We start from the raw sequence: 144,179 nt of genomic DNA on the forward strand, positions 1-144,179 counted from the left end.
TTACTGTCATGTCCTTGTCTAGTGGTTCAAACAAACGTTCTTGGTCAATGACAACTTTAAAGATACATTATGGAAGTTTAGTTTCCCTCAAGATCCCCCGCAGTGGGAAAAGTTGTGTAAAGCCTCTTTAAATCATTAGAGTATATCCACTAGGCTCTTAAGTCATGACATGAAACTGAGATCACGATGATGTCTATTAGCCTGGTCCCAGATCTGTTTGTGCCGTCTTCCAACTCCTATGGGCATTGTCATACCAATGACCAATGGAGTTGGCAAAACAGTGCAAACATATCTGTCTATGGCGCATGAGAATGCATTCCTCCGGTCCAGACCAGAACAATAGATATAGAGCCACGGTTATAGATCAGTGGTGGCTGGTGGCACTTTAAATGGAGAGGACAGGTTCATAGTAATGGCTGGAACGGAATAAATGGAATGGTATCAAACACCTGGTTTTCCATGTGTTTGGTACCATTCCATTAACTCCATTCCATCCATTATTACCAGCTGTCCTCCCCTCACTAGCCTCCTCTGACAGATATAGATCTCTTTGGTTCAGGTCCAGACCTTGTCCATGTTGAGCAGGGGGAAGAGCTCCTTGATCTTCTCAGGGGTGATGAGCCACTGGGGCGTGGGGTGCCAGTGGGCTCTTGCCATCTGGTACTTCAGCTCATCCACTCTGACTGGGGTGGAGGCAATACGGATACTGCCTGGCTGGTGGAAACCCACCGCCTATAGACACATGGATAAAATGTGTACAACATATATACATACATAGTGGGTATCATAAGTATTCACCCCCCTTTTTTCACCCAGATTTAGTTGTCTGACAGAGTGATATACAAATTAATTTAATTGTGATTTGTTGTCATTAAGCTACACAAAGAACTTCATGAAATTAATAAAAATGTAATAACTAAAATAGTTATTGCAAAAGTATTCACCCCATTTGTTTAGACAAGCCTAAAATAGTTCTGGAGTCAAATTTGGCTAAACAATTCTCATAATAAGTAGCATGTTAACCCCTGTTATTTCACGCTAATAACAGGGGTTGGCATAATTCCTCTGTCCCCCATACATACAACATATGTAAGGTCCCTCAGGCAAGTATTGAATTTCAAGTACAGATTCAACTACAAAAGACCAGTGAGATTTTTGAAAGACTCATAGTAAAAGGGCAGTGATTGGTAACAATAACTAAATAGACATTTAATATCTCTTTAAGCATGTTCAAGTTAATAATTATGCTGTGGATTATGTATTAAACCCCCCGGCACATCAGAGCTGCAGGACGGGAATGAAACTGCTCAGGGATGTCACCATGAGGCCATTGCTGATTTTAAAACAGCTCAATGGCTGTGAAGGAAAAAAACTGAGGATGGCTCAACATTGTATTTACTCCACAATAATGACCTAAAAAGTAGAATAAAAAAATATACAGAACACAAATATTGCAAAACATGCATCCTGTATGCAAAGCCTCATGTTTGGGGAAAGTCCAACAACACTGAGTTACTGCCTCCTTGTTTTCAAGGATGGTGGCAGCTGCATCATGGAATGGGTATGCTTGACATTGGCAAACAGAATTTTTCACAATAAAAAGAAATTGGACAGAGCTAAGGACAGACAAGGTCCTAGAGGAAAATCTGCTTCAGTCTGCTTTCCACCAGACACTGGGAGAGGAATTCACCTTTCAGCAGGACAATAACCTACAACACAAGGTCAAATTTACACTGGAGTTGCTCACCAACAAGACAGTGAATGTTCCTGCGTGGCCAAGTTACAGTTGACTTAAATCTGCTACAAAATCTTGCCAAGACTTAAATAGCTGTCTAGCCAACATCTAGAATCATTTTTAAAAGACTAATGGGCAAATATTGCACAATCCAGGTGTGCAAAGCTCTTAGAGACTTACCCAAGAAGACTCCCAGCTGTAATTGCTACATAAGGAGTTAACATGTATTTACTCAAGGTATATTAACGTTTATATTCTTCCAATTTCACAATACAGACTATTTTTTGTCATTAATGACAACAACAACAACAAAAAAATCACAATTATATTCATTTCAATCCCACTTTGTAACAACAAAATGAAAAAATCCAAGGGGGGTGAATACTTTGATACCCACTGTACATAGATACACTCATACAGACACAGACATGATATAATCCGTTGTGCTGTGGTTGACGTGTAGTATACCTGTCCTGTCTCGGCCTCCAGACTCTCATACAGCTTGATGCTGTGGTAATGAACCTTCTTCAGGTTGATACCAGGGTGGTAGTACGTGGTCAAACCAGCCTGGAACAGACAATAAACATAGACACTTAGAAGAGGAGACATGGTCATGTAAATGGAAACACTGACAACACTTGATCTACTGTACTGACCCTGCAAGTTTGCAAAGCAATGATTTGAAAGTGCATCTTATAAAACAATAGTAATAATACACATTTCAACAACATCATGTTATCTCCATTGACTAACTACACAACCAGGGCATGCAGTTCACATGTTCCTAACACAGATACATAGAATGAGAAGTTTGATAAGTCTTCTAGGAAAGTTGGCCCCTTGACATTAAGGGCAGCATATTTACTATGTAGAGTAACTTATATGGGATAGGGTTTGTTGGAAGGGGGTTATAGAGAGGCAGAATTAGGTCATTAGATCCTTGGCAGAACCACATAGGCCTGGTTCTTTGACAGCAGCTGTCTTTGACAGCTAACATAACTTAGATCTTCTTACATGCTTCCATCTACTTCTTGGGAATCTCCCTCAGCCGAGTGGACTATCTGATATCTCGCCGTAGTATCTTTGGTCAGGTTTTTCCGTTAACTGTAAGTCGTTCTGGATAAGATGACTAAATGACAAAATGTAAATATCTTGAGTGTGGTCTCAATGTATTATTTCCGTGTTGAATATCTCTGACCTCCTTTATCTTTTTCTCTGACCGTTCCTTCTAATAGTGGGTGTGTGTAACAACTCCTTAACTTATTCAAATGTTGGGGAACATGAAAACTCCCATGCCTTGCTAACTTATGTATCAGTAGAAGAACGTCTCAGGTCGAAACAGGTGTTAGACCATCAATAAATGGGCGAGTTCATTTGCATGCCCCGGGTGGGTGGAGATTTCACTTAAGGGGCACAGGGCCTTGCAAAACAAACTCCCCCAATACGTTTGTGTGCCCCCCTGACTGACCTTCAAAACAAGACTCTATCCATGAACCCCTGAAGCCATCTGTTGCTCCCAGACAGTTCGGTCTTCCCTCATACAGTTAAGATAAGGTTTTGGGGACAGGAAAGCTGATCCTAGATCTGTTTTAGTTTGTTGTTGTTGTTGTTGTTGTTGACCTACAGCGTGCCAGGTGGATCCAGCGGTCAGTTCAGACTTCTCCAGCAGGACCACATCCTTCTGTCCAGCCTTGGCCAGGTGATAGGCCAGACTGACTCCAACACAGCCCCCTCCGATGATCACCGTCTCAGCCGTGTCCTTCCACCTCTTCCCCAGGACCATAGTGCTGTCCCTGAGAGGGGGAAGAGGGGGTAAATAGGGGTGAGATGAGAGAAGACAGTGAGACCAAATGTTTAAAAAAATTGTCAAAAAATAAAATATATATTCATTGATTTGAATGCATTTGAATCTATTTCAATACAGATAAAGATGTGTAGAGTAGTTATGTGACTTCTATGAAGCAGAAGAGATTATTGTGAAGAAAATCCACCCTGACCAGTTCTGACCTGACATACACCCCTGGAAGGAAATGCAACACATGTTGCCATGAGATCACTCAGATAGCCTGGCACATTAACGTCAGTTGGAGATTTAGGCTAAATTGTTTGTCACATTATAAACACAGAGAACATTAGCGCGTCAGAAGAATCTCATGGTCTGTTCAGCAGGGAAGTCATGTGCATTATGCAAACTGAATTAAAACGGTTGGGTTGTGGACAGACCCATAATAACATTACGCTATCAAAGAGCCCCGTATAGCCTCCCGGACACCTCTGTGGTCTCCTCCAACTGTCCCAAACGTGAAATCTGTAACCTTACTGTCGGATACAAGAAAGCTGAAAGGGTAACATGAGTTGTTTACTACAAGGCAAAAAAGTGCACGAGGGGGCTTACCCATTTCCCACATGTTTCTGCGAAGTGTAGTTTATTGTACGCAGTGGAAGACACACAATAGCGCGATATGCGGCTAAATCTCTCCGGAGGTGAGTATTAATTGCGTTAAAAAACCTAGACATGGTTTAACAAATTAAAATATCTATGAAAACACCTCAAAGAATACCAGAACCACCTCTGCCTAATTCCCCGCCGCAATTTACTGCAGGCCTTCTATACCGAAGCACAATTTTGTTAACTGAACACGCCCTCGTCCGAGCAGAGCGCCAGTCAATTTAGGCACAGTGAAACTTGGTGCGTTCAAAACAACTGGGAACTCAGGTAAAAACGAGCTCAGACTGGGAAAAATCGTGACATCAGTGATCTTCAGGTCGGAGAAGTTGGAGCTCTAGGATCTGGCCTTAATGACTATCTTGGTTGAAGATCGATCTGGCCTTAATCGCCATGCACTCGTATAATCTCCACCCGGCACTCCACGGGACTGGCCACTTCTCAGAGCCTGATTCCTGCCTCTTCCCAGCCTTTCTAGGGAGTTTTTCCTAGCCACTGCTTCTACATCTGCATCGCTTGCTCTTTTGGGTTTTAGGTTGGGTAAAAATGGCTTTATAAAATACATTTATTGATTGATTGTTGGATTGATAGCATGATGCTCGAGTTTCCAACTTGTAATTCCGATTTGGAGGCCCGTTTAAAACGATTTTTCCTATTCGGAGTTCGTTTCTTTTCGAGTTCCGAGTTTTTTTGAACGCACCAACTGTGTCCAGACCCTCCCAATCTAAAAATCGCTGAAAGGTTAACTCTTTAGATACCATAGGTCAGGCTGTGGCTCAAATATAGGTCACTGGTCTAGGGAATAGAAGGGCCCCAGAGTATAACACAAAAGGTAATATACAAATAAATAAAAAATACACACAAAATGGATAAGCACTGTTGATATTGATGATATTTAGTCCAATAGACCCTTTACAAAATCTTGTTTTGTGACAAGATCTATCTATGTCATTGTCATCTAATGGCAGTGTAGACAGACAATGCTTGCATAATTTGAGTCGACATCAACTGCCCATAGAGCATTGGCCAGGCACAATCTCACTTAGCCTATGTAACCGATGTGAAATGGCTAGCTAGTTAGCGGTGGTGCGCGCTAATAGCGTTTCAATTGGTGACGTCACTCGCTCGGAGACCTTGAAGTAGTTGTTCCCCTTGCTCTGCAAGGGCCGCTGCTTTTGTGGAGCGATGGGTAACGATGCTTCGAGGGTGGCTGTTGTCGATGTGTGCAGAGGGTCCATGGTTCGAGTTCGATCCCAGGTTGGGGCGAGGAGAGGGACGGAAGCTATACTGTTATATTGATGCTGTTGACCCGGAATCTATTGCCGCCTTTAACTAATGTCAGGGTTGTATCTGCAACTGCATGTTGAAGATATAAATAGAACCACTACACTCTTAGAAAAAAGGGTTGCAAAGGGGTATTTCGGCTGTCCCCATAGAAGAACCCTATTTGGTTCCAGGTAGAACCCTTTTAGGTTCCCTACATGGAACCCAAATTGGTTCTACCTGAAACCCAAAGGGTTCTACCTAGTACTTACACAGTTCTCCTATGGGGACAGCTGGAGATCCATTTTAGGTTTTAGATAGCAGTTTTTTTTTAAGATAGTAGAACACAATCTCATATTCTATTCCAATCTACTGTTACTGACAGTCATATTTTATCTACACAATACATGTCTATCTGATCATTCTTTAAATGTCCATTCTCCTGAATGTCCATTGTCTCAGGTGTACATAATCACGTCAAACAAAAATCTATTATATTTTGTACAGATAAGTATAAATATATTGTGATGCTCAACTACTGTATGACTCTTTCAGCATGCCACTAAAAAGGTTAAAAGCTACAATACATTTTATGATACCTGAAACATTGGATACTTAACAAAAACAGGTAACACTTTTTAGAGGTATTTATAAACTATTTATACGGCATTTACAAACAGTATGCTCACCATTTATTAATCATTACTCCCACATTTTGTAAATGTTAGTACGGTAGTTATTCACACATGTATATACACTGAGTGTACTTCCTAATATTAGTGCTTTGGGTGGTGGACCATTCTTGATACACACAGGAAATGTATGGCCTTGAAAAACCCAGCACCGTTGCAGTTCTTTACACGAACCGATGCGCCTGGCACCTACTACCATACCCCGTTCAAAGGTGTCACGACTTCCGCCGAAGTCGGTTCCTCTCCTTGTTCGGGCGGCGCTCGACGGTCCACGTCGCCGGTCTTCTAGCCATCGCCGATCCACTTTTCATTTTCCATTCGTTTTGTCTTTGTTTCCCACACACCTGGTTTCCCCCATGTCTTTGTGTGTGATTGTTATTGGTTAAGGTCTGTACGTTTCCGGCTGTTTTTTTCCGGGTGCTGTTTTCACCCGTGTTTTGTGGCAACCGTTATTGTTCGCACATTGGTATTGTTACTTTGTGCTATTTTCTTAAGTAAAGTGCGTTGTTCACTCATCTCTGCTCTCCTGCGCCTGACTTCATGCACCAGCTACACCCACCGCCTGACAAAAGGCACTAAAATCTTTTGTCTTTCCCATTCACCCTCTGAATGTCACACATACACAATCCATGTCTCAATTGTCTCAAGGCTTAAAAATCCTTCTTTAACCTGTCTCCTACCCTTAATTTACACTGATTGCGCTACAGAGGGTGGTGTGGACAGCCCAGTACATCACTGGGGCCGAGCCCCCTGCCACCCAGGACCTCTATATCAGGCGGTGTCAGAGGAAGGCCCAAAACATGTCCAAAGATCCCGGCCACCCAAGCCATGGACTGTTCACTCTGCTACCCTCTGCAAACGGTCGGACCAACAGACTCCGAGACAGTGTTTAGGCCCAGGCCATAAGATTGCTAAATAGCCAGACTGCTAGTCAATTAATGGTACCCAAACTAACTGCACTGACTCTATCTTGCACTGACCCTACGCACACTCACTAGACTATATATACAAACCATATACACACTCACTCACACACACTACATTGACAAGCCCACACAAAGCTCACATACATTCACATACACTACATACGACACACACACACATAACACACACATGCAGACCAACACAACACAAACACACATCCATACACATTACACACACACACACTCACTTTTATCATATGCTGCTACTCTGTTCTATATTTTACTCTTATTATTATCTATCCTGATGCGTAGTCACTTTACCCTGCATTCATGTACATACAGTATCTACCTCAAATACCTTGTACATTGATCTAGTACTGGTACTCACTGTATCTCCATTCCTGTGTATTTTATTTTATTCCTCTTGTGTTACTATTTCATTTTTATCTTTAAACTCTGCATTGTTGGGAAGGGCTCGTAAGCAAGCAATTCACGTTAAAGTCTACACCAGTTGTATTTGGCGCTTTTGATTTGATTTGATTGAAGTTGATTTAACAAGTGACATCAATAAGGGATTATAGCTTTCACCTGGATTCACCTGGTCAGTCTAGTATGTCATGGAAAGAGCATGTTTTGTACACTCAGTGTATTTCCTTAAAGAAGCCTACATCATGTAGCATAAAGCATAAAACACACAACCAAATGCAATACAATGGGAGTGTGTGCATGCGTGCTTGTGTGCGTGCAAGCATGTGTTTGTGTGTGTGTGTGTGCGTGTGGGCATACATGTGCTTGCGTGTGTGTGCTTGTGCAAGCATACAACTGTTTAAGTGTAAGTGACAACATCCCACACGCCCACTATGAAACCTGACAGGCCACCACCTTGGGTTATAATGATTTGCGCAACGTACCACAAACCCTAAAACCCTAAACTATAAATACATTTATGCTTGTAAACTATAATGGTAAAGTACATATATGCTCTATATTGCTGTAGATCAGTGATGCTGTAGGCCTACTGTTGTGCTGGGATCTTTATTAGGGCCAAAATGTTCCTTCCCCATCCCCTCTGCTTCCCATGGACACACACACATGCAGCTGCATGATGACCTAGTCTCTCATTCATCACTCCTGCCACAGACCCCTTGGCTAATGGTGCTTTCAAGACAACTGGGAACTCTGAAATAAAACGAGGTCAAATCATGATGTCAGCGATCTACAGGTCGGAAAGTCGGAGCTCTAGAAAGATGCCAGAGTTTGAATTTGAGAGTGGTTAAATTTCTCCAGCCTATCCCTCATATTTTTACCGAAACAGGGGCGATAAAACATTTTGATATTGTTTCAAGTGCTGATTGCCACTTTAAATACTTTTATACTGTATATATATATATATATCAAATTCTTTGTAGCCCCTGAAGTTACCTGCCATCTGATTTTGCTGTTATTTGTGTATTTTTTTTCTTAAACTCATGGAATTCTGACAGGTCTAACCAGATTGGATGAGTTTAAGAATTATATTAATCAATCTAACAAAAACAGACAAAGAAACATATTTCTGCACAAACACTGAACACATGTTAGTCTTGGCAAAAGAGGCAGCCCCACTTTATATCTGAAGGCTCCGGAATAAAATGTATAAAAAGTTATCCAGTTTTTTGGTGGTCACACATAACCTAGAAAATTGTAATTCCAAGTCATACGGGAAAGAGCTATTGCACATACTGATTGACCCATGCTAAATATCGGTGCTGTGGGCCTTCACTGAAGTTACAAACAACCATGATAAGCTATTGCACATTGCCCTGTCTGCATATTTCTTTTAAGTAAACATGCACAAGGTAAAATAACAAGTGTTCTTTGTGCTACATTTGCATATATAGATGCAGAGAAAAAAGAGATCTATACTTGTTCAAAACAACTGGGAACTTATACATCTGCATTGCTTGCTATTTGGGTTTTAGGCTGGGTTTCTGTATAGTAAATTGTGACATCTGCTGATGTCTCCGACTTCCGACTTCAGTACGTTCAAAACAACTGTGAACTCTGAAAAAAACGAGCGACTTGAAAATTAGTTTTGAAAGGTCATCCAACTCGGATTCCAGGTAATGAACTGGGGCCTCTTTCTAGTGCTCCGCCTTTCCGACCTGGGGATCATTGACGTCATGATTTGACACCGTTTTTTTCCAGAATTCCCAGATGCCTTGAAAGCACCATGTGTAAGAAGCAGGAGCAGGCTGATCTGTGTGTGACATCACTGCGCACCACACCCCTCTTTTTGCTTATAAAGACAGACGGTTCACTGCTTCAAACACCAAATCTAGCCGAAGTGGTTGGTTGAGAAGGTGGATCTTAAGTACAACTGCAATCACCAATGATCATGGCACCCGCTGGAGCTAAGAGGGTAAGTGGCGATTTAATATGAATGAACGTCATTATGGCTGTATCCAAATGCATGCATGCAGTCTTTTGCAGAAGTGCTATGTATTGCTTCAACTATAGAGAAGTTATTTGGTATAATGCGTAAGTTATTATAACTATAAAACTTAACACAAACGTGTTTGATGGAACAATTGTGACTTCTACTTTAACTATATTCTGTAACTTTGTTTTAGATAAGCGTTTCCCAAACACGGCCCTAGGAGTTTTGGTGGATGAGTTGATAATCTGAATCAACTGTGTAGTACTAATTTGGGTAACACTGCTAAATTTAAGGGTCCCTAACCCACTGAAGTTGAAATGTTAAAATGGATAAGGGTTGGGGTTTACGGTAGGGACGTCCCAAGGATTCTTGATAGCACTGACCCTAGTTTACGGCTTGCTTATTTCATCCAAGGAGCTGTTATGCGTGTATTAATTAAGCGTGCATAGTTCATACTTGGAGAATGACCAACTAATTACGCAATGTTTGTGCAGAACATTCTGGAGCGCCTGGATGCAGGCGAAATTGTCATCGGGGATGGGGGCTTCGTCTTCGCCCTGGAGAAGAGGGGATACGTGAAGGCGGGTCCCTGGACTCCTGAGGCCGCCGCAGAGCATCCTGAGGCTGGTAAAATGAGCGCACGTATCTAATCGCTTGGCTACCTGGCCTGGACCATGCATCAGTCATAATACATAGCAGTTCGCGCAGCCTCTCGCCTACAACTTGTCCACCAGACGCACACTGTAAAGTAGTTCCGCTAACAACATTTTTGTGGAAATACTGTTATATTTAAGTTGTAAATCGTTTTTTTTGTCTTATGAACTTTATGTATTCTGAGCTATAACGATTGAAGTTACTTGAACATTAATTTGTTGTAGTGAACATAGTGGCCATAAAAAAGGTTAGTACTTTAAGATGTTTTTCTAGTGTAAGTAGTTCTGATTACTCATTTTCAGTGGTGTCTTAATGTTTAGCCTAACATTGTTTTATGCATTTGAAGACTTGCCACTTGAACCCCCCTTGCCAGGCGTTCTAGGGGACCGTGCTCATTTCTCAAACAGTAACTGGTGGTAGCGCTGTAAGCGTTACACGATGCTGCATTAGGTTCTGTTATGACGAGTGGGGCACATTACCTTGTTGATGGTGGGAATGGGTTGTCTCATTATTGAATGTCAGTGTTCACGACGGTTTTGATATTGTTCATTATCAATTACACATCATAGCACAACAAACTGCTTAATGCTATTTTAGAAATGCGTTTCCTTATTAACACTTAAACAATGAATGCATATTGAAATGTTGAATTACCCCATATCCCCCCAAAACAGAGCCATGTGGCAATAAATATTCTTAACTTGCAAAAAAGTATAACTATTACAGCACAACACATGTCATTGTTTTACTCATATCAATCTCTGGCTACTTTATTTTAAGTAAAGATAAACAATCCAATCAAGTAAGAACAACTTATTTTATGAATGTTGGACTGACTGTAAAATATTGAATAATCATAACTTGTGAACTCTACTTTAGATTATCAGAACACAAGTAAATGGTTATTTACTCTGTAACCTAATTTGTTAACAGTACTCAAACATTAAGTGATAAATCATGAGTTGGTACCACTTTTATGCTTAGTTCTACTGACTGTTGGAGTAGACACTACTAGTTACTTTTTACAGTGCACGTTTTAACCAGACGAGGCTGAGGGAATTAAGTCGAAGTTGTAAATACATAGCCAAAAGCCATTTGCTCTTACTTCCAGTGCGACAGCTGCACCGTGAGTTCCTGCGGGCGGGGTCAAATGTCATGCAGACTTTCACCTTCTACGCCAGCGACGATAAGCTGGAGAACAGGGGTAATGCTCAGCGCTTCACAGTGAGTATCTGTCTGCTCTGTTGGGAAAGCTCAGGGGGGAATGAATAAGCATGCCAGACCCATGCTACTGTAATTACCTTTTAGCCAAGCATTTCTAAGCAAGATTGACCAATGACTGAAAGAGCTTATTGTCACATCTGTCTGAAGAATGGGACCAAAGCGCAGCGTGTGTATCGTTCCACATTTTATTATAACTGTGAAACTATGCAAGACATACAAAACAACAAACCGTGACGAAGAGGTGCAACATGCACTTACTCAAAATAATCTCCCACCAAACCTAGTGGGAAAACCAACAACTTAAATATGATCCCCAATTAGAGACAACGATGACCAGCTGCCTCTAATTGGAGATCATCCCAAAAAACAACAACATAGAAATACAGAAACTAGAACCCCACATAGAAATACAGAAACTAGACAAAACCCCCAACATAGAAAAAAGAAACTAGAACCAACATATAAATAAACTAGACAAAACCCCCTGTCATGCCCTGACCTACTCTACCATAGAAAATAAAAGCTTTCTATGGTCAGAACGTGACACTTATATAAATTAATCTACCTGTAAATCAGTTTACTATACGTTTCTCAACGCCTGTTCTGTTCAGCTCCACTTTATTTCCCAATGTGGTGTTTAGCCTACTTGGCAGGTTTCACAATGGTGATATAAAATATATTGTACTGTACCTCAAACTACATCAATAAGGTTGTACACTAATCAATGGCTGCTTTGACACCAGGGTGCGCAAATCAACGAGGCTGCCTGTGACCTGGCCAGAGAGGTGGCCAATGAGGGTGACGCGATGGTGGCAGGTGGGGTCTCCCAGACCCCCTCTTACCTGAGCTGCAAGAGCGAGGCCGAGGTCAAGGGTATCTTCAAGAGGCAGCTCAATGTCTTTGTCAAGAAGAATGTGGATTTCATGATTGCAGAGGTAGGAATGTGATGTTGTACATGCGTATAGCACATTTTCTTATACACAACATGCTGATACTGCACGTCTCATTTTGACCTGACCGTTTCTATGTTCAATGGATCCTCACTTGGACAATGCTGGTTTCTGTGTTTTGGGTCTTCACTTATTCACCCCATCTGTGTGTTTGTGCAGTACTTTGAGCATGTGGAGGAGGCAGAGTGGGCCGTGCAGGTGCTGAAAACCTCCGGGAAGCCAGTATGTGCCTCCTTGTGCATCGGCCCTGATGGAGACCTCAACGGCGTCAGCCCTGGGGATTGTGCTGTCAGGCTGGTCAAAGCTGGTATGGGACTTAATTTAACCATTAGATGTGTAAACACGTTTGTTTTACTATCCTTGTGGGGACCAAAAAATTGGAGGTTGAACTCTATTTCCTTAACCCTAATTGTAAGCCTAAAATATCCTTTTCCTTGTGGGGACCGGCGGCATGTCCCTCCTTGTTTTACTATCCTTGTGAGGACTTCTGGTCCCCCACAAGGATAGTAAAACCAAAAACGGTGTCAATAGTCATATTGTCAAACTGTCATCTCACTCTCTCTGCTTATAGGAGCCAATATTGTTGGCATCAACTGCCACTTTGACCCCATGATCTGTGTGAAGACTGTGAAGATGATGAAAGAGGGAGTGGAGAGGGCAGGGCTGAAGGCCCATTACATGGTGCAGCCTCTGGCCTACCACACGCCTGACTGCAACTGCCAGGGATTCATCGACCTGCCAGAATTCCCCTTCGGTACACACACGATAACATCTCCATCGCAATCTCTCTCCTGCACCCTAGTTGTGTTCTTTTTCTATTTTTCTTCCTTTCTTTCCTCCCTACTTTCCCCCCTCAACTCCCTCTTTCTGACTACATTTCTCTCCCCTAGGTCTGGAGCCCAGGATTCTGACCAGGTGGGACATGCACAAGTACGCCAGAGAGGCCTTCAACGTTGGCATCCGTTTCATCGGTGGCTGCTGCGGCTTCGAGCCCTACCACATCAGGGCTGTAGCTGAGGAGCTGGCCACAGAGAGAGGCTTCCTGCCCGCTGCCTCCGTCAAGCACGGCAGCTGGGGTGCTGGCTTGGAGATGCACACCAAGCCCTGGGTCCGCGCCAGGTAACGAGACTGTATACACCACAAGGGTACAAATTAATAAGATACCAGGAACCACAAAGGGGTGACAGTATATGACTCCAGTCCAAAATTACAAGAGTTAAATTATTTAACTCTAATTGGTACTATGAAACACATGAGGTTACGTAGTACTGTAACATTTTAGTACCAGCTTACAACTACATTTGGCGTATACATATGACCATCTTTCTCTTCCCCCAGGGCCCGCCGTGACTACTGGGAGAAGCTGAAGCCAGCATCCGGCCGTCCCAAGTGTCCGTCCATGTCCACCCCTGACAGCTGGGGTGTCACCAAAGGCCATGCCGACCTGATGCAGCACAAGGAGGCCACCAGCATGGACGAGCTCAAGCCCCTGTTTGAGAAGGCAAAGGCCAGCCACTGAGCATTCCTCCTGGGCTAGGAGGGAGGTGGAGCCCCTGGAGGAAAACCAGCCAGGAGGACGCTGTTCTCTACTCGTGGTAGGTGTATTGTGTGAGAAAGGCAGAGGGAAGAGCTCACACATATTCCAAGTTTACATACCAACAATTATCAGAAAGTCTTATTCTCCTGATTTCTAGGACCATCTTTTTGTCAAACAAAAGTTATTTTTCTTGTCATTTAGATTTGCACCACCTGTACATAGTGTAGCACCATCGTATACTCTTCTGTAATAATTGTGAAGTAACATGTTATAGATTTCTCATTTCTAACTTGATATGTGCTTTACTTGGACAGAATGTTACAGGAGTCATCAAGCCAGTGATGCGTAGTGTTAGTGAAACAAACTAAAAAGATGCTGTCGTGTCCACACGTCTACAGAGTGTGCTGTTGAACTGGGGTGTAGTCATTACGCAGAGTCTGTTGCAAAACATTTAGCAACAACTGTTTACTCCAAACAACATTTAGCAACAAAACAATTTCTATTGGACAAATTCAGTTAGGTTTTGTTCTGCTTGCTTCATCATTTTTTTTTTAAAACAGTTTCTGTTGCAAGAGATAATGAATACATACCTGGTGCAATCGAAACCTAAGCTTTTAAAGTGTTAACAAAACTACTGTGAACACAATGTTAGCTATGGTGAAGAATGTAGCCTAGTTCTGAACACAAAATCTTGTGCCAAATATTGTCTTACCAAATGGAAGTATTGCCTTAAATACTGTTTTATTTAATAAACTTCCACGTGACCTTAATGTTTGACTTTTTATTGTATTTCTTATAAAAACATTAGACATGTAATTGTTAACACTTGGTTATTTTTTTATTTCAGAAAACATTTACAGTAAATTGTGACATCAAAATAGAAATGATTCAATACAAATGAGTACTAAAAAGCACAGTCATTCATTCTTCCCCTACAAAAAATGTCCTGCAGAAATATTCAATCATCTGAACAGTTTCTTTCACCGGCTGGGGCTCTCACCAACCGGCCATCTCGTTCATAGAGACTAATGTAATATTAAGCAATCTCTGAACTGCACATAAAACAACTGCATTTGCACTCCATTCATCTCTATGCATTGTGATACTGTAAATGTGTACAATCTCTGTAAATATTAGTATATCCACTGCTCATTCCCTTAAGGCTCTGTTCCTACCTATTTTGTATTTAATGTATGTAAATTCCTGTCTGTATTTTAGTTTTAATGTCAAGTACAGTGAACTGCCTTTCTTTCTAGTGCTAACCCCAACAATGCAGTAATCAATAACTATGTAACACTATAAGTAACAAGGTAGAACCAACACACGATCTACAAATATCAAAGTACACTATATACAGGGTCATTTACATTTACATTTAAGTCATTTAGCAGACGCTCTTATCCAGAGCGACTTACAAATTGGTGCATTCACCTTATGATATCCAGTGGAACAACCACTTTACAATAGTGCATCTAAATCTTTTAAGGGGGGGGTTAGAAGGATTACTTTATCCTATCCTAGGTATTCCTTAGAGGTGGGGTTTCAGGTGTCTCCGGAAGGTGGTGATTGACTCCGCTGTCCTGGCGTCGTGAGGGAGCTTGTTCCACCATTGGGGTGCCAGAGCAGCGAACAGTTTTGACTGGGCTGAGCGGGAACTGTGCTTCCTCAGAGGTAGGGGGGCCAGCAGGCCAGAGGTGGATGAACGCAGTGCCCTTGTTTGGGTGTAGGGCCTGATCAGAGCCTGAAGGTATGGAGGTGCCGTTCCCTTCACAGCTCCGTAGGCAATCACCATGGTCTTGTAGCGGATGCGAGCTTCAACTGGAAGCCAGTGGAGAGAGCGGAGGAGCGGGGTGACGTGAGAGAACTTGGGAAGGTTGAACACCAGACGGGCTGCGGCGTTCTGGATGAGTTGTAGGGGTTTAATGGCACAGGCAGGGAGCCCAGCCAACAGCGAGTTGCAGTAATCCAGACGGGAGATGACAAGTGCCTGGATTAGGACCTGCGCCGCTTCCTGTGTGAGGCAGGGTCGTACTCTGCGAATGTTGTAGAGCATGAACCTACAGGATCGGGTCACCGCCTTGATGTTAGTGGAGAACGACAGGGTGTTGTCCAGGATCACGCCAAGGTTCTTAGCACTCTGGGAGGAGGACACAAGGGAGTTGTCAACCGTGATGGCGAGATCATGGAATGGGCAGTCCTTCCCCGGGAGGAAGAGCAGCTCCGTCTTGCTGAGGTTCAGCTTGAGGTGGTGATCCGTCATCCACACTGATATGTCTGACAGACATGCAGAGATGCGATTCGCCGCCTGGTTATCAGAAGGGGGAAAGGAGAAGATTAATTGTGTGTCGTCTGCATAGCAATGATAGGAGAGACCATGTGAGGATATGACAGAGCCAAGTTACTTGGTGTATAGCGAGAATAGGAAAGGGCCTAGAACAGAGCCCTGGGGGACACCAGTGGTGAGAGCGCATGGTGCGGAGACAGATTCTCGCCACGCCACCTGGTAGGAGCGACCTGTCAGGTAGGACGCAATCCAAGCGTGGGCCGCGCCGGAGATGCCCAACTCGGAGAGGGTGGAGAGGAGGATCTGATGGTTCACAGTATCAAAGGCAGCAGATAGGTCTAGAAGGATGAGAGCAGAGGAGAGAGAGTTAGCTTTAGCAGTGCGGAGAGCCTCCGTGACACAGAGAAGAGCAGTCTCAGTTGAATGCCCAGTCTTGAAACCTGACTGATTAGGATCAAGAAGGTCATTCTGAGAGAGATAACAGGAGAGCTGGCCAAGGACCGCACGTTCAAGAGTTTTGGAGAGAAAAGAAAGAAGGGATACTGGTCTGTAGTTGTTGACATCGGAGCGATCGAGTGTAGGTTTTTTCAGAAGGGGTGCAACTCTCGCTCTCTTGAAGACGGAAGGTTCCCATACCATATTTACAGTGTGCAGGGATTGATAGGGGTAAGGTGACAAGGCATCAGGATATATGATAAACAGTAGTAGCAGCAGCGTTTATGATTGTGTGTAGAGTCAGTATAAATGCATGTGTATAAGCAAATGATGGATGGAGTGAATGTGTGTTGGAGTATCAGTGTACGTAGTGTGTAGGGCCCTGTGAGTATGCATAGACTTGGCCCAAAGCTCCTAACCGCTAGGCTACCTGCCGCCCGTTCACAAATGCAAACATTCCTCCAGGAAACGTATCTTTTAGTTTTCAGAATGATATATATATTTTTGTTATGCAATTTTTACATGGTAGGCTATCTCTACGTAACTGTGCCATATAGTGTGACTGCTTGGTTTAGAGTAGGCTAGAGTTTGGCTGCATACATTTTAGAGACAAAGTATGCCATCAAGTGGACAAAATGGAAATCACCTTGTAGTATACTACTGTGAAATAAACTATCATCTGTAGGTGGCAGTGTTGGGCCATCTGGCCCACTATCATCCCCAGTAGGCTTCAGTATCATCATAACAAACAGTGACTGTATCAAAGGCAAAAGCAGCAAGTAAAAACGAATTAATTCATGATTTACAAAATATTTTGTAGCTTAATGGCCAAAAGTTTGTTTGCACCATGTTTTGTTCTGTTACCATGTTGTGCTGCTCCCATGTTGTGTTGCTACCATTTGTTGTCATGTGGTGTTGCTACCATGCTGTGTTGTCATGTGTTGCTGCCATGCTATGTTGTCTTAGGTCTCTCTTCATGTAGTGTTGTCATGTCTCTCTTGTCATGATGTGTGTTTTGTCTTATATATATATTTTTTAAATCCCAGCCCTCGTCCCCGCAGCAGGCCTTTTGCCAGGCCGTCATTATAAATAAGAATTTGCTCTTAACTGACTTTTCTAGTTAAATAAAGTACAAAATAAAGAAAAGTGGAAACCTCTGTCATTTAAACACCTCCCAAACAAACAAAACAGATGTTCAATGGTGAGTCCTCAAAACACCAAATGAGAGTAACCTAACCATTCAGTTGATTCTGTCACTGGCAACAAATGGTCTGAAGTCAATGAAATATCTATTTTTTGATTTGATTATTTAACAAATTGTCACCACCATGCATGTTTCTATGACCCTTTTATGTCATGGTGCCTTTGTTATTATTTTATGTATTAGTTCAATGCAGACCTATATGCTACATTGACAGAGTGAAAGTTGTATGAGCACAAATGATTACTTGCCAGGGCAAGTACTAGTTGTGTTATGCATGATTTATAACACATGAATAAAGGTTTACATTAAAATTGATTTGATTAAAATACATAGGGATTTGTAGGCTACATTTGACTTTTGTTGTTGTTAATTTCTGCGTCACCACGTACACTGCGTGTCCCACGTGCAGATGTTTAGGTCCTCGTGCAGAACTACGTCACAGTACTTCGCAGTTGGAAGAAAACGTTTGAAAGAGGTAAAGATGCGACATCAAAACAACAATTTGTCGGATGGAACAAAGGGACAGCTCATGGACAATATCCACCGGTTGTCTTTGGACTATTAACAATCTAGAAGCAGTAAAGACAGTATTTCAGAAAGGTGGTTTGTTCAGAAAATCCCCCCCCCCCGGGTTTGACAGCACAGCAGCTCTCAACCGTTTCACGGCTTGTAAACAGATCCTCACACGTGACGATGGGAACCGCGGCTCTGCATTGTCTGTAGTCGCACAAAGGGAGCCATCCAGCGCATGTAGCAGGCTGGTGAGAGAGGCAGGTGGAGAGATGACAAGCCTGCCAATTTACGATAATAAGTCGACTCTGACGTTTTTCATGTCTGTTTTGTTCTTATGGATGTAGGCGAGCTTTTTACGGAAATATTTTCTTTACTTGATGTCTGATTTGAGGAAAATCTGCACAACGTTCAGAGGGTAATCAACTCCAAGCTTGTACACGAAGCTAGCCACGGCTGGTTTTCTGTAATCTTTTTTGTTAACGTAGCTAGCTAGCTAGCCTTTTTAGCTTCAACGGCGAACTGTAAAAAGAGGGGTATTTGTCTGTGAGCTCACTAGCTCCGTTTTTACTGGCTGGATGAGATGTCATTCATGATGGAGGATTCTGTAGAGTCGGACTGGGTGGCCGTTCGACCAAATGTTTTCGACGAAAAGGAAAGACACAAATTCATTTTCATCGTCGCTTGGAACGAGATCGAGGGAAAGTTCGCCATAACCTGCCACAATAGAACAGTACAGAAACGGACAGCGTTTCGGGATTCGTTATTGGAAACTGTCGAATGCGACCTCGTATCCCCCGTCACCGTCAAACTAGCTCCCGAGGCAGACAAACACAAAACTCCACTAAAAAGTCCTACCAAAAGGAAAGATGACTTCTCCACATTGGTTAAAGTTAGATCTAACGTCAGTCCGAAAGAAAAAAAACCGACAAAGAGCCCCATTCGAGAGAGAACGGCCGCGGTGGGTGCCTGGTCAAGGCCAGCGGAGAGTGTTATCAAAACACTGGGGTCGTGGGACATCGTGTCCTGCAAGGTGACCGACATTGAGGTCCTGGAACCAGCGGATGTCCCTAGTTTGCCTCGCTCCCCGGATGATGGCGACGGAGAGGAGTCGGACAGCAGCCGAGAGGGCTACAGCTGGGCCGGGCTATTCTCCTTCCAGGACGTCCGGGCAGTTCACGTTCAACTCTGCGCGGTCAACTCGGACCTGGAGCCCTGTCTGCCCCCCTTCCCTGAGGAGCCGGTGGGCATGTGGACGGTGCTATTCGGGGCCCCGGAGGTGTCCCAACGGGAAACGGATGCCCTGTGTTACCAACTACAGGTGTACCTGGGCCATGCTCTAGACACCTGCGGCTGGAAGATCCTTGCCCAGGTGCTTTTTACGGAGAGTGATGACTCAGAAGAGTACTATGAGAGTTTGAGTGAGCTGAGACAGAAGGGATATGAGGATGCTCTCCAGAGGGCCAAGAAACGTCTCCAAGAGGTAAATTCATCTTCACTCCTGTCTCTCAGCACCCATGTTTTATTGGGGAATAGCTAAACGTTGTGAACAACCAGTCTCCAGACAAAATAACAAGTGTAGCTACATTAATCCTCAACTGTTCTGCATGACTAACACTTGAAAATTGCTGCCATAAATTCTGAATAACACAAGAGAATTGATTTCATGCCATCTTATCATCATCATTCTGGTCTCACAATGAAGAGTAGTTAGTGTTTCACATGAAGGAGAATGCCTGGAGAAATTCCTGACACTCTTTACTGTATTTACAATTTTGTTAAGCTGGCATTACTGTACATTACTGTATACACACACACTGTGTCCATGGGCTGATGAGATCCAACATGCATGTCAGGGTCACCCAACCACATGGTCGTCTCTCTCCCTCTCTCTCAAATCAATTCAAAGGGTTTTATTGTCATGGGGAACATACATTGCCAAAGCAAGTGAAATGGATAATGAACAAAAGTGAAATAAACATCTGTTGCTCTAAACTCCACAGTCCCAGGCCTGTAATATGATCAGGCCTGGCCCCTGCCCTGACAATCCAGTTGGCTTGCTAGGTGGAGGGGAGTCCATGGTTATAGTTGGATAATGGGGTATGGGTCCACCACACTTGAGTCATGCAGTTCAGCAAACTTAGTTTGAATGTTATCATTTGAATGGCTACCATGATGACAAGAAAGGACAATCAACATTCTAGTAACAAAGACCAGTGCCTATGGGGGTGGATGGTAAAGCTCCTCCTTTAGGGCAGCTCCTACTATCACCCAGTTATAATCATGATCGTTATTGTAAGTGCTAGGGCACGCTTTATATAAAAACTATCTGCTCCTGCTTCTCTCTTTATCTCCCACTCTATCTCACTCTTTATCTCTCCATCCCCCTATGTCTGTCTTCTCAATCTCTCTGTCATAGTGTGTGTGTTTGAGTCAGAGACCACAGAACATCTGAGCAGGCTAGGACAGGGCAGGACAAACCGGTGCAAATAAGACTCAGTTGTTACTCACAATCAGGCTATTGCTTTGGCATTACAGAAGGGTGTTTCACTCATTATGAGGACTAGATTGTTATTGGGTAGGCTAATGTTAATTATGTTATGACAAATGTATAAACATTTGGCTGAACGTGGACTGATTTGTACTGTGTGAAGAGTACACTGTCCTTTGTTTTTATGGAAATACTTGGGTAAGAATGATGGCAGGATGTTGATGGCAATGGAGGTTATTAGGTTATTACTGGAAAGATCTTGTGTATTCCCTATTGCAATGATGACCTGGTTTGACTCCGTAAGGTGTTACTTCCTCATGTCTGGACTGAGAGAGAGACAGAACACTGTGTTTTCATATTGTAGGTAAATTAAGCTCATAAAACAACAGGGTAATGCCTCATCTAGTGTGTGTGGAGGTGCCTGAAAGTGACTTCACATTAGAGGTTGGCCGATTAGGATTTTTCAATACCGATACCGATTATTGGAGGACCAAAAAAGCTGATACGATTAATTGACCAATTTTTTTATGTATATATTTGTAATAATGAAAATTACAACAATACTGAATGAACAATGAACACTTTTATTTTAACTTAATATAATACATAAATAAAATCCATTTAGTCTCAAATAAATAATGAAACATGCTCAATTTGGTTTAAATAATGCAAAAAACACAGTGTTGGAGAAGAAAGTAAAAGTCCAATATGTGCCATGTAAAAAAGCTAACGTTTAAGTTCCTTGCTCAGAACATGAGAACATATGAAAGCTGGTGGTTCAATATTCCCAGTTCTTCAATATTCCCAGTTAAGAAGTTTTAGGTTGCAGTTATTATAGGAATTATGACGCGTCAACTATTTCTCTCTATACCATTTGTATTTCATATTACCTTTGACTATTTGATGTTCTAATAGGCACTTTAGTATTGCCAGCCTAATCTCAGGAGTTGATAGGCTTGAAGTCATAAACAGCGCTGTGAGCAAGCATTGCAAAGAGCTGCTGAAAAACGGAGTAAAGTTTGAATGAATGCTTACGAGCCTGCTGCCGCCTACCACCGCTCAGTCAGACTGCTCTATCAAATCGTAGACTTAATTATAATATAATAAACACAGAAATTCGAGCCATTAATATGGTCAAATCCAGAAACTATCATTTCGAAAACAAAACATTTATTCTTTCAGTGAAATACGGAACCGTTCCGTATTTTATCGAACTGTTACTGTTACATTGCACAACCTTCAATGTTATGTCATAATTATGTAAAATTCTGGCAAATTAGTTCGCATCGAGCCAGGCGGCCCAAACTGTTGCATATACCCTGACTCTGCGTGCAATGAACGCAAGAGAAGTGACACAATTTCCCTAGTAAATATTGCCTGCAAACATGAATTTATTTTAACTAAATATGCAGGTTTAAAAAATATACTTCTGTGTATTGAGTTTAAGAAAGGCATTGATGGTTAGGTACATTCGTGCAACAATTATGCTTTTTTTCCCGCGAATGCGCTTTTGTTAAATCATCCCCCGTTTGGCATAGTAGGCTGTGATTCGATAAAAAATGTACAGGCACTGCATTGATTATATGCGACACAGGACAAGCTAGTGAACCTAGTGATATCATCAACCATGTGTAGTTAACTAGTAATTATGTGAAGATTGAGTGTTTTTTATAAGATAAGTTTAGTGCTTGCTAGCAACTTATCTTGGCTCCTTGCTGCACTCGCGTAACAGGTGGTCAGCCTGTCACACAGTTTCCTCGTGGGATGCAATGTAATCGGCCATAATCAGCGTCCAAAACTTGAAATCGGCCCTAATTAATCGGCCATGCCGATTAATCGGTCGACATCTACTTCACATCCTCCACCACAAACGTAATGAAACTAAACGTAATTGTGTCTACTATGGTGGCATTTACACAGGGAGCCCAATTCTGGTCTTTTTTCCCCCACTAATTGGTCTTTTGACCATTCAGATCAGCTCTTTTGCCAGTAATTGGGCAAAAGATCAGAATTGGGCTGCCTGTGTAAACGCAGCCTTCTGTATGCTTTGGTTTTGGCTGGCGCCTATCCAAACTTGGGTAGGGAACGGAACGAGTGTGCTCGCGTACTCCCTTTAAAGCAAGAAAAAAGCGGCAATAGTACTGAATGTCTTGAGATCTTGAGATGCCGTAGCCAGTATACACTTCCTCAAAATAGTCAAAAGTAATCAAAGAGAACTCAAGAAAGTGGTTCGTGACCTAAAAGAATGCACCACCAGGGGTCATATTAACAGAAAAGATAAAAACGCATTAGAAATATCTTGCGTTTTGTAACTGCAGATCTAAAATGCTTTTTATTGTAATTTCTGCTAATTTTGTGCTTCATTTGCACTTCTTCACTCGAGATGAGAATTCACATACGGGCGTTCTATCAGCACACAGTGTTCTGACTGATGTGTAGCTACTTTTCTGTGGTGCTTTTCTCAGTGTAGTCTACTTTTGTCTGGTAAAATGCAAGATTAACTTCAAACAAAACATTAGGAAATATCCTGTCCACTTTCTTTCTATGATCAACATTACAAATATGATGGCCTTGCATAGTTTCTGCCCACTTTCTTTCTATGATAAACATTGCAAATTTGATGGCCTTGCATAGTTTCTGGCCAAAAAACCTTGCTTTTTCATTGTAAGCGGATTTGCTTCTGTGGCTGCTAGCCAAATAGCGTTGCACTTCTGTTGTCATCTGATGAAAATGAAGCTACAGTATTTTCTGCCAAATGTGTTGCACTAATGTATTTTCTGTGAAGGAAAACTATAGTTGCACGCCCCTGATCACTCTATTGAAGCAAAACAACGCTGTTGACTTTCAATATATAACGCAGGTGAAATGGTTTAAAATGCAATTTTTTTGAAGTTCTGTAACATTACACATATTGGTACCGAACCGTTCGGTACAGGGACCTCCTTTCGGTCTGCACTGTGAACCCAAATGAATACATATTAAAAAAATGTAAACGCTAGGCTTATAGGCTATGCCTATGATATCCTGCGTTGTATGCCATTGACTCTTGAGTAAATCTGAGCTATTAGGCTATTCTGTTAAAACAACTAGAGCCTATGTGCACGTTGTAATAAAAATGTGGATCTTAACTGCCGCATTTCAAACTATCCTTTTGAGTTGCAGCCGGGAACTATGTGTCCCACTGGGCACACATTGGTTGAATCAACGTTGTTTCGACGTCATTTCATTGAAATGACGTTGAACCAACGTGGAATAGACGTTGAATTGACGTCTGTGCCCAGTGGGGTACGATGGTGAGTGGTGAGGTCGATTTTAAGCCAGAATTGGAGGATCCTCCATCGTTTAAATCTCTAGTTTGGGAACATTTTGGCTTCAGAGTAGATCACAATGGCGATGGACAGAGAGTTGTGGATAAAACGTTGACAGTATGTTGCCACTGCTCAACAATAATGGCCTATGCAGCTCCCAACACCTCAAACATGTTAACACATTTACGCCGACAGTATTCCTAGCACCGGAGCAAGGCGGAAATGCAAAGAAACAACAGCACAACTTCGTCTCCCCTCTGTATTCAAACAGCCCTTCACAGCTGATTCTAATAGAGAGAAGAAATGGTATGCTGCTGACAAAGACAGTACAGTATGCTTTTCATGAGTGGCGCTTAGCTTGTTATTGTCGGCCAATCACAAGTCATCAAAGGGGCCCTACAGTCATAGAGCCTCTGTGTGGCAAAGAAAGTTAGGAGAGTAGAGGTCGACCGATTAATCGGAATGACCGATTAATTAGGGCCGATTTCAAGTTTTCATAACAATCGGAAATCGGTATTTTTGGATGCCGATTTGGCCAAATTTGTATTTTTTATTTTTTAGACCTTTATTTAACTACGCAAGTCAGTTAAGAACACATTCTTATTTTCAATGACGGCCTAGGAACGGTGGGTTAACTGCCTTGTTCAGGGGCAGAAAGACAGATTTTTACCTTGTCAGCTCAGGGATTCAATCTTGCAACCTTACGGTTAACTAGTCCAACGCTCTAACCACCTGCTTTACATTGCACTCCACGAGGAGCCTGCCTGTTACGCGAATGCAGTAAGAAGCCAAGGTAAGTTGCTAGCTAGCATTAAACTTATCTTATAAAAAACAACCAATCAATCATAATCACTAGTTAACTACACATGGTTGATGATATTACTAGTTTATCTAGCCTGTCATGCGTTGCATATAATCACTTAGGTACATGTTGCTCCAACCATAAACATCAATGCCTTTCTTAAAATCAATACACAAGTAGATATTTTTAAACCTGCATATTTAGTTAATATTGCCTGCTAACATGAATTTCTTTTAACTAGGGAAAATGTGTCACTTCTCTTGCAAACAGAGTCAGGGTATATGCAGCAGTTTGGGCCGCCTGGCTCGTTGCGAACTGTGAAGATTATTTCTTCCTAACAAAGACAGCCGACTTCGCCAAACGGGGATGATTTAACAAAAGCGCATTTGCGAAAAAAGCACAATCGTTGCACGACTGTACCTAACCATAAACATCAATGCCTTTCTTAAAATCAATACACAGAAGTATATATTTTTAAACCTGCATATTTAGCTAAATGAAATCCAGGTTAGCAGGCAATATTAACCAGGTGAAATTGTGTCATTTTGCGTTCATTGCACGCAGTCAGGGTATATGCAACAGTTTGGGTAATTTGTCAGAATTTTACGTAATTATGACATAACACTGAAGGTTGTGCAATGTAACAGGAATAACGTTTTGTTTTCGAGATGATAGTTACCGGATTTGACCATATTAATGACCTAAGGCTCGTGTTTCTGTGTGTTATTATGTTATAATTAAGTCTATGATTTGATAGAGCAGTCTGACTGAGCGATGGTAGGCAGCAGCAGGCTCGTAAGCATTCATTCAAAATAGCACTTTCGTGCGTTTTGCCAGCAGCCCTTCGCAATGCATTGCGCTGTTTATGACTTCAAGCCTATCTACTCCTGAGATTAGGCTGGTGTAACCCATGTGAAATGGCTAGCTAGTTAGCCGGGTGCGCGCTAATAGCGTTTCAAACGTCACTCGCTCTGAGACTTGGAGTCGTTTTTTCCTTTCCTCTACATGGGTAACGCTGCTTCGAGGGTGGCTGTTGTCGATGCGTTCCTGGTTCGAGCCCAGGTAGGAGCGAGGAGAGGGACGGAAGCTATACTGTTACATTGGCAATACTAAAGTGCCTATAAGAACATCCAATAGTCAAAGGTATATGAAATACAAATCGTATAGAGAAATAGTCCTATAATTCCTATAATAACTACAACCTAAAACATCTTACCTGGGAATATTGAAGACCCATGTTAAAAGGAACCACCAGCTTTCATATGTTCTCATGTTCTGAGCAAGGAACTTAAACGTTAGCTTTTTTACATGGCACATATTGCACTTTTACTTTCTTCTCCAACACTTTGTTTTTGCATTATTTAAACCAAATTGAACATGTTTCATTATTTATTTGAGGCTAAATAGATTTTATTGATGTATTATATTAAGTTAAAATAAGTGTTCATTCAGTATTGTTGTAATTGTCATTATTACAAATAAATAAATACAAAAATCGGCCGATTAATCGGCACCGGGTTTTATTGGCCCCCCAATAATCGGTACCGGTATCGGCGTCGAAAAATAATAATCGGCCGACCTCTATAGGAGATTATTTAATCAATGAAGGACTGGCCCTGACAAAAAAATAATAATCTTGGTCGACCGAGAGTCCTCTTCTTTTGACCATTTTAAATGTTTAAAATATGTATTTTTCCATATATCGACAAACCCTATGTGTTTTAATAAAATCAACTATATGTAGGCTACTGAGCTTGTCTGATGCTTTAGGCACACTGTGATGTAAATAATTACTGAAGGGAGCCAGAGATCAAGGTAGCCTAGCCAGAAGAAAAAAAAACTGTTCCCAATCCCCCTCCTCCAGCTGCTGCTGGCCTTCGCAGATTCTGCCGTTATCCTCCTGAAGTTGCCTGTAATAGGCTACACAAGGGGTCGGCAACCTTTTCCATTCGAAGTGGCACTTAATCTTACCATTTCTACCGATTTCCGTGCCAGTTATGATTTTCATATGCACATTTTCGTGGAATCGTTTTATTCAATTTATAATAAAGTCTTTGTACCTCAATCATTATCATATGTTTAATAAAATGGCAAACTATGTAAAAATAGTCTACATAAAGCCAACAAATAAAAACGTTGCCGCCTGCAGGTTGAAAATATTCTGATTTTAAAAATAAATATCCTATAAATCTCATTGTCTACTCATGGCCTGTCTGCAAGAAACTTGAAGCATTGTATCAACTTGGTCTGGCCTGAAGCTGGCACTAGCAAACTTGCAACATTGTATAAAATATTCTTGGCCTTCAGAGTTTCCTGTGCCAGTGAGCTCCTGACAGACACAGCTGTAGGCTATTTGCGCAAGGGATAAGAAGTAATCAGGTAGGCCTATTTTATGACGTTTCCACCGGATCAGAGCATTACATTTTTTTTCCTCCTTTCCCACAAGTGGTTATCAAAAGAGAACTGGAAATCTTTTTCAAATGGGCTATGTTGAGGAACTATTGTCATTCTCAATGGATGTAAAAACAGACTTTGTTTACTTGCTGTTTGAGGTGAATAAGAAATGACTTTGAGAAGCTCCACAGTGGTGGTGAGTTAAGACGATCAGAAATACTATCAGATCCCCATATGGGGACATTTATAGGCCTACATTTGTGTGCCGGTTGCCTAGGCCTACTTCTATGCGTAATCGGGTGCGCACCCTTAATCAACATTGACAGGAGTGCTTCAAACAAAAGACAATTAATAAATTGGCAACTCGTAAATGGAATGAAATACACCAAAACGTGTTCCTCACAAATGTATCCTAGGTTGTGCGGTCCACAAACAACGTGTCCACTCCGACAATGAAAACGGTAAAAGACTGTAATAATAATAATATATTGAATGCATTAACAGAAATTGCCGTAACTAAACAAACAATGTAGATAAAAAATTATGGGAATTAACGGTAAACATGATACTGGTGTGCCATCCCGCGGCCTCCACAATGGATTAGTCCACTCAGACCAGACAGGTGTGAATCAGACAGGTGTCTCGTGCTATAAAAAAATGAAAATATATTTGTGACTGCTCGACTAAAAAAATATTGGTCGACCAGTCGACTAAATGTGGTCAGCCCTAAGACCCGATGTGTAGTCGCCTGATTTGAAAAGGCGGTCGCGAGAGAAACTCAGAAAACAGAAACATTTTACTTGGCTCATTGAACCGGGGTTACATCAGTAACCTTCAATAGCCGGTAGATGCGGTTGTAATAAACAGTGGTTTCTGAATGCCTTTATGGACCAGCACCTGCGGTTTCTGGGAAGGGGCCTTTGCAGGGTCCCCCACACAATGTACACATTATGATGGCAATGTTGAGCATCCCCCAAAACACATATTTCCACAATTTTCTGCCTGTACGTCCAACATTGTAATAGCTCCTCAGTTGGTCAAGATGGTCAACCCCGCCCATTTTCTTGTTGTAATCCATTACAAGCTCTGGAACAGATATAAGTTCCAGCCACTTAACTTCTTATTGGCAGGCGGGACGTTAGCTGGCCAACATCCGGTGAAATTGCAGAGCGCCTAATTCAAAATACAGAAATAGTCAAATTAAACATTCATAAAAATATAAGTATTATACATCGGCTTAAAGATTAACTTCTTGTTAATCCAGCTGCTGTGTCAGATTTCAAAAAGGCTTTACGGCGAAAGTATGCCATGCGATTATCTGAGGACAGCACTCCGCTTACAAAAGCATGCAAACATTTTACAACAAAGTAAAGGAATTACAAAAGTAAAAAGACTGGTTGCAGTCACGAGTCCCAGCTAAACAATAAATGTTCGTTTTGTTGGCGCGTTTTGTTCAGTAATCCACTGGCTCAAAGGCGGTCACGACATGCAGACGAATACATCCTAATAGTACTGGTAAAGTTCGTCGAAACATGTCAAACGATGTTTATAATTAATCCTCAGGTTGTCTATTGTCTAAATAATCGTAATATTTCAACCGGACAATAGCGTCTTCAATAGAAAGGAAAAACAATGAACGGAGCGCAATCGTTCACGCGCGCCAAACAGCTCTGGTTCATTCTACAGTCCACTTAGAAAATGGTCTCATTCTTCCTAATTTTTCAGAATACAAGCCTGAAACAATGTCTAAAGACTGTTGACATCTAGTGGAAGCCATAGGATCTGCAGTCTGGATCATATCCCAATACATACAGTATAGGCAGGCATTCAATTGAAAAGTACCCACATCAAAAATATCCCACTTCCTGGATGGATTTTCCTCAGGTTTTCACCTGCCATATCAGTTCTGTTATACTCACATACATTATTTTAACAGTTTTGGAAACGTTAGAGTGTTTTCTATCCAATACTACCATGCATATGCATATCCTAGCTTCTGGGCCTGAGTAACAGGCAGTTTACATTGGGCACCTCATTCATCCAAAATTCAAAATACTGCCCCCTACCCAAGAGAGGTTAAAGACAACTCCAAAACCCCTGCTACTGTCACTTTCGGCCCAGGCTGTCTGGCATAAGGGTGAATGGTGAGACTTTGGGCAGACATACTTCATGGAAATGTAGGCTTCCCTCTCGGGTGTGCTATCCCTCATCTCCTCCCTCTGTTTCTTCCTCTCCCTCTGCTTCTTCCTCTCCCTCTGCTTCCTCCACTCCCTCTTCCTCTCTGTCTCCCTCCTCCTCTCCCAGTTCCCATTCCTCATCCTTTTCACTCTCCTCTTCCTGTCTCCCTCTACTCTCCTCTTGCTCCATTCCTCCTGCCTCGCTCCACATCTATATCACTCCAGTCATCTCTAACTCCTCTTCCTCCCTGCCATTTGCTGCTAAGCCCTGATTCTCCACATCACTCCCTCGCTTTCACTGACCTAGAGGAACAGAGTAACAGAGGGAGAGGAGAGGAGCAACAAATAGGATACCATTGTAGTCAGGAACATAATCTCTCTCTCCCTCTCACACTGTCTCTTTCTCTCAACCTTACAGACTCTCTTCCAATTAATCACCTCTTAGGGATTCCCATAATAATTTGTGTGATACAGTTACACGCCTCCCATTCCACACTCTCCCGCTCTCGTTCGCCTCAATCAACTCTCAACTAGAGATTTCGCCAATGTTAGCTGATTAGTTATGAAGATGGGACAGTTTCCAAATTTAATTGCATCGGTAGAAACAGGACAAAACAAGCACCTTGTTATCTGTCTATGTAATCAAATATCCAACTCAATATCATATGAGCTCCACTGCATGGGCATCTACCTTAACACAACAGCTAAGCTGTCAAATAATAGGAAAACAAGGCAATGTATAGCCTATGAATATCTGCACCTAGCAAACCTGACAAACCATAACCTAAGCAGACAAACACAAATTACTCTACTCATTTTGGTGGCTAGTTCGCTGGATGTCTGTATGGATAGCTAATTAAAGTGACAGCTGAGGTTGACGATTCATGAGCGCAGCCCAAATTTACTGCTACACACAACTTTCCTTGCCTGACGGACTAACTAGCAAGCTAGCTATAGCAAGCAGATTGGGCCGTTTCCATGTTTTAATTACATCAGTAGAAACAAGACAAAATACAGCTAAACACTGCAACTATTTCCATGAGACCGAGAGCAATCATTAGAGCTCCACCGCTGATGTGCTTGCCTGTACCAACTAAGTGATCATGACAGGACGTACTAATCTGAGAGCTGTTCCCAAAGCTTCACAGCATCAAACATCGACAACACCAAGCATATATCTGCTGTTTACATATTTCACTCACCTTGACATCACCGCTTTTCATTGTGCAAGTATGTGTTCGAATCCTTATCACCAACCAACATAAATGCAGCCTCTTTCACAGTGAAAAGTCGTGCCTTCTTCGGCGCCGTCATTTTGGGTAATGAAGTGAAAAAAATTGACAAATGACAGCATTACCCTTTTCTGGTTGACAACAATTGCCACACGAATATGACAACCGGTTGTTTGCAAGTCAATTTTGTGATTATTAACACTGATATTATTGTTAGAAAAACAAGGCAGATCGCGACCGCTATAGTAATTTAATGAAAGGCCGTTCGCGGCCGCTATAGTAATTTAATGAAAGGCCGATCGTGACCGCTATAGTAATTTAACCTCTCTGGTATCATTGGGACGCTAGCGTCCCACCTCGACAACAGTCAGTGAAATTGCAGGGCGTCAAACAACAGAAATTCCCATAATTAAAATTCCTCAAACAAACAAGTATTATACACCATTTTAAAGATAAACTTCTTGTTAATCCAACCACAGTGTCCGATTTCAAAAAGGCTGTACAGTGAAAGCACACCATGCGATTATGTTAGGACAGCGCCTAGCCACAAGAAACCATACAGACATTTTCCAGCCAAGGAGAGGACTCACAAATGTCAGAAATAGCGCTAAAATGAATCATTAACCTTTGATGATCTTCATTTGGTGGCACTCCCAGGACTCCATGTTACACAATAAATGTTCGTTTTGTTCAATAAAGTCCCTTTTTATGTCCAAAAACCTCAGTTTCAATTGGCGCGTTTTGTTCAGTTATGCATTGTCTCAAATAACATCTGGTGAAATTGCAGAGAGCCAAATCAAATTACAGAAATACTCATCATAAACATTGATGAAAGGTACAAGTGTTATACATAGGATTAAAGATGAACGTCTTGTTAATCCAGCCACTGTGTCAGATTTCAAAAAGGCTTTACGGCGAAAGCACACCATGCGATTATGTTAGGACAGCGCCTAGCCACAAAACACCATACAGACATTTTCCAGCCAAGGAGAGGACTCACAAAAGTCAGAAATAGCGATTAAATTAATTACTTACCTTTGATGATCTTCATCTGGTGGCACTCCCAGGACTCCATGTTACACAATAAATGCTTGTTTTGTTCGATAATGTACCACTTTATGTCCAAAAACCTCAGTTTTGTTGGTGCGTTTAGTTCAGTAATCCAAAGGCACAAAGCGCGCACTCAACATCCAGACGAAAAGTCAAAAAAGTACAATAAAAGTTTGTAGAAACATGTCAAACGATGTTTAAAATCAATCCTTGTTGTTTTTGTCATAAATAATCAATAATATTTCAACCGGACAAAAGCTTCGTCAATAGAAAAGGAGAAACAAGAAAGGCGCGCTCCCGACCACACGCTGGACTCGTGTCTGGAAATTTCCACTGTCCACTCATTGAAAGTGCTGTATCTCCCTCATTTTTCAGAGTTAAAGCCTGAAACAATGCCTAAAGACTGGCCACATGTAGAAGAAGCCATAGAGATCGTGAACTGGGTCCTAAGTCTTTGTATGGTGGATAAGCTTTCAATGGAAAAACAGCCTTTCAAAATAATAGTACTTCCTGGATGGATTTTCCTCAGGTTTTCGCCTGCCATGTCAGTTCTGTTATACTCACAGACATTATTTTCACAGTTTTGGAAACTTTAGACTGTTTTCTATCCAAATCTACCAATTATATGCATATCCTAGCTTCTGGACCTGAGTAGCAGGCAGTTTAATTTGGGCACGCTTTTCATCCAAAATTCCGAATGCTGCCCCCTAAAAAATATATATGTATGCATATCGGTACTGGTGGGAAAGCTCCAGGTCCATTTTGGAACGGGTCCTACTTTTTGGACACGTGAAGAGCTCAGACAATGCCAGGAACATTGTGAATTTTGTCATAGAGCTGTACTTGGGCCACAAATGGGGTGCTTTTTAGTTCTGTGTCTTTTGCAAAATAAACTAAAATGAGCTACAGTAATTGTTGGCATTTCATTTTCCCGCTGTACCAAAACTGAACAGTGGACCCAAAAACCACAATACGTACCAAACCCACGTGAACCGTTACACCCCTGCCTAATACTGATTCACAACAGGCAAGCCAGACATCTCACAGAGTAGGATAGAGAGAACTCTTCTCTGAATACAGTGCAGTGAAAGAGAAGGAGGAGGAGACTTGGAGGGAGAAGAGGAGGCCATTATGTAGTGTGGGTTGGTGAAGGCCAGGGACAGAGAGGGAGAGCAGCAACTCAGTGGACACACAATGGCTCCCTCTGACTGTTCAGTACAGTAGCCTGAGGCTGTGGGCGATGATAAGAATGTCACAGCGGATTGAGTGGAATGTTCACATTCAGAAGCAGACTTCTGTCAGTCATTCTGTAGGTGATCATGTCAATGGGGGAGACTGAGGGACACATTTTACAGGCCTCCATGCTGATAGTGAGAAGATCATGGAAACAGCAGGGACACTAGTCAGAGAATTACTGGGTTAACTCACTCTGTCCTTATCACAACATCGGCCCTGCCTGCCTGTCTGTCTGTGTCTGCCTCCCTGCACTCTGATAACAATGGCAAATATTCAAAATGATTCAGTTGAGGGCTGCACTGTTTGAGAAGAGATAGCAGCACTATCCAAGAGATAGCAGCACTGTCCCAAACATTTATAGAATTGATTGGAATAGAGCAATAATCTTGTCTACATAGCCTAAACAGAACCATCACAACATCAATATCATTTGTCAACAAGAACGTCCAAATTAGGCTACAACATGGAAAAGACAGAGTCAATAACACAAGGCATTTATAGTGTATTAGTTTATTACCATCAAGGTTATTACTGGAGGTCATCTGTACCGGGAATAAAAAAAATAGGCTACTTTCTCTGGGATCCCCAGGTTGGAGTCATTAAAACTCGTTTTTCAACCACTCCACAAATTTCTTGTTAACAAACTATAGTTTTGGCATGTCGGTTAGGACATCTACTTTGTGCATGCCACAAGTAATTTTTCCAACAATTGTTTACAGACAGATTATTTGTCACACTCTTCGTCGTCTGATAATGAGAAATCAGTGTCGGACCAATACGCAGCGGGTTGCGTGCTCAACATCATATTTATTAAATACGTTGAACACGGAAAAAACAAGAAATGCAGAAAACACGACAGGAGACAGTTTTGCAGGCTATGACAACTAGCAGTGCAAAATCAACTACCCACAAAACCCCAGGTGAAAACAAGCTCCTAATATATGACTCTCAATCAGGAACAACGAAGTACAGCTGTTCCTGATCGAGAGCCACACGGACAACAAAGAAATACACAAACCAGAAAACCCCTAGAAAACCAAAAACCAGAACATACACCCAAACCCCGGAACACATAAATATAACACCCCTCTAACCTACACATAACCCCCGGACCACATAGAACAAATACCCTCTGCCACATCCTGACTAAACTACAATTACAAATAATCCCTAATACTGGTCAGGACGTGACATTATTTCACTTATAATTCACTGTATCACAATTCCAGTGGGTCAGAAGTTTACATACACAAGTTGACTGTACCTTTTAACAGCTTGGAAAATTCCAGAAAATGATGTCATGGCTTTAGAAGCTTCTGAAGGCTAATTTACATAATTTGAGTCAATTGGAGGTGTACCTGTGGATGTAATTCAATGCCTACCTTCAAACTCAGTGCCTCTTTGCTTGACATCATGGGAAAATCAAAAGAAATCATCCAAGACCTCAGAAAACATTTGTAGACCTCCACAAGTCTGGTTCATCCTTGGGTGCAATTTCCAAACGCCTGAAGGTACCACGTTCATCTGTACAAACAATAGTACGCAAGTATAAACACCATGGGATCACGCAGCCGTCATACCGCTCAGGAAGGAGACGCGTTCTGTCTCCTAGAGATGAACGTACTTTGGTGCGAAAAGTGCAAATCAATCCCAGAACAACAGCAAAGGACCTTGTGAAGATGCTGGAGGAAACCGGTACAAAAGTATCTATCTCCACAGTAAAATGAGTCCTATATCGACATAACTTGAAAGGCCGCTCAGCATGGAAGAAGCCACTGCTCCAAAACCGCGATTAAAAAATCCAGACTACGCAACTGCACATGGGGACAAAGATCGTACTTTTTGGAGAAATGTCCTCTGGTCTGATGAAACAAAAATAGAACTGTTTGGCCATGATGTCCATCGTTATGTTTGGGGGAAAAAGAGGGAGGCTTGCAAGCCGAAGACCACCATCCCAACTGTGAAGCACTGGGTGGCAGCATCATGTTGTGGGGGTGATTTGCTGCAGGAGGGACTGGTGCACTTCACAAAATAGATGGCATCGTGAGGAAGGAAAATTATGTGGATATATTGAAGAAACATCTCAAGACATCAGTCAGGAAGTTAAAGTTTGGTCACAAATGGGTCTTCCAAATGGACAATGACCCAAGCATACTTGCAAAGTTGTGGCAAAATGTCTTAAGGACAACAAAGTCAAGGTTTTGGAGTGGGCCATCACAAAGCCCTGACCTCAATCCTATAGAAAATTTGTGGGCAGAACTGAAAAAGCGTGTGCGAGCAAGGAGGCCTACAAACCTGACTCAGTTACACCAGCTCTGTCAGGAGGAATGGGCCAAAATTCACCCAACTTATTGTGGGAACCTTGTGGAAGGCTACCCAAAACATTTGACCCAAGTTAAACAATTTAAAGGCAATGCTACCAAATACTAATTGAGTGTGATTGTATAAATAAATGCTGAAATAAATCATTCTCTCTAATATTATTCTGACATTTCACATTCTTAAAATAAAGTGATGATCCTAAGACAGGGAATGTTTACTAGGATTAAATGTCAGGAATTGTGAAAAACTGAGTTTAAATGTATTTGGCTAAGGTGTATGTAAACTTCTGACTTCAACTGTACATATGTTTGAATTGGATGTCACTTTTTTTGTTTCTATCTGACATTGTAAATCGGAGAGAATCGATTATACGGTGGCTTCGGAAAGTATTCAGACCCTTTCACTTTTTCACATTTTGTTAGGTTACAGTCTTATTCTAAAATTGATTAAATTGTTATTTTTTCTTGTCAATCTACATACAATACCCCATATTGACAAAGCAACAACAGTTTTAAAAAATGTTTTTTTGCAAATTTATTGAAGATTTTTTTTTAAACCATCACATTTACATTAGTATTCAGACCCTTTACTCAGTACTTTGTTGAAGCACTTTTGGCAGCAATTACAGCCTCGAGTCTTCTTGGGTATGACACTACAAACTTGGCACACCTGTATTTGGGGAGTTTCTCCCAATATTCTCAGCAGACCCTCTCATGCTCTGTCAGGTTGGATGGGGAGCGTTTCTTTACAGCTATTTTCAGGTCTCTCCAGAGATGTTCAAGTCCGGGCTCTGGCTGGGCCACTCAAGGATATTCAGAGACTTGTCCCGAAGCTGCTCCTACGTTGTCTTGGCTGTGTGCTTAGGGTCGTTGTCGGGGTGCCCAAGTGGCACAGTGGTCTAAGACACTGCATCTCAGTGCTTGAGGTGTCACTACAGAGACCCCGGTTCGAATCCAGGCTGTATCACAACCGGCTGGGATTGGGAGCCCCATAGGGCGGCGCACAATTGTCCCAGCGTCGTCCGGGTTTGCCCGGTGTAGGCCGTCATTGTAAATAAGAATTTGTTCTTATCCTCTCTGGGCCAGTGAAATTGCAGGGCTCCAAATTCAAAACAACAGAAATCTCATAATTAAAATTCCTCAAACATACAAGTATTATACACCATTTTAAAGATAAACTTCTTGTTAATCCAGCCACAGTGTCTGATTTAAAAATGCATACCATGCGATTATGTTAGGTCAGCGCATAGTCACAAAAAAACATACAGCCATTTTCCTCTCTCTCCATAGAGAGGAGTCACAAAAAGTAGAAATAGAGAGAAAATGAATCACTAACCTTTGATGATCTTCATCAGATGGCACTCATAGGACTTCATGTTACACAATACATGTATGTTTTGTTCGATAAAGTTCATATTTATTAGAGGTCGACCGAATAATCGGAATGGCCTATTAATTAGGGCCGATTTCAAGTTTTCATAACAATCGGAAATCGGTATTTTTGGATGCCGATTTGGCCGTTTTTCTTATTTTAATTTTTTTACACCTTTATTTAACTAGGCAAGTCAGTTAAGAACACATTCTTACTTTCAATGATAGCCTAGGAACGGTGGGTTAACTGCCTTGTTCAGGGGCAGAACGACAGATCTTTACCTTGTCAGCTCAGGGATTCAATCTTGCAACCTTACGGTTAACTAGTCCAACGCTCTAACCACTTGCTTTACATTGCACTCCACGAGGAGCCTGCCTGTTACGCGAATGCAGTAAGAAGCCAAGGTAAGTTGCAAGCTAGCATTAAACTTATCTTATAAAAAACAACCAATCAATCATAATCACTAGTTAACTACACATGGTTGATGATATTACTAGTTTATCTAGCCTGTCATGCGTTGCATATAATCACTTAGGTACACGTTGCTCCAACCATAAACATCAATGCCTTTCTTAAAATCAATACACAAGTAGATATTTTTAAACCTGCATATTTAGTTAATATTGCCTGCTAACATGAATTTCTTTTAACTAGGGAAAATGTGTCACTTCTCTTGCAAACAGAGTCAGGGTATATGCAGCAGTTTGGGCCGCCTGGCTCATTGCGAACTGTGAAGACTATTTCTTCCTAACAAAGACAGCCGACTTCGCCAAACGGGGGATGATTTAACAAAAGCGCATTTGCGAAAAAAGCACAATTGTTGCACGACTGTACCTAACCATAAACATCAATGCCTTTCTTAAAATCAATACACAGAAGTATATATTTTTAAACCTGCATATTAGGTAAAAGAAATCCAGGTTAGCAGGCAATATTAACCAGGTGAAATTGTGTCATTTTGCCTTCATTGCACGCAGAGTCAGGGTATATGCAATAGTGTGGGCCACCTGGCTCGTTGCGAACTAATTTGCCAGAATTTTATGTAGTTATGACATAACATTGAAGGTTGTGCATTGTAACAGGAATATTTAGACTTAAGGATGCCACCCGTTAGATAAAATACAGAAAGGTTCCGTATTTCACTGACAGGAAAAACGTTTTGTTTTCGAGATGATAGTTTCCGGATTCGACCATATTAATGACCTAAGGCTCGTATTTCTGTGTGTTATTATGTTATAATTAAGTCTATGATTTGATAGAGCAGTCTGACTGAGCGATGGTAGGCAGTAGCAGGCTCGTAAGCGTGCGTTTGCCAGCAGCCCTTCGCAATGCATTGCGCTGTTTATGACTTCAAGCCTGTCAACTCCCAAGATTAGGCTGGTGTAACCGATGTGAAATGGCTAGCTAGTTAGCCGGGTGTTCGCTAATTGCGTTTCAAACGTCACTCGCTCTGAGACTTGGAGTAGTTTTTCCCCTTGCTCTACATGGGTAACGCTGCTTCGAGGGTGGCTGTTGTCAATGTGTTCCTGGTTCGAGCCCAGGTAGGAGCGAGGAGAGAGACGGAAGCTATACTGTTACACTGGCAATACTAAAGTGCCTATAACATCCAATAGTCAAAGGTATATGAAATACAAATCGTATAGAGAAATAGTCCTATAATTCCTATAATAACTACAACCTAAAACATCTTACCTGGGAATATTGAAGACTCATGTTAAAAGGAACCACCAGCTTTCATATGTTCTCATGTTCTGAGCAAGGAACTTAAACGTTAGCTTTTTTACATGGCACATATAAGCACTTTTACTTTCTTCTCCAACACTTTGTTTTTGCATTATTTAAACCAAATTGAACATGTTTCATTATTTATTTGAGGCTAAATTGATTTTATTGATGTATTATATTAAGTTAAAATAAGTGTTCATTCAGTATTGTTGTAATTGTCATTATTACAAATAAATAAAGAAAGAAATTGGCCGATTAATTGGTATCGGCTTTTTTTTGGGCCTCCAATAATCGGTATCGGTGTTGAAAAATCATAATCGGCCGACCTCTAATTTTTATATCCAAAAATGTCAGTTTACATTGGCGCGTTATGTTCAGTAATGTTTTGGCTTCAAAACATCCGGTGATTTTGCAGAGAGCCACATCAATTTACAGAAATACTCATCACAAGTGTTATGCATAGGATAATAGATAAACTTCTCCTTAATGCAACCGCTGTGTCAGATTTCAAAAAAGCTTTACAATGAAAGCACACCATGCGATAATCTGAGTACAGCGCTCAGCCACCAAAACAAGCCATACATGTTGTGGAGTCAACAAAAATCACAAATAGTGTTATAAATATTCACTTACCTTTGATGATCTTCATCGGAATGCACTCCCAGGAATCCCAGTTCTACAATACATTTTTCGTTTTGTTCGATAAAGTCTTTATGTCCAAATACCTCCTTTTTGTTCGCGCGTTTAGTTCACTATTCCAAATGCACAAGGCGTGGGCACTAAGTCCAGACGAAAAGGCAAAAAAGTTCCATTACTGTTTGTAGAAACATGTCAAACGATGTATAGAATCAATCTTTAGGATTCATAAGTCTTCAATAATATTCCAACCGGACAATTCCTTTGTCTTTAGAAATGAAGGGGAATGGAGCACGTGCTCACGGCTGTTCGCGTGACTAAACTAAAGGCTTTCACCTGTGCCATCTGCTTAGAGTGCTCTTATTCACTCCCCTTTCACAATAGAAGCCTGAAACAACTTCTAAAGACTGTTGACATCTAGTGGAAGCCTTAGGAAGTGCAATCTGACCAAATTTACACTGTATATTGGATAGGCAATCACTTGAAAAACTACAAACCTCAGATTTCCTACTTCTTGGTTGGATTTTTGTTAGGTTTTCACCTGCCATATGAGTTCTGTTATACTCACAGACATCATTCAAACAGTTTTAGAAACTTCAGTGTTTTCTATCCAAATCTACTAATAATATGCATATCTTAGCTTCTGGGCCTGAGTAGCAGGCAGTTTACTCTGGGCACGCTTTTCATCCGAACGTGAAAATACTGCCCCCCCAGCCCAAAGAGGTTAACTGACTTGCCTAGTTAAATGAAAAGTTGTCCTGTTGGAAGGTCCTGAGAGCTTTGGAGCAGGTTTTCATCAAGGATCTCTCTATACTTTGCGCTGTTCATCTTTGCCTCGATCCTGACTAGTCTCCCAGTCCCCCCGCTGAAAAACACCCCCACAGCATGATGCTGCCACCACGCTTTACTGTAGAAGATGGTGCCAGGTTTCCTCCAGACGTGACCTTGGCATTCAGGCCAAAGAGTTCAATCTTGGTTTCATCAGACCAGAGAATCTTGATTCTCGTGGTCTGAGGGTCCTTTAGGTGCCTTTTGGCAAACTCCAAGCGGGCTGTCATGTGCCTTTTACTGAGGAGTGGCTTCCGTCTGTCCACTCTAGCATAATGGCCTGATTGGTGGAGTGCTGCAGAGATGGTTGCCCTTCTGGAAGGTTCTCCCATCTCCACAGAGGAACCTTAGAGCTCTCTCAGAGTGACAGTCGGGTACCTTGGCACCTCCCTGACCAAGGTTCTTCTCCCCCGATTGCTCAGTTTGGCCAGGTGGCCAGCTCTAGGAAGAGTCTTGGTGCTTCCAAACTTCTTTGTTTTTGCTCTTAGCCAGAGCAATTTACCGTAGTGAGTGCATACATTTTCATTCGTACTGGTCCCCTGTGGGAATCAAACCCACAACCCTGGCGTTGCAAGTGCCATGCTCTACCAACTGAGCCACACAGACCATGCTGTCTCCTCCCTGTAAAATTCTCCCAGACTTTTATCATAACTAACACGTGTCCATCCTCCTTTCCTCTAGGTGAGTCTGCTGGGCTATGGAACTCTAGAGCATCACATCAAAACACCTGCCATCCTGTTGTCAGCAATCCGCAGACTTTCAATGCCCACATTTTGCGGGTGACCAAATGCAATAAAGTTTTGTATAACAACTAATTTTTGTTTTATTGTAAGATTACAAAACAATAACTTTTTCATAGCATGTTGGTCTTCAAAATTTTACTAACTTCTGTGATAACTTAAACATCAAGACAAATACACTTAGAGCTTATGATTTAAAATGTCTAAAATAAATGCAAGTCTCATGTCCAGAGTGAATACATTTTTATTAATGTATATCATACAGGTGTCTCAACTAAAATATATATCCCACATGACTAAAGAATGGCACAAAGTGAATATGTCGGTGCTTGCGTCCGTAGCAGTTTGTATTAATTTGAGTGGTTACATACAATACATGTTGACAGAATGACTGCGAGACTGTTGTTGTACTCCCAGGTAAGGCCCTTGCTTCCGGGAACCACTGAAGTATTCAGTCAGGAAGCTTGAAGATGTGTATCACCATTAGGGCTGACCCCATGTAGTCGACTGGTAGATTATTTGGTTGATAGGCTGTTGGTCGACCGAGATTTCTTAAATCGAGCAGTTGCAATATTTGTTTTGTTATGGTGCACAATACTCCTGTCTGATTTGCGCCTGTCTCAGTGGACTAATCCGTTGCGGAGGCCACAGGGATGGCACAGTCCATCACTCTAAGACGTGATACTGAAATTGTATATGGCTAAATTATGTTAAAATAATGGTGCAGCACTAATAAATCTAATATTATTTTATAACATGCGCTTTCTCCCGCGTTGGATACAGCCACTGTCCCCGGTTCTGAAACAATCTTCAGTGCGCCGTAGAATTGGTGCCTTTCCCTATGTTGCTATGTGGATAATCGAAAAATTAACTAGCATATTGGGATTAGAAGAATGCATCGGGGGCAGCAGCAGAGAAGAGGAAACAGCCCTTGCCTTAGCCTAATTGTCTAAGAAAATGGAGGTCTATAATCAATAGCCTAACTTTTAATGTACCTGGCTTTATAAGTAATCCATATATATCTACAGAAATAAGACAGATGTTGCTTCTGTTGCCTGTTTGAGTGTTAGTTTAATAGCCTTTGTGAGCACCATGCCTCATGCAATGGCAAAATGTCAGGTAAAGCAATTTCACAGATTCGGGTGTTGTTAATCTTAGCTATGCTGTATTAAAGGCTTTACCATTGTTTTTGTTAGAACAGACTGGTATTACTAATCATTTATTTAGTGTTTACACTGTTCCAAACAGGCAGAAAAATAATATTGTAATCTAACAGCACCTGTTTGTCACTGTCAACATATGCACGCAGCTCTCGCTCCTATACTCTCCTTTTTCTTGATCTCTTTATTGTTATTACAATTATTATTATGATCATCATTATAATAAGTAATGTCGTTATCATTGGTAGGCTTAGTATAGTGGCCTTGTATAACCACCATCGAGCTGTAGGCCTAAGAGCACATCCTGTTGGTCTTAATACCGTAACTTACTGAGGCCTGTATTTCAATATATAGGCTACTGTATCAATCATTCATTCATTCATGCCTCCACACATTCATGCTTTGAAATGCAATCAAGCATTTTAGTTTTAAAATTAAATAACAAAGGGAGCTTTGAATAATTAGCCTAAACAATAAATACATTCACGAATGCTTACGACTGTTTTTAGTCTGCTGTAGTAAAGGCTTTATCTTTTTTTTTTTTTACAGAATCTCTCGTACACTTATTTATTGAGTGTTTACACTTCCAAATGGTCAGAAATAATAATAATAATAATAATAATAATAATAATATTGTAATCTAATAGCTGTTTGGCACACATAATACTCACGCTAGACTTGCTCCTATACCCTCCCCTTTTCTTGATATCCAGTAGTTTCCATAACTAAGTTAAATGTTTTCCAGAGATCTGACTTCCCCTTCGCCTCCTGTCCTGAGCAACAAGTAAACATTTGTCCGTTTCGAGTTTCTTTTTCACGTCCTCTGCATCCATTTTGCTGTCGACATTACTGTGTTCGGAATTCGTTATAACCAATTTATCGATTTGATTATGATAGGCTATAGGTTAGGCCCTATTGGTCACATGCATGCGATGCTTACATGTTTCACGTGAAGAGAGCAAGGGTTGAGGGAATAGGGAATATTTTTTATAAACAAATGAGGGATTTCTGTAACAGAACTTTTCAGTCAGAAACAAGTAAGAAAGTAAATGGCTAAAATGATGTTGCAGCTTCAGCACGGACAGTGCAATAAACACTTGCTGTGCTGTGGTGCCTTTTCGCTACAGTAGGGAGGAGAGTGAGACAACGTGCGCCAGTCACACAGGCACTCGCTGTCATTTTTTTAACACAGTGTAACCATTGGGTTCTTTCTTGAGTCATTTGGGTGTCTTAATTATTGAATCAAACAGTATGCTTAAAGCATCAGACAAGCTCAGTACATATGTCGTGCAAGTCAATATTAGGAAGGTGTTCTTAATGTTTGGTATACTCAGTGTATATACAGGCAGTTTGTGGGACTGGGAACAGATAAAGACTGACTGATGCTGTTGAAATGCAGTTCTTTAGGAGAAATGACCACACAGGATTTGTGTACATCTTGCCAGCCAAGGACGACAAGGTTTGGGTGGCTGCAGGTCAAGTTGTCCAGTCCCTGTGTCCTTTTTGGACAACGGAGAGGAGGCACCATTTCATAGAGCCTGTGCTGGCAGATTGAATGGTGTGAAATTAATACAAAGCATGAGTTTGAAAAACAAAGTGGAATTTAGTTTTTGTATGTTTATTCTGTTACTCAGTAGGTGATTGATAGTAACATTTAATATTTTTAATAAAACATTTAATTTAATGATCTAGAATGAAATTATTAAAACATACATTTGAAATGGAGTGCAGTGAGGTATGCAGCACTAATTCGCAATGAAAAGAGACATTTTCAAATAAAGAATTGTAAATGCATTCTTTAGTACATTTTGTGCATTTATGGTTGGTTTAAGACAGGACCACTTTGATAGCCTACGCAATAACTATTCAAGATACTGGTGATTTCTTGGCTCTTTTGAGGTACACTGCGTTTTCAGATGACAACAACAGTATTATGATGAAGTTTGGTGAATAAATCTTTAGTATATAACCACTCATTTTGTACATTTTCATCGTTGTTTTTGTGTGTAGCCAAGCCTTACTTTCAAAGTGGCTATTAATATTTTACCCTAAGACTTTGAGATTTACAGACATTTGCTGATGTGTCCGTTCTCCCAAAAATGCATGTCCATTTCCGTCACATCTATAACGCAAGTTCTGTTGTGCCGTTACTTCAAAGTGGTATTACTTCGAATTTTGTGTCAACACTTCCCCTGTACGGTTCTACAAATATACACGTTAACATTTTAATTTATGCTTGATAAGTCAATTCTGTGAGACATTTTGTTTCTTATTTTGTAACATCCATAACGCTGGAATTGTCCTAAAGTCAAATAAGTCAGAAGCCAGATAGCATTGCCAAGTTCATGCATTTTACCAACAAAAATCATATACACATATGAGACAATTACTTTCAAGCAGATCATTGTAGTTTTATTCTAGGAATTCAGGCCGAGGAGTCATAGCTACTTGTTTGTAGAACCGGTGTCTTCACCAGATATTGTCCCCAGTCTGCTCCAGAGTCTTCACCTGAACGACCATCACAGGCAAAATCACAGGCTGTGTCATGCACTTGAGGAGACGTTGCTTACTAGCGCACGTGCTTCACACATCTTTTTATTTAGCAGCCTGGGAAAAAAATAGTATGTATATTCATAATTGTTTTTGCCATGAGACTGGGTGTATATTCTATTTATATTGGCAAATTTAACTTTCAACATGGCCTTTAACAGTAAGATGGAAACTCCCATTCTGTAAAAGTCTACTATGCTCCTGTAATTAAGTCAGAGTTTTCCTCAGACCTCCCTTCCCTCAGACCTCCACACCCTATTGTGCCTGAGAAGTCTTTACATCTGTACAGCCCAAGATACAGCTTCAATAGCTATCTATAGCTTTTCATCTTCTCTTCCCTGCACAGGATTTCATTCTCTGTATGTAAAATAGTAGGCTATATGAGAGCTTGTCTGTTGAGTGTTTCTGAGATGAGTGGCATGACTGTAAAGGGACAGCTCTGGTTGGTTGCCTTGGGTTTTAGCCCCCTGCCTAGCAGAGTCAGAGCAAGTATGCCCTATATTTGTGTGTGTGTGTGTGTGTGTGTGTGTGTCTGTGTGTGTGTGTGTGTGTGTGTGTGTGTGTGTGTGTGTGTGTGTGTGTGTGTGTGTGTGTGTGTGTGTGTGTGTGTGTGTGTGTGTGTGTGTGTGTGTGTGTGTGTGTGTGTGTGTGTGTGTGTGTGTGTGTGTGAGAGAGTTAGTCATGGGGAGTTAGCATGTCAGACACAGGGCGTTAGACTCCCACTGCAGCACTGAGGATTAGTTGAAATTAGCCCACACACATCTCCCCCACCATTCAGGGCAGGGACCCAGGCTTTGGGTCAAAGGTAATTGAAGGTAGTGTGTGTGAGGGCCTGCGGAACTGCACATTTTCCGACCTGTAGCTAAGTTAAGCGGCTTTGATGTTGCTTCCTCCTAGACACTGATCTAAGGTGAGTTTTGCGTTCCTCACTCCCCCTTAATGGTTACATAAGGGTTGGGGGAGGGAAACTGATCCTAGGTCTGTGTCTACGGCCAACTTGTACCTAAAGCAAGGTAAGCAAACTCACTTGGTAGGCTTGATATTATAATAGCAGGAACAGTACCTGCCTGGTTTCAGTTGATGTGTGGATGATTGTATGCAAAGTTCCATGCACTCAAATGTGCACACATTTACAAATCAAATCAAATTTTATTGGTCACATACACATGGTTAGCAGATGTTAATGTGAGTGTAGCGAAATGCTTGTGCTTCTAGTTCCGACAGTGCAGTAAATCTAACAAGTACTCTAACAAATTCACAACGGCTACCTTATACACACAAATGTAAAGGGATGAATAAGAATATGTACATATAAATATATGGATGAGAGATGGCCGTGTGGCATAGGCAAGATGCGGTAGATGGTATAGAATACAGTTATACAGTTGAAGTCGGAAGTTTACCTACACTTAGGTTGGAGTCATTAAAACTAGTTTTTCAACCACTCCACACATTTTTTGTTAACAAACTATAGTTTTGGCAAATTCGGTTAGGACACCTACTTTGTGCATGACACAAGTAATTTTTCCAACAATTGTTAACAGACAGATTTTTTCACTTATAATTCACAATTCCAGTGGGTCAGAAGTTTACATATACTAAGTTGACTGTGCCTTTAAACAGCTTGGAAAATTCCAGAAAATGATGTCATGGCTTTCGAAGCTTCTGATAGGCTAATTGACATAATTTGAGTCAATTGGAGGTGTACCTTAGGATGCATTTCAATGCCTACCTTCAAACTCAGTGCCTCTTTGCTTGACACCTCGAAAACTGTAATGACTTGGAGAAGATCTGCAAAGAGGAGTGGGACAAAATCCCTCCTGAGATGTGTGCAAACCTGGTGGCCAACTACCAGAAACGTCTGACCTCTGTGATTGCCAACAAGGGTTTTGCCACCAAGTACTAAGTCATGTTTTGCAGAGGGGTCAAATACTTATTTCCCTCATTAAAATGCAAACCATTTTATAACATTTTTTACATGCATTTTCTGGATTTTTTTGTTGTTATTCTGTCTCTCACTGTTCAAATAAACCTACCATTCAAATTATAGACTGATCATTTCTTTGTCCGTGGGCAAACGTACAAAATCAGCAGGGGATCAAATACTTTTTTCTCTCACTGTACCTTTATTACATCCATTTTTTTAAAGTGGCCAGAGATTTGAGTCTGTATGTTGGCAGCAGCCTCTCTGTGTTAATGATGGCTGTTTAACAGTCTGATGGCCTTGAGATAGAAGCTGTTTTTCAGTCTCTCGGCCCCAGCTTTGATGCACCTGTACTGACCTCGCCTTCTGGCTGATAGCGGGGTGAACAGGCAGTGGCTCGGGTGGTTATTGTCCTTGATGATCTTTTTGGCCTTCCTGTGACATCGGGTGCTGTAGGTGTCCTAGAGGGCAGGTAGTTTGCCCCCGGTGATGCGTTTTGCAAACCGCACTACCCTCTGGAGAGCCTTGCCGTTGTGGGCAGAGCAGTTTCCGTATCAGGCGGTGATACAGCCCGACAGGACGCTCTCGATTGTGCATCTGTAAAAGTTTGTGAGTGTTTTAGGTGACAAGCCAGCGCTGTTGCACATTCTTCACCACGCTGTCTGTGTGGGTGGACCATTTCAGTTTGTCCGTGATGTGTACGCCGAGGAACTTAACTTTCCACCTTCTCCACTACTGTCCCATCGATGTGGATGGGGGTTGCTCCCTCTGCTGTTTCCTGAAGTCCACGATCATCTCCTTTGTTTTGTTGACGTTGAGTGAGAGGTTGTTTTCCTGACACCACGCTCCGAGGGCCCTCACCTCCTCCCTGTAGACCGTCTCGTTGTTGTTGGTAATCAAGCCTACCACTGTAATGTCGTCTGCAAACTTGATGATTGAGTTCTAGGCGTGCATGGCCACGCAGTCTTGGGTGAACAGGGAGTACAGTAGGGGGCTGAGAACGCACCCTTGTGGGGCCCCAGTGTTGAGGATCAGCGGGGTGGAGATGTTGTTTCCTACCTTCACCACCTGGGGGCGGCCCATCAAAGTCCAGGACCCAGTTGCACAGGGCGGGGTCGAGACCCAGGGTCTCGAGCTTATTGACGAGTTTGGAGGGTGTTAAATGCTAAGCTGTAGTCAATGAACAGCATTCTTACATGGGTATGCCTCTTGTCCAGATGGAATACAATGTATGTTGTTCAAGCTAAATACACACACACACACACACACACACACACACACACACACACACACGCCCAGTGTGAGGGATTGCAGAGATTTGCCATATGACTTTTTTTGTAATTTTCTGTAGCGCATAAATAGCTAACAGCTGACTAATGTGAACTCTGAAGTGATGTGATCTTTCAAAGGAAGGACTGCTGTTTACATCATAGGAAGGGTGTTTCCTGCCTTCCAGGCCTACTGGCATTACACTATGAAGACCAGGCAGATTTCACACTGATAGATAGACTGGTAGAGTTAGGCTTGATAAGTTCCTGCTGGTGTACAATTGTTATTAGTATGATTCTAATTACCCTTTTGTGTGTGTGATCATAATTGCTCACTCATGTTGTCACGACAGTGACGGATGGTGGCGCCCCTCCTCGGCCGGGCGGAGCTCGGCGGTCGTCGTCGCCGGCCTACTAGCTACCATCGATCCCTTTTTGTTTCACTTTCGTTTGGTTAGGTCTAGGTAGGCACGCACCTGTTTTGGGTTAGTCATTAGTAAGGGGGGGTTATTTAGGTTAGCGTAGGATGTATGTGGTTGTACGTGATTGTGTTGCTTGTCCGGGTTTTTGTGTTCGTAAAGAAGTGTACTGAGTTTTTTCCTTCTGCCAGTGGTTTATTTTATTTGTGTACACCACCGCAGAATCTTTCAGGGCTGCGCCCCTATACCTTGTCGACCACGTACAGTGCTTCCAATAAAGAAGTGTGGTCACGAACTCTCTCTGTCTCCTGCGCCTGACTCTACCTCTCCAGCCCGTGACAGAAATCACGTACACAAACTTAATGGAGTCAGCAGGAGCTTCAGCGCCAGCCATGTCCATGGAGGAAACTGTAGACCAACACTCCACCCTGCTCCACCGGCTGGGGAACGCCATGGATCAGGTGTTGGCGCGCCTGGAGAGCTGGGACCGACGCGCTCTCGGCCCCCTGAACGCGGCAGGCCAACAGCCTGCGCCCCCGCCAGCACCCAGTACCAGTGGGGTGAAACTCGCTCCCCCCAGGGAGTACGATGGAACGGCCGCTGGGTGTAAGGGCTTCTTACTCCAGCTGGAGTTATACCTGGCGACCGTTCGTCCCTCTCCCTCGGGGGAGGAGAGCGTCAGCGTCCTCGTCTCCTGCCTCACGGGTAAGGCCCTGGAATGGGCAAAAGCCGTGTGGGACAGTCCGGACTCAGCCAGGGACAACTACCCAGAGTTCACCCGCCGCTTTCGGGCAGTATTCGATCATCCCCCGGAGGGGAGAGCGGCGGGTGAGCGGCTGTTTCACCTGAGGCAGGAGACGAGGAGCGCGCAGGATTTCGCTCTCGAGTTCCGGACCCTGGCCGCGGGAGCAGGGTGGAATGAAAGGGCCCTTATAGATCACTACCGTTGTAGTTTGAGGGAGGACGTCCGCCGGGAATTAGCCTGTCGGGACACGACCCACACACTGGACCAACTGGTGGATCTGTCCATCCGACTGGACAATCTGCTGGCCGCCCACGGACGTCCGACCCGGGCCCTGCTCATTCCACCCTCCAGCCCTCCTGCTCCCACGCCTATGGAGATAGGGGGCAGCAGCCAGGAAGACTGGAGGGGAGGTCGCTCCTGCACCTCATGTGGTCGCAGAGGGCACACTGTGGACCGGTGCTGGGGAGACTCCCCTAGGAGTCCAGAAGGCAGGCAGAGCGCTCCTTTGACACCTCAGGTGAGTCAGCACCAGCCTCACCCAGACCCCCCTGTCCGTCACATGTATGTGTCAGTGTCCTTTCCTGGTTTCTCCCCTCACTCCCGGTTTAAGGCGCTAGTCGATTCAGGCGCAGCAGGGAGTTTTATGGACCGTGGGGTCGCGGCTAAGTTAGGGATTCCCCTGGTCCAGTTGGACCAACCCTTCCCCGTGCACGCCCTAGACAGTCGACCACTAGGGTCAGGGCTGGTCAGGGAGGTCACTGTGCCTCTGGTCATGGTAATGCGGGGGGGTCATGAGGAGCGGATTAGTCTTTTCCTCATCGATTCCCCAGCATTTCCAGTGGTTCTAGGGATTCCCTGGCTAGCCACTCACAACCCTAAGATTTCGTGGGGACAGAGGGCTCTTAAGGGGTGGTCAAATGAGTGCTCGGGCAGGTGCATAGGAGTTTCCATCGGTGCGACTACGGGGGAGAGTCCAGACCAAGTCTCCACCGTGCACATTCCCTCAGAGTATGCCGATTTGGCTATCGCCTTCAGTAAAACGAAGGCGACCCAATTACCACCTCATCGACGAGGAGACTGTGCGATAAACCTCCAGGTGGGCGCTGCCCTTCCTCGTAGTCACGTTTATCCCCTGTCTCAGGAGGAAACAGCGGCTATGGAGACATACGTCACTGAGTCCTTGAGGCAGGGATACATTCGGCCATCTCACTCACCCGTCTCCTCGAGCTTCTTTTTCGTGAAGAAGAAGGAGGGAGGTCTGCGCTCGTGCATTGACTATAGAGGTCTAAATGCCATCACAGTGGGTTTCAGTTACCCACTACCTCTCATCGCCTCGGCGATGGAGTCATTTCACGGGGCGCGCTTCTTCACGAAATTGGATCTCAGGAGTGCATATAATCTGGTGCGTATCCGAGGAGGGGACGAGTGGAAAACGGCATTTAGTACCACATCTGGCCATTATGAGTACCTCGTCATGCCGTATGGGTTAAAGAATGCTCCCGCAGTCTTTCAATCCTTTGTGGACGAGATTCTCCGGGACCTGCTCGGTCAGGGTGTAGTGGTGTACATCGATGACATTCTGGTCTACTCCACTACACGCGCCGAGCATGTGTCTCTGGTGCGTAAAGTGCTTGGGCGACTGGTGGAGCATGACCTATACGTCAAGGCTGAGAAATGTGAGTTTTCCAAACCAGCCATCTCTTTCTTGGGGTATCGCATTTCCTCATCAGGGGTAGTGATGGAATGTGACCGCGTTTCAGCCGTGCGTAATTGGCCGACTCCCACCACGGTGAAGGAGGTGCAGCGGTTTTTGGGATTTGCCAATTACTACCGGAGGTTTATCTGGGGCTTTGGGCAGGTGGCGGCTCCCATTACCTCACTGTTGAAGGGGGGCCCGGTGCGGTTGCAGTGGTCCGCGGAGGCGGACAGGGCCTTTAGTCGTCTGAAGGTTTTGTTCACCGACGCTCCGGTGCTGGCGCACCCGGACCCCTCTTTGCCCTTCATAGTGGAGGTGGATGCCTCCGAGGCTGGGGTAGGAGCCGTGCTGTCCCAGCGCTCGGGCGCCACCCCAAAGCTCCGCCTCTGCGCCTTCTTCTCTAGGAAGTTGAGTCCGGCGGAGCGTAACTATGATGTGGGGGACAGGGAGCTGTTGGCTGTGGTCAGAGCCCTGAAGGTGTGGAGACATTGGCTTGAGGGGGCACGTCACCCTTTTCTCATCTGGACTGACCACCGCAATCTGGAGTACATCCGGGCGGCGAGGAGACTGAACCCGCGTCAAGCCAGGTGGGCGATGTTCTTTACAAGATTTCGGTTTAACATCTCGTATATCCCAGGTTCCCGGAACACTAAGGCCGACGCACTGTCTCGTCTCCATGACGCCGAGGAACGGTCCACCGATCCCACGCCCATACTTCCAGCCTCCTGCCTGGTGGCACCGGTGGTCTGGGAGGTGGACGCGGACATCGAGCGGGCGTTACGGACGGAGCCTACTCCTCCGCAGTGTCCAGTGGGTCGTAAGTACGTTCCGCTCGATGTTCGCGATCGGCTGATTCGGTGGGCTCACACGCTTCCCTCCTCGGGTCACCCAGGGGTTGAGCGGACAGTGCGTGGTCTTAGTGGGAGATACTGGTGGCCCACCTTGGTGAGGGACGTGAGGCACTATGTCTCCTCCTGTTCGGTGTGCGCTCAGAGTAAGGCTCCCAGGCACCTGCCTAGAGGGAAATTACAACCCCTCCCGGTTCCACAACGACCATGGTCCCACCTGGCGGTGGATTTCTTGACCGATCTCCCGCCGTCTCAGGGCAACACTACGAACCTGGTCGTTGTGGACCGGTTTTCTAAGTCCTGCCGTCTGCTTCCGTTACCCGGTCTTCCTACGGCCCTGCAGACCGCGGAAGCCTTATTCACCCACGTCTTCCGGCACTACGAGGTGCCCGAGGATATCGTCTCAGATCGAGGCCCCCAGTTCACGTCCCGAGTGTGGCGGGCGTTTATGGAGCGACTGGGGGTTTCGGTCAGTCTGACCTCGGGGTTTCACCCCGAAAGTAATGGGCAGGTGGAAAGGGTAAACCAGGAGGTGGGCAGGTTCCTGCGGTCCTACTGCCAGGACCGGCCAGGGGAGTGGGCAAGGTTCGTGCCATGGGCCGAAATGGCTCAGAACTCTTTGCGCCACTCCTCCACCAACATATTACCATTCCAATGTGTGTTGGGTTATCAGCCGGTCCTGGCGCCATGGCATCAGAGCCAGACGGAGGCCCCTGCGGTGGAGGAATGGGTTCAGCGCTCAAGGGAGACCTGGAACGCTGTGCAGGAATCCCTGGAACGAACCAGGGTGCGACAAAAAGCGAGCGCTGACCGGCACCGCAGCGAGGCCCCCGTGTTCACCCCAGGGGAGAGAGTCTGGCTCTCGACCCGGAACCTGCCCCTCCGCCTGCCATGCCGGAAGCTGGGTCCGCGGTTTGTGGGGCCATTTAAAGTCCTGAGGAGAATAAACGAGGTGTGTTACAGATTACAACTTCCCTCTTATTATCGCATTAACCCCTCGTTTCATGTGTCTCTCCTCAGGCCGGTGGTAGCTGGTCCGCTGCAGGAAAATGAGGTACGGGAGGTCCCTCCACCCCCCTGGACATCGGGGGGGCCCCCGGCGTACACAGTCCGGTCCATCTTGGACTCCAGACGCCGGGCGAGGGGCCTGCAATACCTCGTGGACTGGGAGGGGTACGGCCCGGAGGAGAGGTGCTGGGTACCGGTGGAGGACATACTGGACCCAGCGCTCATCCGGGAGTTCCACAGCCTCCATCCGGATCGCCCTGCGCCTCGCCCTCCGGGGCGTCCTCGAGGCCGGCGTCGGCGCGCTGCGGGAGCCGCGCGTCAGGGGGGGAGTACTGTCACGACAGTGACGGATGGTGGCGCCCCTCCTCGGCCGGGCGGAGCTCCCTTTTTGTTTCACTTTCGTTTGGTTAGGTCTAGGTAGGCACGCACCTGTTTTGGGTTAGTCATTAGTAAGGGGGGGTTATTTAGGTTAGCGTAGGATGTATGTGGTTGTACGTGATTGTGTTGCTTGTCCGGGTTTTTGTGTTCGTAAAGAAGTGTACTGAGTTTTTTCCTTCTGCCAGTGGTTTATTTTATTTGTGTACACCACCGCAGAATCTTTCAGGGCTGCGCCCCTATACCTTGTCGACCACGTACAGTGCTTCCAATAAAGAAGTGTGGTCACGAACTCTCTGTCTCCTGCGCCTGACTCTACCTCTCCTGTTGTTCCTCGAGCCAGCCCGTGACACATGTTCCCACTGCGCTGCTAAGTTTACCTTACGATGGTTGTCTGTACTTTGTGGATTCTCCACCAATCAGAAGTTTTTTGCTACTCTTTCCCAGCCAATCAGGGTTGTTTGTTATAAAGAGAGCCAGCCAATCCCTGTAGTGATATGTGTGCTCTGGCCAGAAATCAACTACCACACACAAACACATACACACTCTGTCATTCGTCAATCTGTGCTCCCAGGGCTGTAACCACAGCCACCTCCTGCCTTAACCACAGTTGGGTCAGAGGTCACAGGAAATGTCACTCACCAGACAACATATTCCGTTCTTGCCTCGAAGGTTGCATTGATCCCCCTACTGGATTTTTGGAATTTATGCATATGGGCAGCTTGTACCTTCTCTGATTCAGAGGGGTTGGGTTAAATGCGGAAGACACATTTCAGTTGAATGCATTCAGTTGTACCACTGACTAGGTATCCCCCTTTCCCTTTCCTAATGCAACAGTTCTAGTGCTACAGTAGCTCCCTCCCTCTTAGCCAGCCCTCTCTTAGCTAAGTGCAGGGCTGGCCTGTCTATGGTTACCTTGGAGATGCTTGGCCAAGGTAAACAGTAGGAGCAGTGTTGGAGCTGAATCGACCAGTGTCTGTCTCTAGCCCCTGATCCCTAGAGTGGACCTGTGTGTGTGGCTGGCTATGGAAAGCCTGGCTAGGGTTAACAACTTAAGAGCCCCTATTCATCCTATCCACAGCTCCTCCTCTGTTTTCAAGCCACACCAGACAGACAGAGCAGAAGGGTACTGTTAGGCTATTCACTGCTTAGATTGGTGATGTAGCAGCAGCCTTTCAATATAGATTCAATATTACCCCTGGGAGAACTGAGGGAGGGTTGTACTGTATGAATTGAAACGAGTGGTTTCTAATAGAGGGCTGCATTCCTGAGGTTCCCGAAAAAGGCTGCGGTGTGGTCAGCATTTTTCATGCTGCGGGTCGGTCAGACAGACAACTTTGGGATGAAAATATTTTTGTTGTCCCGCAGATTATTTGGAAATAATCATCTTTCTGCTTTGTATGCATTAGCCTACCTATTGTATTAAAAGTAAATTTTTCGTATTATTCAAACACAGAATTTGCTGCTTCAACTTCAGTAGTCTACCTCTCCTAGTTGGGCGTCTGAGTTCAAGTGTGCCTAGTATGTGTGGTCTCATTGAAATAGAGTAGACTGCCTACAAGGGCGGAGAATCACGTGGCAGTTAACCTCTATGGGCTAGGTGGGACGCTTGCGTCCCACCTACTCAACAGCCAGTGTAATCCCGTGGCGCGATATTCAAATACCTAAAAAATGCTAAAACTTGAATTTTTCAAACATATGACTATTTTACACCATTTTAAAGACAAGACTCTCGTTAATCTAACCACACTGTCCGATTTCAAAAAGGCTTTACAACGAAAGCAAAACATTAGATTATGTCAGCAGAGTACCCAGCCAGAAATAATCAGACACCCATTTTTCAAGCTAGCATATAATGTCACATAAACCCAAACCACAGCTAAATGCTGCACTAACCTTTGATGATCTTCATCAGATGACAACCCTAGGACATTATGTTATACAATACATGCATGTTTTGTTCAATGAAGTTCATATTTATATCAAAAACCAGCTTTTTACATTAGCATGTGACTAGCATGTGACTAGCATTCCCACCGAACACTGCCAGTGAATTTACTAAATTACTCACGATAAACGTTCACAAAAAACATGGGAGCCCATGGGAGCCGTAGGAAGTGTCACGTCATGCCAGAGATCCCCTGTATTTGTTAGAGATGATCAAGGAGGGCAAGAAATGGTCAGAAAGGCCACTTCCTGTAAGGAATCTTCTCAGGTTTTGGCCTGCCAAATGAGTTCTGTTATACTCACAGACACCATTCAAACAGTTTTAGAAAGGGTGTTTTCTATCCAAAGCCAATAATTATATGCATATTCTAGTTACTGGGCAGGAGTAGTAACCAGATTAAATCGGGTACGTTTTTTATCCGGCCGTGCAAATACTGCCCCCTAGCCCCAACAGGTTAACTTAAATTCTGAAATTAACTTGAATATGATTAGACTAGTTTACAACAGTGTCTGTGAATAAATATTGATAATGGAAAGAAGTGGAGGGTGCTCAACCAATGTGAGTCGAGGTGCAATCAAAAAATGTAATCATCATGGAAAAGGCACAAAGCGAGCATATGTTAGGCTACTATGGTGAGCGAGCATTGCACCTTTTCTTTTTCAATAAGTATTGATTACCCATTCATTTGTCTTTGCCTGCAAATCAGCCTCCTGAAAGGTAGGCTAAATTTTCCTTCACTCTGCGGTCCAACTCATCCCAAAATATCCCAATTGGGTTGAGGTCGGGTGATTGTGGAGGCCAGGTCATCTGACGCAGCACTTCATCACTCTCCTTTGTCAAATAGCCCTTACACAGCCTCAAGGTGTGTTGGGTCATTGTCCTGTTGAAAAACAAATGCTAGTCCTAAACGCAAACCAGATGGGATGGAATATCGCTTCAGCATGCTGTGGTAGCCATGCTGGTTAAGTGTGCCTTGAATTCTAAATAAATCACCAACCGTGTCACCAGCAAAGCACCATCACACCTCCTCCATGCTTCACGGTGGGAACCACACATGCGGAGATCATCCGTTCACCTACTCTGCGTCTCACAAAGACATGGCGGTTGGAACCAAAAATCTCACATTTGGACTCACCGGTCTAATGTCCATTGCTCGTGTTTCTTGGCCCAAGCAAGTCTCTTCTTCCTATTGGTGTCATTTAGAGTTACCAGTCTCAGAAAGTGCAGCCCAAATAAATGCTTCACAGAGTTCAAGTAACAGACACATCACAACATCAACTGTTCAGAGGAGACTGCGTGAATCAGGCCTTCATGGTCGAATTGCTGCAAAGAAACTACTACTAAAGGACACCAATAACAATAAGAGACTTGCTTAGGCCAAGAAACACGAGCAATGGACATTAGACCGGTAGAAATCTGTCCTTTGGTCTGATGAGTCCAAATTTGAGATTTTTTGTTCCAACCGCCGTGTCTTTGTGAGACACAGATTAGGTGAATGGATGAACTCCACATGTGTGGTTCCCACCGTGAAGCATGGAGGAGGAGGTGTGGGGGTGCTTTGCTGCTCACACTGTGATTTATTCAGAATTCAAGGCACACTTAACCAGCATGGCTACCACAGCATTCTGCAGCGATACACCAGTCCCACTAAGCGCAAACCAGATGGGATATCATTTGTTTTTCAACACCTACAGGCTGTGTGAGGGCTATTTGACCAAGAAGGAGAGTGATGTAGTGCTGCTCAGATGACCTGGCCTCCACAATGACCCGACCTCAACCCAATTGAGATGGTTTGGGATGAGTTGGACCGCAGAGTGAAGGAAAAGCAGCCAACATGTGCTCAGCATATGTGGGAACTCCTTCAAGACCATCGGAAAAGCATTCCAGGTGAAGCTGGTTGAGAGAATGCCAAGAGTGTGCAAAGCTGTCATCAAGGCAAAGTAAGGCTACTTTCAAGAATATAAAATATATTTTGATTTGTTTACAGTTTTTGGTTAGTACATGATTCCATATGTGTTACTTCATAGTTTTCATGTCTTCAGTATATTTTTTACAATGTAGAACATAGTAAATGAATGGAATGAGTAGGTGTATCCAAACTTTTGACTTGTACTGTATGTATTGGATAACGGCACAACCATTTGGGCTTTTTGGGGCTTGGCCTCATTAAATTATTTTATTTTTGAAAAATGTATTTCACCTTTATTTAACCAGGTAGGCTAGTTGAGAACAAGTTCTCATTTACAACTGCGACCTGGCCAAGATAAAGCAAAGCAGTTCGACACATACAACAACACAGAGTTACACATGGAATAAACAAACTTCCAGTCAATAATACAGTAGAAAAAGTCTATATACAGTGTGTGCAAATGAGGTAGGATAAGGGAGGTAAGGCATAAATAGGCCATGGTGGCGAAGTAATTACAATATAGCAATTACACACTGGAATGGTAGATGTGCAGAAGATGAATGTGCAAGTAGAGATACTGGGGTGCAAAGGACCAAGATAAATAAATACAGTATGGGGATGAGGTAGTTGGATGGGCTATTTACAGATAGCCTATATACAGGTGCAGTGATCTGTGAGCTGCTCTGACAGCTGGAGCTTAAAGCTAGTGAAGGAGATATGTGTCTCTAGCTTCAGTGATTTTTGCAGTTCGTTCCAGTCATTGGCAGCAGAGAACTGGAAGGAAAGGAATGTATGTAATGTATGGCTCATCAGGCTGAAGTAGCATCAGTCTTGAATTTTCGGTCAAAGCTTTAATCAATGCTTTATTATGCTTTTGAAAGACACTTCCGGTTTTGGCAGGAAATACCTGGTTACCTGGGAGAAAAGTGATTTATTCTTGGGATGGAACATTTTGTCAAATACCGGGAAAATATTCCACCCTAGTTGTTCTGATATATGATTAAATTGACTATCGTGAAATGACATTGACGCTATATAGTGAAATGCAAAACTATACTCTATTTGAACTTTACAAATCACAACTGTGCAGTTTTATTAGTTAGGCTGTATCAGTTTGTTCAAAATGAAGTGTAAATGAATTAACTAAACCTTATTTTTTCTGTCATACTAAGATTATTTAATGAGAATGTTACTGTAATATCATAAATAAAGGGAAAAAATGTCACAGTCTGGAATGATCTAGTCATTAACTTCTCAGGGCTACGTGGGACGCTACCGTCCCACCCACGGTTCACACTATTCAACAGCCAGTGAAAAATCAGAGCGCCAAATACAAAACAACAAAATGTCATAATTCAAAGTTCTCAAACATACAACTATTTTACACCATTTTAAAGATAAACCTCTCCTTAATCCAACCACATTGTCCGATTTCAAAAAGGCTTTACGGCGAAAGCATAAAGTTAGATTATGTTAGGACAGTGCCAACACAAGAAAAACCACACAGCCATTTTCCAAGCAGGAGAGGGGTCACAAAAACCATAAATACAGCTAAAAGTAAGCACTAACCTTTGACGATCTTCATCAGATGACACTCCTAGGACTCAATGTTACACAATACATGTATGTTTTGTTCGATAAAGTTCATATTTATATCCAAAAACCCCATTTTACATTGGCGCATGATGTTCAGAAAATATTTTTCCTCCAAAACTGCCGGTGGAGCAGCACAACAATTTACAAAAATACTCATCATAAACGTTGATAAAATATTCAACTGTTATTCAAAGAATTATAGATAAACATCTCCTGAATGCAACCGCTGTGACAGATTTCAAAAAAGCTTCACGGGGAAAGCACACTTTGCAATAATCTGAGTACGGCGCTCAGAAAAATACATCATACAATACAGATACCGCCATTTTGGAGTCATCTAAAATCATAAATAGCATTATAAATATTCACTTACCTTTGATGATCTTCATCAGAAGGCACTTCCAGGAACCCCAGGTCCACAATAAATGTTGTTTTGTTCGATAAAGTCCATAATTTATGTCCAAATACCTCCTTGTTGTTTGCGCGTTCAGCAAGCTACTCCAAAATTTCACAACGAAAAGTCAAAATAAGTTCTATTTACGTTCGTTGAAACATGTCAAACGTTGTATAGCATCAATCTTTAGAGCCTTTTTAATATAAAACTTCAATAATATTCCAACCGGACGATTCCAATGTCTTGAAAAACGTTATGGAACACAGCTACCTCATCACGTGAATGCGCGCCAATGAACTCATGTCCTTTTCTGAGTCACCAACTTCCCGGCCTTCTTGTTCGCTCTCTGTTCACTGCAAAAGCCTGAAACAAGGTTCTAAAGACTGTTGACATCTAGTGGAAGCCTTAGGAAGTGCAAAATGAACCCTAAGTCACTGTGTGTTAGATAGGCAATGACTTGAAAAGACTACAAGCATCAGATTTCCCACTTCCTGGTTGGATTTCTCTCAGGTTTTTGCCTGCCATATGAGTTTTGTTATACTCACAGACATCATTCAAACAGTTTTAGAAACTTCAGAGTGTTTTCTATCCAAATCTACTAATAATATGCAAATATTTGACTCTGGGCAGGAGTATTAGGCAGTTTACTCTGGGCACGCTTTTCATCCGAAATCGATAATACTGCCCCCTATACCTTGACAGGTCGGAGCAAACCGATTTATATCGGTTATCGCAATATTTGGAGTACCATATTGTAGAAGAGGTCTCCCCAAATATTTCTCAACCTTAATGGCCACAGACCCTTAAACATTTACACATGCTCACACACATATGTATGCTTGTGCACTGCACACATGCTCAATCCTTCTCATTTTATCAGTACTGTAACTTTTGGACAAATACTTTTTTTTCTCTGTGCAGCTGGTGAAAGAGCTCTTTGTTTAGACAGCCATTATGAAATGGTCTGTGCTGGTGCTGGGGCTGAGACCACCACACACTGTGCCAGTCACTCCTGTGAATCAGCAATGGAACTAGTTTCAACACAGTCTGAAATATGAGCTATTCCTGACCATTGTTAGCGCCTTTCCTATAACACCTTATTCAGAGGCACAGAATAAACTTCTTCAAACTATGCCCCATCTTTTCCTGTTTCTTCTTCTAATCCTCCTAAACCAGTCTTGCTGCTGAAATGTTTAATTTGGTTCCTTTTTATTTTTGATGTTTTGCTGAATTGCTAAATGATCTTCTTTGTGTGTGTGTAGCTTTTGGAGAGGCACCGGGCCATGGAGAGTATGGTGGAGCTGCTGCAGGTCTATCCAGAGGAGGACGAGGCCTATGGAGAGTTACTGGAGGCTACAACACAACTCTACCACTACCTGCTACAGCCCTTCAGAGACATGAGAGAGCTGGCCATGCTGCGCAGACAGCAGATCAAGGTAACACACACACTAGGGCTGGGCGATATATCAAAATAATTTGATTAATTTTAATTTATGGGGCCTCTCAAGTGGCGCAGCGGTCTAAGGCACTGCATCGCAGTGCTAGAGGCATTACTACAGGCCTGGGTTCATTCCCGAGTTGTGCCACAACTGGCTGTGGCCGGGAGTCCCATAGGACTGCGCACAATTGGCCCAATGTCAAGGTTAGGGGAGGGTTGGGCCGGTGGGGCTTTACTTGGCTCATCGTGCTCTAGTGACTCCTTCTGGCGGGCCCGGGTGCCTGCGGGCTGACCTCGGTCGCCAGTTGAATTGTGTTTTCTCCGACACATTGGCTGGCTTCCGGGTTAAGCTGGCGGATGTTAACACTTGTTTGGTTACTACGTGATTCTATATGTGTTCTTTCATAGTTTTGATGTCTTCACTATTATTCTACAATGTAGAAATTAGTAAAAATAAAGAAAAGTAGGTGTGTCCAAACTTTTGACTGGTACTGTAGTACAGTGCAAATTACAATACAAGATATATACAATGGCTGTGTCTTTTCACAGTCCCCTTTGCGCAGTAAAGTGTTCTTTTGTCAGTTTTTTTGTACTGTTTTTATTGCTAGTTTGAGTTACCTGGGGTGGCAGAGAGTTCCATGTAGTCATGGCTCGATTTAATACTATGTGTTTCCTAGCCTCTGTTCTGGGGACTGTGAAGATACTTCTGGTTACATGTCTCATGTTGTACCGATGAGTGTCCGAACTGTGTGCCATCTACTTGAACAGAGAGTTTGGTACCTTCAACACATCCAAGACCAATAGTGACGCAGTCAACTCTGAGCCAGGAGAGACTGAAAGCATGTTACAGACACTTTCCCTCCGTGTACATCTAAGTGCGATACGTGCTGCTTTGTTCTTTACCAACTGGAATTGACCTATTTCCTTCTTTGCCGCACATGACCACACAGTTGGGCAGTAGTCCACGTGCGACACAACTAGGGCCTGTAGGACCTGTCTTGTCGACTGAGATGTCAAGAAGGCAGAGCAACGCCCTATCATGGACAGACCTCTTCCCATTTCATTAACCATTGAGTCTATATGTTTTGACCATGACAGCTTGCTATCTAGGGTTACACCCAGCAGTTTAGTCTCCTCAACTTGTTCAATAGCCACATTATTCAATACTAGATCTAAATGAGGTTTAGTGTTGAGCGAGTGATTTGTCCAAAAATGATGCTTTTATTTTATATTATATTTAGTACCCGTCTATTGCTAGTTACCCATTCTAAAACTGACTGGAGCTCTATGTTAACTGTCTCCGTTATTTATTTTACTGTTGCAGCCGATGTGTATATTGCTGAGTTGTCAGCGTACATAGACATACAGGCTTTATTCAAGGTCATTTGTAAAAACAAAACAATAATGGCTCTAGCCGGCTGCCCTGCGGAACACCACACTCAACTGAATTTGCATGAGAGAAGCTTCCATGAACGAAAACCCTCTGTGTTCTATTAGATAGGTAACTCTCAATCCACAGTAAGGCAGAGGATGCAAATCCAAAACACCTACGTTTTTTCAGCAATAGGTTATGATATATGACATTTTAAAAACTGCACTTTAGTCTAACAAAACAGTTCCCACAATCTTCTTACTATCAATTTATTTCAGCAAATCATCAGTCATTTTGTGTCAGTGCCGAGCACGTTGAGTGCCTTTCCCTATAAGCATACTAATTGTTTATTTGTTTTCTGTAAAATAACTTTGTATTTGATTAAACACATGTTTTCAAAACGTTTGCGAAACACTTGTAACAGGCTGATTGGTTGGCTGTTTGAACCATTAAAGGGTGGGCCAAAAGCTCTTTGACAGACAGCAGCATACACTCTAATACACATTATTTCCTAAGTCTACTGACATTAGGGTTAGCTTCTGTGGCTAACTGGACTGACGAGATGGTGGGAGTGGGATGAAATTGCTCCTAGTTTTTTGTTGTCCTACTCCACTGTAATGGTTAAGGCTAAGCTGATCCTAGGTATGTGGTTAACACTAACCTCAATATGATGGTGTGTGTGTGATGGGGGGATCAGATCAGCTAGAGAGGCTTCACCCCCTCAGCCCGCCTGCCTCCCTGCCCAGAGCAGCTTAACCAACAGTAGAAGTATTAGTGCTGTGGTCAGTACTCAGGCTCTAAACCAAACCAGGCTGGAATACTGCTCAGCACACACATACACCTCACCTCTCCTCTCTTCTCTTCAGCTGCTTATCATTCTGTTCAGTCTCTTTCTCCCACCCCCCTCTCGCCTTACTCTCTGCCTCTCTCCCCCTCTTTCTGTCTTTCTGTCTCTCTCCTTCCTTTCCTTGCCCCCTCCCCTCTCTCTGTGAGGGTGTTAGTGAGGATTGTGTGTTATTTTAGTCATCTCTTGTGAGGGTTCAGCCTATAGTCATGGAGGTTGGGGTGATTTCCCCCTGTTTGTCTTTGGCCACATCATATTCTTCACCCAGCATGGCTGTCTGTGACGCTGCACTGGTCACACACATCCGCTCACACACGTACATACATACATACATACATACATACATACATACATACATACATACATACATACATACATACATACATACATACATACATACATACATACATACATACATACATACATACATACATACATACATACATACATACATACATACATACATGGCCATGTGAAAGGGGAGTTCCTTCAGAATACAATGCAGCATTATGAGATCCGGGTAGAATCTGCTTCCCGGTAGGTACAGATCTAGGATCATTTGGGAAGGATTACCCTCCCCAAATCCTAACACCAACCATTAGGAGGAGAAACGCTGAACTGACCTTGAATCAGCGTCTAGGGTAGGGTAACCCTGTGAGATATGCAGGAAGGATCTGGGCTCTGGGCTCGTTTGATAATCCTACCAGTGTGGTCAAAGCTGCTCCACTGATCTGCACTCCAGTAGTACACCTGCCAGATGTCCATAACCTGGAGCAATGATATGTCTCAGTAATCCTGCCTGCCTACCAGGGTTTCCGTTAGCCGGTAGTAGCCGGCCTTTGTCCGGTAAAAAAATGAAACAGCCGATAAATAAAATTGGCAAAAATCTCATTGTAAATCTCAATCAATTCATTGATGAAAATACCAGTTGATGGAAATACATTTGACTGGTTGTGCTTATCGGTCTATTGGTTAATTTGCATAATTTTGTGGAATTAAATTGGCGCGTGTACAGTATATTTGTTATGTATCTTTTTTATCACACTCGTACAGCATACAGATACAGAGCCTTTATGTGGAAAATCTGTCAGACTCCGCTAGAGCTGCTGCTACAGCATCTTGTGGTGCTTTCAAGACATCTGGGAACTCTGAAAAATACGATGTGAAATCATGACGTCAGAGATCTTCAGGTTGGAAAGTCAGAGCTCTAGAAAGAGAGTTCCCGAGTTGGAATTCCGAGTTGGGTGACTGTTCAAATAAATGTTTGTAGTCAGAGCTCGTTTTTTTCCCCAGTTCCCAATTGTCTTGAACGCTCGGAAGTCGGAGATTTCTGAGTTCCCAGTTGTTTTGAAGAAGGCATCAAACGGCAATGGAAGGCAGGCTTCATCAGCATCACACACCACTTTGCAATAAGCTGGAGGCAGTATGTATTTTGAAAACATACACTTAGTTGTTTGAAATCTGAACATTTTAATACATATTATGAGGCATGTCTTTCCTTGCTTCAAAGTAGCCTAGAGGATTTTCTCTCTTTCTAAATGGATATTTTCTTCTCTGTCACATGAAACTGCTGGCATGTGCAGTGCCTTTTTGAAAACTGTGTTTTCCTGCTAATTGTATTATGGAATGCACATTCCCGCATAGCCTACTGCCTTGTGTGCATTGCTACACTTAAAATGTGAAGAAATAATAGTTGATCAACATTTTAAGCTAAACGTTCTGATCTGTTGATTTTTAACATATTTTTTATGTATCCTAGGCCTACTGCTTGTTTGAATTTGGGATCTATTGTCCCACAACTGTCTGTTTGGAATATGACATGTCTTTCTCAAAGAGCTGACCAATAGACTAGGTAGCCTAAACTTTTCTAATATAGTGGATTGACATAGGCTAGTGATTTTGCTGTTCCTTACTCGTCTTGTTGGCCGAGGAAAAGTAAATGTGGACAGTTATTTTAACATGTTCAAAGTGCACATCAGAATTGGGTAAGAATGACCGCACATCTTTGCATCCTCGACATGCCTGTTCTGTTAAGATAAATTAGCATATTACCATAGATTTCTGTCATTCTGAGCGCTGTGGGTGTACACCCTAATCAGGTTACGCACTCAATGCATATGGGTCAGGTACATTTCTAAAATGTTGTCGGTCAAATGTCCAGCGTCACATTTTCCTACCGGAAACCCTGCTGCCTACTGGGCTCTAATAAAGGAGAAAGTGCTTAGTGGTCTTGCTGGTAGTCCATTGTTAAACCCCCCCTACAATATGCTTATGTTGTGTTATTTTTTTTAAATGTTAGATTTATAGGAGGAGCTGCAGTACTGTATATTCTATCCACCATAGAAACCCAGAACTGTTGGTTCATCTTATTTCATGTCTATGGTTTCCACACACTAGTCCTTATTTGTGATGACAATTACAAAATATGAGTAAATCCCTAAACTCTGCTACATCATGAGCTAAGTAGATCCATCTGGGATAGTTAGTCAGGACTATTTGATGCTTTAATGCTGATTCAGCCTCAGTCCAACCACCTGTTGCCCTCAGGGGAAACCAACGAGCCAACGGCTGGAAACAAAGCTGTATGCAAATGAAGTCCAATACCAGACGGGCCAGTCAGTTCTTGGTTGGGAGGATGTTGGATGTTGTGTTTTCTTCCAGACTGATGAGTCAGTAGAACGGCCCTGCTGTATACAGCTGGCTGTTTCATTAAAGGAGGAGTCTGTGTATCACTGAGAGGAAGGACGAGAGAGAGAACAGGGGGAGGGAGAGGAGAGACAGGTGGGAGAGGACAAAGACGGGAGGATAGGGTATTTGCATGTGTTTTGCATTGTGCTTGATGTTGAAATTGGTAAATGTTGCAAGTAATGTGTGGTGAGAAATGTAATGTGTAGAGATGAGGGTAGGTTAGGTAGTCTCTCAGTCTCAATAGACTACTATCAATGTCCCAAAGGAGAGATATAGCCTACCTGCTAAAGTCACAGCATCCTCTTACCTTCTCTGGGAGTGTGAAAACACACACACACAGTGTCTGTGCTGACGCCATTGTCCTAGTCGAAGGTGTAAATAAAGCCTGTCACCTCTAGAAAGGAAGAGGATGACAAGGCCAAGAGTTATATTTAGCTGTTTGAAGCTTTGCAGATGGGAATTAATACAATCGAGCAGACACATTATCTTATGATGAGGAGTTGCAATGGTCTGAACAAAGGCCTAAAATGAATAGCCGCCACCCTCCAAATGAGGGTAGATTATAGCATCGGTGGTTAAGATGTCTATTTCCCCAGCCACATTGGTGGGTGGTCAGGGCTCTACAGTGCGAACATTTCACTCGCATTTGTGAGAAAAATAGTCAAGTATGATTTAAAAAAAATATATATATATATATTTCACCTTTATTTAACCAGGTAAGCTAGTTGAGAACAAGTTCTAATTTACAACTGCGACCTGGCCAAGATAAAGCAAAGCAGTGTGACACAGACAACAACACAGAGTTACACATGGAGTAAACAATAAACAAGCCAATAACACAATAAACAAGTCAATAACACAGTAGGAAAAAAGTCTATATACAGTGTGTGCAAAAGGCATGAGGAGGTAAGGCAATAAATAGGCCATAGGAGCGAATAATTACATTTTAGCAGATTAACACTGGAGTGATAAATGAGCATATGATGATGTGCAAGTAGAGATACTGGTGTGCAAAAGAGCAGAAAGGTAAATAAAATAAAAACAGTATGGGGATGAGGTAGGTAGATTGGGTGGGCAATTTACAGATGGACTATGTACAGCTGCAGTGATCGGTTAGCAGCTCAGGTAGCTGATGTTTAAAGTTGGTGAGGGAAATAAAAGTCTCCAACTTCAGTGATTTTTGCAATTCGTTCCAGTCACTGGCAGCAGAGAACTGGAAGGAAAGGCGGCCAAATGAGGTGTTGGCTTTGGGGATGATCAGTGAGATATACCTGCTGGAACGTGTGCTACGGGTGGGTGTTGTTATCGTGACCAGGGAACTGAGATAAGGCGGAGCTTTACCTAGCATAGACTTATAGATGACCTGGAGCCACATCGTGCTGCGACACTGCCTGGCGTGAAGGGTTGTGGAAGATTCATTTTTAGAAGTGCTGCGCACAGGCATACAAGTTTGTCTAATTTACTTGAAAGGAATGTCTACTGAAGTGAGACTTTGTTCTTGTGTTTCTTGGCTATTTACGTTGTTTTGTTCACAAGCTAGGTTGTTTTTCAATGTTTGAGTTTCAATTGCTAGGGAAGAGAAGACAACACAGCTACTAGTCACTCTCAATCTCACAGGCACAAACATGACCCAAGTCACATTACCACGGTAATCTCCAACCCTTAAAGAGGCAGATGAACATTTGTCTCATCTGTGATAATTTGGTTAAAAACTCAGGTCACAAAAAATGTAATTAAACAAATCAAATTTTATTTGTCACATACACGTGTTAAGCAGATTTTATCGCGTCTGTAGCAAAATGCTTGTGTTTCTAGCTCCAACAGTGCAGTAATATCTGACAAGTAATATCTAACAATTTCACAACAACTACCTTATACACACAAGTCTAAAGTAAAGGAATGGAATTAAGAATATATAAATATTTGGCGAGAAATGTCAGAGTGACATAGACTAAGATGCAGTAGAATAGAATACAGTATATACAGTTGAAGTCGGAAGTTTACATACACTTATGTTGGAGTCATTAAAACTTGTTTATCAACCGCTCAACAAATTTCTTGTTAACAAACTATAGTTTTGGCAAGTCGGTTAGGACACCTACTTTGTGTATGACACAAGTAATTTTTCCAACAATTGTTTACAGACAGATTATTTCACCTATAATTCACTGTATCACAATTCCAGTGGGTCAGACGTTTACATACACTAAATTGACTGTGCCTTTAAACAGCATTGGAAAATTCCAGAAAATTATGTCATGGCTTTAGAAGCTTCTGATAGGCTAATTGACATCATTTGAGTCAATTGGAGGTGTACCTGTGTATGTATTTCAAGGCCTACATTTAAACTCAGTGCCTCTTTGTTTGACATCATGGGAAAATCAAAAGAAATCAACCAAGACCTCAGAAAAACAATTGTAGACCGCCACAAGTCTGGTTCATCCTTGGGAGCAATTTCCAAATGCCTGAAGGTACCTCGTTCATCTGTACAAACAATAGTACGCAAGTATAAACACCATGGGACCACGGAGCCGTCATACCGCTCAGGAAGGAGATGCGTTCTGTCTCCTAGAGATGAACGTACTTTGGTGCAAAAAGTACAAATCAGTCCCAGAACAACAGCAAAGGATGTTGTGAAGATGCTGGAGGAACCGGTACAAAAGTATATATATCCACAGTAAAATGAGACCTGAAAGTCCGCTCAGCAAGGAAGAAGCCATGCTCCAAAACCGTGATAAAAAAGCCAGACCACGGTTTGCAACTGCACATGGGGATAAAGATCATACTTTTTGGAGAAATGTCCTCTGGTCTGATGAAACAAAAATAGAACTGTTTGGCCATAATGACCACCGTTATGTTTGGAGGAAAAAGGGGGAGGCTTGCAAGCCAAAAACACCATCCTGGTGGCAGCATCATGTTGTGGGGGTGCTTTGCTGCAGGAGGGACTGGTGCACTTCACAAAATAGATGGCATAATGAGGGAGGAAAATTCAGTGAATATATTGAGGCAACATCTCAAGACATCAGTCAGGAAGTTAAAGCTTGGTCGCAATGGGTCTTCCAAATGGACATTGACCCCAAGCATACTTCCAAAGTTGTGACAAAATGGCTTAAGGACAACAAAGTCAAGGTATTGGAGTGGCCATCACAAAGCCCTGATCTCAATCCTATAGAACATTTGTGGGCAGAACTGAAAAAGCATGTGCGAGCAAGGAGGCCGACAAACCTGACTCAGTTACTCAAGCTCTGTCAGGAGGAATGGGCCAAAATTCACCCAACTTATTGTGGGAACCTTGTGGAAGGCTACCCGAAACGTTTGACCCAAGTTAAACAATTTTAAAGGCAGTGCTTCCAAATACTAATTGAGTGTATGTAAACTTCTGACCCACTGGGAATGTGATGAAAGAAATAAAAGCTGAAATAAATCATTCTCTCTACTATTATTCCGACATTTCACATTCTTAAAAGAAAGTGGTGATCCTAACTGACCTAAGATAGGGATTTTTTACTGGGATTAAATGTCAGGAATTGTGAAAAACAGAGTTTAAATGTATTTCGCTAAGGTGTATGTAAACTTCCGACTTCAACTGTACATATGAGATGAGTTATGCAAAATATGTAAACATTGAAGTGACTAGTGTTCCATTATTAAAGTGGCCAGTGATTTCAAGTCTATGTATATAGGCACAGCTAGTGATGGCTATTTAACAGTCTGATGGCCTTGAGATAGAAGCTGGTTTTCAGTCTCTCAGTCCCAGCTTTGATGCACCTGTACTGACCTTGCCTCCTGGATGATAGCAGGGTGTAAAGGCAGTGGCTTGGATGGTTGTTGTCCTTTATGATCTTTTTGGACTTCTTGGGGGGTTTCCTGGGGGCAGGTAGTTTGCCCCAAGTGATGCGTTGGGCAGACTGCACCACCCTCTGGAGAGCCCTGCGGTTGCGGGCGGTGTAGTTGCCGTACCAGGCAGTGATACAGCCCGACAGGATGCTCTCAATTGTGCATCTGTAAAAGTTTGTGAGGGTTTTAGGTGCCAAGCCAAATATAATGAACCCCGGTTATTACTTCTTACTTGTCATACATTTATTGTTTTAGCAACATTACAAAGCATACTCATCCATTTTTTTGTTTTGTTGTGTTGGTGTAATTGTTGCTCCAAAAAATATTTGGGCTGGTGGAAAATCTGAGTGTCTGGTAGATTTTTTATCTACCTGCCACAGTGGCTGGTGGACCAAAATGTTAATTTTAAGCTCGGGTCTGAACTGATAATGGGTATCGTTAGACAGGCTTTTGTTCAAGCCCAGCAATAACTGCAATTCAAGTAATCAACTAATCGTGGTTTTCAAATCTCCAATTTTGATTACTGTGTTAGAGCTGGGTTGGAACAAAAGCCTGCACACACTGCAGTCTATCAGCACTAGAATTGCCCATCCCTGAACCCTAGCGCCTGTCAACATGCCAAGTGGAACAAGTGAATGTGGGATCTGATGAATAGATGAATGAAGGGATGAAGTGAATGAGTGTCGAGGACAAAGGAGAGCAGGTATAGGATGAATGGTGCATTGTGGGAAGGCCATATCGCGTGTTGGAGTGATGCAGCATGGGTATTCTGTTACAGCCAGGGTCAGAAGGCATGCATTAATAAGTCATGTAGCTTCTGTAACCTACGGACCGGTGGCTATGTAGCATAGGTAGGAGGAAGAACATTAACATTTTGGATGATAAAACTCTGTGTGTCTGTGCTCTGTGTGTCTGTGCTCTGTGTGTCTGTGCTCTGTGTGTGTGCTAACGTTCCCCACTCCCAAAGTGATAGAAGGCAGTTTTAAGCATCTGTGATAAGGACCATGACACCGTGACACTGGTCTATCTGTTGTTATCTTTGTGGTCTATCTGTACGTATCTCAGCCTGTGGCCCTATGGCCCTGGAAACAGACCTGGCTGCTATTTCTGCCTCATTCACTTTGACACCAGCTGTCTGAAGCTGCAGATTACATAGTGGGCTGTAGAGGACGTGTGGAAAGATGGGCAGAAGAATGGAGAAATATTGTAGTGTAGTTCTATTACTGGAGGCAGTGTCAGTGTGTGTGTATAATTTAGTGGTGTAGGATTAGGTCATGGATAGATAGGGTGTCGTGTCTGAGATGAGACCCACACCACATGGTCCACACCACAGTGACACAGCAACGAGGAAGTGACGGCTGAGAGGGGGAGGGGCTTACTGGACAGAAAACAACATAAAGGCTCTCTGACGTCATATCCACTATTCTATTCGCATCTCATTATTCCATTCTCATACTTCTATTCTAGATTTCCCGATAACTTCATCTATTCATGTCTTTAGCTCTTTCACTTCAAGAACACCTTATTTAACCAGAACCATGCCTAAACCACCTAGGCATACACACACAGACAACAGTCAACAACAAAATCAGGGAAACGGAGAACAATGGCATAGTAAAAAGTGTGTATTTTACATGGGGTCAATAGCCCTTGGAAAGAAAGTCTGCAGTGAAGTGACTAGCCAGTGTTTACAGTAGGCCTATTTCTTTTAAGATGGACATCCCCATTGTTAGGGTGTTTCTATAGTTCCACAGCAGGATGTGTGGCCCAGATGTTAGTCAAAGTCTAAATGTTATAGTTTTTGTAGAGGGCTAATATTCCCTCTCTATTGGAGAATGGATACCTCAGCACTAAGGTCATGTCTAATTTTGTGGGACTGACTGAGTACTCTCCCTTTATCTTGCCTTTTCTCCCTCTAACACACTCTCTCTATCTACTCTCTCCCCCCTCTATCTAAGTCTTTCTCTCCCTCTGTCACACACACTCAGCATACAGTTTGTTGGCTGATGTAAACCACTCAGGTCACGTGCGGCGTGCTGTTGATTACTGTGTGTGTGCTTGCCTGCGTGCATGCATGCATGTGGCGTGTGTGTGTGTGTGAGAGAGAGAGCGCCCATACAGACACATCTGTTTTACATTGAGATATTAACATATGAGTGAGTGTATGTAGTCTTCCAGTAAGCAAAATTATGTCGAAAAGACGTCTTTCCATTTTCAGTTCATGTATTTTTAGGATGCTGAAATGAAGTTTGTTTTCAGTTCTGAATGAAAGTTAAGAAGACATCATTTACAGAAATTGAAAATATGTATTTTTTGGTCATTGATTCTATGGCTAAATTTCAACTGCACATACAGTACCAGTCAAAAGTTTGGACACGCCTACTCATTCAAGGGTTTTTCTTAATTTTTTACAATTTTCTACATTGTAGAATAATAGTGTAGACATCAAAACTATGAAATAATATATGGAATCATGTAGTAGCTAAAAAAGTGTTAAACAAATCAAAATATATTTTATATTTGAGATTGTTCGAAGTAGCCACCCTTTGCCTTGATGACATCTTTGCACACTCCTGGCATTCTCTCAACCAGCTTCACCTGGAATGCTTTTCCAACAGTCTTGAAGGAGTTCCTACATATGCTGAGCATTTGTTGGCTGCTTTTCCTTCACTCCAACTCATCCCAAACCATCTCAATTAGGTTGAGGTCGAGTCATTGTGGAGGCCAGGTCATCTGATGCAGTACTCCATCACTTTTTCTTGGTCAAAAAGCCCTTACACAGCCTGGAGGTGTGTTGGGTCATTGTCCTATTGAAAAACAAATGGTAGTCCCACTAAGCGCAAACCAGAAGGGATGGCGTATCGCTGCAGAATGCTGTGGTAGCCTTGCTGGTTAAGTGTGCCATGAATTCTAAATAAATGACACAGTGTCCCCAGCAAAGCACCATCACACGTCCTCCTCCATGCTTCACGGTGGGAACCACACATGCAGAGATCATCCGTTCACCTACTCTGCGTCTCACAAAGACACGACGGTTGGAACCAGAATCAGACCAAAGGACAGATTTCCACTGGTCTAATGTCGATTGCTCTTGTTTCTTGGCCCAAGCAAGTCTCTTCTTATTGGTGTCCTTTGGTAGTGGTTTCTTTGCAGCAATTGGACCATGAAGGCCTGATTCACACAGTCTCCTCTGAACAGTTGATGTTGAGATGTGTCTATTACTTGAACTCTGTTTATTTGGGCTGCACTTTCTGAGGCTGGTAACTCTAATGAACTTATCCCCTGTAGCAGAGGTATCTCTGGGTCAACCATTCCTGTGGCTGTCCTCGATAGAGCCAGTTTCATCATAGCGCCTAATGGTTTTTGCAACTGCTCTTGAAGAAACGTTCAAAGTTGACATTTTCCAGATTGACCTTCATGTTTTAAATTAATGATGGACAGCTTGTTTGAGCTGTTCTTGCCGTAATATGGTCTTTTACCAAATAGGGCTATTATCTGTATACCAACCCTACCTTGTCACAACACAACTGATTGGCTCAAATGCATTAAGAAGTACAGAAATTCCACTATTTAACTTTTAACAAGGCACACCTGTTAATTGAAATGCATTTCAGGTGACTAACTCATCAAAACAAATCAAATCCAATTTTATTTGTCACATTCTCCAAATACAACAGGTGTAGACCGTACTGTGAAATGCTTACTTACAAGCTCTTAACCAACAGTGCAGTTCAAGAAATAGAGTTAAGAAAATATTTACTAAATAAAATAAAAAGTAACACAGTAGAATTACAGTGTCAAGAAAAAATATGTGAACCCTTTGGAAATACCTGGATTTCTGCATAAATTGGTCATAACATTTGATCTGATCTTCATCTAGGTCACAACAATATACAGTTGAAGTCGGAAGTTTACATGCACTTAGGTTGGAGTATTAAAACTCGTTTTTCAACCACTCCACAAATTTCTTGTTAACAAACTAACGTTTCGGCAAGTTGGTTAGGACATCTACTTTGTGCATGACACAAATAATTTTTCCAACAATTGTTTACAGACAGATTATTTCACTTATAATTCAATGTATCACAATTCCAGTGGGTCAGAAGTTTACATACACTCAATTAGTATTTGGTAGCATTGCCTTTAAATTGTTTAACTTGGGTCAAATGTTCGGGTAGCCTTCCACAAGCTTCCCTTAATAAGTAGGGTGAATTTTGGCCCATTCCTCCTGACAGAGCTAGTGAAACTGAGTCAGGTTTGTAGGCCTCCTTGCTCGCACACACTTTTTCAGTTCTGCCCACAACTTTTCTATGGGATTGAGGTCAGGGCTTTGTGATGGCCACTCCAATACCTTGACGTTGTTGTCCTTAAGCCATTTTGCCACAACTTTGGAAATATGCTTTAGGTCATTGTCCATTTGGAAGACCCATTTGCGACCAAGCTTTAACTTCCTGACTGTCTTGAGATGTTGCTTCAATATATCCACATAATTGTCCTTCCTCATGAAGCCATCTATTTTGTGAAGTGCACCAGTCCCTCCTGCAGCAAAGCACCCCCACAACATGATGCTGCCACCCCCGTGTTTTACGTTTGGGATGGTGTTCTTTGGCTTTCAAGCCTTCCCCTTTTTCCTCCAAACATAACAGTGGTCATTATGGCCAAACAGTTCTATTTTTGTTTCATCAGACCAGAGGACATTTCTCCAAAAAGTATGATATTTTTCCCCATGTGCAGTCTGGCTTTTTTATCGCGGTTTTGGAGCAGTGGCTTCTTCCTTGCGGAGTGGCCTTTCAGGTTATGTCAATGTAGGACTCGTTTTACTGTGGATATATATATGTGGATATATATATATTCCTCCAGCATCTTCACAAGGTCCTTTGCTGTTGTTCTGGGATTGATTTGCACTTTTCGCACCAAAGTACGTTCATCTCTAGGAGACAGAACACGTCTCCTTCCTGAGCGGTATGACGGCTGTGTGGTCCCATGGTGTTTATACTTGCGTACTATTGTTTGTACAGATGAATGTAGTACGTTCAGGCATTTGGAAATTGCTCCCAAGGATGAACCAGACTTGTGGAGGTCTAAAAAAAAATTCTGAGGTCTTGGCTGATTTCTTTCTATTTTCCCATGATGTCAAGCAAAGGAGGCACTGAGTTTGAAGGTAGGCATTGAAATACATCCCCAAATACATCCACCTATCAGAAGTTTCTAAAGCCATGACATAATTTTCTGGAATTTTCCAAGCTGTTTAAAGGCACAGTCAACTTAGTGTATGTAAACATCTGACCCACTGGAATTGTGATACAGTGAATTATAAGTGAAATAATTTCTAAACATTTGTTGGGAAAATTACTTGCGTCATACACAAAGTAGATGTCCTAACCGACTTGCCAAAACTATAGTTTGTTAACAAGAAATTTGTGGAGTGGTTGAAAAACGAGTTTTAATTTCTGTGTGTATGTATACTTCTGACTTCAACTGTACAAACACAGTCTGCTTAAACTAATAACACACAAACAATTATACGTTTTCATGTCTTTATTGAACACACCGTGTAAACATTCACAATGCAGGGTGGGAAAAGTATGTGGACCCTTGGATTTTCTAACAGGTTGACCCTCCTTTGGCAGCAATAACCTCAACCAAACGTTTCTGTAGTTGTGGATCAGACCTGCAACAACAGTCAGGAGGAATTTTGGACCATTCCTCTTTACAAAACTGTTTCAGTTCAGCAATTTTCTTGGGCTATCCGGTGTGAACTTCTCTCTTGAGGTCATGCCACAGCATCTCAATCGGGTTGAGGTCAGGACTGACTGGGCAACTCCAGAAGATGTATTTTCTGTTGAAGCCATTCTGTTGTTTATTTACTTCTGTTTTTTGGGTCGTTGTCGTTTTGCATAACCCAACTTCTGTTGAGCTTCAATTGGCAGACAGATAGCCTAACATTTCCCTGCAAAATGTCTTGATAAACTTGGGAATTAATTTTTCCGTCGATGATAGCAAGCTGTCCGGGCCCTGAGGCAGCAAAGCAGCCCTAAACAATGATGCTCCCTCCACCATACTTTACAGTTGGGATGAGGTTTTAATGTTGGTGTGATGTGCCTTTTTTTCTCCACACATAGGGTTTTATCTTCATTCCAAACAACTCAACTGTAGTTTCATCTGTCCACAGAATATTTTGCCAGTAGCGCTGTGGAACATCCAGGTGCACTTTTGCAAACTTCAGACGTCCAGCAATATTTTTTGGGACAGCAGTGGCTTCTTCCGTGGTGTCCTCCCATGAACACCATTCTTGTTTAGTGTTTTACATATCGCAGACTCGTCAACAGAGATGTTAGCATGTTCCAGAGATTTCTGTAAGTCTTTAGCTGACACTCTAGGATTCTTCTTAACCTCATTGAGCATTCTGCACTGTGCTCTTGCAGTCATCTTTGCAGGACGGCCACTCCTAGGGAGAGTAGCAACAGTGCTGAACTTTCTCCATTTATAGACAATTTGTCTTACTGTGGACTGATGAACATCACGGCTCTTAGAAATACTTTTGTAACCCTTTCCAGCTGTATGCAAGTCAACAATTCTTATTCTTAGGTCTTCTGAATTCTCTTTTGTTTGAGGCATGGTTCACATCAGGCAATGCTTATTGTGAATAGCAAACTCACATTTTGTGAGTGTTTTTTATAGGGCAAGGGAGCTCTAACCAACATCTCCAATCTCGTCTCATTGATTGGACTCCAGGTTAGCTGACTCCAATGAGCTTTTGGAGAAGTCATTAGCCTAGGGGTTCACATACTTTTCCCAACCTACACTGTGAATGTTTAAATGATGTATTTAATATAGACAAGAAACATACAATAATTTGTGTGTTATTAGTTTAAACACACTGTTTGTCTATTGTTGTGTCTTAGATGAAGATCAGCGAGTAGCAGCAGTGTAAAAGCAAAAGGGGGGGGTCAATGTAAATAGTCCGGGTGGCCATTTGATTAATTGTTCAGCAGTCTTATGGCTTGGGGGTAGATACTGTTAAGGAGCCTTTTGGACCTAGACTTGGCACTCCGGTACCGCTTGCCATGCAGTAGCAGAGAGAACAGTCTATGACTTGGGTAACTGGAGTCTTTGACAATTTTTTGGCCTTCCTCTGACACCGCCTGGTATATAGGTCCTGGGTGTCAGGAAGCTTGGCCTCTGATGTATTGGGCCGTATGCACTACCCTATGTAGCGCCTTAACGTCAGATACCGTCAGATACCTTAGCTTAGTGATGAGCTTTGTGGGCACTATGGTGTTGAACGCTGAGCTGTAGTCAATGAGCAGCAGGACAGTTTAATTCAGTAGACTACAGTTTAGTTCAGTAGAATACATTAGAGTAAAATAGGGTACAATAGAGTACATTATACTGTACTATACTCTAAGGTACTGTGCTGTACTCAACTTTTATTTACTGTATTGTGCTTTCCAAACTTTTGAAATGTCTATGTTTGGGCCAAATCAAGGCCAGTCCGGATCGGACCAAATCTGAACCAATTATAGACGTCTATGTTTGGACCAAATATAGGCCGGTAGAACCGGACAACTCTGGACGTTGAAATCAAGACTGGACCAAATCTGAACCAAGCATATATGTTTGTTTGAGCCAAATCAAAGCTAGTTCAGACCGGACCAAATCTGAACCAAACATAGACGTCTATGATGGATTCAGATTTGTTCTGGACCGGAACAAAAATCTACATCCGTGGACGTTGAAATCAAGTCTGTTCCAGACAAGAGCAAAACAGTGGGCTGTTCTTAGGAAATCAGCTGCTCTAACTACAATATGTTCCAGCTAAAACACACAATGAACAGAACACTGATCAGATGTTTTACTAATTCACACAGGGCTTATCCAGGGCTGGTTAGCTAGCTACAAAGACAGTGTAAAAGACCTTACCCAAGTCACTTCCAACTAATGAACTAATAAGCCTGAGAAGTCAGTAACACTTAAGCACTCGATTGTCGTTGCCTCAGTATGTTTGATTAAATGAGGTTGTCTTAACCTTAGAGAACGTCCTACAGTTATCAAAAGTTACAACAAAGGAGGACACTGGGTTTAGTAGTACAGTAAACACATGTCCAGTCTTGAAGCTCTATGTCCCTGACTGCTACACCACAGCACAACCTGCTGTTAAAGACTGGTATGACATGAGGCCAGGTGAATTGAGGTACTTTAAATCCTCAATTAATCACTATTTGTAAGGTCTGAATTTCTCAATGTATCAATGTGCGAGAGTTTGACTTTCATTTATTAATCCAATCCCTTTATTTTATCCTGCTGGACCAGCACACCATATTTCCCTCTGGGATAATATATTCATAAAAATGTAATTGATTTATGTTGATTTGACCTTTGTGTGACCCCTATTGATCTGTGTCCCCTCGGTCAGATCTCCTTGGAGACGGAGCGTCTGGGGCCTCGTCGTGTGGAGGGGCTGAGGAGGGAGGATGAGGAGTGGATGAGGAAGGCTCACGCTGCCGTCCTCTCCATACAGGACCTTACCGTCAAGTTCTTTGAGACCACCGCCAAGGCTCAGAAAGGTACACACACACACACACACACACACACATACACACATAAGGCCTTTTCACACTGGCGTTGTTCTTAGCCCCGGGATATCTTAGCTCCAGGCTAGACTTGCCTGGGTTAGCTTAGCCTGTGTTCACATAAGTATTTGTTAACCCTGGGCTAAGCTTTAGCCCTGGCTAAGGATTCACACTTGTATACCCAAGCCCTGGGCTAACTGACAAACACAACATGCGACCAACATCTCTGACTCACAACCAATATTATAAGCAATTTATTAACACAATATTTCCTGTTGCTTCTAGCATTTGATTTCCAACAGTGATGCTTTGTATAAACATTGCTGTCTGCCTGTCTGACATCGGAAACAATGTTTCACTTTTGAAATTCTATCTCACAAAGAATGCAGTGAATGAACGAGACGTCAACTTTTCTGATCCAGGCGAAATCATGCAACAATATTATTATCATGGATATATGCAATTAAATATCAATAGAAAACAGAGGAAAATGGATCGTTTGCTGCCCTTCCAGCTGTAGAGTTTGTAGCTTTAGTTGGCTAAGTGAGAAGACCTTAGCCAGCCTGCATAGCGACCATTTTTGTTAGGCAGAGCAACCATTGTTTTTGCACTGATTTAAATTATTTTGGTTTTTGTCCTCAGGATTAAATAGTATGAATTTACTTATAAAAATAACCTGCAGAATCTCCCTTAGCCCCAGGCTAAGGTGCAGTGTGAACACGCCTATAGAGAAACACACAGAGAAACACATAAACACACACAACTCTGTACAGACAAACTCCAGAGCCATGAATTATCCAGATGGCAGATCAGCCCCTCAATCAGACCATAATCTCCAGGCTTTAAACTGCTCTCCCAGAATCCCCAAACTAACCATAACCCAACTATCCACTGGCTCCACACTGACTACAAAGTCTATAACTATTCCCAAACATGTAAATCATTTGTTTTTGTCTCCAACTTAGGCAGTACAGACCGCTAGAAATCAGCAGATAGCCCTCTAGTGGTGAAAGTAAGAACTGACAAAAATGCAGAGAGGAAAATAAGTATTCTGTCAAGGACATATCTTGTAAAAATATATATATATATAGAGGCATACTAAGACAAAATAAATGTGACATGGTGTGCAAATGATAACACATACGTGCCTGTTGTGTTCTGTTTAAGCAAATAAACGCCCAAGCTATTAATTGAAGTTTTACAGTAATTGTTCTGTGGGTGTGTGTGTGTTGCAGCGGTGTATGAGCGGATGCGTGTGGACCAGAGGAAGTTTGGCAAGTCGACATGGGCTGCAGCTGTGGACCGCATGGAGCGTCTGCAGTACGCCGTCTCCAAGGAAACATTGCAATTGATGAGGGCCAAGGAGATCTGCCTGGAGCAGAGAAAACACGGCCTGAAAGAGGAGGTATTACTCCTATATTACAGTACTACAACTAATACTATTACTATACTACTACTGTTATTATAGTAATAAATAGTCAACTGATGAGGGCCAAGGAGATCTGCCTGGAGCAGAGGAAACACGGCCTGAAAGAGGAGGTATTACTCCTATATTACAGTACTACAACTAATACTATTACTATACTACTACTGTTATTATAGTAATAAATAGTCAACTGATGAGGGCCAAGGAGATCTGCCTGAAGCAGAGGAAACACGGCCTGAGAGGGGCAGTACTGATAAATCTATAAAGCATTTTTCAAGATGCTCAAAGCACATTGTATTGGGGAATCATGCCTCATCCACCACCAATGTGTATCACCTACCTGGGTGATGCCACGGCAGCCATTTTACACCAGATATCTCACCACACATCAGGTACACCAGGGATGGGCAACTGGCGGCGGCCCCCCTTCTGAAGGCCCTCAGATCAATAAAACAAAAAGAAAAAACTCAGTCGGGTCTCAAATTGCTGTTGCAGTTAGAATAGTAGAATAACCAAGGTGCAATTTCAAAATGCACATGTGTGTACGCAGACCCGCCAGCAACTGCGGCCCTTCATGATGAGTTCAGATTTCTTGTGGCCCCCACTCCCATAAGGGCCCCACCCCCATCAAAGTTGTCCATCCCTGAGGTACACAATACTCTGACTCTCTCTCTGTCTGTGTTTCTGACCTTCTATGTCTGTCTGTCTCAGATGCAGAGCCTGCAGGAGGGAGAGGATGCCATGCAGCGGTTGGACCAGATGGAGGCGCTGTACTATGAGCTCCAGCTGCAGCTCTATGACATCCAGGCTGAGGTGCTGCGCTGTGAGGAACTGCTGCTCAACGCCCAGCTCACCAGCCTCCGCAGACAGATCACTGGTAATACTATGCACTTTATACCTGTTACTTCTAAGTAACATTCAGACTAGGAACTTCTGCTCAACGCCCAACTCACCAGCCTCCCCAGACTACTATACATCTATACCTGTTACTGTTAATGAACCACTAGACCTGTTCTAACTGCTCAGCTCCAGAGCCTCTGTAGAAACACTACTAGTGAGGTTATCTAACAGTGTACCTCTCTGTGCCCTTCCCTCCCCAGAGCGGCAGGACGAGGTAGTGTACTATGATGCGTATGAGAGTCCTGATGCCATGCGGAGGGTAGAGGACCCCTCAGCCTCTCTTCCCCCCCTCAGAGACAAGCTCAGCCAGCTGCAGCAGCGGACCAGACAGCTAGAGGCACGCAGGGGACGCATCACCGCCAAGAAGGCCTACCTTAAAACCAAAAAGGTAATAATCAACCAATCACACGCTTAGCTCTGGACTTACTAACAAATCAAAGCCTGTAATGTGTTGGCTGTAATATGTCTTGTTTATCTGTAACCAGGAGATCTGTATCATCAACCACAACCAGAAGATACAGCAACGCCAAGGTAGTAAAGACGACCAGACCCATCAAGCACTGCAACAGGTACACTGATATGTTTCATTAGTGTTTGTGTTGATTCTAGAGGTTGACCGATTAGGATTTTTCAACGCCGATACCAATACCGATTATTGGAGGACCAAAAAAAGCCGATAACGATTATTCTGACGATTTTTATATATATAATTGTAATAATGACAATTACAACTATACTGAATTAACACTTTTATATTAACTTAATATAATACATAAATAAAATCTATTTAGTCTCAAATAAATAATGAAACATTTTCAATTTGGTTTAAATAATGCAAAAACAAAGTGTTGGAGAAGAAAGTAAAAGTGCAATATGTGCCATGTAAAAAAGCTAATGTTTAAGTTCCTTGCTCAGAACATGAGAACATATGAAAGCTGGTGGTTCCTTTTAACATGAGTCTTCAATATTCCCAGGTAAGAAGTTTTAGGTTTTAGTTATTAAAGGAATTATTACGCGTCGACTATTTCTCTCTATACCATTTGTATTTCATATACCTTTGACTATTGGATGTTCTTATAGGCACTTTAGTATTGCCAGCCTAATCTCAGGAGTTGATAGGCTTGATAAATTGATAAGTCATAAACAGCACTGTGCTTCATGCATTGCTAAGAGCTGCTGGCAAACGCAGTAAAGTGCTGTTTGAATAAATGCTTACGAGCCTGCTGCTGCCTATCACCGCTCAGTCAGACTGCGCCATCAAATATCAAATCATAGACTTAATTATAATAAACACTCAGAAATACGATCCTTAGGTCATTATTAATATGGTCAAATCCGTAAACTATTATTTTGAAAAATAAAACGTTTATTCTTTCAGTGAAATACGGAACCGTTCCATATTTTATCGAACGGGTGGCAACCCCAAGTCTAAATATTGCTGTTACGTTGCGCAACCTGTGTCATAATTATGTACAATTCTGGCAAATGAATTATGGCCTTTGTTAGGAAGAAATGGTCTTCACACAGTTCTCAACGAGCCAGGTGGCCCAAACTGCTGCATATACCCTGACTCTGCTTGCACTGAACGCAAGAGATGTGACACAATTTCCCTTGTTAATATTGCCTGCTAACATTAATTTCTTTTAACTAAATATGCACGTTTAAAAAAATATACTTCTGTGTGTTGATTTTAAGAAAGGATTTGATGTTTATGGTTAGGGACATTTGTGCAACTTATGTGCTTTTTTCACGAATGCGCTTTTGTTAAATCATCCCCCGTTTGGCGAAGTTGAAGTAGGCTGTGATTCGATGATAAATTAACAGGCACTGCATTGATTATATGCAACACAGGACAAGCTAGTTAACCTAGTATTATCATCAACCATGTGTAGTTAACTAGTGATTATGTGAAGATTGATTGTTTTACGATAAGTTCTAGCTAGCAACTTACCGTGGCTCCTTGCAGCCACAGGTCATTTTAATGCTGCACTCGCGTAACAGGTGGTCAGCCTGCCACACAGTCTCCTCGTAGATTGCAATGTATTCGTCCATAATCGGCGTCCAAAAAGGCAGATTACCGATTGTTATGAAAAGTTGAAATCGGCCCTAATTAATCGGCCCTAATTAATCGGCCCTAATTAATCGGCCATGCCTCTAGTTGATTCAGTGTTATAGGAATGATGGTGAATAGATCCTCATCCTGTCTGTGTTTCTCCATAGCGAGGGGAGGAGCAGGAGGAAGAGGAGGAGAGGAGTAACGCCAGAATGAGTCTGGATAGGTCGAGAACTCTGGACAGACTACGCAGCTTCAAACAGGTGAGAGGACACAGTTACCTCTGAATAACACAGTCTAAACCTCTCATGTTGAGTACATCTTAGGTTGACGCTGTGTTTAGACGCATGTTGTAACTGTTGGTTCTTTCTGTTGCAGCGTTTCCCTGGTCAGGTGACTCTGAAGTCCAGCAGACTGCGTATGTCCCACGGCCACTCCCGGAGGAAAACCTCCTCTCCCCTCTCCCCCGCGGGGAGGCCTGAGACCCTGGTTGCCAGTGTCCAAACAGATTCTGTTGATCTCCCTGAGCTCTCTGCTCCTCCCTCTGATGCCTGTGGTCACCAGAGTGTCTCTCTACCCCTGTTAGGGGGCGCCACTGGGCCTCTCTCTGCCCCCTCTCTTCCTCCCCTCTCAGCGATCCCCTCCTCTGCCCCTCCACCTCCTCCCCCTCCTCCTCCCCCACCCCCTCCCTCCTTAGATGACCTCTCCAGTGAGGGAGTTGAGTGGGCTCACCCCACTAGCCCAGTCCGGCAGTCCAAGGCTGGGTCGGATTCAGAGCCGCTCCCCCTGGCTCCCTTCTCCCCACGTTTCTTTGACAGCAGTCAGCTGCAGACAGCCAGAAAGAAACTGAAGAAGACAGCCATGCTGGACTCCTCACAATGGAGGAGAGGTCAGACATGACAACATACTGTTACCTGGATTTTAAAGGAATATATTAAAATCATAACTTGACAAGATTTTTAACATTGTTCCATTCTCCCATCTCTCCAGCGAGTTCTCCCATGGACGAGGTCCTGAACTCCCTGAAGAGAGGCAGCTTCCACCTGCGTAAGGCTGAGCTGAGAGTCCTAGCCCCCGACCCAGACGATGACGAGAGCAACAACATCCTGGCCCAGATCCGGCAGGGCGTCCGGTTGAAGAAGGTGCGGACGCGGCCGGAACAGCAGCGGCACACCAAGGGCTCGTTCCCCCACTCTGCCGACGCTCTGACCCGCTCCATCCATGAAGCCCTGAGACGCATCAAGGAGGCTTCGCCTGAGTCTGAGTCTGAGGACGAAGGCCTGCCCTGCACCGACTGGGAGAACTAGATACAAGATACACACACATACACCGGCACCGACTGGGACTCTGACCTTTGACCTCAGCCACTACCATCTACTATTTCTGGCTCCACATTGACAGCCTGAAAGCTGAGTAGAGATGTTTCCTGAGTAGAGATGTTAACTATTTCTTACTATTTCTTCTCGTCTTTGTAATGGACCACTAGCCTTTGCTCTTGGTTTTCTGTGTTGTGCTGACTCCTCACGCTCTATATAGTCAAGCACTTTGAGAACCTAGTAATGAAAGTCACTATGTAAAAGTAATTCCTTCACTCGATTCCTTCTTTGTCCTGGACCAAACGGGGGAATTAGGCTCCTTGTCAGTGCCCCGACTGGAGAGCTAGGGTTCTGGGATCCCTTTATATAGAATTAACTAAGAGCTTGGAAGAGGTTAGGTTGCTGGGGTGAGTTTGTTTTCCGTTTGACAGGATTGAGTGTTTTCTTTAATGTTAATTCAACCCCCCATAGAATAAAGTGTGTTATTGTTTGGCTGGAACAAAATGCCTGCACTCACACCGTCCAGTCCTCTGCGGGTGAGCGTGGCAACCCCTGGTGTCGAGAAGTCATGATATTTTTCTCTGTAAAACCAGTGCCCTTTAAAGTCAGCTGATCTGTCCAGCTCTACAAAGACAGGTGTCATTCATTCCATACTCTATATTCATATTCCATCATGACATGTGTTTCTGTTGATGGTTTTTAAAGTGTGCTTTTACGTTCTTTTTAAGGTCGTTTTCATTTAGAAAGGAGTGTTTCTTTTTTTCACCGCTTTATTTTCACTGATATTATTTTTCATGAGTCCACTATAACCGTGGAGTCGCTTCACGTTATCTACGCCTGGTTATTTTATCTGTGTTGTATCTAAGAGTTGTCAAAACTGAAACTATTTCTATAGGAACAATCTCTGTTTACTGTAATAAATCATGCACTGAGTATGAAGGACATGTTGAAGAGAAAATGATGTACTGTTTGGAACTGAAGGACTGTGTGTACAACTGCTGTCCAAGTTGACATTTGGCCAGGTCAAAGGTGGTAGTACTGTATTTTTCCGGTCTTGAAAAACGCTCAGATAGAAATGTATGGTGCAGAACTGATATGATTGTCGGTCATGTAGAACAGGGATCTTGTCAGCTCTATTCATTATATTTCTATCTGTGTTTACCTCACTGAATCCACCAGTGGTATGGTACTGGTAACTAACCACAGTGAGTCAGTAGGCTTAGCATATGGGGCTCATGCTTCATGCTGTGTCTTCATGGCAAGTGGTCAAAACCCAATCATGTGACTTTCTGCAGCGTCCGCATATCTCTGACTGGGTCTCTAGTCTGAAGTGGCTTCTTCTCCTTCATCTGCACTGATCTATAAACGGTGGGTAGGTGACAGCAACACAGTAGAATGACTCAGAGGAATTAGCTTTTCACTGTACAGATTTTTTTTAGTGCAGATGGAGAGAAGTTTAGGAGTGTAGAGGCAGCCATTTTAGTTAAATTGAGATGCCCCCTTCCTAGTCCTGTCTCATGTTATCTGTAGACATATACAGTACAAACCTGTCCGTTGTAAAATCACTTAAATTTTTGTCAGTTTTCATTGTATTTGGGGTCTTTAAGTATTTTGTTTATTTTATACATGATTTGTAAAATCTTTTACTATTCATTTCCATCTCTTCTTTCTGTCTTTAGCTAACACTACAGTTTGACCTATAACCTTTGACTTGTATGACCTTATGCATGTGGCTGGCCTGGTCTGATTTGAAGATGAGTCCGTCACTAGATAAGTGCAATATTATATTAAACTGAAATGTAATATATGTAATGAAATGTACATCCTGAAAATACATTGGCATGCTTAAAAACATCCTAAGTATTTGAGTAAAACACTTCATGATTTAAGAAATGGAGTAAGAATTTATAAAGCAATACCATACAAAATGTAAACGTGCTTAAACGTTGTTTTTTTTGCCTTTTACTGTCGTCTTACTGTTATTGCATTCCTAACTGCTTTATATATCCCAGTTACATTTTTTCCCTTCAAAATAAAACCAAGTACTGAAATGTCTTCCTGTCCTATTCTTTGACTTGGCATCACAGAGCCATTAAAACTCAACTCAGCCTTTGGCCAAACCAGACAGCCTTTTGTTGGGTCTAGTACAACATGCACAGCCACATGAGGTCAACCACAAATAGTATTTCATAAAAATACAGCCAAACAATCCCCTTTTAGGCAGTGAGTGGATGTGATGTTATACAGGAAGCATCAGGACAGGAACTGAAATGAGTGCAGATTAGAGAAAACAAGGAGGAACATTCAGATAGTGAAAAAATGACAACCCTTCCTTTGTTTAATTTTTTTTTAACATTTTACTATAAACTCAATTACAATTGTTTAAGCATGTGGTATAATCATTTAAAATTATTACTCAAACATTATTCCCTTTCAAATAGTACAGATCATAATTGAAAACGCCAACCAGCCCAGAAACCACATTCAAATCTCTCAAAAGATACCAGAACCAACAAGCCCTTAAATAGTGTTCTTCAGGTATACATATAGTTTTATTTTTTATACATTATCACAGATTTTTGGCAATAGTAAACCCGACAAAAGTACCGTAGTTAGCTACCATTGATGCATCTTTGTACCAAAGGCAATGTCAGCAAAATTCATATTCTGTACAGGAAAACATTTGGCAAAAGGAAATAATGTCTCTGCAAACCACACCTGCTATGCACAAGGGTCTCTGGAAATCCATTTCCTTTTTAAATAGTTCAAAAATATTGCCTTTTTTTTTTTTTAACACCAAATAAAAATAAAATCATCTACCTTGACACCCACATACCAGACATGAAAATCATTAAGTTCAAACAAAAAACATTTGTTTCATAAAATTCTCAATCTGTGGTTATAATATATCTGGAATAATAAATTAAGGGAAAACATTAGAACCAATCAATCACTGCACTTCAAGTTGTAACAGAAACAAGGGGAGGGAAAATAAAGAAAAATCGTTTTGGATTCACCCAAACATTCAATTCCATTTTCACAAGTGCACTATAAATTTGTTGTATTTGTAATAAAAAAGTTTATAGAAAGGAAAGACTTTTGTAGTAACTGCTGACCCAAACCCTAGCTTCTGGCCTTGGGTTGGTGTTGTTTCCACCTTGCCTCTCCTTACATTTCCCAGAAGAGGAGGAAAATACCTGAAAGTGAGACTGAAATGTGTATTTTTACTCTTGACTCTCTCTCTTTATATTGCTCATTTAGTATAGAAGGTTGTCCCAGATCGGTCCTCAATCTTGGACAAGATGCCACATTCTTCTTTAATCTCCATGGAAATGTTGTGATAGGAGGGAGGACATTAGGAGCATTTAATAACAAGGTCACTGGGAGGTCATCTGTCTGACCTCTGACCCTTAGTCCTAGCCCAGTGTTAATGGGGCCTCGGAGCAAACGGCCGTAGAGTCCAGTGAAACGCTGTAAGGACCAGTGAGTACAACTGTCTACGTCGCCATGACCTCATCTAATCGGACTGTCCATTTGGCTGACAATGATATCTCCATAGCAACCAGAGCAATAATAGTACTGTAGTAATAACTGAATAATAAAGTGGTATATGCAGACTAGTTAGAAAACAGACCTGAATGCATGACGGACAACAGCAAAGATTGAACAAAAACATCCACCAGCAACTCATCTGAACTTTGCACCAAATAAATATAGAAAATGAGGGCTTCCTATTACTGTTTGTGTCTGTAATGGAAGAAAAACCCAAAGCAAAATAACCCACCATATTCAACGTCCTCTCCTATGGAATGCTAGCCAGACTTGGCAAAAAAAGCAGAGAGAAAATAGATATTTGAGCAGCTTGTAGTCTGTAATGTGTAAAGAACATCCCACAGGGAGAGAGAAGAGATGGAAGGCAGGGCCCAAGCAAAGCCTCGACAGGACCTCTGAAGTGTGTGTGTGTGTGTGTGTATAAAGTGTGTGAGTATGTTCATATAGTATACAGGTGTACCAGCAATATGTAGTGAACATTAGCCAAAACTAGAGAATCCAAGCGAGCAAGTCTATCTATTTACAATTATGTTCAAGCATGTGGCATAATCAACACATGCTTGATTATGTGCATGTTAGTGTGAGTGAAGAATAATGTCTGTGTACTAATAACAGTGTGTGAATATTTTCATACAGTGCCCTCGTGCACTGACTACAATTCATTCTCCAGTCACTATGTTATTATGGTGGTGATGGTGCTCCACTTGGGGGCTCTGTCGTAACACTTCTCTTGTCTCTTCTAGCTGCTGCTGTCCTCGATGAGTCTGGCTAGGCTGTCTCGGAGCTCTGTCAGCTCAAAGATCTTCCCGTCCAGCAGCTCCAGCAGGGACCGCAGACTCTTCCTGAAAGCCTCGCTCTCCAGCTGACTGCCCTCCAGACGCAGCTCCAACTCCCCCAGCTGGGCCTCCAACGTCTGGTTCCTCTCCTCAGTCTCCTGGGGGTGGGGTAGAGGGGGGGGGGATGTTGTTAACGTGTGCACACAGCAAACATACTCATACAGTGGCTTGAAAACAATATTCATACCCCTTGGATTTCTTCACCTTTTATTGTGTTAAAAAGTGTGATTAAAAAGGCCCTGTGTGGCTCAGTTGGTAGAGAGCATGGTGCTTGCAAAGTCATGGTTGTGGATTCGATTCCCACGGGGACCAGTACAAATAACAAATGTATCCACTCACTACTATGTCGATCTGGATAAGACGCTCTAAGACGTTGGGGGAGGGGGGCGTCCTAAACTGACATATGGAATTGTTTTCAAATGGTCATACTATGGATAATTTAGCTATTTGATTTCGAATTGTAGGACCCCTTTAAGTATCAATTACTTGGTCAAATATAGATTTTCTAAAGCCCATAGAAACGCATTGAATAACATTCATAAATGGCAAAAAGTACAACCAAAAAAGAAATCCTAAGAAACAAGGTTAAAGTGTCTGTCCTAACAACATTATTATTCTTAATTTTTTTTAAATCAAGCTGCCGGAAGTATTTTTGGGGCTGCAGATGCTTTGCCTGCACTGCAAAGGGCTATATCAGTCCGTTAATATAGGACTATTAAAAGGCCCAGTGTACAAATCTTCATTTTTATTCAAAGATATCCAGTACCTGTCAAAGGTTTGGGCACACCTACTCATTCAAGTACTACTCACTCATTTTTCTTTATTTTGACAATTTTTTACATTGTATAAAAATAGTGAAGACATCAAAACTATGAAATAACACATATGGAATCATGTAGTAACCAAAACAAAGTGTTAAATTAATCAAAATATATTATACAATTGAGATTCTTCAAAGCAGCCACCCTTTGCCTTGATGACAGCTTTGCACACGCTTGGCATTATCTCAACTAGCTTCATGAGGTAATCACCTGGAATGCATTTCAATTAACAGGTGTGTCTTGTTAAAAGTTAAATAGTGGAATTTCTTTCTATCTTAATGCATTTGAGCCAATCAGTTGTGTTGTGACAAGGTAGGAGTGGTATACATTAGATAGCCCTATTTGGTACAAGACCAAGTCCATATTATGGCAAGAACAGCTCAAATAAGCAAAGAGAAATGACAGTCCTTCATTACTTTAAGACATGAAGGTCAGTCAAAGCGGGACATTTCAAGAACTTTGAAAGTTTCTTCAACTGCAGTCGCAAAAACCATCGACCGCTATGATGAAACTGGCTCTCATGAGGACTGCAACAGGAAAGGAAGACCCAGAGTTACCTCTGCTGCAGAGGATAAGTTCATTACAGTTACCAGACTCAGATTACAGCCCAAATAAATGCGTCACAGAGTTCAAGTAACCGACACATCTCAACATCAACTGTTCAGAGGAGACTGCGCAGGCCTTCATGGTCGATTTGCTGCAAAGAAACCACTACTAAAGGACACCAATAAGAAGACTTGCTTGGGCCAAGAAACACAACCAATGGACATTAGACCGGTGCAAATCTTTCCTTTGGTCTGATGAGTCCAAATTTGAGATTTTTGGTTCCAACCGCAGTGTCTTTGTGAGACGCAGAGTAGGTGAACAGAAGATCTCTGCATGTGTGTTTTGCACCGTGAAGCATGGAGGTGGTGGTGCGATGGTGTGGGGGTGTTTTTGCTGGTGCCACCGTCTGATTTATTTAGAATTCAAGGCCCACAATCACCTGACCTTAACCCAATTGAGATGGTTCAATTCAATACTGTAAGGTCCCTCAATTCAACGCTTGACTGAGGGACCTTACATATGTTGTATGGGGGACAGAGGAAGAGGTAGTCATTCAAAAATCATGTCAAGCCCTATTATTTCACACAGAGTGAGTCCATGTAACTTATTTGATTTTTACTCCTTTACTAAATTAGGCTTGCCTGATCAAAATGGCTTAATATTTATGCAATGACTATATTTAAGTAATCACATTTGTATAAATCTTAAACATAGTTTTTCTTCCACTTTGTCATTATAATATTTTGAGTAGATTGCTGACAAAAAAAGGACAATTAAAATAATTTTAATCCCACTTTGTAACACAATAAAATGTGAAGAAATCCAAGGGGTCTGAATACTTTTGCAAGGTGTAACAGTATAGCTTCCGTCCCTCTCCTCGCCCCAACCTGGGCTTGAACCAGGGACCCTCTGCACACATCAACAACTGACTCCCACGAAGCATCGTTACCCATCGCGCCATAAAAGCCGCGGCCCTTGCAGAGCAAGGGGAACAACTACTTCAGGTCTCAGAGCGAGTGACGTCACCCGATTGAAACGCTATTAGTGCGCACCACCGCTAACTAACTAGCCATTTCACATCGGTTACAAAGGCACTGTATAGACAAACACACAAAAACACACCCACACTTATAAACACAAACACGCACAACCCAACAAACACAAACGTACACACACTGCAGTGAAAACAGATGTCTGAGGCCCAGTGTGGTGTGCAGTACAATACAGTAGCGTTGTTCATTAGTCTCACCTGTAGTTTCTGTGTTAGCGATTCCTTCTGAGTCTGGAACTCATTGGCACTCTCCACTTCCTCTTTCAACCTCTCTAGTTCCTGCAGGGAGGGAAAATATACAATCACAGGGCTCACATGTACGTTTTCTCCCACACAAATACAGTTCACACACACACACACACACACCTCCTCCTTGGCCTTTAATGCTGACTCCAGTTCTTCTATCGTCTGGTTGAGCTCAGTCTTCTGGGATTTGATGACTGGCGTCTGACCACTAACACACTCCAGCTCTGTCACCTGTGGACATACACAGTGTTGGTAATCATATTGTTTTTATGTTCTTTGTGTAACCATTCTGATCTGTTTCTGTAGCCTCTCTCTAGTATCCCTTTATAAAGTCAGTCAGTCTTACCCGTTTGTGTAGTCTCTCTCTAGTATCCATTTATAAAGTCAGTCAGTCTTACTCGTTTGTGTAGTCTCTCTCTAGTATCCCTTTATAAAGTCAGTCAGTCTTACCCGTTTGTGTAGTCTCTCTCTAGTATCCCTTTATAAAGTCAGTCAGTCTTACCCGTTTGTGTAGTCTCTCTCTAGTATCCCTTTATAAAGTCAGTCAGTCTTACCCGTTTGTGTAGTCTCTCTCTAGTATCCATTTATAAAGTCAGTCAGTCTTACCCGTTTGTGTAGTCTCTCTCTAGTATCCCTTTATAAAGTCAGTCAGTCTTACCCGTTTGTGTAGTCTCTCAGCCTCCTCCTGGTAAGCAGCCAGTTGTTGTTTCCACTGTTTGACGTTGGCTGTGGACTCCAGCAGAGCTGCTGTCAGCTTGGCATTGTTGCCCTTCAGGGCTGCCAGCTCGGCCTCCCAGTGCTTGTTAATACTGGACGAACTGGAGACAGACAGACACTTCAGCAGAGTTTCAGTTACCATGACCCAGACATTGGTGCCAAGACCCAGACCCAGTGTATTGAGACACATGACAAGACCAACTGACCAAGACTGCTTTTTTGTGGTCACGACTGGTCTTAAGACTGCAAGATTAAGACTCCATCTCTGATATAAACTCAGGAAGACAATGATTGAGTTTATTGCAAAAAATAACAATGCTGTCATTTGACTAGAAGACTATGAAACATACCAGCACCAATGTACAAATACATGTTCATCAGCATTACTGACCTCAGAGGCTAGAGTGGACATGAGGGGAACCGTGTATGGTGAATACGGAGGAGTGGGGGAGTGAAATACATTTTCCATTTATTTAGTCATTCATAATTCAAATCAGCGCTACACAGTGTTTTGATATAATGCTTAACGGCTGTCCAGGGTTCTGAGACCACAAGAGATGGATGACTCGACACATCCAGGGGCGGGCGGACCACGTACACGCTGTGCTGCTGCTGTGCCAATTTCATTTTAAATCAGAGGTCCCAGTGAACAGCTAAACCCTCCAGTACCAGACTGAACATGGGAGCACAGTGGAGTACTGTGGATGTTCAGCTTGTACAACGGAAGATGACAGAGTTTTAAAAGGAAGGAATTGGAAGATAGTTTTTGTATCAATTGATATTATCTTACCATTTCCAAAGAGAACTGAATGTGCTCATTTATTTAGCCTTCACCCACTGACCGACCATGCCTTGCCCACTGAGGTGAACCATCTTTGTGCTTGACACCTTACTCCAGCCCCTGGCTTCAGAGCCTTGTTCTTACCTGTGGGAGAAGGGCAGTTGGTTCTGAGACGGCTCGGGACGGGGCTCGGGTGGGTGCTGCGGTATTTCAGGGGTGGTGCCCCTCTCGTCATCAGTGCCGTTGATGCTCTCCGGGGTCAAAGGTGACTGCAGGTCACCGGTGGCCGACTCCTGGCATGATGTAAACAATAAGGTTAAAGGAACAGAAATACAGTTGAACTGTATGTTCTCAGCTGCTGAGTGAATAAAGTACTGATGTAATGTGGAGAGAATACCTGCACAATGAGTTACACTCCACAGAAAGTGATGTTTCAAGTGAGTTTTTGTTTCTCTCAAGTGAGTAGGCCTATGTATTTTCAAGTGAGCTTGTTGTTTTCTCACTTGAAAAAAGAAACATCGCTTTATGGGAGCATATCTGACACTGGGAGATCAGAGTTAATCTGAGATTGAGAAGGGATTAATTAATCTGTGTGTTAATCTGATATTAGGATGGGAGAGAGAGGGAGAAGTTGTTAATCCATGGAGGGCAGGGTTCTCCCCAAAGAGTGGAACAGTGCCATTCAACACCTCAATTCTAGGGTAAATATACACTATACTGTATAATGGACATTGGTCCATTTTTCTACAGCAGTGACAACATTGTGGGGAGTCCACCTGAAGGGCTGGAGTGTTAGCCTGGGGTAGTTGGGGATTTCAACACTGGACTGGGGTAAGAGGGCGAAGCAGGAGGGTTATCGGAGACTGGGGTCAGATGACAATGATTTTGATTCCATTTTACCTTCTTTTTTACAGGTACTCTGAGAGGTACTCTGGGAGGTACTTTGTGAGGTACTTTGTGAGGTACTGAGAGCACATTCTTTTTTAGTGCAGCGACCTGGGGAAGAGTTGCAGGGGAGAAGAGATGGGTTGAATGAGCCAATTGAAAGCTGGGGATGGTTAGGCCAGGTTGGGAGTTTAGCCAGGACACTAGAGTTAATACACTATAGTCATGCCATGAGAGTACTGGCTTCAGACACTCCCATTAGGAATTAGTTTCACATCTCATCCAAGAGTAGTGCCTTGCAGGTAGTGTTTCCAATCACTTCCTGTGATACCTAAATCACTTGGGGTCCATTCACTCCCATTGTTTTCTGGTAACAAAATGCTAATGTTAGTGGTGGCTTATACAAAAACACCAGGTGCTTTGCAGTCTATACCGGTCCAAAAGCTACATTTAATGCGAGGAAACAGGTTTCTTTTTAATTAAGGTGAGTAAGTAGGTGTTGGTGAACTATCCGATCTGAGGTAGGGGTGTGTGTTGTTGGGACTACCTGAGAGGGGGTGCTGGTGAGTTCCATCTTCTCCTGGGATTTCTCCTTGGCTAATCGGGCCGCCTCTTTAAACTCTGCAAACTTCTCTGCAAACTGAGAAAGAACCACAATGACACAGACAACACTGACTAAACTAGTCTGTGTGTGTGTGTGTGTGTGTGTGTGTGTGTGTGCTCAACTTTGACGATGTGTGTGTGTGTACCTTGAGCAGGTGGTTCTCTGAGGAGAAGCCCAGGCCATAGACGGTGTTGGCTCGGCTGTCGGCCCACTGGCCAAACTTCTGGGAGGTCTTGGTGAAGGTCATGTTGGGGGTGATGGTGCTGTTGATGATTGCCTGGGGAAGGAGAGAGGAGTTGTATGAATCACAAAAGCAATGCTGACCCATTTGCCTAAAAGATGAGTGGGCTTGTTGTTTTCTGGACGGTTGCCTTCAGCAACAACTAGATGTGTTACCTATCTGTGTTTGTGTCAGACGAAAAGTGTGTGTGTGTGTGTGTGTGTGCGCGCACGACACATCCCTATTGATTGTTAAACAGGAAGCCGTCAATGAGAGGACCCAGTGAGGCTGATTACTGGCATCGACCACAGTGGGTGAGGGAGAGAGGAAGGTGGGCGAGGCACACTGTTGGACTGTTAGTTCTATGTAAATTTCTGTGTGTGTAAAGTTCTATATGTGTGTGTGTGTGTGTGTGTGTGTGTGTATGTAAACTCAGCAAAAAAATAAATGTCCTCTCACTGTCAACTGCGTTTATTTTCAGCAAACTTGACATGTGTAAATATTTGTATGAACATAAGATTCAACAACTGAGACATAAACTGAACAAGTTCCACAGACATGTGAATAACAGAAATGGAATAATGTGTCCCTGAACAAAGGGGGCGGGGGGGTTAAAATCAAAAGTAACAGTCAGTATCTGCTGTGGCCACCAGCTGCATTAAGTACTGCAGTGCATCTCCTCCTCATGGACTGCACCAGATTTGCCAGTTCTTGTGGTGAGATGTTACCCCACTCTTCCACCAAGGCACCTGCAAGTTCCTGGACATTTCTGGGGGGGAATGGCCCTAGCCCTCACCCTCCGATCCAACAGGTCCCAGACATGCTCAATGGGATTGAAATCCGGGCTCGTCACTGGCCATGGCAGAACACTGACATTCCTGTCTTGCAGGAAATCAGCCATACTGCTCGTTTTGTGCTTGGTGGCATTGTCATGCTGAAGGGTCATGTCAAGATGAGCCTGCAGAAAGGGTACCACATGAGGGAGGAGGATGTCTTCCATGTAACACACAGCATTGAGATTGCCTGCAATGACAACAAGCTCAGTCTGATGATGCTGTGACACACCGCCCCAGACCATGACAGACCCTCCACCTCCAAATCGATCCTGCTCCAGAGTACAGGCCTCGGTGTAACGCTCATTCCTTCGACAATAAACGCAAATCCGACCATCACCCCTGGTGAGACAAAACCGCGACTCGTCAGGGAAGAGCACTTTTTGCCAGTCCTGTCTGGTCCAGCGACGGTGGGTTTGTGCCCATAGGCGACGTTGTTGCCGGTGATGTCTGGTGAGAACCTGCCTCACAACAGGCCTACAAGCCCTCAGTCCAGCCTCTCTCAGCCTATTGTGGACAGTCTGAGCACTGATGGAGGGATTGTGCGTTCCTGGTGTAACTCAGGCAGTTGTTGTTGCCATCCTGTACCTGTCCCGCAGGTGTGATGTTTGGATGTTCCGATCCTGTGCAGGTGTTGTTACACGTGGTCTGCCACTGTGAGGACGATCAGCTGTCCGTCAAGGCCCGTTGTATTGCTGTCTTAGGCGTCTCACAGTACGAACATTGCAATTTATTGCCCTGGCCACATCTGCAGTCCTCATGCCTCCTTACAGCATGCCTAAGGCACGTTCACACAGATGAGCAGGGACCCTGGGCATCTTTCTTTTGGTGTTTATCAGAGTCAGTAGAAAGGCCTCTTTAGTGTCCTAAGTTTTCATAACTGTGACCTTAATTGCCTACCGTCTGTAAGCTGTTAGTGTCTTAATGACCGTTCCACAGGTGCATGTTCATTAATTGTTTATGGTTCATTGAACAAGCATGGGAAACAGTGTTTAAACCCTTTACAATGAAGACCTGTGAAGTTATTTGGATTTTTACTAATTATCTTTGAAAGACAGGGTCCTGAAAAAGGGACGTTTCTTTTTTGCTGAGTTTAGTTACTTTGGGCTGTGTGGATGTTGATGACGAGTGCATCCTAGAGTGGCAGGCAGGCAGGCAGGCAGGCAGCACCTCACCACAGCCCACCCTCTCCCTGCTATTTCCAGCTCAGCACAGTAGCAGTAACCCCACAGTTGAGTTCACCTATTCGCTAGCTTTACAGCACCAAGGGTCACATGCAAAGCAGTGTAGAGTGTGTGTGTGTGTGTGTGTGTGTGTGTGTGTGTGTGTGTGTGTGTGTGTGTGTGTGTGTGTGTGTGTGGAGAGCTTTACATAACTTTGCAGTACTAAAATAGCTCCTCCCCTGCACCCCTCTGAAGACTAAAATATGTTTTGTTACGACAGAACAGGCCACAACGCCCCCATGCCACTACCAACCATGGGCTCTGCTGCTACCACTGGCCATGGAAACACACACACGCGTGGGAAATGTAGTGTGTGTGTGTGTGTGTGTGTTGAGTGAGACTACAACTTTCTTCAATCTTTGGTTCTGTCTGTCCGTGTCTGTAGGGACGGTCAAATGTGTAAAGTCTGCCTGTGGGAAAGAGAGGGAATACTGTACACAAATACGGATGTGTGTTTCAAGTGCTGTATGTAGTCTGTGTACATCAATCCATGATTGATTCTAACGGATCTATAGCGCGGCGTGCCCTGAGCCTGAGGAAGCCTTCCTGTTGCCACTTCTAATCCCCTTGCTGAGGGGGAACCATGCACTGTATACATTGCCTTCAGAAAGTATTTATACCCCTTGACTTCTTGTACATTTTGCTGTGCTACAGCCTGATTTCAAATTCTACACACAATACCCTATAATAACAAAGTGAAAACATGTTTTTAGAAAAATGTGCTAATATTTATTGAAAATAAAATACAGAAATCTAAATTTGCATAAGTATTCACACCCCTGAGTCAATACTTTGTAGAAGCACCTTTGGCAGCGATTACAGCTGTGAGTCTTTCTGGGTAAGTCTCTTAAGAGCTTTCCACACCTGAATTGTGCAGCATTTGCCCATTATTATTTTCAAAATTCTTCAAGCTCTGTCACATTGGTTGGTGATCATTTCTAGACAACCATTTTCAGGTCTTGCCAGATTTTCAAGTAGATTTCATTCAAAACTGTAACTCGGCCACTTAGGAACATTACCTGTCTTCTTGGTAAGCAACTCCAGTGTAGATTTAGGGCAGCAGGTAGCCTAGCGGTTAAGAGCATTGGGCCAGTAACTGAAAGGTTGTTGGAACAAATCCTTGAGCCAACTAGGAGAAAAAATATCTGTCGATGTGCCCTTGAGCAAGGCACTTAACCATAATTGCTCCTGTAAGTTGCTCTGGATAAGAACGTCTGCTAAATTATTAGAATGTTTTGGTGAAATCCTTGAGTGGTTTCCTTCCTCTCTGGCAACTGAGTTAGGAAGGACGCCTGTATCTTTGTAGTGACTGGGTGTATTGATACACCATCCAAAGTGTAATTAATAACTTCCCCATGCTCAAAGGGATATTCAATGGGTTTTTTTTACCCATCTACCAATAGGTGCCCTTCTTTGCTATGTATTGGAAAACGTCCCAGGTCTTTGTGGTCGAGTCTGTGTTTGAAATTCACTTCTCAACTGAGGGACCTTACAGATTATTGTATGTGTGGGGTACAAGGATGAGGTAGTCATTCAAAAATGATGTAAAACACTATTATTGTACCCAGAGTCCATGCTTATTGACTCATTAAGCCAAATTTTACTCCTGAACTTTAGGCTTGCCATAACAAAAGGGGTTGAATACTTATTGATGCAATACATTTCAGTTTTTCATTAAATTGGTAAACATTTTGAAAACATAATTCCACTTTAGCATTATTTTTTTTACTTAGGCTGTAATACAACAAAATGTGGGAAAAGTCAAGGGGTGTGAATACTTTATGAAGACACTGTATATCTTCCCTCTCCTTTTACACAACTTTACTGCGCACACACGCACACACACCTTAGAGCCGTCCAGACTGATGATGCGGTAGACGTTGCGCGTGCTGTCGTAGAAGTAGGAGACTGTGACGGCGTGTTTACTGGTGGGAACCCAGTTCTTCTTGGTGGTGGGGTCGATCTGGAAGACATGTGCCCTCGTACTGAAGATCGGCTGCTCTCTGTAGGGAAGATGGACGGACGGGGAGGGGTCAGTATATACATAGGAATTAAACTCACCACCCAGTTGTTGGTTCGTACAGCTGCGCCATGGGAAACAAAAGTACTGGGGGTGTGTGAGGGCTGAGGTAGGAGTGTGTGTGACACACACAGCCTCCCAGAGATCGCTACACACATCCATTCTTTACAGTCACCTGCAGCACACTGCACTGGCCATGACTGGGAGGGTGAAAAACACACACACACACACACACACACACACACACACACACACACACACACACACAAATACTGAAACTGAAGTGTGTGTATCTTCAATCCAGATGGAGCCCATTAACATTAACAAGGAGTTTTAATACCAGCACTAGAAAGACAAACATTACTTAACCACAGACAGAAATCACTTACTAGAAATGAATGGATGTAACGTTGAAGTTAATCAAATTGACTGGCTGGGTACATTAAGGTACTAAAACAGGAGCAACAGGGATAAAGGATTTTCCACCAGTCCATGAATGAATTACAGTTAACGTGCCTTTGCTAAGACAATAGAGGAGGTTCATTAACGACGATGCATCCCCAGCACAGGGCACGTTTAAACTGTTACGGCTGCCTGATAAATAGCATAAATATTAAAGTAGGGGCTCCCGAGTGGCGCAGCGGTCTAAGGCACTGCATCTCAGTGCTAGAAGTGTCACTACAGACACCTTGATTCGAATCCAGGCTGTATCACAACCGGCCGTGATTGGGAGTCCCACAGGTCGGCGCACAATTGGCCCAGCATCGTCCGGGTTTGGCCGGTGTAGGCCGTCATTGTAAATAAGAATTTGTTCTTAACTGACATGCCTAGTTAAATAAAGGTTAAATAAAAGGAAGTGGTTCTTCAACATAATGCTCTTTGACAATGTTTAGGTCGGTAGCATGAAAGTATCCAACCTATACTGTGCTACTTGGGAGATAAAAGGAGAGTAGTGATATTAGTCTGACGACTCACTACATTTCTGTAATTCTTCAGCTGCTCTGTCGTTCGCTACATGCTTTAGTCTGAGACTGCCATTACTGAAGTCGTTTCTGGTGACGAGGGGTGTTGGACAAAACAAAGTCATCAGTGACTGGCTCAACCTATCGGTTTCTGGACCAATCAGACGGCTCCGAAAGTGTTCACATTCAGCGACGGGTCAGGGAGGTACTCCGATCCAGACTCATTGCGGAGAAGAAACTAACGTCTGTGAGCGTGGCGTAACGTTTGGCCGCCGCGAGGAGTCTGGGTAGCCAGGCAATATAGGACTGAAAAAAAGAAAATGGGATAAAAGAATGAGAGGAACTGATGGAATAAGGGCTGGAGGAGAGGATGGGAGAGAGAAAGAGCATGTGTGTTAGAGTGAGAGAGAATTAGCTGGAGAGAAGTGGGTCTAACTTCAACCGCCCTGCCTGTGTGTGAGTGTGAGTTTTAAAAGCAGCCGTAGGAAGGGCAGATATGCACATTTTCTGCCACAGAGCTGAACAATGAGAGCCCCCCCCCACACATCACACCTCCCATTATATCACACACAGGAGTCAGGGGGAAATAGGAACAATAAGGTATGAAAGCTGCGCACTGATTCTGCAATAGTTAAAAGGAAAGTGGAGCTAAGCTTTTACACAGAGAAAGTACACAATCCAAAATACAGTCCATTAACGTACTGTATGTGATCGACTGGGTTTGAGTCTCCTATGATAGTGTTAGCACGCTGAGCTAAAACCTAGGCATTAGGCCTGGGTGCTAATGCAAGTCCTCAGGACTCAGGCAAGGTTACTAGTCACGCAAGCATGGTTTACCAAACCAACTCTGTTACATCTCTCCCAAGCAAATTAGTGAATGTGGTTATACCAACAGTCCAGCAGGGGGCAGATGTCCATGAGCGTCAGGCTGCAGTAGCAGTGCTGTGCTGTGCTGTAACAGATGAGCCAAAGGTGACCTGGTAGTACCTGGGCAGGACCCACATACACAGATCAGACAACTGTCCTGGCCCTGTGGCCCTGGCCAGCTTCCAAACAGAACATAACTATGGAGGAAAGCAGCACTCAGGTAAGGTCTTGGATTAAAGGCATACATAGTACAGCAAGCTAATAGCATAGCCAGCGGCATATCTATGGCTTGGACTGACTGGGCTAGAAGCCTCTTCACATCATCAACAGCAAGCGGTGGGTAGAAGTCTTCCTGTCGGGAATTTGCTAAATGTCTCATACTTCCTCAAAATCCATACATCCTAAATAAGTGTAGGCTTAATATATCGAGAGTGTGATGGAAAGAGAAAGAAAGAGGAACACTGCACACAGAGAGAGAAAGAGAGGAGTGATCATTTACCCGTGAGCAACAGTGCCTCAGATAATGTGACTACACTCTTTTAGACCCCTGTATAAAACTAGGGGGAAAAAAGCTCTGGACGTGAACACATTGTTCTCATAACTGGTTCTGTTAGGAGAAGTAGAGCGCTTACTTTGCTTTTTATGAATCACATTTTATTATGACAGCAATTTGCCCCTCAATTACAAGTCATTTGAATATATTCTCCCTGATAGGAGAGGGCAGGAGCCCCATTCAGAAAGCATGGATTTGTACACATTTCCACAGCTACACACATTTCTATGTAAAAGGGCACGTAAGCACCAACATGTAAAGTTCAAAGGAGCGTGCCAAATAAAAAGCTAAGAGTATCATTTTTCTTTATTAAGGCATAAATACATTTTTCAACCATGGTCCATCTAAAAACTTTGGAATAAGCCAAGGCTTTGATTTCTGGTCAAACAGATAGAAAAGGCGTCTTAGAAAACATTGCCCAGAAAGTCTTAAAAAAAGGTATTATAAATACATCAAGACACAATGACGTTGAAGGAATGACACCTCCAGGGTTGGGGTCAACCCCATTTCAATTCCAGTCAATTCAGGAAATACAATGAAATTCCAACCCAAATGATCTTGTAATGCTTTTCTATTAAGAAATTTTATTTATTTTCTAAACCGACTGGAATTAAAATGGAACTGACCCCAACTCTGCTGCCAACTAATACTAACAGTACTTAGTTTTGGAGAAATGACTTGCCTTCTGTAAGTTTAAGACACATTGCCTTGTAATTACATTACCAAAAACCAACATATCTTAAAGATATTTTCACATTTCGCTCCCTCATATGAGGCGTGTAATATAATACCCAAATATGCAAAGGAGGATATTGCATATGTATAGCTTTGTGTACCTATTTAGGATACATCCCCATGAAGAGAATGAGGTTCAAAGTCAATGTGTCATGTTATATCTGACACCATTCTTTCTGCAGACATCGTTGAATCTTAATTCAAAACAGATATTTAAGAGTTTTTGGAAAACATGGACACATTAAAAAAAAACCTGAGGCAGATTTTACAGAGATTTTGTTACCAAAATTTGCATCTGCACAGCTCTTCCAGTAAATGTGTTTTTGTAAAATGTTCAGTGTAAATTGTTACAAGTAGTGCTTGTGCATAGAGTTGTTAAACTTTGAAATTAATGTTTTTGGTTTGACATACCTTTTAAGTGAAAAATCCATTACTGTGAAATTGCCCATATGCTAACATTGCATTTAGGTCAGATGTATTTGTGGGTAGTTTTCCAAGTAAACACTAAGTAAATCACTAAACCAAAAACAAGACAGATGTGAACTGTAAAGAACCATAACAGTTTAGCATTAACTATTAACTTTCTTGGGCAGGGCACATTTGGTTTGGAGGTTAACAAGGCGACACTCCATCTTAACTCCTCCTCCACATGTACTGGATTGGTTGAACAGTGCAGAAGAAAACCTCCTGGGATCAGGACCAGAATGTGGGCATCCTGCTCAGGGTTTAAAAAAGAGACTAAATCATTTACACCTGCTATGTTAAGTTACTGACAGGCTAACACCTCATAGGTTGCCAACCTACTATAACAGGAAAGTGCCAGGGCAGGGTCTGTGTGTCCTTATAGCATGATGTTATGTCCCAGCATGCTTTGGTTACCATCTTGGATACCCGCTGATGATGATCCCAAAACACAAAGCAGAAACACTTCCTCTTCCTGGTGGAGTAACTGACATCCCTACATCCTCAGCTTAACTCAAACAGTTTACCAAATCTGCCAGTCTTAACTGTAGGCTACTCAACACATTAGCCTTGACTGTCAAGTCAAAGCTATGATTCTTCTTCTTGGAGACCTGCTGACATTAGACATAACTACATAGTGTCAGACAACAATTAGAGGGACTAGTGCAGGTTCACAAACCAGAGGTTGAAAACCACAAGAGGATGGGCTTCAGACAGTTGGGCTGTGGTTTCCATCTCAACATCATTATATTTTCCTTTATACTCCTCTGTAATGGAAACTGCCATTAAAAACATACTTGGCATTAAAAAACCCTGGTTGGACTGGGATGACTGAACCAGGAGTGAGAGGGCCCCTGGGGTGCAGCTCTGGCCTGGCCAGAGTGAGCTCCCCTCCAGAACTCTCCCACAGATCGGCATCACCATCCAGCCAGTGGTCCCTCAAAGATAAACACTATTATAGCTGCTTCTTCTGCCCTCAGCATTAAAAAGCCCACAACAGCAGCCTCCAGTATGGCAGCCAAGCGTTGTGGCTTTAAACGGGCCTCATTTCATGGAGATTCAGTCCCTAGATGTCTATCTGCCGGGCTCTGAGAGGAATCCGCAAGGGAAAGCACAGTTAATTGCTCGGCGGTGGTGGCGGCTCAGAGCTGGTTTAATTTCATTCTTACTACTGTGATTCTTCTTCAGTCCCTCCCGGTCTTAAACAGTTAATTAAGTTAGCATAGTGGAGTGGTGGGTCTGGGGCCTTGCTAGCTATTATTTAACACATACACTGAGGGTAGAAAACATGAACACCTGCTCTTTCCATGACAGACTGACCAGGTGAATCCAGTTGAAAGCTATGATCCTTTACTGATGTCACTTGTTAAATCCACTTCAATCAGCGTAGATTAAAGAAGGTTAAAGAAGGATTTTTAATGCATGAGACAATTGAGACATGGATTGTGTAGGAGTGACATTCAGAGGGTGAATGGGCAAGATAAAAGATTGAAGTGCCTTTGAACAGGGTATGGGTAGTACGTGCCAGGTGTGACGACCCTCCCACTCTGTCTGCCGTATTCTTTCTCTTTGCTCGTTTTCCTTATTAGGATGTCGGTGGGTGGAGCCGGGAGGGTCGTCAGCGAAATGGGACACACCTGGGCCCGGGTGTGTCCCGGGATAAATACACCTCTTCCCCATTCATTGAAGAGACTCTCCATGCAGACACACTGTTGGATTTTGGTAGTGGCACCTTTCAACAACCCTCATTATCACATCTATGCATGCAACCACTCACACTACATACACCATTGTACGATACTTCAGCTATTCCTTATCTCCCTTTTTGTTATGGGCTTTGAGCCGGTTTGTGACACAGGTGCACCGGTTTGTGTCAAGAACTGCAATGCTGCTTGAGGTTCACACTCAAAAGTTTCCTGTTTGTATCAAGAATGGTCCAACACCCAAAGGACATCCAGCCAACTTGACAACTGGGAAGCACTGGGGTAAAACATGGACCAAAACATAAAACATCCCTGTGGAACTCTTTCAACTCCTTGTAGAGTCCATGCCCTGGGGGGGCACTTAATATTAAGAAGGTGTTCAGTATACTCAGTGTAGACTGGTGTAGTCAGAGTGATGAGGGTGGTGATGAGATGGGAAGGTGTTCAGTATACTCAGTGTAGACTGGTGTAGTCAGAGTGATGAGGGTGGTGATGAGATGGGAAGGTGTTCAGTATACTCAGTGTAGACTGGTGTAGTCAGGGTGATGATGAGATGGGAAGGTGTCCAATATACTCAGTATAGACTGGTGTAGTGAGAGTGATGAGATGGAAAGGTGGACTGTAACTGTACGGTTCCAGAATTGACAGGGGGGGGGTGAGCTGTAATGTAGAGCCAATGGAAATAGATATGTGCTATACAGTACACTACTAACTAGGGATGCACGATATATCGGTAAGCATATCGGAATCGGACGATATTAGCTAAAAATGGCAACATCGGCATCAGCCCGATGTTTAGTTTAACATGGATGTGCAAAACCCATGTCAAAGCTGACGTGCATACCTATATAACATAGGTAGATTACGTAATGACGCCATGACAAATACAGCGCTAAACAGAACAAAAGCAGAAAAATTACTAAGTGCCCCATTCCAACAACTAAACAAGTTCAAGTTGAGTAAGAACATTTCAGCGAGACAACTCAAAGGCGAAATCAACGCCAAGATAATGGAATTCATTGCCCTTGACAATCAAATGTCCTCTGTCGTGGATGATGTTGACTTTCACCCGGTACACACCACCAAGCAGGCACTATTTTTCAGATGTTGCCCTACCGGAGATACAGTTTGTTGAAAAGCACATCTATGAGCTACTTTCTATGGGCGTCACTGCTATTAGCTTCATGACTGACATTTGGACCAGCGATGTCAGCCCCATGAGCATGCTGAGTCTAACAGCATTGTGGGGGGACAAAGATTTTGTACAGAGGAAAGCCGTACTGCATGCTCAAGAATGTGCTGGTTCTCATACCACTGCTGCCATTTCAATGGCATTTGAGAACATGAACACACTCCTTGCTCCATTCGAACAACTGACTGGAGAAATAAGCAAATCAACTGTGTCTGCAGCAGACGTGATACCCTTTGTCATGGCATTGAAACGCTTTTAAAAGTACTCACGGCTGTGAACAAGCGAGTCGGCGGCATTCTCTCTGAGCCTCTTTACTGTGTCACCAGCATGCTCGATGCTAGGTACAAGGACCGCTACTTCGATGCAGACAAGAAACAGGGTTTACGTGAAATGTTACATACACAGCTGGACAAGATGGAAACGGACACAGTGACAGTGCGCACCGAGGAAGAGAGGCCACGGACAGACAGAGCTGAAACTTCACTGCTTGACATGTATGATGAAATCCTGGTTGAGAATGAAACGACTGAACAACGAAGCTGCACAGCAAGTAAGTGAAAGAAAGAGGATTTGATTATGTTGTATTGGTACTGGGGACATACGTAAATGCCAACAAAATAACTTTTTGGTCAGTGTGTGTGTTTCAACTATTTAACTGTACTAGAATTCTTAAAAAGGCAACAAAAATTTTAAATATAGGATATAGGTACCTTGTTTTTTGGCAAGGAAAATATCGGATATCAGTATCGGCCAAAAATGTAATATCGGTGCATCCCTACTAAACGTCCTCGCACTGTCAACTGCGTTTATTTTCAGCAAACTTAACATGTGTAAATAATTGTATGAACGTAACAAGATTCAACAATTGAGACAAACTGAACAAGTTCCACAGACATGTGACTAATGGGGGGGGGGGGGCAAATAAAAAATAACAGTCAGTATCTGGAGTGGCCACCAGCTGCTTTAACCTGTTTAGGATAGGGGGCAGTATTTTTACAGCCGGATTAAAAAAAAACATACCCGATTTAATCAGGTTATTACTCCTGCCCAGAAACTAGAATATGCATATAATTTGATTTGGATAGAAAACACCCTAAAGTTTCTAAAACTGTTTGAATGGTGTCTGTGAGTATAACAGAACTCATATGGCAGGCCAAAACCTGAGAAGATTCTATATGGGAAGTGCCCTGTCTGACCATTTCTTGGCCTTCTGTAGCCTCTATCGAAAATACAGGATCTCTGCTGTAACGTGACATTTTCTAAGGCTCCCATAGGCTCTCAGAAGGCGCCAGAACGTGGAATGATAACTCTGCAGTCCCTGGGCGAAAAACAGTAGGGGTTTTGGAAAGTGGTCATTCTGAGAACAATGACACTGGTGCGCGCATGCATGTGACAACTTCATTTTCTACTTTCAGTGTTTGAACGGATACAACGTCTCCCGGTTGGAATATTATCGCTATTTTACGATAAAAATCGCATAAAAATTGATTTTAAATAGCGTTTGACATGCTTCGAAGTACGGTAATGGAATATTTTTAATTTTTTTGTCCCGATACGCGCCGGCGCGTCACCCTTCGGATAGTGTCTTGAACGCAAGAACAAAACGCAGTCCTGGGAGTGCATTCTGACGAAGAACAGCAAAGGTAATCCAATTTTTCTTATAGTAAATCTGAGTTTGGTGAGTGCCAAAATAGCTAGCCATGATGGCCGGGCTATCTACTCAGAACATTGCAAAATGTGCTTTCACTGAAAAGCTATTTTAAAATCGGACACCGCGATTGCATAAAGGAGTTCTGTATCTATAATTCTTAAATAATTATGTTTTTTGTGAACGTTTATCGTGAGTAATTTAGTAAATTCACCGGAAGTTTGCGGTGGGTATGCTAGTTCTGAACAAAACATGCTAATGTAAAAAGCTGGTTTTTATATAAATATGAACTTGATTGCACAAAACATGCATGTATTGTATATCATAATGTCCTAGGAGTGTCATCTGATGAAGATCAAAAGGTTAGTGCTGCATTTAGCTGTGGTTTTGGTTTTTGTGACATTATATGCTAGCTTGAAAAATGGGTGTGTGATTATTTCTGGCTGAATACTCTCCTGACATAATCTAATGTTTTGCTTTCGTTGTAAAGCCTTTTTGAAATCGGACAATGTGGTTAGATAAAGGAGAGTCTTGTCTTTAAAATGGTGTAAAATAGTCATATGTTTGAAAATGGACATTTTTGCATTTTTTAGGTATTTGTAATTCGCGCCACGCTATACCATTGGATATTGGTGAGGCGTTCCGCTAGCGGAACGTCTAGATGTAAGAGTTAAGTACTGCAGTGCATCTCCTCCTCATGGAATGCACCAGATTTGCCAGTTCTTGTGGTGAGATGTTACTTCCCTCTTCCACCAAGGCACCTGCAAGTTCCCGGACATTTCTGGTGGGGGGGAATGGCCCTAGCCCTCACCCTCCAATCCAACAGGTCCCAGACGTGCTCAACGGGATTGAGATCCGGGCTCGTCACTGGCCATGGCAGAACACTGACATTCCTGTGTTGCAGGAAATCATGCACAGAACAAGCAATATGGCTGGTGGCATTATCATGCTGGAGGGTCATGTCAGGATGAGCCTGCAGGAAGGGTACCACATGAGGGAGGAGGATGTCTTCCATGTAACACACAGCATTGAGATTGCCTGCAATGACAACAAGCTCAGTCTGATGATGCTGTGACACACCGCCCCAGACCATGACGGACCCTCCATCTCCAAATCGATCCCGCTCCAGAGTACAGACCTCGGTGTAACGCTCATTCCTTCAACGATAAACGTGCATCCGACCATCACCCCTGGTGAGACAAAACTGTGACTCATCAGTGAAGAGCATTTTTTGCCAGTCCTGACTGGTCCAGCGACGGTGGGTTTGGGCCCGTGATGTCTGGTGAGGACCTGCCTTACAACAGGTCTACAAGCCCTCAGTCCAGCCTCTCTCAGGCAATTGTGGACAGTCTGAGCACTAATGGAGGGATTGTGCATTTCTGGTCTAACTCAGGCAGTTGTTGTTGCCATCCTGTACCTGTCCCACAGGTGTGATGTTTGGATGTTCCGATCCTGTGCAGGTGTTGTTACACGTGGTCTGCCACTGCGAGGACGATCAGCTGTCCGTCCTGTCTCCCTGTAGCGCCGTCTTAGGCATTTCACAGTACGGACATTGCAATTTATTGCCTTGGCCACATCTGCAGTCCTCATGCCTCCTTGCAGCATGCCCAAGGCACGTTCACGCAGATGAGCAAGGACCCTGGGCATCTTTCTTTTGGTGTTTTCCAGAGTCAGTAGAAAGGCCTCTTTAGTGTCCTGCGTTTTCATAACTGTGACCTTAATTGCCTACCGTCTGCAAGCGGTTAGTGTCTTAATGACCGCTCCACGTGTGCATGTTCATTAATTGTTTGTGGTTCATTGAACAAGCATCGGAAACAGTGTTTAAACCCTTTACAATGAAGATCTGAAGTTATTTGGATTTTTACTAATTATCTTTGAAAGACAGCGTCCTGAAAAAGGGATGTTTCTTTTTTTGCTGAGTTTACTAACCCATGTCCATCCTTGTAGTTTTCCCATTACCATGCCTCTCACTATTCCTAATTTCACCTCACTGAACGCTCTCCAAGTCCACTGCTTGTTGTGTTGAAATGAGGGTTTGTTTGTTTAGGGAGTCTCTCCCTGTAACATGACACATCTGCACTAACATGACAGTTCTGCAATCTATCAATCTGATTTTCATTCAGACTAAACTTACTGGCATCAAATGCCATTACACCCACTTCCTCCTGAAGCAACATTTGCTTAATTAAAGCAAAGTTTCTCCGTTATCAGTACATCAGTGGCCAGGTGTGCGTGTTTGTTTGTTAGCCTCTAATCCCTCCCACAATGGACAGTTGTGTGGCATGCGGGGCTCAATGACGAGTGCTATGCCAGAGGAATCCGATCGCAGATGTTATCAAATCAGCAGTTCTCCACCTACCACCACACTTACCACCACACATACACACAGAGATTTATGTTTGCATAGAGGTTGTCAAAGGCAGGTACTGTCTGTGGCCAAAGGGGAAAGCACCCTGGTGCAGTCTCCAATTACGGCCCTTTATCGGTGTGTGTGTGTGTGTGTGTGTGTGTGTGTGTGTGGGGTCAGTAAACACTCATGTTCAAGTAACCTCTCTCTCCAGGGCAGTGCTCCTCCTCGTATTCCTCTGCTTCCCAGACTAGAGGGCATATTGAAAAGCCTTCAAGAGGAGCCAACCTGTGATTAGGTCCTTTTCATCCTGACCCATCTGTCAGTCTGTCTGGGATCCCTTTCACAGGCAGTCTTCATAGAGATGAAGGCTAAGAAACAAGTTGTTTTCAAAAAGGTTTTACTATGTTTAAACTATTTCTATATAATATTATTGTGGTTCCTGAGATGTTGTTAAAACACTTCTCCAGGCATTGTGAGATGTGATAATCTGCACTAGGCAGTGTGACTGTGTAAAAGACAGGTTGGAACGCCACCACTCACAAAAGGAAAAAAAATGCTTGCCTGCATTACAAACTTAGCTGCTGCCTGGTTGCCAAGGCAACACCCATGTGACTCAGGGCCGGTCAGGATCTGTGAGCATCCTCTAACCCCCTCTCTCCCTCCCACAGGCTCTCTAAGCCAATCACAAGGCAGCGTGTCCCATACGGGTTAAACCTACTCACAGAGGGAGTGTGGGGTCTTTGCTTGGCGCAGCCTGAGGTTTAAAATACCCATATGCTAGGCTAAGGCCTGGTCTGTGGATACACACAGGCTGGGAGTATTGGTGCAACCTATGGCTTAAAATACCCATATGCTAGGGCCTGGTTTGTGTTCTGGTGACACACATATGGAGGGTGGTTTGTGGTTTGCGTGGACTCTTCAGATCAGCTTTATTAGCATTAATGACAAGGCCACTGTTGCTAAAGCAAAGTGAGATAATGACAACAACAACCGTAAAAAATGAAATGGTAGTAATGTGATTAGTGAAAGGAGAAATCTCTCACTCTCTTCCCATAGCCTTCTCTCTCTCCTCATCTCTCTCTCCATTGCTCCTGTTGTTAACTCAGGGTCCAGGGAAGTATTGACAGCTGGAGCCCAGTGAAGGTGTCTGGCTTTCCCCTACTAACTGCATTGGCCGCAGCAGCCCACCCTCTCACTCTTTCACACACACTCTCCCACTTCTTCCTCTCTCTTCCTGGCTATCTGGATCTCACTGGGCTGGCTATCGCCCACTCTCTCTACCTCTCCATATGATCTTCTTTATTTCTCTTTCCCCTCACTCTCCATCTCTCCCCACACCCTCGGTCTTGCTAACTCTCTGGCTCCATCCCTCTCAGGTTGGGGGTTGTACTGGGTCCATCCACTCAGACTAGAGAGTAGGATATCTAACCTCCCTCTAGCTCTGGGGACACTGCCATGGGTAGAAGACAGGAGGGATCTGCTAGGAGGTTCTTCTTAATACCTTCCAACTGCAATCTTTTTGTGTTTCCTCAATGAAACTGTACTTTATGTTTTAAAAGTGGGGCAATTCCACAGAAAATCATACAGAAATCAAAGCCTTTATGTATCCCTACATTTTGGAACTTCACATGTTGGTGCTCACTGCTCATGGGTCCTTTTATGATGGAAATGCCCAGTGCATAAGCTACCATTCTGCATTCTCAGCTTCCGACTGGCATTAGCCATGAGTAAGATTGAAACAGGGCAGGGCTACTGTGGCTCTGGTAAGTCAGAGTCTGGTGGTGATGTCTGGGTTTTGAGTAAAGACACAGCAGCGATGCTTCCAAAACAAAGTGCTCCTGACTTTGATCATACACTTAGTCTCACAGTAACTGCCCTGTCCAACACTGGCACCTTGTATGATTGTGAAGATCATTTCTACTCAGTCTGAGGACAGGGAGGGAACTTTTAAAAGGTTGGCGCAGGACAGGCTTTCCTTAAAGGAGCAATCTGCAGTAGCTACATTCATTTTTGGACTTGTGAATGAATGATATGTACCCATTGGTTCTTGAAGAATATAACTTATAAATGCCTCATGAGCTTAGTTCAGCTGTCGTACTCCATCAGAACCCAAAATATAAGCCTGTTTTACGCCAATATTTGTAAACAACGTAAATGTACTGTAAACAAACACTATATAGCCTCAAAACATGGTTAAAACTATCATTTTATATCATAGATGATCAGTCTTTGCATCCATAGTGCTGTTGATGAATTTGAGAGTGGTTACATTTCTCCAGGCCCCTCCCTCAGCTTTTTTACTGAAACGGGCGGGGCTGACGCTTTGTTTGAACTGTTGATTGACGCTTTAAAAACTGACGTGTTTCAGCGCATATGCACCACATAGGCTAGTCAAGGTTTTGGTTAAAGTTGTTGAACCAGATAAGGGCAGGGCAGACAATGAGTTGGTTCAGTTGAAGGGAGATTAATCATAATTTGAGAAATCATTTGTGCAACATTTAACCCTGAGAATAGTTTTAAAATTATGCCAAATAAAAATTTTTCTAACACACTCTTGAAACCTCCCTATTTCAATCCATCTACACTAACGATTATTAGCCCAATATATCAGACTGTTTATGACACGTCCTGAGAGTACTGTAGGCTGCTGAGGTGCCAAGTTTCCGCCTGGTTTACATTAATACATTATGCAGAACAGAATCCCTGCACTAAAACACTAACAGCCAACACTCTGAGAGGCTTCATTTAAGATAAGGGCACACTTTGAAGAAAGATGCACTCTTCTCATTTTTTTGTCCAAGAACTGGATCATAGACTAGGAATTTAAGGTTAGTGAGGTGCTGTATGGCTTCAAGCCGCAGTTCACCCCTGAAATAAACGTTTTTCTAATTGAATCTAAGATGGTGTAAAATCAGGTTTAGTCCATATTCAACAACACAGTGAGTTTGTTGTGTAGGTATAGGTGTATGCCTATGTATCAGGTGAGACCCATCGACTGGGGTTAGGGCTTACTCTACCAGTTGTCCTCTGATTTAGTCCTTTTGTGGCACAGAAATTTTAGACAAAACATCCACAGAGAAGTATTATTAAACCGACTTCCAAACGCGGGTCTCTGTGTGTGGCTATCACCATTTGTTTGCTGACCACCTGAAGAACGTGCACAAGACAGAAGTACATGCAATGCAAGCTTACTAACCGGAGTCTTGCAGGTGTTTACGTTGTTTTGTGTATATGCCAGGTGACTGCAGTACCAGCGTTTGGAAAAATCTGTTTAATAATACTTTCCTGTAGATATGTTTTCTCAAATTCCAAACCACAAAACAACAAACTGCAGAGACTACAGGTAGAGGAAGTTTAAGATATATTATATTCAATATTCTGGCTTTCCAAACAAATGTATGGCACTAATCTCAGACTGTAACCAGCGGATCACAGTTGGATTGCCAGGCAAAGGCTTGACAAGATAACAGGATCCTCTGGGATGGTGGTTCCATATTAAAGGTGTTTAGTCTGAACTGTAAATAAACTGAATGACTTCTGGGTTCCTATCTGGTGTCAGTATTTCTTCAGAAAGTATGACAGGCATATTGTGCCTCAGTATGATCTACTTCTATGGTAGATATTATACCATTTGTTTAGGCACTGGAACAAATCTTAAACAAACGTGTGAAATAATGTATAAATGTTCATGTAGACAACCCTGTCACAAGGCCATCCCTCCAGTACTGGATGAGATTACAATATTCCAATGACACCACATACTAACCAATCTGAGTACTCTAATGTATTGAAATAAAACCGATAACATGGCTTTATGTGGCCTATCTTAGAATAACGGAGGAATAGCCTATTCAACAGTGTTTGATCAATTGTTCAGTAGGCATTTGGAAGCTATAGCTTAGGCCATGGACTAATGCAAGCAAACTTCAGGTAAACCCATGTTGCCTGCCCAGTATATTGCTCTCAACCTTCTACCCACACGTATCTATCTTGAAACAAACCAGGCTTCCTAGAAATCATAACACCTCCCATGAACACCATTCTTGTGTGGGAAGATTAGTACAGGGTAAAAATGGCACTACATTGCGCGATACGTACCCCATTTTGCTTGGTCGGTTAATCGAAGGGAAGGGATTCAGTCCGTGGTCGCCGAGGGCTCCAACGCGGGAATGAACAAGCTACTGTGTTTTCCTCTCCAATAAGCGGTTCTTCACAACGCTGTTGACGGCTATGGCTTGACGGGGGACTCGAGATAGTCAGTGCGGTTCCCTTCACGCTGACATAGCTTGTTCGTCTGTTATACCTTGTGGGTGTTGGTTGAAAGCTCACCCAAACAAACGTGTCGGTGCATGCATGAGGATCGAGAACATCGGTGTTGACTTTAGATAAATGATATGCACTATTCAATCATGCTTAGCGACGATAGCAGCTAAGCTAATGTTGGCTACCAAGGACCACATTCATGATTGACAGAGACTGTTTTTAATTCCTATGTAGCGCGAACCTCATTTTACACTTATAAGGCAGGTAAATTGGGACCGCTTGCATTAATATTGGCGGAACACAATCTTCTCTTGGCTGCTAAAATAGGCTTAAAATATCCACTTGGTTATAGACGGACTTAGGTATTACAGCTCGGCGCTCCTCTCCGCTGCCTTGTATTTCGCTACTCTCCAAAGACACCGCCGCTTTCAACGTGACCAGCTGCCTGCACCGCATACAGTTATCCTCGGGCGAAAAAAATGCTGAACATTCATTCCTGCATGTCACTTTGTAAGGCCCGACTGTTCAAAATAGCACAATTTACTCGTTGCCTCTTTCCCTGGCGTCGTAAGTGCCATCAAAATTCCTCCAGCAGCTATTCTACTACAGCTTATCAAACGCATCATTGCATGGCACTAACATCATAAATACATCTGCAACAATAATAAACTCATTTTTAGCTACAGGGGAATATATCTTTTTTTGTCGAGTAGGCTTCATCTCCCATCTGTTTTCGCGGAAAGACTTGGTGCATTCTCATGGCTCCACCATCTCCTCTAGTACCAGATCAGACAAGCAGCTAGCATCTTCGAAGCCGGGCGAATATGAAATGCTATGGTAAATTATGTTGAAATATGAACGATTGCCAGTTCGTTGATATTATTTATCAGACAGAGATCTCAAATGTCAAATCATGACCTCTTTTCGCTCCATCGAACGCCTCCCTTCTTCAGCCGTCTGTTTGTGTTGTCTCTGATTTCTCCTCTCATCCCATTCATCACATCTCTTGTCGCGTTCAAAACATCTGGGAACTCGGAAATCTCAGACTTCAGTGCGTTCAAGACATCTGGGAACTCGGAAAAAATCGAGCTCCGACTGGGAAAAGTCGTTTTCAACGGTCATCCAAATTGGAATTTTAAGTCGGGAACTCGGGTATCTTTCTAGAGCTGTGACTTTTCGACCTGAAGACCACTGACGTCATGGTTGAACCCGTTTTTTCCGAGTTCCAAGTTGTCCTGAAAGCACCATCTCTACCCATCCTCAAACGTTAAATTGGCCTACGTCATCACGCCGTCCTCGCACCGAAGTCACCGTATCCTTCGAAATCTGACGTAATGAGCGATAAATATGTCCATCACTCCTGGTTAGCAACTGTCAAATAGTGTAGCAACACCTACCAACCTGCAGTTTATTATGTAACCCATAATAAACCTGTAATAAACATGAAATGCAGTATTCCATTCAAGTCTTTTACTGTGGTATGTTTTGTGAAGATAGAGTAAATCGCATGAAAATGCTGACATGAGATTTTCAAAAGAGTCCACTAATTCAGCCCACTGCACAGATCTTTAATTCCTTAGAATTATACTGAAAAAAATATAAACGCAACATGTAAAGTCTTAGTCCTATGTTTCATGAGCTGAAATAAAATATATGCTATTTAGCAGACTATTTTATCCAAAGTGACTTAAACATCTGTGTGGTCCCGGGAATTGAACCCATTATCCTTGAACTACAAGAGACATGCTCTACCAGCTCTACCAGCTGAAAGACAGAGATCCTATATGCACATGCCTGTTAATGAGCATTTCTCCTTTGCCAAGATAACCCATCCACCTGACAGGTGTGGCATATCAAGAAGCTGATTAAACAGCATAATCATTAGACAGGTGCACCTTTTGCTGGGGACAATTAAAGGTCACTTTAAAATGTGCAGTTTGTCACACTACACAATGCCACAGATGTGTCCTGTTTTGAGGGAGCGTGCAATTGGCATGCTGAATGCAGAGATGTCCACCAGAGCTGTTGGCAGATAATTTAATGTGAATTTCTCTACTATAAGTTGCCCCCAATGCTGTTTTTGAGAATTTGGCAGTACGTCCAACCAGCCTCACAAGCGCAGACCACATTTAACCACGCCAGCCCAGGACATCCACATCCAGCTCCTTCACCTGCAGGATCGTCTGAGACCAGCCACCCGGACATCTGGTGAAAATAAGGAGTATTTCTGTCTATAATGAAGCCCTTTAGTGAGGAAAAACTAATTCTGATTGGTTGGGCCTGGCTCCCCAGTAGGTGGGCCTGGCTCCCAAGTGGGTGAGCGAATGCTGTGTGGCGCATCGGTCTAAGGCACTGCATCTCAGTGCACAAGGCGTCACTGTAGTTCCTGGTTTGAATCCAGGCTGCATCACATCCGGATGTGATTGGGAGTCCCATAGGGCGGTGCACAATTGGCCCAGCGTAGTCCAGGTTTGGCCGGGGTAGGCATTCATTGAATTTGTTCTTAACTGACTTGCCTAGTTAAAACATTTTTTAACTCCTAGGCCACCCATGGCTCTGCCCCTGCCCAGTCATGTGAAATCCATACATTAGGGCCTAATGCATTTATTTATATTGACTGATTTCCTCATATGAACTGTAACTCAGTAAAATACTTGAAATTGTTGCATGTTGCATTTATATTTTTGTTCAGTATAGTATTTCATAGAATTAGAACTTTATATTTATGATTCACCCAGAGGTCCACTTTATGGATAGCTGCTATATTACTACACTATTACTACTCTACTACTGTGCTTTTTTCTAATGGGAAACATTTATTTACCTTCTTGAAATTAAATGCATACACAGAATGATAATGGATGTAGTGTACACATTGATTTGTTCAAGTTGCATTATTGTGCAACTGATGGTGGCCACCTTGTGGACATTGGATGACAGTGCCAAATGTGGCCGTTAATGGCATCTACTGTTTTCAAAATCCTTTTCCGGCCCTCCAACTAGTTTTCTTTTAAACAAGACAACAGAGACATATTTGCCTTTAGTTTTGATCAGGGCCCATATGTTAACGGTTTGTTCTATGCTTGAGATAGACGTGTTATAGACTCAATGATGAGGGGGATACAATGTATACTATTTTGCAAGGAGGGGTATGCCATTCTCTCTTTGGCATCAAAGCAGATCCTTTTTACATGCACACTGCAGTATCAGATATGTTATCAGTATTTTCAGATACTATCTACTTCAAATGTATTCAACTCTTATCCTATGAAGTCCGGAGCCTGCTGTTTTTTTGTTCTACCTGATAATTACAGTAATTGCACCCACCTGGTGTTACATTTTTATTGAACCTTTATTTAACTAGGCAAGTCAGTGAAGAACAAATTCTTATTTACAATGACAGCCAAACCCTAACCCGGACACAGCGCTGGGCCAATTGTGCGCTGCCCTATGGGACTCCCAATCACAGCCGGTTGTGATACAGCCTGGAATCGATCCAGGGTCTGTAGTGACGACTCTAGCACTGAGATGCAGTGCCTTACAATGCTGCACCACTCGAGAGCCCAAATCAGTCCCTGATTAGAGGGGAACAATGAAAACAATGCAGTGGAACTGGCTTCCAGGTCCAGAGTTGAGTTTGAAGGCTCTACAGTGCATTCGGAAAGTATTCATACTCCTTGACTTTTTCCACATTTTATGTTACAGCCTGATTCTAAAATAGATTTTTTTTAAATCCCCCTCAACAATTTACACACAATACCCCATAATGACAAAGCAAAAACAGGTTTTTAGAAATGTTTGAAAAATTATTACAAAAAAAAAAAAATTGAAATATCACATCTACATAAGTGTTCAAGTCAAATCAAAGTTTATTTGTCACGTGCGCCGAATACAACAGGTGTGGACCTTACAGTGAAATGCTTATTTACAAGCCCTAACGAACAGTGCAATTATTAACTAAAAAATATACAGCAGCAAGGCTATAACAGCAGCAAGGCTATAACATTAGCGAGGCTATATACAGTAGCAAGGCTATAACAGTATCGAGGCTATATAGAGTAGCAAGGCTATAACATTAGCGAGGCTATATACAGTAGCAAGGCTATAACAGTATCGAGGCTATATAGAGTAGCAAGGCTATAACATTAGCGAGGCTATATACAGTAGCGAGGCTATATACAGTAGCAAGGCTATAAGAGTAGCGAGGCTATATACAGTAGCAAGGCTATAACAGTAGCGAGGCTATATACAGTAGCAAGGCTATATATAACAGTAGCGAGGCTATATACAGTAGCAAGGCTATAACAGTAGTGAGGCTATATACAGTAGCAAGGCTATAACATTAGCGAGGCTATATACAGTAGCAAGGCTATAACATTAGCGAGGCTATATACAGTAGCATGGCTATAACAGTAGCGAGGCTATAACATTAGCGAGGCTATATACAGTAGCGAGGCTATAACATTAGCGAGGCTATATACAGTAGCAAGGATATAACAGTAGCGAGGCTATATACAGTAGCAAGGCTATAACATTAGCCAGCCTATATACAGTAGCAAGGCTATAACAGTAGCTTGGCTATATACAGTAGCAAGGCTATAACAGTAGTGAGGCTATATACAGTAGCGAGGCTATAACAGTAGCGAGGCTATATACAGTAGCAAGGCTATAACATTAGCGAGGCTATATACAGTAGCGAGGCTATATACAGTAGCAAGGCTATAACAGTAGCGAGGCTATATACAGTAGCAAGGCTATAACAGTAGCGAGGCTATATACAGTAGCAAGGCTATAACAGTAGCGAGGCTATAACATTAGCGAGGCTGTATACAGTAGCGAGGCTATAATATTAGCGAGGCTATATACAGTAGCAAGGCTATAACAGTAGCGAGGCTATATACAGTAGCAAGGCTATAACAGTAGCAAGGCTATATACAGTAGCGAGGCTATATACAGTAACAAGGCTATAACAGTAGCGAGGCTATATACAGTAGCGAGGCTATAACATTAGTGAGGCTATATACAGTAGCGAGACTATATACAGTAGCGAGGCTATAACAGTAGCGAGGTTATAACATTAGCGAGGCTATATACAGTAGCAAGGTTATAACATTAGCGAGGCTATATACAGTAGCAAGGCTATAACAGTAGCGAGGCTATATACAGTAGCAAGGCTATAACAGTAGCGAGGCTATAACATTAGCGAGGCTATATACAGTAGCGAGGCTATAACATTAGCGAGGCTATATACAGTAGCAAGGCTATAACAGTAGCGAGGCTATATACAGTAGCAAGGCTATAACAGTAGCGAGGCTATAACATTAGCGAGGCTATATACAGTAGCGAGGCTATAATATTAGCGAGGCTATATACAGTAGCAAGGCTATAACAGTAGCGAGGCTATATACAGTAGCAAGGCTATAACAGTAGCGAGGCTATAACATTAGCGAGGCTATATACAGTAGCGAGGCTATAATATTAGCGAGGCTATATACAGTAGCAAGGCTATAACAGTAGCGAGGCTATATACAGTAGCAAGGCTATAACAGTAGCGAGGCTATATACATTAGCGAGGCTATATACAGTAGCGAGGCTATAATATTAGCGAGGCTATATACAGTAGCAAGGCTATAACAGTAGCGAGGCTATATACAGTAGCAAGGCTATAACAGTAGCGAGGCTATAACATTAGCGAGGCTATATACAGTAGCGAGGCTATAATATTAGCGAGGCTATATACAGTAGCAAGGCTATAACAGTAGCGAGGCTATATACAGTAGCGAGGCTATAACATTAGTGAGGCTATATACAGTAGCGAGGCTATATACAGTAGCAAGGTTATAACATTAGCGAGGCTATATACAGTAGCAAGGCTATAACAGTAGCGAGGCTATATACAGTAGCAAGGCTATAACAGTAGCGAGGCTATAACATTAGCGAGGCTATATACAGTAGCGAGGCTATAATATTAGCGAGGCTATATACAGTAGCAAGGCTATAACAGTAGCGAGGCTATATACAGTAGCAAGGCTATAACAGTAGCGAGGCTATAACATTAGCGAGGCTATATACAGTAGCGAGGCTATAATATTAGCGAGGCTATATACAGTAGCAAGGCTATAACAGTAGCGAGGCTATATACAGTAGCGAGGCTATAACATTAGTGAGGCTATATACAGTAGCGAGACTATATACAGTAGCGAGGCTATAACAGTAGCGAGGTTATAACATTAGCGAGGCTATATACAGTAGCAAGGTTATAACATTAGCGAGGCTATAACATTAGCAAGGCTATATACAGTAGCGAGGCTATAATATTAGCGAGGCTATATACAGTAGCAAGGCTATAACAGTAGCGAGGCTATATACAGTAGCAAGGCTATAACAGTAGCGAGGCTATAACATTAGCGAGGCTATAATATTAGCGAGGCTATAATATTAGCGAGGCTATATACAGTAGCAAGGCTATAACAGTAGCGAGGCTATATACAGTAGCGAGGCTATAACATTAGTGAGGCTATATACAGTAGCGAGACTATATACAGTAGCGAGGCTATAACAGTAGCGAGGTTATAACAGTAGCGAGGCTATAACATTAGCGAGGCTATATACAGTAGCGAGGCTATAATAATAGCGAGGCTATATACAGTAGCAAGGCTATAACAGTAGCGAGGCTATAACAGTAGCGAGGCTATATACAGTAGCGAGGCTATATACAGTAACAAGGCTATAACAGTAGCGAGGCTATATACAGTAGCGAGGCTATAACATTAGTGAGGCTATATACAGTAGCGACACTATATACAGTAGCGAGGCTATAACAGTAGCGAGGTTATAACATTAGCGAGGCTATATACAGTAGCAAGGTTATAACATTAGCGAGGCTATAACATTAGCAAGGCTATATACAGTAGCGAGGCTATAATATTAGCGAGGCTATATACAGTAGCAAGGCTATAACAGTAGCGAGGCTATATACAGTAGCAAGGCTATAACAGTAGCGAGGCTATAACATTAGCGAGGCTATAATATTAGCGAGGCTATAATATTAGCGAGGCTATATACAGTAGCAAGGCTATAACAGTAGCGAGGCTATATACAGTAGCGAGGCTATAACATTAGTGAGGCTATATACAGTAGCGAGACTATATACAGTAGCGAGGCTATAACAGTAGCGAGGTTATAACATTAGCGAGGCTATATACAGTAGCAAGGTTATAACATTAGCGAGGCTATATACAGTAGCAAGGCTATAACAGTAGCGAGGCTATATACAGTAGCAAGGCTATAACAGTAGCGAGGCTATATACAGTAGCAAGGCTATAACATTAGCGAGGCTATATACAGTAGCAAGGCTATAACAGTAGCGAGGCTATATACAGTAGCGAGGCTATAACATTAGCGAGGCTATATACAGTAGCAAGGCTATAACATTAGCCAGCCTATATACAGTAGCAAGGCTATAACAGTAGCTTGGCTATATACAGTAGCAAGGCTATAACAGTAGTGAGGCTATATACAGTAGCGAGGCTATAACAGTAGCGAGGCTATATACAGTAGCAAGGCTATAACATTAGCGAGGCTATATACAGTAGCGAGGCTATATACAGTAGCAGGGCTATAACAGTAGCGAGGCTATATACATTAGCGAGGCTATAACAGTAGCGAGGCTATATACAGTATCAAGGCTATAATAGTAGTGAGGCTATATACAGTAGCAAGGCTATAACAGTAGCGAGGCTATATACAGTAGCAAGGCTATAACATTAGCGAGGCTATATACAGTAGCAAGGCTATAACATTAGCGAGACTATATACAGTAGCAAGGCTATAACAGTAGCGAGCCTATATACAGTAGCAAGGCTATAACAGTAGCGAGGCTATATACAGTAGCGAGGCTATAATATTAGCGAGGCTATATACAGTAGCAAGGCTATAACAGTAGCGAGGCTATATACAGTAGCAAGGTTATAACATTAGCGAGGCTATAACATTAGCAAGGCTATATACAGTAGCGAGGCTATAATATTAGCGAGGCTATATACAGTAGCAAGGCTATAACAGTAGCGAGGCTATATACAGTAGCAAGGCTATAACAGTAGCGAGGCTATAACATTAGCGAGGCTATAATATTAGCGAGGCTATAATATTAGCGAGGCTATATACAGTAGCAAGGCTATAACAGTAGCGAGACTATATACAGTAGCGAGGCTATAACATTAGTGAGGCTATATACAGTAGCGAGACTATATACAGTAGCGAGGCTATAACAGTAGCGAGGTTATAACATTAGCGAGGCTATATACAGTAGCAAGGTTATAACATTAGCGAGGCTATATACAGTAGCAAGGCTATAACAGTAGCGAGGCTATATACAGTAGCAAGGCTATAACAGTAGCGAGGCTATATACAGTAGCAAAGCTATAACATTAGCGAGGCTATATACAGTAGCAAGGCTATAACAGTAGCGAGGCTATATACAGTAGCGAGGCTATAACATTAGCGAGGCTATATACAGTAGCAAGGCTATAACATTAGCCAGCCTATATACAGTAGCAAGGCTATAACAGTAGCTTGGCTATATACAGTAGCAAGGCTATAACAGTAGTGAGGCTATATACAGTAGCGAGGCTATAACAGTAGCGAGGCTATATACAGTAGCAAGGCTATAACATTAGCGAGGCTATATACAGTAGCGAGGCTATATACAGTAGCAGGGCTATAACAGTAGCGAGGCTATATACATTAGCGAGGCTATATACATTAGCGAGGCTATATACAGTATCAAGGCTATAATAGTAGTGAGGCTATATACAGTAGCAAGGCTATAACAGTAGTGAGGCTATATACAGTAGCAAGGCTATAACATTAGCGAGGCTATATACAGTAGCAAGGCTATAACATTAGCGAGACTATATACAGTAGCAAGGCTATAACAGTAGCGAGCCTATATACAGTAGCAAGGCTATAACAGTAGCGAGGCTATATACAGTAGCGAGGCTATAATATTAGCGAGGCTATATACAGTAGCAAGGCTATAACAGTAGCGAGGCTATATACAGTAGCAAGGCTATAACAGTAGCGAGGCTATATACAGTAGCGAGGCTATATACAGTAACAAGGCTATAACAGTAGTGAGGCTATATACAGTAGCGAGGCTATAACATTAGTGAGGCTATATACAGTAGCGAGACTATATACAGTAGCGAGGCTATAACAGTAGCGAGGTTATAACATTAGCGAGGCTATATACAGTAGCAAGGTTATAACATTAGCGAGGCTATATACAGTAGCAAGGCTATAACAGTAGCGAGGCTATATACAGTAGCAAGGCTATAACAGTAGCGAGGCTATAACATTAGCGAGGCTATATACAGTAGCGACGCTATAATATTAGCGAGGCTATATACAGTAGCAAGGCTATAACAGTAGCGAGGCTATATACAGTAGCAAGGCTATAACAGTAGCGAGGCTATAACATTAGCGAGGCTATATACAGTAGCGAGGCTATAATATTAGCGAGGCTATATACAGTAGCAAGGCTATAACAGTAGCGAGGCTATATACAGTAGCGAGGCTATAACATTAGTGAGGCTATATACAGTAGCGAGACTATATACAGTAGCGAGGCTATAACAGTAGCGAGGTTATAACATTAGCGAGGCTATATACAGTAGCAAGGTTATAACATTAGCGAGGCTATATACAGTAGCAAGGCTATAACAGTAGCGAGGCTATATACAGTAGCAAGGCTATAACAGTAGCGAGGCTATATACAGTAGCAAGACTATAACAATGGCGAGGCTATATACAGTAGCAAGGCTATAACAGTAGCGAGGCTATATACAGTAGCAAGGCTATAATAGTAGCGAGGCTATATACAGTAGCAAGGCTATAACAGTAGCGAGGCTATATACAGTAGCAAGACTATAACAATGGCGAGGCTATATACAGTAGCAAGGCTATAACAGTAGCGAGGCTATATACAGTAGCAAGGCTATAATAGTAGCGAGGCTATATACAGTAGCAAGGCTATAACATTAGCGAGGCTATATACAGTAGCATGTCTATAACAGTAGCGAGGCTATATACAGGCACCGGTTAGTCGGGCTAATTGAGGCAACATGTACAAGTAGGTATAGTTAAAGTGACTATGCATATATGATAAACAGAGAGTAGCAGCAGCATAAAAGAGGGTTTGGCAGGTGGGGGGTGGCGGGACACAATCCAGATAGTCCGGGTAGACAATGTGCGGGGGCACCGGTTATTCGGGCTAATTGAGGTACTATGTACAGTACATGTAGGTATAGTTAAAGTGACTATGCGTAGATGATAAACAGAGAGTAGCAGCAGCATAAAAGAGGGGTTGGGGCGGGACACAATACATATAGTATGGGTAGCCATTAGATTACCTGTTCAGGAGTCTTATAGCTTGGGGGTAAAAGCTGTTGACTAGCCTTTTGGTCCTAGACTTGGCGCTCCGGTACCGCTTACCATGCGGTAGCAGAGAGAACAGTCTATGACTGGGGTGGCTGGGGTCTTTGACAATTTTTAGGGCCTTCCTCTGACACCGCCTGGTGTAGAGGTCCTGGATGGCAGGCAGCTTAGCCCCAGTGATGTACTGGCCCGTACGCACTACCCTCTGTAGTGCCTTGAGGTCGGAGACCGAGCAGTTGCCATACCAGGCAGTGATGCAACCAGTCAGGATGCTCTCGATGTTGCAGCTGTAGAACCTTTTGAGGATCTGAGGACCCAGGCCAAATCTTTTTCGTTTCCTGATGGGGAATAGGCTTTGTCGTGCCCTCTTAACGACTGTCTTGGTGTGTTTGGACCATTCTAGTTTGTTGGTGATGTGGACACCAAGGAACTTGAAGCTCTCAACCTGCTCCACTACAGCCCCGTCAATGAGAATGCGGGCGTGCTCGGTCCTCCTTTTCCTGTAGTCCACAATCATCTCCTTTGTTTTGATTACGTTGAGGGATAGATTGTTATTCTGGCACCACCCGGCCAGGTCTCTGACCTAGGTTGTCTCGTCGTTGATCATCACTGTTGTGTCGTCTGCAAACTTAATGATGGTGTTGGAGTCGGGCCTGGCCACGCAGTTGTGGGTGAATAGGGAGTACAGGAGGGAACTGAGCACGCACCCCTGAGGGGCTCCAGTGTTGAGGATCAGCGTGGCGGATGTGTTGCTACCTACCCTTACCACCTGGGGGCGGCCCGTTAGGAAGTCCAGGATCCAGTGCAGAGGGAGGTGTTTAGTCCCAGGATCCTTAGCTTAGTGATGAGCTTTGAGGGCACTATGGTGTTAAACGCTGAGCCGTAGTCAATGAATAGCATTCTCATGTAGGTGTTCCTTTTGTCCAGATGGGAAAGTGTGGAGTGCAATAGAGATTACATCATCTGTGGATCTGTTTGGGCGGTATGCAAAATGGAGTGGGTCTAGGGTTTCTGGGATAATGGTGTTAATGTGAGCCATTACCAGCCTTTCAAAGCACTTCATGGCTACAGACGTAAGTGCTACGGGTCTGTAGTCATTAGGGCAGGTTACCTTAGTGTTCTTGGGCACAGGGACTATGGTGGTCTGCTTGAAACATGTTGGTAATACAGACTCAATCAGGGACATGTTGAAAATGTCAGTGAAGACCCTTTACTCAGTACTTTTTTGAAGCACCTTCGGCAGCGATTACATCCTCCAGTCTTCTTGGGTATGATGCTACAAGTTTGGCACACCTGTATTTGGGGAGTTTTCCCATTCTTCTCTACAAATGCTCTCAAGCTCTGTCAGGATGGATGGGAGCGTCGCTGCACAGCTATTTTCAGATCTCTACAGAGATATTCGATCGGGTTCACGTCTGGGCTCTGGCTGGCCTACTCAAGGACATTCAGAGACTTGTCCTGAAGCCAGTCCTGCGTTGTCTTGTCTGTGCGCTTAGGGTTGTTGTCCTGTTGTAAGGATCTCTCTGTACTTGGCTCTCTTCATCTTTCCCTCGATTCTGACTAGTCTCTCAGTTCCTGCCGCTGAAAAACATCCCCACAGCATGATGCTGCCATGGTCTGAGAGTCCTTTAGGTGCCTTTTGGAAAACTCCAAGCAGGCGGTCATGTGCCCTTTACTGAGGAGTTGCTTCTGTCTGGCCACTCTACCATAAAGGCCTGATTTTTGGAGTGCTGCAGAGATGGTTGTCCTTCTGGAAGGTTCTCCCATCTCCACAGAGGAACTCTGGAGCTCTGTAAGAGTGACCATCGGGTTCTTGGTCACCTCCCTGACCAAGGCCCTTCTCCCACGATTGCTCAGTTTGGCCAGGCGGCCAGCTCTAGGAAGAGTCTTGGTGGTTCCAAAAGTCTTCCATTTAAGAATGATGGAGGCCACTGTGTTCTTGGGGACCTTCAATGCTACAGACATTGTTTGGTACCCTTCCCTAGATCTGTGCCTCAACAAAATCCTGTCTCGGAGCTCTACGGACAATTCCTTTGACCTCATGGCTTGGTTTTTGCTCTGACATGCACTGTCAACTGTGGGACTTTATATAGACAGGTGTGTGCCATTCCAAATCATGTCCAATCAATTGCATTTACCACAGGTGGACTCCAATCAAGTTGTAGAAACATCTCAAGGATGATCAATCGAAACAGGATGCACCTGAGCTAAATTTCGAGTCTCATAGCAAAGGGTCTGAATACTTATGTAAATAAGGTATTTCTGTTTTTTGTTTTTTTTATAAATTAGCAAACATTTCTAAAACCTCTTTTTGCTTTGTCATTATGGGGTATTTGTGTGTAGATTGATGAGGGGAAAAATGAATTTAATCAATTTTAGAATAAGGCTGTAACATAACAAAATGTGTAAAAAGGGAAGGGTTCTGAATACTTTCCGAATGCACTGTAGATCTTATATAATACATTATCCAATATAATACAGGTGGAGTGTTGACGTGAGCTTTGAGGATAGCATGGCCATGGCGTGACTAACATAGTGTCAAAAACACAACTCAGCTCAGTAGGTGAAATCTTAAATGGTTGAATCTTTCAGTGTTAATGCTAATTATCAAACACTGTTATTACATTTTCCTGGGCTGTTCATGGCTACACATAAATCACAGATATTGGGGGTGGTATTTCACTGAAACGTAAGATCCTCATGCCCTGTCCCTCACATCTGATTTACCACCCGACAAGGGAGGGAGCAGGGAACATTGATATACACTGATCTTCCTAATATTGAGTTGCCCTGCCCACTCCACCAGGACATGGACTCTATAAGGTGTTGAAAGCGATCCACAGGATTTTACAAGTTACATCAATAAGGGATCATAGCTTTCACATGGATTCACCTGATCAGTCTATGTCCTGGAAAGGGCAGCTGTTCGTAGTGTTTTGTACACTCATTAAGTGTAGAATTAGCACACAGCCAAGGTTTGGATGGCAGGGACATCACTACCGTCAGCACAGTGGAGTCACAGAATCCCCACCCTCCTCTCCTTATCTTCTCCTACTCCTCCCCTCCTTTCCTATCCTTCCTCCCATCCTCTCCCCTTGATTATTCCACTGTTCCAAAACATGTTGACATAGCATTATATGGTTCTTCTGACTAGATAGATACCTCCTCTCCTCTCCTGTTTCCTCTCAGAAGAGTCAAAACCGATCTACTGTCACATGTCCAGAGAACGCTGTAGGACAGGCCAAAAGTGCCTGTCTGTTTTTAGCCTCCAACACCACCACACCTGCCTGATGGGTTCCATAACCCTCACCCCAGTTGGTGAAACCCTCACAGAATAGTTCACACTCCCTTTCCCCACATACCCTAAACTGGAGGCTCCTAGGCGACTGAGAATATTACAACCATAACCCACAGGGGTCTTAAAAGTGTTGGATGAAGTTACCAGTAGACACTGATCTAAGTTCAGTTTTGTGTTTCCTCCCCTAATTGTTAAAGGCCCAGTGCAGTCAAAATTCAGGAACTTCTAATCAACCTGTTTGCATGAGCAGGAGTTTCGGCTTCGCTGGTGATATCACCAGGCGGTAAATTGGTTAATAGACCAATAACAAAGAGTTCCAATACAGCTAGTTTTAAGTTTTCTCCTCCCAACTCAGACCACTCCCAGACAGTCCTAGTAAAATTCTTTGCTTAAGAAATATTTTTGGGGAAAAAAAGCTAATATAAAAAATATTACAATAAGGTACTTAATTATTACCCAAATGATTTGATATAAAAACATCTGTGTTGGGAAAGGGAGATACCTAGTCATTTTTACAACTGAATGCATTCAACTGAAATGTGTCTTACACATTTAACCCAACCCCTCTGAATCAGAGGTGCAGGGGGCTGCCTTTAATCAACATCCACGGCACCCAGGGAACAGTGGGTTAACTGCCTTGCACAGGGGTAGAATCACAGAGTTTTACCTTGTCAGCTCGGGGATTTGATCCAGCAACCTTTTGGTTACTGACCCAACACTCTAACCACTAGGCTACCTGCCTTCACAGTTTGGATTTTAGGACAGTAATCTTTCCCTAGATCTGTTTGTACATTGTTAAGGGTTGGTGTAGGAGACTATACCTGAGAAAGAACCCCTGTCATGTGTTCCAACAGCAACCCCCACCCCTCTCCTTGAGTCTCATATTCCCTGCCCAGTATCTGTTTCACATTGCGAATGGAAGGACATTAGCAGATGACACTTTGACATTCAAGTCTCACCGAGACCAGAGAGAGACCCTGTAGGCAGAAAGATGATCCTAATTTTAATGTGAAATAAATGTATTGAATTTGATTGGCTTGCCTGACTACAGGCCCGCTCTACTCTTGCACACTGAGAAGAGAAAGAGAGAGAGAGAGGCTCTGACCACTGGTGCTGTCCATGGTGCTGGACTTTGAGAAAATTGATTATAATAAACATGATACTCCCTTGTTAATTATGCACCGCTAAATGACATTCTACATGTGTCAATTCAATCCTTCTTTTTTCTACCCTTGTTGTGTCAGACTGGCAGACAGCACCATGCCATTGGATAGAGGCTGGTGACAAGTATTATTTTTAGACCTGGCAAAAAAAAAGTTTCAAAAAAAGAGGTGGGCGTCTTTTCTGCTGATACTGCTGCAACTGTATATGACGTCTATAGGTAGCCTACACACCCTGGGTCAGGATACACTTTTCCCCACGAAAAATACTTTTACAGCTATAGCTATTGGTCCTATACTTCAACATTAGTGTCAACTGTCAAGGGATGACACATTTTGAAACCCTGGATGCCGTTCTTTCTATTTCAAGATTACGCTGAGCACAAAATCTCTGAGCAAGTTCTCGAACTTGGAATGTCATCAACGTTGCTTTGCGGAGTGCCGATAAGAAGCCATTGAAAATAGATGAGAAGAACCTGCTACAATGGATACAATGGAAACGGTGGAATGTATCAGGATAGATCCAGATACTCTGACAATGCTAGAGGATGATGTGGACATCACTGAGGGAGTCTCCCAAATCAATGACGAGGTTGAGGATCTCCGCAACAGGTAGCAGCCTATATCCTACATAATTTCTGACATTCTGTACAGCCTACTAGAAGTGAAATCTGAGTCTTTTTCCAAAGTACACTACCGGTCAAAAGTTTTAGAACACCTACTCATTCAAGGGTTTTTCTTTATTTTTGCTATTTTCTACATTGTAGAATAATAGTGAAGACATCAAAGCTATGAAATAACACATATGGAATCATGTAGTAACCAAAAAAGTGTTAAACAAATCTAAATATATTTTAGATTTTAGATTCTTCAAATAGTCACCCTTTGCCTTGATGACAGCTTTGCACACTCTTGAATGAGTAGGTGTTCTAAAACTTTTGACCGGTAGTGTACATTCGCAAAAAACCTTAGCCCCTCCTTCGTCGAGATCAAATTAGTGTGGATGAATAGTTATGGAGATAATTAAATTATTTGATAAATGATTGAAAATGATTGCTGTCTCTGAGCATCCCACTTTGTCGAGATAAATCAGAGTACAATCCATAGTAATCATGTCTTGTTATGATTTCAGTAAGGTTTACTCCATACAAAAGGTCACATTCCTAGTGAGACAGACAGACAAACAGCCAGACAGACAGACCGAGGGGCAGGGGTAGAGGGATCGTCACATACATAAGGCTTTTATTTCAAGTCATTTTTTATTATAATTTCTTGATGTGCCTCGAAATGGTAAAATGTACATTTGCCCCAGTACCTCACCATGTTATCTGTATTATCGCGTCTCTTCCAGTTTGCGGTTGGCGGTTCAGGATGAGGCGGTGCGTCCCAAGATGCAGTGCTTAATGATGGACCCCTCCTTCTCCATGGTTACCGTGCAGGGCGAGGACAGCGGCATCCAATGGGAGACCAGCTCCAGTCGCTGCTCCACCCCTTGGGGTTCCGAAGCCGAACCCACCCCTACTGTCGCCTCGGAATTCTGCTTTCCCATTAATGAAAGGTCCGTTTCACCTGGATTAGGATCTGGAATGGCAGGTAAAATAACCTTTGTCATGGATGAGGCAATGATGGTGAGGAGGCCAAGGATGAAAACAAGTTGTGGAGGAGGACGCAGGAGCCGGGCTGACAGACGGGGATGGACTCCTCTGCCCACAGGTGATGACTTAGGTGAGGTCACTGAAAGAAATTAGGTAATGTCTCAAACTCTGATATGCTCAAACTGTAATCTATTGAGACACATTTTTGCATATTTTTCCTTCATCAGGTGAGTTGGTTGAGAAGCCAGAGCTAGTGGAGGTCTCCCTGCCCAATGTGAGGGCAGAGGGAGATGGGGAGGAGGAGGAAACGACAGATCCCAAAGAGGAGAAGAAGCAGAGTTTGTTCCGCCTGGTGTCAGAAGGCTCAGAGATCCTGAACATCGTGGTTCCTCCCAGGCTGGTGAGCATAGACGAGGAGGAGAGCCAAGTCATGGTGGACAACCTGTCTTACCTGGAGGAATCCACCTTCACCAAACCCAGTAACGAAATCATAGAAGAGGTGACAACCACAATTGAATTAGATCTGTAGACCTTACTCTGTGTATCCATCCATTCAGTCAGTCATTCATTTATTTGCCCATTCACTTGTTTGTTTATTCATTCACTGATCCATTCATTCAGGTGTTTGAGGAGGACAACGCACCATCAGTGGGGGGTGGAGATCAAATGTTGGAACACACTGAATCCTCCCATCTCACCAGGCCTGATCAGACTGACCCTCCTGGGGCTCCGGTGGCAAAGCAGCCCAGACGAGGAGCCACCAGCGACATGGACTACTTTGAGACATTTACTCAGATGGATGAGCCTGCTCCAGGAGGCCCCACCATGATTGAAGAAGGACAGGAGAAGGAGGAAGCAGACTGTGGAGAGGAAAACCAGCAGGTGAGTGAGGAGCCGGAACAGCTCCAAGATGCCGCACCTGTGACCGAAGACCTGGGATGTTCCAACACAGGCGTTAGCGGAGAAGAAATCTCCAGTGACCATCTGGATGAGGTGTTCTACGGCGGTATGGACAATATGCCTTCAAAGAACTATCTGGAAGTAGAGGAGGGCGCAGTAGACAAGTCACCCAAGTCCCCCCTGAAGGAGAGTGGATCGGCCCTCTTTGGCAGTGAGGAAACCGTCCTCACCCCCATCTTCCTCCCCTCGGGACCCCCCAAAATCATCAACCCCACTCTGCTAGAAGAGCCTACGGCCATGGCCTTCCTTTACACAGACCTGTATGAAGAGGCGGTGGGCAGCAGGGAAGGAGTGAAGGAGGAAGACACTGAGAGTATGACCTCCGAAAGGTCCTTCCACAGCAGACACTCAGACCGGGAGGACAGGGGGTACCTGGAGAAGTTTGTCCTGAAGGACGAGACTCCCATGGTGGAGCTGGAAGGGGAACTGGCAGTAGAGGAAGGCTTCAGAACTTGGGCACAGGAATTGTACACGCTGGACAGCTTTCTCTCACAAACTGATGATGCAGAGACAGAAGGGGAGATCCAGGAGTTTGAGCATGACATGACAGATTTTTTCCGGACGAACGCCAGTTCCTCTCCATCTGATGACCGGTACATCCCATCACTGGATAAAGAAAAGAACCATGCAGAACCTGTGAAGGAGGACAAACATGTTAAGGCAGACAATATTTTAAAGATGGTGCAGGAAGCACCTCAGCCTCAAGTGGTTAAAGAAGGGAAAACCACAGAGGAGGAGAACAAGACTCAGGCCATTGTCACAGATTTAAATGATCCACCACTTTCTGACCCAGAGTCTTTCTCTGAGAGGGCTGGTGGGGGGAGTGTCACTGAGCCACCCACAGACATGGACCTCTCATACAAACATGATGCTCCCACCGTGGAACTACAAACACTCCCACCTCTGAGTGACAATGGAACAAATCAGGAAGCTACAAAGCCAGTAGCCCCCCCTAGAAGGAAGCCAGCTGCACCTCACAAGAGCTCTCTGAAACTAGCGCCACTGGCTCGAGCCCAGACCCCAGTTGAGATCCTAGAGGAAGGAGGGGATAGAGGGAAGGAAGAGAGGGAGGAGGAGAAAGAGAAGGCTTCACCAGCTGAGACTGCCGATGAAGGAGAGGGGGATGGCGAGACAGGACAGAGGGAGGAGGAGAAAGATATGACAACACCAGTTGACGACTCATCCTCATTTTACCAATCCCAGATTACGCTGCTCTCAAGTATAGCTACTGAACCAGTAAAAGCAGAGGATAAAAAGACTGAATTAGCTGAAGGAAACACAGAACCACCTCAGGCCGAGGAGAATGACAGCCCCAAGCCAGAGGCTGACCCGGTATTGACAGGACAGGACAGTAAAACAGAACCAGCTAAAGGAGAGGCTGAACCAGCTGAGTCAGCCAAGCCAGAAGTTGAACCTACAACAGGACCTAGCCAGACCACTCCTTCCGTTCCTGCCCCAGTGAATGACCCAGCCAAAGTTGGCGGCGGATGCATCATCCTTTAGCCTTATTTAGGGGGAAAATACCATGTCCTTTTTAGTCTTATTGGCTTTATGCTGCAGCAATTTGAAATTGAGAGGTCAAATGATGAATTGAAGTAAAAATTACAGAACTTCATCTTTTTTTCTCAACCTGGTCTCAGAGCATTTCGTATTATTCTGTACGTAAATCCGAAAGACTCCATTTAGTATGATATGTTATGGTTCGTATGGTATGTATTAATTTGTGGATGATATGTTACCAATTACAATTTGTATTATATTTTATGAATTTGAAGAATGTACAGTATGTTACGAATTTTCAAACTGTATGATATGTAATGAATTCTAGCTAGGTGGCTAGTGGCTAACGTTAGCTAGCTGGCTAACATTAGGTAGGCTAGGGGTTAGGGTTAAGTTTAGAACTTCGGTTAAAGAGTTAATGTTAGGGTTAGGGGAAGGATTAGCATAAAGGGTTAAGGTTGGGGAAGGGTTAGCTAACATGCTAAGTAGTTGCAAAGTAGCTAAAAGTACCAAGTAATTGAAAAGTTGCTAATTAATTAAATGCTAAAGTTGTCTGTGATGTGAAATTGCAACCATCGGGTTGCTAGACGTTCACGCTATATGCCCACCCACCATCCCAACTAACCATCCTACTTAAATTTTTGCCTTAAGTAACCATCTGTCTTATGTAACCATACTAACATACAGTATTATACTAATTTTAGTGTCCTGGATTTACATTTACTATGTTACGTCTATCAGACCAGGCTGTTTTTTCTGGATATTTATTTTTATGCATACTTGTTTATTTGACCATTTTTAAACAGTAGCACAGTAGCACTTTTTGGTCTGGTTTCCCGGACCCAGCCTAAACACTTTCAATGGCGATTCTCTATTAAGCAGTCAGTCAGACTCATAGGTAATTGTTAGGTTATTACCATTTAACCATGTAATTTCTAAACAAATATCTGATCATTTCTGAACTGTAAAATAAAGTGCTACCCATTTCCTCTCCTTTTGTATCTAAGAGAGAGGAGTGTACCGTATAGCCGCTGCTCCAGATCATCCAATCTCCTCTGTGTTGATGGATGGTGGCCAGCTGAAAAAAACGTGTGTGTGTGTGTGTGTCTGTATTCGTGTGTGTGTTAGAAATAGGAGGTATGAATCACAGAGGGGAGGGGGGAATTGGAGAGGTGGGGTTTGTCAAATGAGTAGCCTCTTGTAGACATTGATGACCTTATAGGAAGGGAGTGTGTGTGTGTGTTGTGAGGGGGGGAGGTCTTAAGTGCACCCCTTGCCTCCACTCACTGTAAAGGGTTATAAATAACCATCCTTGGCCTGAGCCTGACAACCCCCATCTTGACACGAGTCTCTGTAACCCTGTTCTCTTCTCAGATTGGTCTAGTGAGCCTCCGTAACCATCTTCTTGGATTGGCTCCCACTGCAAAGAACCTTGCAGCCTAAATACATAGTGTGACATGTACTGTATGTTCAGGTTTCTTATTCTACGTGAAGTATGGATGGGAATTAAATATAAGTTTACACGTTTATCCAAGTGTTCTCTGTGTGTCAGCTTGTTGTTGTGGATGATCTAACTGAAGACTGAAGCAGCTGCCAACTCAATCTGAGGAACTGAAGTAGATCTGCATACCTGCTCCCTTTCTTGTATTCATTAAGTATTCCTCTTCATTCTCCTATTCATCATGTTTATGTACCCCTGTGAAGAGTTGATGTGCTTTTCACTGGTTTACAAAGGGTTTTGCATTGTATTGTCTTATATGGGGCTATAGCAGAGATTTTGATAACAGATTCACACCACCATCAGCGTGTTTTATTTCATTTTTAGTTTCAGGTGAGATTGTAACATTTTGTTAACATTTTGTTGAAAGACTTTAGTGCCATCTACTGGCCAAATGGAAAATCGTACGGTCTTTCCCGCACCAGAACGGCAGGACACGGTAATGCACCAACTGTGCGGTTTATGCTAGCTACAACAAACAATGTCAAAATGATCTATATAGTAAAATTTTATGAAAAAAAAAATAGATTTTTTTATCTTAATTTAGGTTAGGGTTAGGCATAAGGTTAGCAGTGTGGTTAAGTTTAAGGATAGGTTTAAAATTACATTTTAAGAAAATACATTGAAGAAATAGGAGGGGCTTATGACTGTGGTAACTAGTGAATAATAAACTACAGTTTAACACCAGGAAATTCCAAACGTCACGGCAGTAACATTTTCAAATCAAATGAAAACAAAACTACCGAATTAGTCGTTAATTTCTTAATTCTCGCTGGTAAATTTTATATCCACAAAAACACATATTTCAAATCTGTCCCCAATATATTTTTTACTTACTTAATATTTAATAAAATATCTAGAATTAGTCAATAACAAAAAATTTTATATATATATATATATATATATATATTCTTACAACTCTATTATAGGTTTGTACAACTGTAATCCCGGGACTTTATAGTATTTATTTTACTTTAGTTTATGAAACTCAGTTCTTGTTATTACATTTTTCTACTTTTAATATTATTTTATGTTTTTCAGAGAAAATATACATGCATTGATGTCTTATGTTTTTTTGTTGTATTGTAATTTGAAATGTTATAATAATATTTTTAAAGCAACATTATAGTCCTGGCAGCAGCATTAAGACTTACGGGTTTTGGATTTTGCCTTCAAAATAAAAGTCCATGGTAAAACGCTGTGTGGATGATACAAAATCCCCCCCCATAATTGCAACTTTGCATAGTGCGTAATGTAAAAATTATACATAATATGTAATTACATGGGAGAAAATCTAAACTAAAGATAATTACTATATATAAGATAAATAATATTATAAGGTGAAGCACATTGAAAAATGGTTGGAGCTTAGTATAGTAAATAACAATAATGCCCTACTGGTAAAAAGTATATACAATAACAATTAAAAAAATATATCTAATTATTTTGATTGTATGATTCTTGTTAATTTATTGGTGGTATTGTTCAAGGATTATATTTTGAAATGTAATGTTTAAAAAAGGTGTTACTGTATTTTTGTTCTATTGCACAAACAAACTGAACTGTAGAGGGAAAAGGATCGATTGTGTGTGCATAAAACCAGGGTCTAGTTTGAACAAAAAGCAAGGACATAGCACCTGTTACAGGACTTTTACTGGGGTCAAACATCTTAAAATGGAATGCCTGGACACTATACGGTACAAATATAGCACTGTACAGGCAAAATTATCGATAGTGTGTCCATAGAACCCGGGTCCAGTCTACTTACGAGAGTCCCTAGAATACAAATCAGGTGAGTTTGAAGAAAAAGCTAGATCATAGAAAGTGTTGCTGGACATTTACTGTGGTCAAACAGCTTAAAAAGGGACGCCTGGACACTATAAGGAACAAATATTGCACTGTACAGGAAAAACGATCGATTGTGTGTCCATAAAAACAGGGTCCTGCCAACTCACTGGAGTTTACCTTTTCCTGGTGAGCACATAGCTATTTTATGAGGCAATAATATGTCACACAATCACAAAAACCAGAACCCACATCCCTGCTACTTTCAATCCAAAAACCCAAGTCCAAGATACAAACCTTTTGATGAATTGCGACCAGGGTTGGTTGAAAAAAGTGCTGTTGACCTCCGTGATAACCGTTGATAGACTACAGGCATAATTGGGGTGATACTAACCAGCAGCATGATCTTACTAGGATACTGCTTCAAAAAATAATATTTTAATTGTCTAGCAAAAATGCTTGACCTGATGCATGTTTTGGCAGTGTTGTGGCTTTACTTTCATTAATCTGATGACTGTTCTTTATCGAATCAAATAACTATGTTTAATTGTTACCCGATTAAATTAATCATGTAACAATTAACTCATTAGGAATTTGGGGCACCACGAGAGCGGTTGTTTAAAGCGTTACCATCTCCCGAATTAAACTCTAAAGGTCTTTAACTATCTCATTCAACAGTCAACGTATTAAATCATGACCTCTTATCATATCATCATTCTGAACAGTCGTAACCTTCTTGGATCTGCAAAAACCCCAGCCTTACTTATGATTCAGTACTACACAAATTGGTTTAATTATTTATTTTCTAGCTAGCTAAATAATAACACAGAATAAACATACACACTTAATACATTAGAAAAAGGTCCCTAGCAGACTGACACAATATGGTGGCTTTTTACACAATGACATGGAGAGGGAGAGAGAGAGAGAGAAAAAGAAAGAGACTTATTGTTGATACATTTTAGAAACTATTCTCACAGTAATCATATTCTTTGCACACAAAGTAAGAAATGATGAATGTATTTATGTGTGACTGCCTTCGTTTGCCGTTTATCTCTGTTGGAACCAGCCCTACTTAGGAAGGTTGTTGGCCTTTCAGTGGCACGCTTGTGTGGCTCTGATTGTCCGAAATGGGTCTCCCCTTTCCCGTCTGCTACTGTTGTTCACTCAGGGAGATGCTCCTTGGAAGGTAGCCAGCCAGCCGTGTCGACAGTTCCCATTGGTGATGAGAGTAGTAGGATACGGTGATTTGAGAAGAGTAGTAGGATGGTCCCACTTAAATTTGCTGTTCTAGATATTTGACTTAGAACAGCTAATCAGCCGTACCAGTGATTGTCTGAAGATGAGCTTTTTCCTGCTTATTCATGTTGATATTCAAGGTTCAAACCACTCTGGACATGAGCTGTAGCTCTACACGCCTCTCTGGTCTGGGAGGTGAGTTTATTTTCTTCACCTCGTGTTGAGGTTCAAAGTTCCAACCATTTCAAACGCCTTTCTGGTCTAATGTTAATTTCCATACCAGTCCTTTTATGCACTCTGGCCGAAGGGGACGGTTCCGTCAGTCTGACACGCTCTCTGACCTCACTTGGGGCGTGGCTACTTACTATGCACAGTTTATAGGAGATAGATTCTCTTATGGCTCCTAAAATCCCATTCCTATCTTAACATATTTTTTCATTACTCATATACAATGTAGAGGATGAAGATTTGACAGATAAAGGGGATATACTTTCCAAGTTACAGTATTTCCTTTATAACCTTTTTAATGACATCACAAAATAATAACCAATATGATATTAGTTTTCTATAGATCTTCTCTGACCATTCCCCAAGTTTTTATTTTAGAAAATTTGTTCCAGTATTCATTTAAAAACTGTTAGAGTTTTGCCAGGAAAAGGTCTGTTAACTGAGAGAGAGTCTTCTCCTTTAATTTACAACCGGGCATGAGCTGTCAACCTGGCCCAGTTCCCTCCTCCCCCTCTCTGTGGGTGAAAGGGGGTCTTGTTGAGTTATTCATTGCAAACCTGATCTGACCCACTCAGATCCTCACAGGACAGTCATGACAGCAGGTAAGGCTGCCCTTGGGCTGATTTAAATGTGTAAAGTCTGCAGCCTGCTCATCATCATTAGGATAATTTAGTCCATTTACAGGTATGCCAGTAACGATACTGACAAAAAAATATATATATTTGTCTAGCCAAAACACTTGACCTGATGCATGTTTTGTCAGGCAAGGCTGATCTTGGGCTGATTTTAATGTGTAAAGTCTGTATTGTCATTTAGATATAGTCCTGAATTTGTGAGTCAGCAGAGAGTTAAAGTGACTACAAAAGTGCAGAAGTATGATTTAGCCTCAGAGTAGGTGCCGTTACCGAGCCCAGCCTGGTCTCATAGACTAGATGTGACATAGTAAATGTACATCTAATACTCTAATTATATGATATGTTATGTTCGGTATGGTTACAGAAGACAAATGGTTACTTAGTATGGCAGTTGGTTGGGGTGGATGGGTGGTCTTATAACGCCAACATCTAGCAACCCAAGGTTGGACAACTTTAGCTAATTAGAAACTTACTATCAAAACAATTAGACCAACCACAGCTGATTCCCATTGCAGCTGAACACCTACCCAGGTGTTAGTCTTTCAATTGCATTACCATCTATACAAAAGGGGACATCTTAGGAATAATGCTGTACTGTAATGTAAACATGGACTCAGCCAGAGATAGAGAAGTGGCTGACAGAGGAAGAAGAGTGGCTGGGAGAGGGAAAGGAGTACGTACGCGTGGTGGAAGACGACAGTGGAAGATCAAGAGCTGTAGTCTCAGATGAGATTAGGGCTACTATAAATGATCATGTAATAAATCATGTTCTATCAATGAGAGAGGCTGGTCTGAGAGTGCAGACAAATCTGCAACGCTCAACAGTGGCATCTATTGTGAGACATTTCTGGCAAAACAACAGGTAAGATGTGCATTCTGCAAGGGCATCTGACTGAACTGCACATTACAGAAGTAAATTGAGCAAAGCCTCATTTGTGTGTAATTGTTTTTGTATTTCTGCTTAGGACCCAACGGTTACCTCCCACAGGCGGGAGAGGTAGGATTCTCACTGCTGTGCAGGAAACTGCAATCATTGATATGGTCATCAGAAACAATGATGTAAAACTCACAGAGATTCAGGACAGAGTGTTGGAAGACAACATTACATTTGGAAATATTCACAATGTAAGCATAACAACTATTTCTAGAGTCCTGAAACAACATCAAGTCAGGATGAAGCAGTTGTACACTGTCCCCTTTGAGAGGAACTCCGAACGAGTCAAGCAACTCAGGAACCAATATGTCCAGGTAAGATGACTATAATATACAGAACTGTCACGGATCCCTCTGGAACTTTCACTGTGCACACCTGGCCCCTATTCCCACTGTTTGTATTTGTATATATGTGCCCTTTGTTTACCATGGTGCTGTCGATTATTGTTACAATGTCCGTTGGTACGCGTGAGTACCTGTGCTGTGTGTTTTGGGCTTTCGTGCCCTTGTGGATTGCGCAGATGACTACGGGTCTCGTCCCGTGTGTTAATCATTGTGCACATGTGTATTTATTTGAGGTACTCCTCACTCTTGTTTGGGTTTCAACCCTGTGTTTTGTATAGTGTTTGTTTGGTCTTCGTCCCCGTACCTTTACACGGCACACCGTAATTTGGGGTATAATTTTTTTTAAACTATTACGTATTCCTGCGCCTGTCTTCCGAATCATTGTTACCAACGTGACACACTCTGACATAAAAAAACGACAAAACATATTGAAGCATATTGCATCATGTCTGATTCATTCACGTAACATATACTGCAGTGAATTCTAAACAGCAAAGACATTTTGGCAAAAGAAACATTGTTTTTAGTGTTAGAGTTTTTTAGGTCATTGTTTTATGAGTGATAAAGTGCTTGTTCGGTGACAACCTTTGCTAGTGTGGAAGAATGAGTTGATTTGAGACATGCATGAAGTATTTTGGTAGTTTTAGTGCATTTTGGATGTGAAATTAACTTCTGTGCCAAGCTGAAAGTTGGTTAGGAGAACTGTGTGAAGAGTTGAAAAAGTATTGAGAAATGGGTCCTAGCGATTGAGAACAGTATTTAGAATTCAAGGCACACTTAACCAGAATGTCTACCACAGCATTCTACAGCAATGCACCATCCCATCTGGTTTGCGCTTAGTGGGACTATCATTTGTTTTTCAACAGGACAATTACCCAAAACACATCTCCAGACTGTAAGGGCCATTTGACCAAGAAGGAGAGTGATGGAGTGCTGCATCAGATGACCTGGCCTCCACAGTGTCACGACACCTACGGAAGGTGGCTCCCCTCCGCGCTCGGAAGTCGTCGTCGCCGGCCTACTGGCTGCCATCGATTTATGTTGCACGTTCTGTTAGTTAGGCCTAGGTTAGTTGCGCACCTGTTTTGTGTTAGTTGTTAGTGGGGAGGGGTATTTAGGCTAGTTAGTTAGGTTTGTTGTTTGTGCGGGATTGTTCGTTTGTCAGGGTGTGTTTCATGTGGTTCTGTATATTGTGGAGTTACGCTATTCCTTTTGGGCTGCGTCCCTGGTTACGTTCCTTTAAGGGTGGTGCGTTACTTTTGCACACCTTGCACTCCATACCTTGCATATTTTCCGTGTGGATATTTTTATTAAATTCATTAACGGAATCTTTCTGTCTCCTGCGCCTGACTCTTCGGACTCCACAAGCCACCCATTGTGACACACAGTCACCCGACCTCAACCCAATTGCGACGGTTTGGGGTGAGTTGGACCGCAGAGTGAAGGAAAAACAGCCAAAATGTGCTTATCATATGTGGGAACTCCTTCAAGACTGTAGGAAAAGCATTCCAGGTAAATACCTCATGAAGCTGGTTGAGAGAATGCCAAGAGTATGCAAAGCTGTCATCAAGGCAAAGGGTGGCTACTTTCAAGAATCAAAAATATTGTTTGGTTACTACATGATTCCATATGTGTTATTTCATAGTTTGATGTCTTCACTAATATTCTACAATGTAGAAAATAGTAAAAATAAAGAGAATCCTTGAATGAGTAGGTGTGTCCAAACTTTTGACTGGTACTGTACTCTCACGGTGCACATTTTCACTCCATGGTGAAAATAGGTTGCGTCAATCGAATCTGGTATCAGAACAGAATTTAACACTAAGTCACTGAATATATTCTCAGCTTTTTTATTCAATATAATTAGTCAAGTGAATAAATGGTAAATGCAATCTTCATATATACGGGTTCACTGTAACACCACGCATGGCAAACAGAGAACTAACTGTTCAAACACAAAGTTCTTCTTTAATACTCGGACAGAGATAGTTCCCGCTCAGAGCGGGCCTGTCAGAGTAGAGGCTGAGCGTGGTTTAGACTTGCTCAGCCTATCGCAGGCGCACAGGCTGGTCCCAGCCTCTTGGCGCATCACTGTTGCCAGGTGTAGTTGTCTTCCAGCTTATCTTCGTGTTTTTCACCCAAAAGTCAGCAACCCCAAGGACAGTGCCTGTTTTTATGCTACAGTTATTCTCCACTCTATCAGTTCCTCACGAACACATGTCCTTGAGCGGCTTCACAACCAGGCAGTGTGTGTGTGTGTGTGGGTCACGAGTCTAGCTCAGCCTACACACATCTAGTTTAATAAAATATAACCCAACAATCCCCCTTTTCACACCCTCTGGGTGTGAACATTTCCCCGTAAGAAATTTCAGAGAAATTTAGGATTCCCCCTTTTGACACCCACTAGGGTGTCACTCACTAAAATACAATACAAACAAAAAGAATCACACTTGTATTAATAGGAATAACGATAATAGAAACCCTTCAGTCCTTCCAGCTACACCTAACTTTTACTAGGTTGGCTACCAGCCACCCAGGAACTTCAAACCCACACATAAGGAAAGACAAATACTTCACACGAGATAAAAAAACAAAGCAAACGTTTTTCTTCTCCCCCTGTTGACACCCTCTAGGGTGTCACTCCACCACCTCACCAATGGCAAACCAAGGGTCATCCTTAGTCAACCCCATTTTCCTCTGAAAGTTAGACTCAGTGTCTGCATCTCCTTCTTGAGCCTCCAGCAAAGGCATCATACCAGCAGCATGCACGACATCTGTAACACACTTTCTCAGACAAGGGATAATACATGCAGCACAGCACATCAAAATTAAAAACATAACAATTAGGGTCAGAAATCCAGTAACCACCACTGCAGCATACTTACCAAACCACTCACCCAACCAAGAGAACAGTCCGCTCCCCTCCACTGTTTATCACTATCCAGCACTGCCTGTTCCTTTCCCCCCTGAGATTAGGAAAACCTTGAAGGCTACTCCCTGTATCTCACACACACACATTTTGTCTCGGGCCTCTACTAGACATTATGTGCCTGTCAATTGGTACTTTAATTCTTCATTATACATGCTACATTAACTACTAATTAACAATGGATTATTGATTAATTTACGTTCATTAGATAATTATTTTATCATTCCACCCTTAATTAGGGCTAGGGGGCAGTATTGACACGGCTGGATAAAAAAACATACCCGATTTAATCTGGTTACCACTCCTACCCAGTAACTAGAATATGCGTATACTTATTACATATGGATAGAAAACACCCTAAATTTTCTAAAACTGTTTGAATGGTGTCTGTGAGTATAACAGAACTCATTTGGCAGGCAAAACCCTGAGACATCTTCTGACAGGAAGTGGATACCTGATGTGTTGTATTGCCTTTAAACCTATCCCATTGAAAAACACAGGGGCTGAGGAATATTTTGGCACTTCCTATTGCTTCCACTAGATGTCACCAGCCTTTACAAAGTGTTTTGAGTCTTCTGGAGGGAGATCTGACCGAACAAGAGCCATGGAACGATGATGGCCCATTAGACACCTGGCGCGCGAGTTCATGTTGGGTACCCTCGTTCCAATACGTTATAAAAGAGTATGCATTCGTCCACCTTGAATATTATTCATGTTCTGGTTAAAAAGGCCCTAATGATTTATGCTATACAACGTTTGACATGTTTGAACGAACGTAAATATATTTTTTCCCCTCGTTCATGACGAGAAGTCCGGCTGGCTTAGATCATGTGCTAACAAGACGGAGATTTTTGGACATAAATGATGAGCTTTTTTGAACAAAACTACATTCGTTATGGACCTGTGATACCTGGAAGTGACATCTGATGAAGAGAATCAAAGGTAATGGATTATTTACATAGTATTTTCGATTTTAGATCTCCCCAACATGACGTCTAGTCTGTATCGCAACGCGTATTTTTCTGGGCGCAGTGCTCAGATTATTGCAAAGTGTGATTTCCCAGTAAGGTTATTTTTAAATCTGGCAAGTTGATTGCGTTCAAGAGATGTAAATCTATAATTCTTTAAATGACAATATAATATTTTACCAATGTTTTCTAATTTTAATTATTTAATTTGTGACGCTGACTTGACTGCCGGTTATTGGAGGGAAACGATTTCCTCAACATCAATGCCATAGTAAAACGCTGTTTTTGGATATAAATATGAACTTGATAGAACTAAAAATGCATGCATTGTCTAACATAATGTCCTAGGAGTGTCATCTGATGGAGATTGTAAAAGGTTAGTGCATCATTTTAGCTGGTTTTATGGTTTTGGTGACCCTGTCTTTGAATTGACAAAACATTACACACAACTCTTGTAAATGTACTGTCCTAACATACTCTAAATTTATGCTTTCGCCGTAAAACCTTTTTGAAATCGTAAAACGTGGTTAGATTAAGGAGATGTTTATCTTTCAAAGGGTGTAAAATAGTTGTATGTTTGAAAAATTTGAATTTTGACATTTATTTGGATTCAAATTTGCCGCTCTTGAAATGCACCTGCTGTTGATGGAGTGCACCACGGGTGGTACGCTAGCGTCCCACCTAGCCCATAGAGGTTAAATGATTCAATAATATACTTTGATAATCAAACGCTATATGGAAACACTGATAATCACACGCTATATGTAAACCCAATTGTGATACAAGAATCAACAAAACCAATACATGTATATACACCCGATACTCATCAATCACTGCCCTGGGCCTATTTACAATTATGACACTTCGTTACAGGATTTAGATCATAATTATCATGAAAGGAACAGTCAATCTACACATTGAAAATGGTCTCCTCAAACATTGGCTCCTCATGGTTAAAAGAAACGGAGCCATCTTCCAGTATTCGTCCTCCCACTGGTCGGAGCTCGGAATCGGTCCATATCTCACCATCTGCTACGTCATCGATCTCTCTAGAGTTCTGGTGATCAAACCTTTCATACTTGGCATATACCCATCAATCCCACATTTCAACACACTCATACAGGTGAAACCAACCCATAATACAGTTATCACAACACTTTTCCATTTCCCAAACATGAGCTGTGTTATCAGGAATGTACGTGCAGCAATGAAACTCAATCATTCTACCTACACCACCCTTTTCTACCAATAACCTATCGAGAGTCAGTCTATTGTACCAGGTCATGAGGGAGGTGGCGGATAATTGGTCAGAGAACCCCTTTACTGCATTCCCGGTTTCCTTCATGAATCTCTTGTTGGTTATAATCGAAGTCATTAATCCAATGATGTCATTAATCCAATCCACATTTTTATTTATTGTCAACTACCAAAAGAACATAGTGGTAAAGTCTTCACCTATTTGATTCATGGCTTCGTATTCATCTGGAACTTCGCCTGAGGATGCCAATAGCATCCATCTAGACAAAGCCTAGTCAAAACTCCTCCTGTGCCTACTTTAGCCTCCTATAACTGGCCTCTGATGACTAGCTCGAACTGGTTGGACCAATAACCCCGGACCGCAAAGTCCTAACCACCCTTTGTGGTAATTTCCTTCGTATGTGTCCTTTACTGGTACTAGCCCACCCTTCATCAGTTAGTTATAGGTGCTGTGAGGTTCAGAATTTTCTCCTGTACTTCTAAACCTAAGTCAGTCACATTAACGATCACCTTTCAGCCATTAAAATCATCTAAGTTCTCGGTGCCATTCTTGTATCTATAACACTGGTACTCATCAGGAGTTAAGGTGAACCGAGGTGGGTTGGCTAAGTACTTCAATCTGGCCAACCCCAATTCCTGTACAGTTGTCTGCTTCCCCAGGAAATTGTTTAATGTTTACCTTAAATTCTACATCTTGATCTTCTTTGATTCCTTATTCTGTATGTCACTCATCAGTGTATTATATAGTTTATCTTTTATTTCTTCTCAATGACAACGGTATCGTATGATTAGTACCGGAAGGTGGTGGATCTGAATGTATCAGAAAGATTACCAAGACTACGATGCAGCTCAGTCTCTACTCTTCCCAAAAACTGCCAACCCTCTCCTGCCCTTAGTTGATCTGCTAGATAGTGCCCCATACTAACACCTCTAGGAACCCACACAGTGATGAACGGTCGGGATAGGGAATCTTCGTTAAGGAGGTGACCCCCGGACCCTGTTGGTACTCGGTTCTTCTCCTAACTCTGTGTGTGTGATCAGCAGTGCCCATATCTGCACATACCTTCTTGCAGTGGATAACGTGGAACCAAGTGACTCTCTCAGTTTTTCTAATGGCAAAAGCAGCAGTGGTTTAACAGAACCCGGTCTTTTCTCCTCAGGGAATGGATCCACACCCAGTCTCCTGGTTGGATTGAGTGAATCACCTTCTCCTGTAATTCACCTGTTGGACACAAAATCTTGGACATACGGGTTTGGTTAACCAACAGTCTTCTCATGTGTTCTGTTAATATTTCTTCAACTTCTATGTCTACCTGTTCTGGTATCTCTATTCTCCCTAACTCTGGCATTCTGTAGGCTCTACCTGATTAGCTAAAATGTCATCCATCATTTAAAGAGATAGATCCTAGTAAACCAACTCTAGGGATAATATCTTGACCTCATATTTTAGTTACCATAATCATGTCC

General features: G+C 42.8%; 5 protein-coding genes and 1 long non-coding RNA gene across 8 annotated transcripts in view; 4 read left to right on the forward strand and 2 right to left on the reverse strand.

Moving 5' to 3' along the window:
• The window catches only part of dmgdh (dimethylglycine dehydrogenase), a 23,026-nt gene extending 18,618 nt beyond the window's left edge, over window positions 1–4,408 (reverse strand). The window contains exons 1-4 of the mRNA XM_045692155.1: window positions 4,131–4,408; window positions 3,360–3,528; window positions 2,204–2,302; window positions 568–732 (exon numbers count right to left, since the gene is read on the reverse strand). Coding sequence (XP_045548111.1) covers window positions 568–732; window positions 2,204–2,302; window positions 3,360–3,528; window positions 4,131–4,252 — 555 coding nt within the window. The 5' untranslated portion in view covers window positions 4,253–4,408. The remainder of the gene's footprint in view (window positions 1–567; window positions 733–2,203; window positions 2,303–3,359; window positions 3,529–4,130) is intronic.
• Window positions 4,409–9,240: 4,832 nt separating this feature from the next.
• bhmt (betaine-homocysteine methyltransferase) lies at window positions 9,241–14,613 on the forward strand. Its single transcript, XM_014138149.2, has 8 exons — window positions 9,241–9,460; window positions 9,973–10,105; window positions 11,244–11,356; window positions 12,100–12,291; window positions 12,466–12,613; window positions 12,878–13,060; window positions 13,197–13,425; window positions 13,645–14,613. The coding sequence occupies exons 1-8, from the start codon at window positions 9,431–9,433 to the stop codon at window positions 13,823–13,825; spliced, it is 1,209 nt and encodes a 402-aa protein (XP_013993624.1). The 5' UTR covers window positions 9,241–9,430; the 3' UTR covers window positions 13,826–14,613.
• Window positions 14,614–18,390: 3,777 nt separating this feature from the next.
• Window positions 18,391–84,930, forward strand: jmy (junction mediating and regulatory protein, p53 cofactor). The gene is made up of 10 exons (XM_045692156.1): window positions 18,391–19,759; window positions 59,691–59,864; window positions 77,024–77,174; window positions 78,416–78,585; window positions 79,318–79,483; window positions 79,707–79,894; window positions 79,992–80,075; window positions 81,727–81,822; window positions 81,938–82,448; window positions 82,550–84,930. The coding sequence occupies exons 1-10, from the start codon at window positions 18,860–18,862 to the stop codon at window positions 82,864–82,866; spliced, it is 2,757 nt and encodes a 918-aa protein (XP_045548112.1). The 5' UTR covers window positions 18,391–18,859; the 3' UTR covers window positions 82,867–84,930.
• Window positions 84,931–85,212: 282 nt separating this feature from the next.
• On the reverse strand, window positions 85,213–112,977 carry LOC106568100 (homer protein homolog 1). 2 transcript variants are annotated; one of them, XM_014138135.2, is made up of 9 exons: window positions 112,864–112,977; window positions 97,037–97,193; window positions 93,060–93,191; window positions 92,858–92,950; window positions 91,570–91,718; window positions 90,586–90,745; window positions 90,048–90,158; window positions 89,880–89,960; window positions 85,213–87,361 (listed from the first exon to the last, which is right to left on the reverse strand). In XM_014138135.2, the coding sequence occupies exons 1-9, from the start codon at window positions 112,941–112,943 to the stop codon at window positions 87,167–87,169; spliced, it is 1,158 nt and encodes a 385-aa protein (XP_013993610.1). In that variant the 5' UTR covers window positions 112,944–112,977; the 3' UTR covers window positions 85,213–87,166. The 2 variants fall into 2 exon arrangements, with proteins under 2 accessions (XP_013993610.1, XP_013993616.1); XM_014138141.2 differs by having other exon boundaries at window positions 111,781–112,955.
• A 14,043-nt stretch (window positions 112,978–127,020) lies between these two features.
• si:ch1073-398f15.1 (cardiomyopathy-associated protein 5) lies at window positions 127,021–131,888 on the forward strand. 2 transcript variants are annotated; one of them, XM_014138110.2, is made up of 4 exons: window positions 127,021–127,452; window positions 128,192–128,553; window positions 128,663–128,934; window positions 129,057–131,888. In XM_014138110.2, exons 1-4 carry the CDS (start codon window positions 127,325–127,327, stop codon window positions 130,896–130,898), a joined length of 2,604 nt encoding a protein of 867 aa, XP_013993585.2. In that variant the 5' UTR covers window positions 127,021–127,324; the 3' UTR covers window positions 130,899–131,888. The 2 variants fall into 2 exon arrangements, with proteins under 2 accessions (XP_013993585.2, XP_013993575.2); XM_014138100.2 differs by having other exon boundaries at window positions 127,023–127,452; window positions 128,192–128,565.
• A 3,108-nt stretch (window positions 131,889–134,996) lies between these two features.
• LOC123726204 (uncharacterized) lies at window positions 134,997–138,481 on the forward strand. The gene is made up of 3 exons (XR_006758544.1): window positions 134,997–136,247; window positions 137,246–137,528; window positions 138,425–138,481. It is a non-coding gene; the product is annotated as an uncharacterized lncRNA (long non-coding RNA).
• Window positions 138,482–144,179: the final 5,698 nt, after the last annotated feature.

The sequence above is a fragment of the Salmo salar genome, chromosome ssa01 (genome assembly GCF_905237065.1).
Source record: "Salmo salar chromosome ssa01, Ssal_v3.1, whole genome shotgun sequence".
In the NCBI taxonomy this organism is placed as follows: Eukaryota; Metazoa; Chordata; class Actinopteri; order Salmoniformes; family Salmonidae; genus Salmo; species Salmo salar.

Excerpts from the sequence above, each read along its gene's own strand:
- bhmt (XM_014138149.2), top strand. The coding sequence starts at position 9,431 with ATGATCATGGCACCCGCTGGAGCTAAGAGG. Across the intron at positions 9,461-9,972 it reads CACCCGCTGGAGCTAAGAGG|AACATTCTGGAGCGCCTGGA; the intron begins GTAAGTGGCGAT and ends ATGTTTGTGCAG. Across the intron at positions 10,106-11,243 it reads CGCAGAGCATCCTGAGGCTG|TGCGACAGCTGCACCGTGAG; the intron begins GTAAAATGAGCG and ends TCTTACTTCCAG.
- LOC106568100 (XM_014138135.2), bottom strand. The coding sequence starts at position 112,943 with ATGAATGGGATGAGAGGAGAAATCAGAGACAACACAAACAGACGGCTG. Across the intron at positions 97,194-112,863 it reads GTTCGATGGAGCGAAAAGAG|AGAGCAGCCGATCTTCAGTA; the intron begins GTCATGATTTGA and ends TCTTCCCTACAG. Across the intron at positions 93,192-97,036 it reads TCAGTCTGGACGGCTCTAAG|GCAATCATCAACAGCACCAT; the intron begins GTGTGTGTGCGT and ends CTCCTTCCCCAG.
- si:ch1073-398f15.1 (XM_014138100.2), top strand. The coding sequence starts at position 127,325 with ATGGATACAATGGAAACGGTGGAATGTATCAGGATAGATCCAGATACT. Across the intron at positions 127,453-128,191 it reads GTTGAGGATCTCCGCAACAG|TTTGCGGTTGGCGGTTCAGG; the intron begins GTAGCAGCCTAT and ends CGTCTCTTCCAG. Across the intron at positions 128,935-129,056 it reads GTAACGAAATCATAGAAGAG|GTGTTTGAGGAGGACAACGC; the intron begins GTGACAACCACA and ends CCATTCATTCAG.
- jmy (XM_045692156.1), top strand. The coding sequence starts at position 18,860 with ATGTCATTCATGATGGAGGATTCTGTAGAGTCGGACTGGGTGGCCGTT. Across the intron at positions 77,175-78,415 it reads CACCGCCAAGGCTCAGAAAG|CGGTGTATGAGCGGATGCGT; the intron begins GTACACACACAC and ends TGTGTGTTGCAG. Across the intron at positions 79,484-79,706 it reads CCTCCGCAGACAGATCACTG|AGCGGCAGGACGAGGTAGTG; the intron begins GTAATACTATGC and ends TTCCCTCCCCAG.